The sequence below is a fragment of the Spermophilus citellus genome (assembly GCF_964194105.1).
Source record: "Spermophilus citellus genome assembly, chromosome: 14".
NCBI classification, from domain to species: domain Eukaryota; kingdom Metazoa; phylum Chordata; class Mammalia; order Rodentia; family Sciuridae; genus Spermophilus; species Spermophilus citellus.
The window spans coordinates 34,859,930-34,976,585 of NC_138194.1; the positions used below are offsets into that span (position 1 = coordinate 34,859,930).

General features: G+C 39.4%; 2 protein-coding genes and 1 pseudogene across 12 annotated transcripts; 1 reads left to right on the forward strand and 2 right to left on the reverse strand.

The window, feature by feature from the left end:
• Positions 1-22,311: 22,311 nt before the first annotated feature.
• CRH (corticotropin releasing hormone) lies at positions 22,312-25,622 on the forward strand. Its single transcript, XM_081265672.1, has 2 exons — positions 22,312-22,580; positions 23,361-25,622. The coding sequence occupies exon 2, from the start codon at positions 23,375-23,377 to the stop codon at positions 23,963-23,965; it is 591 nt and encodes a 196-aa protein (XP_081121798.1). The 5' UTR covers positions 22,312-22,580; positions 23,361-23,374; the 3' UTR covers positions 23,966-25,622.
• A 477-nt stretch (positions 25,623-26,099) lies between these two features.
• Positions 26,100-90,909, reverse strand: TRIM55 (tripartite motif containing 55). 10 transcript variants are annotated; one of them, XR_014018714.1, is made up of 12 exons: positions 90,570-90,907; positions 89,907-90,079; positions 82,980-83,145; positions 81,166-81,261; positions 55,237-55,470; positions 54,917-54,939; positions 54,690-54,814; positions 49,741-49,982; positions 48,075-48,362; positions 46,704-46,791; positions 43,405-43,553; positions 42,557-42,694 (listed from the first exon to the last, which is right to left on the reverse strand). XR_014018714.1 is itself a non-coding variant. In XM_081265667.1 (11 exons), the coding sequence occupies exons 1-11, from the start codon at positions 90,735-90,737 to the stop codon at positions 26,284-26,286; spliced, it is 1,614 nt and encodes a 537-aa protein (XP_081121793.1). In that variant the 5' UTR covers positions 90,738-90,907; the 3' UTR covers positions 26,100-26,283. The 10 variants fall into 10 exon arrangements, 9 of the variants coding, with proteins under 9 accessions (XP_081121793.1, XP_081121796.1, XP_081121792.1 ...); XM_081265667.1 differs by lacking the exons at positions 42,557-42,694; positions 43,405-43,553 and adding an exon at positions 26,100-26,294; XM_081265663.1 differs by lacking the exon at positions 46,704-46,791 and having other exon boundaries at positions 34,585-42,694; positions 90,570-90,909.
• Positions 51,784-54,679, reverse strand: LOC308633127 (Na(+)/H(+) exchange regulatory cofactor NHE-RF3-like; annotated as a pseudogene). The gene has a single exon. The product of its transcript is annotated as a Na(+)/H(+) exchange regulatory cofactor NHE-RF3-like (transcript).
• Positions 90,910-116,656: the final 25,747 nt, after the last annotated feature.

A 116,656-nucleotide genomic window follows, 5' to 3' on the forward strand; every position in this document is an offset into this window, starting at 1 on the left:
TGGGAAGCATCTACAGTTGGAACACTCCTTCTATTCAGGGCTTCTGCAAGGCAAGTAAGTAGGTGTTTCTAGATATGCATTACTGAAAAAGACTCACCAAAACCAACAGTCAAGAATAAATGTTGGAGGACCTACCCACAAGGATATATTCTAAATTCTACCCAAAGAGCAGATGCTTCTAACAACTCCCTAAAATAGTTTTCCTTTTCAACTTCAGATATATAAAGAATGATACACAATCTCTGAGCAACAGAAATTTTGGAGCTCTATCTCTGAAATATCATTTGGTTTCCCTTTTACACTTCCTTTCTAATTTCCCTAGACAGTATTTGTTGCTCCCTTTTTGGTGTTCCTATTCTTGTATGTTTAAACAAACAGCAATAAGATTATAGCCCTTATCACAGTGTTCTATTGTTGCTCCTTAATGGTATTGTCTATCCGGATGGGCTGTGTGCTATCTGAGGGCAAATAGTATTGTATTCATCTTTATATTCCTGGCACATAGTAGGCACGCAGTAATGCTGCTGTTGAATTGAATCAGCTGTGGCAAAAGAACAAAATGCATCTCCTCAGCCAGCATTTGTTTTTCAGGATCTAATCCAACACACTTCCAATTCAAAAATATGATTTAAAAGATAAGCAGAAAGTGAATATTCACCACAACACCTTGTCTCTAAAGGTGGAAGTAAAATCAACCACCTTCCCAAGATGGATACTTTGTTCTGTATCTTCTTGAAGCAATGAAATGTGTGCTATGGTTAGAAGAGACCCTAAGAAAATAAATAAAAAATCAACTCTACTAATTCAGCCACAAGCAAGGAAGGGAATGACGAAAGATATCATTATCATCTGATATTTTTAGAAGTTCTTTGGTGACAGGTCAGGTTTTTGAGAATCGGAAAATGATAAAAATAATCTTGTTATTCCACAAAGGAGGCTCTATATATATCAGGGCGATTTTGAGCACTGGCTGAGAATGTTGAGAAAATATTTTTAAGTGTTAGTGAAAATGATAGGCTTTGGGGCAGCCTTACTTTATAAAAGATTTATCTTTGTGGCTGTGGAGAGATTTTAGTGAGGTGGGTGTCATAGAGAAGCAGCAATAAGTGGATGTAGGTTTTTGTTTCCCATTTTTCAAAATAAAGGTCCACATGGAAGAATTGTTGTGAGATAGGTAAAAAACTGAAAGTTACTTTTGAAGCCTTCAGAGGTGCCTAGAGAATCCTCCTTGTCCCTATCAAATGACCATGCCATCCAGATCATACAGGATCATGGGCTTTTCTTACCCCTAGAATGAAGAATTCTGTAGAACTCTTTTGCATCTTCCATTAGTAGGCATGGTTAAGTGGTCCCTACAGCTATGTGGGGGGCTTTAGATTTCAGTCAAAAGTGACCCTCTGTTTATTTGACATGTTTGCTTCTTTATATACTCGGCTGACTGACTCTCTTAATTGTTTAGGATTAGTCATAAGTTAAATAGGACAGGGAAAATGTTATAAATAGTTTCTTACATATCCATTCAAGAAATTTAGGCTAAATTTATATATCCAATCCACTAAAAGGAGGAAGCCCATGTATTTAATTAAAATATTGCAGTTCCTTTCTCACTTAAAATAGGAGTCTAATCTGAAAATTGATTATATGAAAGTTGCTATTTTTTATCCTTATTTTGTTATTCTTTTATTTCTTGCTGTAGGTCTGAATTTGAGCCTTTAAAAGTATTCCCTTTATGTCTATGTTGAGTATTTTTTAAAAAAACATGAGTTAAAAATACGAGTCTACACATCGAAGAAACTATGCACCTCTGGGTCTTTGGAGTAAGGAGGTGATTTCTGTCAATATTGAGTTTATTTTACTGGATAGTATAATTTTGAACAGGTAGACTTCACTGCAACCAGGGAGACTTGATTATAAAACTGAAGTGATATTAAAATGTAAAATTGAGAAATATGTAGGTACCTAGAAAGAATATTTCCACACTTCAACAGAAGAGCATCATTAATTGTAGGACTTTAGGTAGCCTACATTTCTTGCAGCATGCCATACAGGTCTGGTACTGAATATGAATAGCCTTGGGTGTTTACTTGACTGCCTCCTTGAGGAGATTTGAGGATTTCTGGGTCATTTGCTCCAAAGTGGCCACCATATCAGTCTACCTGCCACAGGGCCCACATGTTCTTCCATCTGCCAAGTGCTTAGATTTTAGCATTGAAGATTTCCTGTAAAATGGAAATGTGTTATTGGGTGAGATAGTACATCAATACATACCAGCTGGTGTTATTCATCATCAAGTTATCTCCTAAGTGTGACGTGGAGAGGAGGAGAAAAGAGGAAGAAACCTAAAGAGGCAATGTCATTCTGACCCAGCTGGGGGAAAGGCCATGGAGTCTACCATGTCTGAACAGCTAGCACTGAGGAGGGAAAGAATGACACTTAGAAAAAGAAGGAGAGAGAACCAGATGGAACCAGAAGGACCAACCAAGGTTTCCATGAGCCTGTAATTTCTAACCTGACCGAGCCACTTTTAATAACTAATATTTTCAAACAGAATTTACATAACTTTGTCCAGTTTCTCAAGAAGTTTCTGCAAGTTAAGAACTCATTTTATTAATAGGAAACACCTTTAGAAATTCTGCAGCCCCCATAGTACCAAACATGAGTTTGATGTAGGTAAACTTGCATAAGCCAGCAATCCCAGGGAGGACTTGGGAAATTTTCTATGACAGGCATGAATGGCATCCCATCTAGAATGTTTCCTGAATTTCCTGCTCCTGATAACTGCTTATGCTAGAAACATCTTCCTCACTGCAGTATTAGTGATAAATGCAGGAGTAAACCATGACTTGGAACTTGCAAAAGATATCAAGAGTGAGGATGGATTCAACATGAGGAAAAGTGTCGCAGCTGGGGGACCAAATGGTTACACTCTTTGGATGCTGTACACTACATTGATACCAGTCACTGTGAGTCTTTTTAGGTCTTTTGATGAGCTCTCAAAACCTTGGTGAGTGCACTGTCTGACTATTGATATTTGGGAGCCCACATGGAGGAGGCAACAATTTGCCAGCCTGCATCAGATTAAAAGGAGCTAGGCTGTAACCTCAGGGCAATGCATTTACATAGACATCTCACTTGAGGCCTAACTCTTGGGAATGTCATTTTTCTTACTTTTCCCTTTCTTCCCTAAAAGTGGTATAATATGGCAGCAGAGAAAGGACTGATGCGCCCGTATGTTCAATCACATTGTAGCAATTTAAAGCTCGTGCCATTCAGGACATTAATTTAGTCTCATTGAATCTCATCTTGGAAATGCAGATGATTACATTAATTGCTTCATAGAGCTGTTGAGAAGATAAAATAAGGTCAGGAGTGAAATTTGACATTTATTAAAATAATGTTTGTGAGGTTCCTAGTGACATGGACAGGCTTCTAATCAGATAGCTTGGATATGTACCAGACTTTCTGGAGGGAAAAACTACAGGGTTCCTCCAGAGTGGACTAAGTTCAGGAGCACTTTCTATGGATTTTAGACATGAAGGAAGTCTTCAAAATCATCTTCTCCAGTCACCATATTTTTTAATGTTTTTTTTTTGTGTTTGCCTATGTGTATTTAGAATTTAATTTTTATCAAAGAAATGCCACTATTGTTTGTAGTTTTAAAGTCAAATGTTTATAATGAAAAGCAACTGCCTCTTACCCCATAGCACCTCAAATTTCACTCTCTAGAAGACAGCATCTTGATGAATTCAATTTTATGTATTATGTAGTAATTTCTACTCTGAGTACTTCCATTTTTCCTACCCATCTTTCCAGTATAGTCACCACTACTTTTAGTTTCTTCATGGGATAACTTTGAAACTTAAAAAAACTATGATCTTATTTTAAAATTTATCATTAGGTCATAATCCTGATTCCATGCTTTGAAAGATAGACCATTACCACCTACCTTTCCTTCCACTCTTCTTCAGCTTCTATCATTTGGATTTTTCTCTCTATGTTGTTAAAGTTGATGACATTTACATTCTATTTTATGATCATAATTGTCTCATGACATATTTGTAGGTTATATGTGAAAGCTAAAAATCAATAATCAGTGTTTACCTAAGAGTTGTTAAGTAAATGCAGTTTACTGAGAGCCGAATGAAGGATGATGACTAACTACATTGCCTCTCTTGTACAGCATTTTTTTTCTTCCATGAGTTTCTAATTGCTTTTTCTTATTCATCATAACTTTGCTCTTATCATTTTCTCATTTCAAAACTTTAAAGTTATATTAGGAATTCATCTGTGTCTCTTTTTTTTTCCAAGAACTATCCATTATTCTCTTCTGATCTATATTAATTGACTGATATATTTGTGTTTATTTATTTGTTCTCCTGGTGCTTATTTCTTTTGCTTTTCTGTATCAAATATCATGTTTCCTGGATCCTAAGGCTTCTGTTTTTTTAATATTTTTAGAGAGAGAGAGAGAGAGAGAGAGAGAGAGAGAGAGAGAGAGAGAGAGAATATATGAATCTTTTTTGTAGACGGACACAACACAATGCCTTTATTTTTATGTGGTGCTGAGACTCGACCCCGGGTCCCACCCATGCTAGGCGATCGCTCTGCTGCTGAGCCACAATCCCAGCCCTCTATTTTTTTTTTAATTTTTTTTTCTCTTTTTTTGATGAGCTGGAGCACATCCTCCAATAATTTCCTAAAAACAGGGTTGCCCCTAGGTATGTGGGGCCTCAGGTAAATAATTTTATAAGGCCTCTTTCTACATAAATAATTTGATTAAAAAAGTATACAAGGGGCTGAGGATGTAGCTCAGTGGTAGAGTGCCTGCCTAGCATGCATGAGGCCTTGGGTTTGATCCCCAATACTGAAAAAAAAATTACAAAACTCATAGGTCCATGTTGGGGTATGGTGCTCAGAGTACTGAAAAGAGATGAGGTAATAATATGTATTATTCAGGGAGTGTATGTGTAGATTCTTCATAATGTCCAAGCACCATCTCTTTGTTCTTTTATTATTCAGGGTACCTTTCTTGACTAATTTCATATATCCTATCATGAGAAAAAAGTAATGTATTTTTCCTGTGTGTGATGTGTTTGAGAGTGCTATGGCTTAGGTATGGTTTGAATGTCCCCAAAGGTCCACTGTGATTAAAAGTTTGGTCCCCAGTGTGTGCTGTTGGGACGTGGTGGTAAGTTTGGGAGGTGGGCCTAGTGAGAGGTCCTTAGGCCACTAGAGATGTGAAGTATTTCTTGTATGACCCCTTTGGAAGTTCTAGTGATAGGTTTGTTATAAAAGGAGAAATCCTGGCTTTGCTTATTCTCTTTTGGAGATGTGACTGCTTGTTCCTACACACACTCCTGCTATGATGTTCCCAATCTCAAACTTTAAATCTCCCAAACTGTGAGCCAAATAAACCTTTTCTCTTTATAAGTTAGTTTCATTACTACAATGAAAGACTGACTAATATAGAGAGCCACATAAGATCTCCATGTCAATGCCAATGTGACAGCTCAGTCTCACATGATCCTGTGAAAGACATTCAGAATTGGGTAGCAGGAGGAATCTGCTTGTTAGAAACCCTCCTGGAACCAGGACCTGGTCAAAGACCTGAAGACAACCATGTGGCATGAACTCCTGGGGACATTTGGTCAACCTCATGTGCAGGGTTGGTCTTCTCCAGCCTAATGGGGCTAATGATGAGGGATCTAATGCTGATTGAAGTTCTTAGCTTTTACAAGTATCTTTCTGATTTCTCTCTTTCTTGCTAAAGCTTCCGAGTAGTTTCTCTTTATTTCTGATGTACTAAAATTTTACAATGAAGGTCTAGAGGTGTATGCCTACACACGTTGATACACATTTGTAAATTTGTTAACTCATTGCCTTGGTCGCTTAGTTGTCTTCTTAATTTGGAGAGTTATGTCCTTTGACATGTACTTTGTTGATAATAATAACATTTTACTACTTTTTCTGAAATATTTGTGAGTTTTTAAAAGTTAAATTGTGTCCCTAAGTTATTTCTGTTCCTTCCAGAGTTACATATTTACCTTGGGTTCTCTCTTTCGTGTTGTAGATTCTCCTCAAAATCTGGGTTCTTTGATTGTTCCAATATACATAAGGACCAGACAATTAGCTGATCTAAAGGTATGTGTATGGGTATGTGTTTGTGCATGGGGTTGGGGATGAGGGATTGGGATGGTGGTACTTGTAGCCTGGCATTTCCTTTTAATGTGACATAGGAGAGTGGGCAACAATTCTGGGGAACCATATTTGCCAGACTTGAAGTTTTCTCGTGCAGTCACTCTATTTCTTTGGAAAAATATCCTCTTATTACTTGTATCATAGGCGTATATATTAGTTTACTTGACTGTCAAAATAAAATATTACAGACTTGGTGGCTTAAATAACAGAAAATTATTTTCTCACATTTCTGGAGGCTGAAAGTCAAAGATCAAGTTAACAGCAGGGTTTGTTTCTTCTGGGTCTCTCTCCTTGGCTTAGAGATGGCCATCCCATACCCTTGCTATGTCCTCACATGGTCTTTTCTTAGTGTACGTGTATCTCTTGTGTCTTTGTATGTCCTACTCTCTCCTTATGGTGAAGATACGTGGAATATTGGATTAAGGCCAATTATAATGGCTTCATTTTAACTTAATAACCTCTTTAAAGGCCTTTTATCTCTGAGTAGAGTCTCATTCTGAGGTGCTGGGCTTAAGCCTTCAGCATATGAATTTTAAGAAGACAATTTCAGCCCATAACAGATATATGGATATCTGTCAGTCTGCAAATAGGAGAGGGTCTGAAAGTGGGAGATCACTGATAAAGCTAGAATGAGATCTTTACTTTCATATTATTGACATTTTGAGCTTCATAATGCTTGAAGGGCAGTCCTGTGCATTGTAGGAAGTTTGCAGCAGCCCTGGCTTCTAACCTTCATGTTTTAGACACATCTTCCCAGCTGTGATAGCCAAAGATATATCCCCTGAGGGTGTAGCAAAATTGCTCCCAGTGGAGAGTCAGTCCATGGCTTTCTTTAATCCTTTATTATAACTGGTGTTCCAGAATCTCAAGTCTTTCCAGGGTTTAATATGCCTGTGTTTCTTTCCTTGTTACTAAGGCCTATGGTTTCTTAAAACCTGTTTGATTAGTTACCACCACATCCTGTGTCTTCCATTGCCTAGAAATTTATTGATGTCTTGCATCCACAATGGGTTTTCATGGTTACTTTAACCTTTTTTTCTTTTGTCTGTGCATTTCTGTGTGGTTGGTATACACAAGCATGTGTACTGGATGCACTAAAATTTAGTTTTCTCAAAAAGGAATAAAGAGAAATATACTGGATTAATCTACGAAGTGTTTCCTCTAAGTACAGCACACATACATCCACTTTTTCTGATTTCCATCCTTTGTGCCCACAGAGCACTGTGAGGTTTCTTCTAACACCTTGACAATGGGGATTTGACCCCAAGCACTCTCATCCCATTTGGGCTGACAGCACTGGCAGCCTGCTGCCTGGAGGGCTCCTGCTGCCCATCAAAGATAGCTCTGAGGAGGTTTCAAAATATATATGCATGTCAAGTTAGTAAGAGAGAGTTGCATTTTTTGAAAATGTTCTCCTGTTCACTGGTCCCTGTTCACTGTCTCCATTTCTATTCTCAACCCAATGCTAGATGGCGTTCCTCAAATCCATTAAAACTAGACTGGCAAGGGTCACTGTGCTGATTATAAAGCTAGTTGGTCAAACTCAAACCACCTTTCTAGCCTGTGCTGTGGGATCCTGGGACCAGGAGTTTACATGCTGTTTCTCCATTATCACCTGGTTTCCACTGGGTTTTGCTATTAGAAGAACTTCAGAGAAACTGGAAAGAAAGGGGAGGTGAAAAGGGGTTTCTGTGTCTTGTTGGCTTCCTGTTCATGTTAGCATGACTAACATCAATTCTGTACTTCACCACCAATGTTATGCTTCTACCAGTACCCCAGAACTACCCTCATGCCCCCCTTCTCAGAGCTCCTGCTCAGCTGGGCACACCTTCCAAGCTTGAGAGGCATCAGCTCCAGTGGAGAAAGTTTCCATCCCCTGAACCCAACTTCTTGAGGCCTCTTCTCTGAGTTCCACAGGTATCAGAATCCTCTTGGAAGCATCCTACCCTAGAGACTGGAGCCCAACTCCATGGGGGCCTTTCCTCTGAGGGTCTGGGTTCAGGTAACTCCAGTGTTTTCCCTTTGTTCCCCTGGCACTAGAGGAGGTGGTTGCTTCCTTGGTGCTTTCTTAATGTTCCCTTTTCCTTTTTCAGTCCTCTAATTCTCTGTTAAAATAACGAATGCAGTTTTTGTTGTTGTTGTTAACTGGACCCGGACAGAGCCACCAAGAGTTACCATGTTGTTAAATTCATTAGCTGTCATCTGTTAATCCTTATATCATAACATTTTTTGTGTAGCATTTTGCTTTTCTTATCACTCTCCCATGGCTTCATTCGTTCTCAGTTTTCCTTCTAGTTCCTGAACTACCCCTGCTCATTATCCCCAATGATGACCTTTTTCTCCAGCCACCCCTTAAATCCAGGCTTTCCCCAGCCTCCCTCCCTCCCTTGTCCTCCTCTCCTCTAATCTGATACTGCCCAGATCCTTCAGAGCCATGGCTTCAATTGCTTGCTAAGAATTCCAGCTTTCTATCCTTTCCAGACTGATCTCTGGAACCCACATTCCCCCGCCCCCCATACAGCTACAGCTTTGATAATACCACACTTCACTCCAAGTATTTTCCAGGTAAATCTTATCATCCTCCCACTTCAAACTGTTCTCCTCCTGCATTCACTATCTGCCTCATCACCAAAGACAAAGTAATGAATTAGACAGTCTTCTCTGCCTCATTTCCTATCTTTTCTAGTTCTTAATATTTCTTGGAGTGCTGGCTTCTGTCTCCACCCTTTGCTATTTTTCAGATAATGAGAACTAACACAAAGCACTTAACTGTGCTCTAGAAGCCATGCTAAAGGCTTTACAAACATTTATGACAATAACTATGAGGTAGGTCCTATTCTTTCATTTCATAGTTGAAGAAATGGAAACTCAGGGAAGTTACATGACCTGCTCAGTTTCATACCTAATGACTCACAGATCTGAGATTTGGATCTGGGAAGGCAGGCTGTTAATCCTGCTGTTTAGTAGCTCCTCAAGCACCTTGGGCTGACCCTAGCTTGCCTGAATTGTTTTGAAGATTTCTGACAGGTGTATCTGTTTTATCATCTCCAGCATTGTGCCTGGCACACAGTAGGTACCCAAAAGGGTTTACTGTCAGCATCACTTTTTTTTTTGAGAAAAAGGAAAAGGAAGGTTTATTACTTTGCTAGGAAAAGTAGAAACACAGAGACTCCTGTCCCCAAAGCTATAGTTCTGCCCATCTGCAGGAACAAGGGGCTTTTAAAGAGGTGACTCAAAGGCTACATCCCATGTGTTCTCTGTCTGGAGTTGTAATTCGCTTGTTAATTTGGGAGATAGTCCTCTCTGAGATCTTCTGGTACCATCCCCAAAGTCTGGATTACTTCGTTCCTATGGTGGGTGTGTAGTCAGGGACAGATAACTCTGCCTAGGATGAGGAAGAAAAGTAATCCTGTTTCCCCTGAGATTAGGGACGGGGAGAGATTAGGGAGGAGCAGAAAGAGGAAGAGAAAGAAACATGTCCATTTTAAAAATCAGTTGCAGTCTCTATTTGCGTATAATTGAAATGCATTCTGTTGTTATGTAGAACAAAAAAAAATCAGTTGCAGTGGCAGAGTAGCAAGGGTTATATTCAAAGCATAAAGTGGACCAGTTACATTTCCCCACTGTCCATTTTTACATTCCATTTCTATTAAAAAATGGGTGATGACATCTCCAAACTGCTTCCTGCTTGAAAGGGGGCAAAATTGGGGGAAATAACCCAAAGTCCTTGTTCTCTATCAGGTGGGCCATGGACAGTTAAGGGCATTCATCATCAGAGCTGTCCAGAGGTCCAATTATAGGCATCATTTTACTTGCTGATAGGTAGACAGATGTGAGCAGTGGGAATGTTTGGTTAAGGGGTAATTCTATAAACTGGGCCCACCATGCTAACCCCGACAGGCTTTCTTTTAAAAAGCCCTGCCTGGCTTAAGTCAATAGGATACCCTACATTCCTCAGCAAATAACATGTTATCTGTAGCATAAATGCAGGCCAGAAGAAAGGCAATAAGAACACGAGTCATCCTGAAGCTGGACCTTTGGGACCTTTACACAGACAAAATTCCAGAATTCAGGGAGAAATGATAGTTAGAATGGTCAGTGTGAGACAAAGTGACCTCGAGTTTCTCTGGATCTTTACCATACATGATGGGGACTTGAAAGTCTGATGCAATCCTGCAGCTAGTCAAAAGTCAAGAGGTGAGGGGCTGGGGCTGTAGCTCAGCGGTAGAGTCCTCCGCCTGGAACATGTGAGGTGCTGGGTTCGATCCTCAGCACTACATAAAAATAAATAAATGAAATAAAGATATTATGTCCAACTAAAAAATATGTATTAAAAAAAAAGTCAAGAGGTGAATCTGGGCAGGACTCTCCCAAAACTCCAAAAATCTGGAGGGCAGGAGGGGGATGCTGTCCTTCTCCTCTTTAAAGATACACATTCTCATTCTTGAGTATCCCCCTTACCCCTTTTCTTATGCCTTCTAATAAACTCATGTCCACCACTCTGAGCAACATGTCTAAAATCTTACCAATGTGATCATAAGAACCAGTAACCAGGACCACAAGGGCTACCTTGACTCTGTAGCAGGCCCTTACTCTGTGACATTATCTATCTAATAGTCCAATCAGTTTGAATGTGTTTCTAAAATACAAATCTTGCCTTGTTATTTCCCTGCTTAAAGCCTCCCACTGAAACAGAACCTTGTTCTGCATTTCTATTCGATCAGAGCTACACTGCACCAACCTCTCTAGCTTTACCTCTGAGGATTTTCCTCTTTGCAGATCTTCATATGCTACAGGAAACCAGTTAGAGTTCCTGAAATACCAAGCATATTCTCACAGCTTTTCATCTTTCCATCTGAGGCGCCCTCTCTGGAATGACCATCCATCTCCTGCTCTTGTCAACTCCCGTTCTTCCAGTCTTATCTTGGGCATTATCTCCACTGTGGTGCTCTGCTCAAATCCTTGCTCCTTTTCTCTGTCAAAGGTATTCTTCCTTCTCTGTGCCCACATGCAGAATGATTACCCACATACAGAATGATTACCCACATACTGAAAGTTTTCCTTTCTGAGCAGTGAATACCTAAGGATCTGCAAGGATTTTTACCTGTTCATTTTTATCTCTTGCTTCTAGTACAGGTCTGGGAAATGATAAATGTTTAGTAAATATTTTGGAAATGAGTAATAATTGTTTTCAGTACTCTCTGGCCTGCTATAGTTCAGCGTTCAGCCTGCATTTGGGGTCTTTCTCTGGGCAGAGGCATGTCAGCTGAAGGACACATCCCAGAGAACAGGAACCCAATAGAATTCACCAGAGAGAATTGCCTGAATGTGGCAAGTTAATATCAGCTATCTGGCAGACCCTAGAGTAACATAAGAAAACTTGGGCAAATAGTATGACCTGAACTTGGCTTTTAGGATTCTATCAAATAGTGGAGAAACAAGAATCAAATCTTCCAGCAAAGACAGAATACTAATTAGCTCCCTATGTCTTATCTCATGTTGTAAGAAAAAGGAATCATGCAAATGTTGTATAATTGTTTGTCTTCATTATGTGAGCTTGTTCCTCACTTTATTATGCACAGAATTTGCAAGCTGCTTTCTCTTTTCCTCCCATTTCAAACAGCTGATTTGAAATTTCAGCAAAGGTACATGTTAATTAGTGGGTTTCTATATTGCAAATATTAATTTAGAAACTGGTGCAAGGTATAAACATCAATCTACAACACCCATTATGGAATGAGAAACTGCAAATCTTTTCAAGGCCCAGAGATTTGGGGAGGTTGGATTCTATTCTGAGATTCTGTAAAAGCACATTTGTTAGTAGAGGGTAACTACTGCTCTTGGGAATGGCTGCTGAGAATGAACAAAATTGGAAACTCAGTATGGTTTATACAGAAGAGGTGTGAGAATTAAAATGAAAGAGGAAACACCAGTAGTGAACAGCAGAATGATATAGGCAGTGCTTGGATGAGTTTCCAGAGTTTTTCCTACAAAGCCCAACTGTTTGAGTCTTCTCTTGAACAACAATGAGCACAAACAGGGGGCATTCTTCATTGCCACACCTTGTGGTTAATGCTGAGGAAAAAAGATATCCTGGAAGCAGGGTGTACATACAGGGCCTGCTCCTTCAACACTATGGAACTGCCTCATCCCTCCCCTGCCCCTCTGGGAATCCTGAGTGAGGAGGAGAGAGACAGAGAAGAAGAGTCCCAGCACCCTCCATATATTAGCTGGGAGACGCCAGACAACTCACCTACCTGTTCTAAGTATCTGCTTCTTCACCTGTGTAATGAGGACAATAATTCCTACTTTCTAGCAGCCATCCAGGGTAGGGGACTAGAGACAAGGAAGTTAAGTTTTTAGAAGAAACATAAGCAAGGGACACTATTATTGTACTTTCCTTGACCCAAAGTGAGGGAGCTACAGTATTCAAAATTCTCAGCAGAAAAGTCAGTCTCTAGTTCCTGAGAACTGCTCAACCCTTTAAATTCCCCACAGAAGATTTCTGATAAAACTCCAGCAGAGAAAAATATGGTTGGTATTTTGTATTTCATCAAAACCCCAAACACCAATTTGTTTATTCTTGGTCTTATTCTTGGTTCTCAGTCCAGTTCTTTGCCCAAAGAACGTTCTCAATGTTGGAGAGAGTTAATGTGGTTTTAGGGGGCTCTGACACTGTTCTGGGGATGCTATTGAGATTAGGGTAACACAAGGATCATGCTTTGAGCCATCCCCTTCTTGGTACCCTCAACCCTGTGTTGACTCATCTCTCCACTCTTGCTCTGCACAGGGGTCAGCTTGTGTGTGCAGAAAGGCACCAGGTTCCATCATCAGAAATTGCCCCAGTAATTAGACACAGAAATAGGAGCAGGAGAGAGATGACAGCCCTTAGAGAAACCCAAATCATCCACCTTCAGATGGTTTGGTGAAAAGTCTTCCCTTTCTCTTCTTCTCCACAGAAAAGCCCTATGAAAACTTTGTGGACTCAGGGAGATGACTTTTAATAAAGTACTCAGTTCTAAAATAAATACATTTGTGCCTTTTCTAAATCAAGACCAGTGGAGTGATGTACTGTTTATAAGTGCTTGAGAAATGTAAATATTAATAAACTAAGGGGGTGGCTGAAGAGCTATAGAAGAAACGATCTCGGAGTATCTGGTGGAACAGGATGAACATGAAATTATCAATAAAATTAAGTCTAGAAGAAGCCCACTAGTCTGGGAGCTGCCGTCTTGGGAAGACAAAGACCACTGTTCCACTTCTTCCCTCCAGTTGGAGAAAGGGAGGATCCTCCACATATTGATTCAGGGAGACAGACAAGGTGAGTAAAAGAGGAATTTTAAAATATATGATGAATGATTATTTTTCATTACTTTGACATTAGAGCTGAAACTAAAAATGGCTTGGTCATAAGGTTGCTCAGCATCAATTAAGCTGTGAATTAAAAAAATATATATTACCCAGATTGATGTGAATGGTCATCCATGTCAAATTTGGAGAATCTGACAAGTTCATTACAGATTTGTGGGACAACAGAAGCTCCTACCAGGAAGACTTTGGATTTCTGGAAAAGACTTTGGATTTCTTGCATTTTATTTCCACCTAGCAATGCATTACCAAATGGTATTAGATCACCAAGCATTTTAATCATTGTTTTTAGTCCCTCAAGATGAAAATTCCCCTTTGAATGTATGTACTTTCAGTTAGGTCAATATATGATTAGGCTGAGAATAGATATTTCAACATGGAAATAGCCCTTAGGGGAGCAGGCATTTATTAAATAGAGAAATTTAGTCAAAAATAGTCAAGTGGATAAGTCCCAAGTGAAAATGACATAATTTATAAGTTTAAAATATATCTTTATTTGAACAGGTATGGAGGAATGGAGGAAACTGAAATACTTGCTGTGTATGTGAAAGCAGTTGATCAGAAACAGCTTTGTAGAATATTATCTCAACTATGTGTTATTCAGGGGGAAAAAGAACTACAGAAACAGAAAAGGGATTAGAGATTGTCAGGAGCTAGGGCAGGGAGGATTGAATAGGTGGAACATGGGGAAATTTTAGGGCAGTGGAAACTATTCTGTATGATACTGTAATGGTGGGTACACGATATTATGCATTTGTCAAAACTCATAGAATGTACATCACCATGAGTGAACCCTAATGTAAACTATGGACTTCAATGAATAATAATACATCAGTATTGGCTCACCAGTTGTAACAAATATACCACACCAATGCAAGATGCTAATAATAGGGGAAAACTCAAGGCAGGTGTGGTAGTAAGGAGGCCAAGAAAGAGTATATGGGAACTCTGTCCTTTCTGCTCAATTTTTCTGAAAACTTAATACTCCTCCTAAAAAATAAAGTTTATTAATTAAAATATTTAACCAGCTGGGTGGTTGAAATGACTCTGATATTAAAAGGAAAAAACCTTAGCAATTATATTTTTTAAAATTTTATTATTAAACATTTATTAAGCCTAACAAGTACAGCACAGAGTGCTAGGATTTGAAGCCCTAATATTAAATAGATTGCCACCTTCAACAGTAACAACAACTACATTATTGCCCAGACAACCACTGGGACCTGAATATACTGGGACCTGAACTCACTATCCCATTGAATCACATAGCCTTAAAAGGAACAAATAAGAAGATTTACATTTTATATTGATTTGACAAATAAAGAAATAAGTTTATAAAATTTAAATAACTTATTAAAGACCACCCAGCTAGGACATAATAGAGTGTGACTTGTATTGTGGTAGTCAATAACTGCCATACTCAGAAATTGATGCATCCCCCAGGAAATGGTTACAAAGCTATTATTGAAGAGTTTTTGACCTTTCTTCAAGTAAAGATATTAGAATGAATTATATTACAAATAAGAATCAGATATGCTGTTTGTTTTAGTTGGTTCAGCTGCTAACAGAACACCACAGACTGGGAGGCTTAAAGAATAAACATTTATTTCTTACCGTTTTGGAGGCTAGGAAGCCCAAGATCAAGGTGATGGTGGATCCAATGTCTGGAGAGGGCCTTCCTCCTGGCTTGCAAATGGCTGTGTACTCAACTGTTTCCTCATATGGGAAGGGGAGATTTCATGGCATATGTTTCTTCTTATGAGGACAGTAATTCAACTAATGGGGTCTCTACCTTCATAACCTAATTATCTTTCAGAGGCCCCATTTCCAAACCTTATTACATGGGATTTAGGCTTCAACATAGGAATCTGGGGGTGAGGGGGACACAAATATTCAGTATGTAGCACTATTCTTCTTCAAAGACTGAATAACACTTTTTTACAAAAGAAATCTATCAGGTTATATAATTATATTTCTCTATTCAAATTAAAAAAAAATCCCATTATTGCAATTATTGTTGTTTCCGGGAAGATGAAAGTACATTAGCACATGGCAGAACCTTACAGCTATTAAGAATTAAAGTACAAAGAAAACAAGTTGGAAAATGAGGTGCGGCTCCAATAGGTATCTATATTTAACTTTATATGAATAGGAACATTTATATGCTGCTTCAGGCCATTAAGTCTTTTCTATTATCCTGGGAACATTATTGCTGAGATCACTCCTAAAATTTATGCAAAAGAGAAGAGTGAATGTGGCAAATTAGATCTTTCTAGACATAGGTTTCTTATAAGTACCCTTCAAAGTTTTCATTGGCTACCACAGTTATGAGACCACCTAGAATTGAGGTGGCCTTTCTGCTAAATTAGGACACACAACATCAGTCTCATAGCAACCAATATTTACCATGAGTGATATGTACATTAACAGCCAAGAATACAATAAGTGAGAGAAGAAGTACAATCAAGCTAGGAGGTAGGCCAACAAGCACACACACGTGAAAATAATTAGCTTCCGTGATGGAGGCTAACGTCATATGTCCTACTGGTAGATAACAGAAGCCTTGGAGAAGAAAAGATGTTACAAAGTTCATAAGAGGTCTGAACCCACAACTGGTAACAGCATCTTAGAACCCCACAGATCCTGGATGTTGGCTGCCCATAGTTTCTGTCCACCCCTGAAGCCCTCATCACCTATTCCCTCTAGAATAACCAAATTTCCTTTCCAAATTTCTGAAAAGCCCAACTTCACCCATTGTTATGAGTTTTGTCTGGGACGTTTCTGCCTTTTCACACTCGAAGTAGATCCTACTTTGCAAGGCAGGTTCATAGATTTCCACTAGGCTAAATTACTATAGAGACTAACTCCATCCCCTGACCAGGAAGTGTGCAGTCTTGACCATTTCATGGGTGATGAACAGCTCCTCAGCAGCTCTTTGCTGTAGGGCAACCCATCCCAGGGCAGGTAATACTCAAAAGTCTGAAAATAGATAGATCTCCATACCCTGAGACCCTCTTTTCAAGGGCAAAAACTGCCATCTTTTATTTTCTTGCAGAAGTTGTAAAATATTTCTTGTAACTCTAATCATGGACATAAATATTGGATGTCAAAGAAGGAAAATCCAGCTGGACTCTTCATAAAAAGCCCTTGCCTTATTACGTTCCTAAGTAGTCCCACTATAAATAGGCTCTGTGGTCATATAAACCTGGGAATTCTGAATACTTTTCTTCATACTACAGAATTCTTTACACTACAGAATAAAAATGTAAAAACACTAAAAACTTCTGCAGTTAAAAACTGTGTTTAATTTTTCTTAAACTCTCCCACTTTCCCCTTTGTAACACTAGTAGCATTCCTAGGAGCCTTCTTTGGAATCTTTCTTCGGAGTCAAATATTGTTCATGAATAAAATGTCTATTCAGGATGCTTGGTTGATGGATTTCTTTCTTATGACTATTGTAAGATGATTAGTTTCTGCAAATTGCCCTTCATAACAGAAAGTTCACACACATCTTCTCACTGCCTCCCATCTATTATCTAGAGCCCAAAACAGAAAATTCGATGTATTATGATGTAAATAGAAAGGTCAGTCATGTCTATCAAGACCAGAGCTCGTTAGGGAAGCAGAAACGTGCCCCCTTTCCAATGCTCTGAGTCATCTCCCCAAAGTTGATTATTTCTTAACTTTTGGAAAAAATAGAGGGATGGGTAAAAAAGTCCTTGCAATCTTGTGACAACTTCTAGGTGTTGAGAGAATAATTGATTGATGGGGACTGAAAGGAAGCCCTGTCCTAACCCAAAGCTGGACAGTGTTTTGCTTCTCCACAGGTAGACTGTCCTAGACTCTTTGGACCCCTTCTTGCCTTCTGTAGTTCACATCAACCCTGGACATGTGATATCCATTCTATAGGAGTCAAATCCTAATAACTCCAAGACTATAACTCATTTTTTCCGCCTCCATGATCCTCCAATCTGCTCTTGACACTGTATTCAGAGGGGTCTTCCAAAATACTTCCCTCTGAGATCCCATTAAAAAGATGGCATAAATTCCCAATAATGAACTGGATAAGAACCATAAGCAGGTGAGCGTGTTTTTTTTTTTTAAAGAACTTCTGAAGATCAGAAAAGATGACGTAGTGTCTGAAGAAGCAAAACAGAGGCAGCAGCTATAAAATATCTACAAAAGTGTGGCCAAGAGGAGAGCAGAGGATGACATGGTTACCGAGAATAAAGGTAGAGGAAGCTGATGTAGAAGGAATGCAAAATGAGCTGGTAGAAGAGGAAGAGGCCCACCCAGAACACAGGAGGGCTCAGGACTTAGAAACTCCAAGTATCACTAAAGGCAGAAATGAGAAAAGAGATCAAAAACAGGGGAGATACTTGAGAGTCTGTATGGGAGATTCAGTCTCTTCACCAAATTTTCCCATCCCATGTGAAGACTACCAGGCATTTGAATGTCTACCTGTTAAGCAAACAGCAAATAAATAAACGTTTGCAAAATATATCTTTATAGACTGACTTTTGTCTCTCCCAAATTCACACGTTGCAGTTCCAACTCCTAGTATCTTAGAACGAATTGTATTTGGAGATAGAACTTTTAAAGACGCAATTAAGATAAAATGAGGGTGGGGGGTGGGATTGTGGATCTAAAGAAGTACTAAAGAATGTACTTCTGACATAAAAGAACAGAGAAAGAAATGTGTCTACTGGGAAAGATGTGGGTTGTTAATAGGGGATCATGATTAGGAAAACATTGGATAATGACCAGCAATAAGGAGTGAATAGAAGTTTTGGTATACCTCCTTGTTGGAATATCATGGATATTTCAAGTATAGATGCCATTCAGATACAAGAAAATATTTTAGGTATAATTTTAAATGGGAAAAGAAAAGATTATAAAATTTTAGTTTCAAAATATTATTTCATTGTTATGAGTGATTTTTCTATATCTCATTCATTCAACATATTTCCCATATTTCATTCATCAAACAGGTTTATTGAGTATCCACCATGTTTTGAGCAGGAGAAATGGATATGAAAATTTATGAAGAAAATCACAACCCTGCCACACAGTTACGGTCCATCAAGAAAGAGACATTTGTAATTATAATAAAATGGGAGATTTATAATTGAGGACATTCACAGCATTAGGAAAACATAAAGCACAGGTAATAAAACTAATCTAATCTGAGAAACAATCCCTCAATAAATTACTTTTTAATTAATCAATAAATGTATGTTGACAGATAAAAATTGTATATGTGTTTGGTATGCAAAGTGTTGATACACACACACATACACACACACATATTTTGAATGGCTAAATCAAGATAATTAACATTCCAATACCTCATATACATTTTTCTGTGATGAGAACATTTAAAATCTACTCCCTTTCATTTTTAAGTTTTTAAATCAGAGGGTTTGTTGTTGTTGTTAAACAGTGACTCACAATTAAGAACTCGGCATTACCTTAATTACATAAAATATATGAGCTCAAGAAAAATACTCAAGGGAAACAACAAAATATTAAATGTGATTTTACTTAGATTGTGGTTTTTCTGAGAAACTTTGCATTCTTTATACCTTTAGAACTATTTTAAGTTTTCTGTAAGGAGGAGAAGAGACTAATAAAAGTGACAGTATTGTTACTGGGAAAGCAGTAAGATATTGCTGCTATTTGAAAGCCTTTTCCCAGCTCTCTTGTGGAAGCAGAATTTAGTTGCTGATCTATCTAAAACATAGTTACAGACAATTACTGGACCACCTGTTCATGCAAAGCATTTTGAATTCTGTCACTGGAGATAGAAGACTAATGTCCATGAATGTTTCAGTTAGCAAACTTGGAGACTGTGCTTGTTTGCCTTGAGTTTTGCTAATAGTGCAAGGAGATTTCAGGTGAATATGCCAAATAGTTATCTATTATTTCTGCCATTTTCTTTAATTGAACTATATATCCTGTGTTATCCAACTGTCTTAAATTATGCTGTTATTTTAAAAATATTATTTTAAACAGCAAGTAATTCTTGATTTTGTGCCCATGTTTCTTATATTGTGTTTCTAGATTCCAAAAACTTAAATCGGTTCTCCAGTAACTCCTTTCAGGAAAGTATTCCTATATATAAGATGGGATCTGCCAGTGGTAATTTTTATGGACTTGGATATGTAGTTTACAGTACATATAAGTTCTCTGTTATGCTATTTCTCCAATCACATATCCATTATCATAATTTTGAGAATTCACCATCTTATATTTTATTAAAATATCACTTTTTTTCCAAAGCTCATCTAAGGTAGAAAAATAAAATGAATGCTTTTTAAAATTGGCAATGTACTTAAAAACCTCATGTCATAATTACAAGATTCAGCTGAAGACTGAATTTTAATGTATGCATACAGAGGTTTAAAATCAACTGTCAGGGACATCAGCATGCTGGAGGGATCTCTGCATTCTCATGCAGAGATTTACCAATATAAAGGAAAGTCTAAGAAAAGGTCTCCCAAGGACTGGTGTGTGAATATACTGCTTTATCTAAATTATTCTTCTCATCTCAACTTGTTCATGTGCCTTTGTTGAAAAAGGAAGTCCAAAGGGTATTGTTTTATTATGTAAGTAATATGGACTGGTAGTCAGTAGAACTGGATTTTAATTCTGACTTTACTAGTAAGTGGCTGGGGGACTGTAGGTAAGCCACTTAACCTTTTTAAGTTCTCATTTAAGCCAGGGGATCTCTTCAAGTCATGTGAGAAAATTTAACTTTTGAATAAATTGTGGTGCTTCCCAATTTATCTTCACAGAAAACCATACAGCAAGGACTCAACAGTGACAAGGGAGCTACACTAAAATAGTATTACTCAATTGGAGAGAGATCTAAAGGGGTATAGAAAGAGCCAGAGCTCAGAAATTGTTATGTCTTCTTTGGAGGAATGTGCCAGACCTCCCAAACAAAACTCTTGTTCTGATCCCTTACTTAGTTCCTCTTCTATATCTGTTTACCTCTGACTTCCCCCTTCCAAGTCTACTTTTCACCCCCCCCCCCATGGACATCCAAGTTGCAGTCTGCCAATGGGGACAGAGAAGAAATCACAAAGGAACACAGCAAAAATATTGAGGTCCACTTCTACTTTTAAAAAGCACACAACTACAAAAACTAAGGTTCTGTATGAAACACTGTCTTCCTCCATAAGCTCAACTGTTTTCCTAATCATGATCCCCTATTAGCAACCCACATATTTCCTAGTAGACACATTTCTTTCTCTGATCTTTTATGTCAGAAGTACATTCTTGAGTACAATAATCCAGCTATGAGCTAGTTATCAGGAAACTGTAGGTATTTCTCTCCCTACTTTCCTTTTGTTTCTCAGAGCATTTGTGGATTAGTATAGGCCCAAAATAGGAGCTGAAAATGTGTTGCATCATTTGTCACATTAGCTATTAAGGAAGCAGCAGAGGTAACCAGAAATGAGGAACAGGAAATTTTTGATAAACAACTCTGGTGGTTTTCTGAAAGCTGAATTGAATCACAGCCACTAGTGTTTGCAATTGCATTTTGAATTGCAGAATTAGAGGTAACTGCCTCCCACTTATATGATAGCATATAACTCAAAATTTGAGTGTGGTTTTATAGGCACAGCATTTCATTCTGTAGTAGTGTCAGAAAGCATTTATCTGTGAGGTTCACAGGAGCACAGTTGAATTTGAAAAAAAAAAGGAATGATAAAAAATAACAACCTAGGTATCCCTGATATGTATACTATCATGAATACTGGTAGTATTTAGAGGTGAAATGAATAAGATTATTTCTGTACATAGTCAGTATTCATCAATAAAAAAATGCAACTGATTTTTAGCTCTGTTGTTTAGCAATTTAAGCTTTTTCCAACACAGGGTAGGAAGTTAGTGGATGCCTTTCTCATTAGGTTTGCATTGAGTAGACTAAAAAAAGATTGTTTAACTCATGCACCTCTCACTGGTCCTCTTTTGCTTTAATTTGAGAAAAGTCCATAGTTAATTTTAGACTGTGAAAGGGAAAACAAAGAAGGAGCAGTGAGATTCTGTGAGAACCCAAAATCTTTGCTGTAACTCAGCAGTCCCTTCATCATTGGAGTAGCTCTTGTCATCATTTAAAAAAAAAATCTTAAAACTGTATTTCAAGAGACTTACTGGTCTTGTCTCTGCAGACTCATAGTTCCTTTATCTGCTCTTGGGAGGAAAAAGCAGATAGAAACTTAAAATCTGAATGTTCCTTCAGTCTTCTCCTGGTTCTTCATTCTTCTCCAGGTAGAAAGAAGGTGGGACTCTTTGTCTCTAGCAAAGAGACATTTTCAGATACCAAGATGTTGCCTGAGACAATTGGTCATAGAAGTTAGGAAGGAGAAGGACCAGAAAGATAGAGAGCCACCCCTTGTAACTGGTAGTTACTTTCCTGGCAGGACTGCATTGGTAGACCTCCCTTCCTTCCCACTTCCTCTTTTCCCCCCTTCCCAATCTTCGTCGCTTTTCTGACCTACAATTTGGCCTTCCATAGTAAGAGGTCAGTTTGTTTTCCACACTTGGGAAATCTCATTCAAGAATTTTTGTCAATGGACAAGTCATAAGAATCCCTTCCATTTTAGGGCTCATTGACGTCACCAAGGAGGCGATAAATATCTGTTGATATAATTGGATGTGAGATTCAGTGTTGAAATAGCAAAACTCTGTCCCTCGCTCCTTGGCAGGGCCCTATGATTTATGCAGGAGCAGAGGCAGCACGCAATCGAGCTGTCAAGAGAGCGTCAGCTTATTAGGCAAATGCTGCGTGCTTTCTGAAGAGGGTCGACGCTATAAAATCCCACTCCAAGCTCTTGTGTGGAGAAAACTCGGAGCCCAAGTACATTGAAGAGAAAGAGAAGAGACAAAGAAAAAAAGAGAGTAGCAATAGAAAGGAGAAGAGAAGAAAACCGCCAGAAAAAGCCCTGAGACGTCCCTCTGCAGAGAGGCAGCAGCGCCGGGCTCACCTGCGAACTCCAGGAAAGGTAGGGAGCGCCTAGACGGAAACGCGCCACCAACTTTGTGCTGCCTGAGCCTCCGAGGTGTGCACTGCAGAGCTAGCTGTCCCTGTGCGGGCGAATGTGTGTGTGAGTGTGTGTGTGTGTGTGTGTTGCTGTTGTTGTTGTTGTTGTTGCTGCTGACTGTGTCTTAAGATTCCGATAGTAGCTGTGTATAGCAAAAACAAACTTAGACGGCTGCTCATCTTTACCCTAACTGCTGGTTACTGCTCATCGCTGTCTGTATAAAGGACCCCACTGGCCCCACATTGATCCCGACCCCCAAGAAAAGGAAGCAAGGGCAAGTGTGGAGAGATAGGAAGAGGGAGTAGCTCTTAATTTGGAAGAAAATGCTGAAATATCCGGAAGGGGGTGATCAGAGCGAGCGAAAATTTAAATTATGGCTCTTTACCTAGGCTCAGGGGAATCAGGTTTTGGGGATCGTTAGGAAGAAGACTCGGGGATTGTTTCTTCAGGGTCTCAAGAGCAAGGTCACTCCTTCCTGGAGAGGGGATGAGTTTGGGCGCGGAGCCTCTCAAACGTCCCATTTCGTGCTCCCGCTATCAGCCCTACTGCAGAAGTCAGAGTCTTAAGCACCACGGACAGCGCACGACGACCCCCTACCCCCACCCCAAGGGCATAGCCTCTCACTTCTCCGCGTTTCGGGTAGGAAGACATCCCCCCAAGTGCACCCCTCAGTTGAGCTAAATTCTGACCAACACTTTATCTCTCTTTCTTTCTCTCCTTCCGCCCACTTCTCTTCTGCAGCGAGCGTCCCTAACATGCGGCTGCCGCTGCTCTTGTCTGCGGGCGTCCTGCTGGTGGCTCTCCTGCCCTGCCCACCATGCAGGGCCCTCCTAAATCGTGGGCAGGTCCCAGGAGCCCGGCAAGCAGCGCAATCCCCCCAGTCCCTGGATTTCTTCCAGCCCCCGCCGCAGCCCGAGCAGCCCCAGCAGCCGCAGCCTCGGCCAGTTCTGCTCCGCATGGGAGAGGAATACTTCCTTCGCCTGGGAAACCTCAACAAGAGCCCGGCTGCTCGGCTCTTGCCCGACTCCTTGTCCCTTGCCGGTGACAGTGGCAGCCGCCCCTTGCGGGACCAGGCAGCCACCAACTTTTTCCGCGTGTTGCTGCAGCAGCTGCAGCTACCTAGGCGCTCTCTTGACAGCCCGGCGGGTCCGGCGGAGCGCAGCTGGGAGAACGCCCTCACCCGCCACCAGGAGGCACTGGAGAGGGAGCGGCGGTCTGAGGAGCCTCCTATCTCCCTGGATCTCACCTTTCACCTTCTCCGGGAAGTCTTGGAAATGGCCAGGGCAGAGCAGTTAGCGCAGCAAGCTCACAGCAACAGGAAACTGATGGAGATTATTGGGAAATGAAATGATACGTCTGACCAAAAATATTCTGCATTTAGCACAAAAAAAGTTAAAAAAATTAAGAATACAGTATTCTGTACCACAGTGCTGCTCTGATATCATTTGTTTATTTTTATATAGCTTGCAACATAGATGTACAGGGACAGAGCCTATATCCCTTAATTAGCATGCACAAAGTGTATTCACGTGCAGTAACAACGCAATGTTATTTGTATTGTCCACTTTTAGTTTCCGTGTCCAGTGTCTTTATAGTGGTGTTTCAAAGAAAATGTAGACCCAGGAGGAAGCACTTTGAAAAAGCAGATGGAAGCCACCCAGTTGCTTTTGTAGTGGTCAGAGCCAAAGAGAATTTTGTTCTCTTGAGTGGGTGGGTAAGGTGAAATGTGAATCAATATTTTCTTGTAAACATCTCAGTAATAAAACATCCTTCCAATCCTCGGTCAATTTGATTGTGTAAGAGAATGTTTAATATTTATATTTTTAATAAAAGCTGCAATGGTTATTGTGCTTTTATTTTTCCTCTTCTAGCTTCCTCCAAACTGTCTTCTGCACAATAAACAAACAAACAGTCAAAAATCCCCCAAACTTCCTGCATTTTTTTTTCTACCAAAGATACAACCATCTGTCAGTGGCTGCACAGGTCCTACATCACCTTATCTCTGTACCTCAGACTACTCATCTGAGATTGAACTAGATAATTTGGAAAACTGCTTTTAGCTCTAAAACTTGGCTATTTTACAAAGGGAGGATCACTCACAGTGGAAAAAGCATTCCTTGATGAATAATGAGATATGAAGTAATTGGGGAGAGTAGGAAAGGATAAAGAGAAGAGCTGAGGTGAACCATACAGTCAAAATGCTGCATTGTTTTTCCATGACAAAGGCTTACTTTATCAATTGGTACCATAAAGTGTTTTTTTTTTTTCTGAGCTATTTTCCAATGACTACTTCTAATAGGAGAAACCTGATAGCATCTCCATTTAAAACAACTATGTTCAGTTGCTGTAAGATGACACTTGGGGAAATATTTTCTTACAAAGAACATTTGGCTTTAATTATGCACAAATACCCTCCAAGCTAATCACTTTGATTCTTAGGAATATGAACTATCTTTACTCACTTCTAAAACTCAACAGCATAGCTAACTAGTTTTAAAATGCATTTGCCTTCAGTAGTTTAGTTATAACTTAACATTTTCAATCAAATTATTAAATACTTCAAAATATGTATGAAAATGCTTTTTCCCCCTAAGGCCCTTGAAATGCACTTGACTAATAGATTAATAAGATGATATGAAATTCTGAATAAATTATTATAAGACTAAATTTTTAAAAACAGTATTTATTTAATAGTTCATACAGAGTAAAGTTACACTTATGTTCTGAAAGAAGTATTATGGTGGGACAAATAAAGCATCATATATATGTATATACACAGACACACACATATATATTTATACATGCAGTTGTTCTACAATTTACCAGATTGGTGCCACAGAGATGTATGAGAAACTGGTTTCTGCTAGAAAGTCTTTTTCAATTAAAGTACCTAGTATATAAGTGTCTAAAACTAAGATTAGAAAAATGTCACAAGAGATGTCCTTGGCCTTCAGCCTTCTGGACTATAAAAGTGCCATCAAATTCAAAGAACATTTCTGGATACACATCCAGTGACATTTATTATGGAAAAGAGGAACACTTTGCACAACATTTTCATAGCTTTGGTCAATGATTTACCATTTGTCTGTATATTGATAAATCAGGCATTTCTGAATTGACACTGAATTTCACTGACCACCTGCATTGTTAAAGAGAAAAGGAAATAAGAGCCACTATGATCTAATAACAAAAAGCTGGTGCCTATTAGAGACGAGAGTGTAGTGCCCACATTTTTCAACACTTGCTACTTGTAACTGACGCACCCACATGTACCACACCTACACACCCCTCATGTTTCCCACACAATAAAAGACTTGCATAAGATCAAGTTTCTCTTCTCCAGTGCTTTCTGCATCTATTTTCTGAAAGTATTTTTTTCTTCAATGTGTTAGATAAGTCATCTGGAATTAAAGTGGTTTTTTTTTTCTTTCTTTTAAAAATCCTGTCGAGAGGTCCCATTCATCATCTGTATCGTGTTAATTTCATCTAGGTTCCCTGCTGCCTGTGTGCATCTCATTCAGGCAGACAGAAGTGCAGCAGTTGGAATGAACATCATTCATTCAGGGAGTTCAACCAGGAGAAGGAGAAGACATGGCGAGCTGGCTCAGAATCAGCTCCACTCCCACTCTCTGAAGCTGCAGCCTGTCCCTGGAGGGGAGAGGCCTCAAATCCAATCTGCAACAGAAGAATATGTGAATCAGAGGAAGAAGAGGCTAGTCTTTGGGGGATTGGTCCAGTCATTTTTCTACTAAGGAGAAACAATAATAATAATTATATTCCATATTTCATACATGCAGTTGTTCTACAATTTACCAGATTGGTGCCACATGGAATAATATGGAATAATTATATTCCATATAATTATTATTAAGAACAGAAAGCAAGCTCAGGTTATCTTGGATATGATCAAGAGCCATGAAAGAATTCACACTCATGATCCAAAAAGGGACAACAGTAATGCATGCAGTGAAAGGGAGTTCTTGGGGAAAAGAGTCCAGACTGTTCTTTTTTGGAAAAAAAAAAAAGTTCACTTGTACATAATTTACTGAAATGAAAGTATCATTGAAACTTATAGGTGTCTGGGTTTAGAAAAATCTGTAGAATTAAAAAAATTAATACCTGCTGGGGTTGCAGCTCAGTGATAGAGTGCTTCGAAGCATGTGTGAAGCCCTGGGTTGGTCTGAAAAAACTTGACTGGCCCAGCAACACACACACAAATCCTTATTTAAATGACATTGCTATACCCAATGTGATGGCAGGACACACTATAATCTTTCCACTGCTAAAGTAGAAAGTTTCTATCAGATGTACACTAATGTGCTGCTTAATGAAATGGGTACGTTTGGAGGAATGTATGGTTAGACATTTTCATCGTTGTATGCACATCGTAGCAAGTACTAACACCAACTAAGATGGCTACAACATCACCAGGCAATATAATCTCATGGAACCACCATCATACATGTGGTTCATTATTGGTCAAAATGTTGTATAGATTTTGCAAAACTGCAGGCTTAATTTTAAGCAAATCATAAAGGGACTTTTTTCCTCTGGGCAATAAAATCTAAAAACATCATTTCTATAAAATCAAATCCAATATCAATACTTCTAAATACATAATTACATTTTATAAGTGCCTAACAGCTTATGATTTTGAATTAGCTGATCAACTTAAGTGAACTTCATTTATGTTGTTTGGAGTTTTAAAAGTAATAATGGAATGAGGGACAATTACAAAAAAAAAAGTCTTGCTGAAATGCAATTTGATTTTATTAACTCAAATGTTTTACATTTAAAGGTACATGACAAACATGATTATTCCTAGGAGAACGATGGAAAATAAACAAATATATTCTGATGCTTCACTGGTAAAACTACCCCACAGACTAGAATGCTACTAATTTCAAAGCAATGAAGTAGCACATGCACTTAGCTTAGAAGCTCTTGGTGACTTTGTGAAGCTGTTATATGAATGGAAAGTGCCTGGCACTGGCAAAGCAGAACTTTCTGGGTAAGCATTTTGCTTTATTGCCACTCGAGGTAGTTCTGAGGGAAAAGTGAATGCTTGGCCTACACCTTATCAGATTTTACCCTGAATATATGTTTTGGGAATGATGTTTCAAAAATCAATGAAATTGTCCCAAGTCCTGTGGCTTTGGGATTATCCTTTGTGCTGTCAGATTGCTTCCTGATAGGAAGTTAAGAAGGTCCATGAAGTCACATCAACCACTGTAGAATATAACTGAACCAGACAGTTTTCTACATGGAAACAGCTAGCTGAAACCTCAAGTGAGACCGGGCCTTTGAAAAAAGAATGGCAGCAGATTCTGTTGAGAGTGGGTTAAGAGATCTCAATGCCCGTGAAACAGAGGCAGATCAAATCTGTCCTCAATTTGTACATACATGTCAAACAAACTCTTTCCCACCATGATCACTTCACCATTGCTAATCCTATAAAAAACAAAACAATACAAATAATCAAAACAGGAGGATCCAAGATGGCGGGCTAGAGAGAAAAAGCTGCATTCTGTGTCGCTCTGTGACCAGGGATTTAAGTAGTAGGATACTGTTTCTCTGTGAGTTATTAGAGGCCCCCCAACAGCTGCTCCCTCACAGGAAATCAAGGCTGCTGTCCCATGCAGATTCCCAAGCCTCAGCATCAGCACACGCCTGGTCACTCACCCACACAGGACCTCCAGGTGCCCGAGCAGGACCACTGGCATCAGCACCCACACAGGATGCTGCCCATGAGCAGAACCTCCGGCAGCCACTCCCATGTGGACTCCCATCTACCTACATGGGGCTCTCCTGGTCACCTCCAGCACTGCCACCACTGCCATAGTCCCCTTCACGCAGTAGCCTGCACCTGGGGACACTGCACAGGGTCTGGAGACAGCCACCAGCTGCAAAACTGCAAGCCACAGGGCTGTATCTCTGAATACGCTCCAATGCCACCACCCAGCCCTACCTGACCCAACACTCCATCACTGAAAGCAGCTTCCTCCATCTTGGGACACCTTTGTTGCCATCTTTATTTAGGGAAACTCCCAGCTTGGGACACTGGCTGGTGCTTAGAAGCAATATCAAGGGACCTAGAGTCCCCAACTCTTCGCCTCCCTGGCAGGTACTAACCCAAAACTTGGCCCTGAACTGCCCAATACAAAACAGCTCTCAATGTGCAGCTCTCAGAGTACAGCCCACAAGACCTCCGGAGAGAGAGGTTTCTGACTGGGAAATAGGGAGGAAGGGGATGAGTGAGATACAGCTTACAGACTAAATTAGAGACCAGTAAGACCAGGCACCCACATCACACAAGCAGGCCCCAAAGGAGATCCTTGGGGTGCAGTCTCCATTGGGGACCAGCAAGTGCTATACCCCACCTCCAGGAGTCCTGCCTCCAAGACCAGAACCCTTGCACCCTAATAACCTTCATCATCCTGAGGGTGGAGATACCAGCAAACAACTGACAACCCCACCTATTGGATGAGAAGGGAAGCAGGAAAGATACTGATCTCCAATAAAAACAATCCTTGTATCTTCCTTTAAGATTTTTTTTTGTCTTTTCTCTCCCTCTCTTCTCCTGCCTTCACATACACAACATTTGTGAAACCAAGTACTTTTCATGAATTAGGCTATTGAGGACTAGCATGTCTGAATAGTATATCACAATTGTGTTATATATTCTTTTACCTCCTATTTTTATATTTTTATTTTTCTTAATATTTATATTTAGTTTTTGATATTTTTTAAACTTTTTTTTAGTTGTAGGTGGACACAATATCTTTATTTTATTTTTATGTGGTACTGAGGATTGAACCCAGTGCCTCACACATACAAGGCAAGTGCTCTACATTTGAGCCACAACCCCAGCCCCTGTTTGTTTGTTTTTTGTACTCTTTCTATTGTCTTCCCACTTACTTGTCTCTCTGAAATCACTTTCTTTCTCTTCTCCTGCTATTAATCAACTTTAGATTCTTTCATACTTCCTAAGATCTAATAACTCTATATAGTCACTTCCTATCCCCTCAACATCCCATCCTACACCTTACTCCCTGTTCTTTGTCCACCATAAGATATTGTAGACCCCTTTGAAAACCTACTGTTTATATTGTAGATAATAATTGAATTCACCATTTCTATACATTGTGACAAAACTGTAAATGTCTTCTTAATAGCAGCTATTTGGTTTAAGGCTGTATATTGTTTGTATTGGGATCTGTTGATATTGTTCTACCCCTTAAAGGAGAGGTATTGGAACCCTGCAGGGACCCTATAGCCTGTAGAGTAAAAACTGTAACACCTCAGATCTGTAGTGCTAGAAGGGAAGATACACTAACAACATAAAAAAAAAAAAACAAGGAAAGAAAGTGCCCCAAACAAATCAAGATACTACATTATTAGAAACCATGGCCAACATAACAGAAGAAATTACAGAGAAGGAGTTCAGGGTGTACATAATTAAAATGTTCTGTGAATTAAAGATGGTATAAGAGAACAAACACAGTCAGCAAAAGATCATTCGATGAAGAGCTACATAAGTAAATACAGGAAGCAAAAGATTACTTCAGTAAGGAGATAGAGGTTCTGAAAAAACAAACAAATAAACAAACAGAAATCCTTGAGATGAAAGAAATAATAAACCAAATTAAAAACTCAATAGAAAGCACCACCAACAAATTAGATTGCTTGGAAGACAGGACCTTGGACAATGAAGACAAAATATATAATATTGAAAAGAATGTTCACCACACAGTGAAGATGGTAAGAAACCATGAGCAGAACATTCAAGAATTATGAGATAACATAAAAAGACCAAATTTAGGAATTATTGGTATAGAGGAAGGCATAGAGTTACAAACCAAAGGATGAACAATCTATTCAATGAAATAATATCAGAAAATTTTCCAAACATGAAGAATGAATTGAAAAATCAAATATAAGAGGCTTATAGGACATTAAATATACATAATCACAACAGATCCACACCAAAGCACATTATAATGAATATGCCTAATATACAGAATAAGGATAGAATTTTAAAAGTCATAAGAAAAAGGAATCAGATTACATGTAGGGGGAAACCAATTAGGATATCTGCAGATTTTTTTCAACCCAGACCCTGAAAGCTAGAAGATCCTGGAACAACATATACCAAGCTCTGGAAGAAAATGGATGCCAACCAAGAATCTTATATCCAGCAAATTAAGCTTCAGATTTGATGATGAAATAAAAACTTTCCATGATAAACAAAAGTTAAAAGAATTTACAACTAGAAAGCCTATACTACAGAACATCCTTGGCAAAATATTCCACAAGGAGAAAATGAAAAAAATTGTTGATGAGAATCAGTGAAGGGAGGTATTACCCTAAAGGAAAAAACAATCAAAGAAGAAACCAAGTCAAGTTAAATACCAAAAATAAACAAAAATGTCTGGGAATACAAATCATGTCTCAATAATAATCCTAAATGTGAATGGCCTAAACTCACCAATCAAAAGACATAGACTGGCAAACTGGATTTAAAAAAAAGACCCAACAATATGCTGCCTCCAAGAGAATCATCTCATAGGAAAAGACATCCACAGACTGAAGGTGAAAGGTTGAGAAAAAACATACCATTCCCAGAGACTGTGAAAGCAAGCAGGAGTTTCCATCCTCATATCAAATAAAGTAGAATTCAAGCCAAAGTTAATCAATCAAAAGGGATAAAGAAGGATATTTCATACTGCTTAGGGACCCATACATCAACAAGATATAATAATTATAAATATATATGCCCCAAACAAACTCTTCTGAAGTTCAAGAGTCAAATAGACCACAACATAATAATTCTGGGTAACTTTCACACACCTTTTTTACCACTGGATAGATCTTCCAAACAAAAGCTAAACAAAGAAACTATGGAACTCAATATACCAATTAATAACTTAGACTTAAAAGACTTATATAGAATATTTCATCCATCAATGGAAGAATACACTTTCTTCTCAGTAGCAGACAAATCCTTCTCTAAAATAGACTATATATTATGCCACAAAGCAACCCTTAGTAAATACAGAAAAAAGTAGAGCTACTACCCTGCATTTTATCAGATCATAATGGAATGAAATTAAAAATCAATAATAAAATAAAAAATAGAAGCTACTCTAACACCTGGAGACTCAATAATATGCTATTGAATAAATAATGGGTTGCAAAAGACATCAAAGAGGAGATTAAAAAATTCTTAGAGATAAATGAGAACATTGCTGCAACATATCAAAATCTCTGGGACACTATGAAGGCAAGTATTAAGAGGAAAGTTCCTTGCATTGAGCTCATTCCTTAAAAGAAGAAAAAGTTAACAAATAAATGACCTAACATTACATCTCAAAGCCCTAGAAAAAGGAGAACAAATCAACACCAAAAGTAGTAGAAGATAGGAAATAATTAAATCAATGAAATTGAAACAAAAGAAACAATTGAAAAAAATGGCAAAACAAAAAGTTGGTTCTTTGAAAAAAAATAAATAAAATTGATAAACCCTTAGCCGTGCTAACAAAGAGAAGCAGAGAGAAGACTCAAATTACTAACATCTGTGTTGAAAAAGGAAATATCATGATGGACACTACAGAAATAAAGAGGATAATCAGAAATTATTTTGAAAATTTGTATTCCAATAAAATAGAAAATACTGAAGGCATTGACAAATTTCTAGAGTCATATGATTTGCTCAGACTGAATCAGGATGATATACAGAAGATAAACAGATCAATTTCAAGCAATGAAATAGAAGATGTCATCAGAAGTCCAGGAAAAGCCCAGGACAGCTGAGTTCTACAAGGCCTTCAAAGAAGAACTAATACTAATACTCATCAAATTATTTTATGAAACAGATAAAGAGGGAACACTGCCAAACTCATTCTATGAGGCCAATATCACTCTGATTCCAAAATCAGACAAGACACATCAAAGAAAGAAAACTTCAGACCAATATCTCTAATGAACATAGATATAAAAATTCTCAATAAAATCCCGGCAAGTTGAATACAAAATCATATCAAAAAGAAAGTGTACCATGATCAATTAAGTGGGGTTCATCCCAGGGATGCAAGTTGGTTCAACATACAGAAATCAATAAACGTAATTCATCACATCAATAGACTTAAAGGTAAGAATCATATGATCATCTCAATAGATTCAGAAAAAGCATTCAACAAAATACAGCACCCCTTCATGTTCAAAACACTAGAAAAACTAGGAATTACAGGAACATTTCTCAACATTGTAAAAGCTATCTATGCTAAGCCCCAGGCCAACATCATTCTACATGGCAAAAAATTGAAAGCATCTCCTTTAAAAACTGGAACAAGACAGGTATGCCCTCTTTTACCATTTCTATTTAACATAGTTATTGAAACTTTAGTCGGAACAATCAGACAAAAGAAAATAAAGGGATATGGATAGGAAAAGAAGAACTCAAATTATCACTATTTGCCGATAACATGATTCTATATCTAAAGGATCCAAAAAATTCCACCAGAAAACTTCTAGAACTAATAAATGAATTCATCAAAGTAGCAGGATATGAAATACATCAAAGGCATTTCTGTACATCAGTGACAAATCCTCTGAAAAAGAAACCAGAAAACTACCCCATTTATAATAGCCTCAAAAAAAAGAAAGAAAGAAAGAAAGAAAGAAAGAAAGAAAGAAAGAAAGAAAGAAAGAAAGAAAGAAAGAAAGAAAAGAAAAAAACTTAGGACTCAACAAGAGTTGAAAGACCTCTACAATGAAAACTACAGAATGCTAACAAAGAAATTAAGGAAGACCTTAGAAGATGGAAAGATCTACCTTGTTCTTGGAAAGGCAGAATTAATATTGTCAAAATGACCATAGAGATTTAATGCAATTCCAATTAAAACCCCAATGACATTCCTCATAGAAAAAGAAAAAGCAGTCATGAAATTCATCTGGAAAAGTAAGAGACCCAGAATAGCCAAAGCAATCCTTAGCAAGAAGAGTAAAACAGGTGGCATCACTATACCAGACCTTAAACCATACTACAGAGCAATAGTAACAAAAATGGCATGGTACTGGCACCAAAATATACTTATAGACCAAGGTACAGAGTAGAGGACACAGAGACAAATCTACATAAATACAGTTATCTCATATTAGACAAAGGTGCCAAAAGCATACATTGGAGAAAAGACAAATGGTGCTGGGAAAACTGGAAATCTATATGCAGCAAGATGAAATTAAGCCCCTCTCTCTCACCATGCACAAAATTCAACTCAAAGTGGATCAAGGACCTAGGAATAAACCAGAGACCCGGTGCCTAATAGAAGAAAAAGTAGGCTGATGTCAGATTAGGCCCTGATTTCCTTATAAGAATCCTGTAGCGCAAGAAATAAAATCAAGAATCAATAAATGGGGTGGATTTCAACTAAAAAGCTTCTTCTCAGCAAAAAGAACAATCAGTGAGGTGAATAGAGAGCCTACAAAATGGGAGCAAATTTTTACCACACGCACGTCAGATAGTTCACTAATCTCTAGGATATATAAAGCACTCAAAATCTTAACACCACAAAACAAATAACCCAATCAATAAATGGGCCATGGAACTGAACAGACACTTCTCAGAAGAAGATATACAATTAATTAACAGATATATGAAAAAATGTTCAACATCACTAGCAATTAGAGAAATGCAACTCAAAACTAAGATTTCATCTCACTCCAGTCAGAATGGCAGCTATTAAGAAAGAATACAAACAACAATAAATGTTGGCGAGGATGTGGGGGGAAAGGCACATTCATACATTGCTGGGGGGACTGCAAATTGGTGTAACCAATCTGGAAAGCAGTATGGAGATTCCTTGGAAAACTTGTAATGGAACCACCATTTGACCCAGCTGTCCCACTCTTTAGTTTATACCCAAAGGACTTAAAAACAGCACACTACAGTGACACAGCCACAGCACACTACAGTGACACAGCCACATCGATATTTATAGCAGCACAATTCACAATAGCTAAATTGTGGAACCAACCTAGATGCCCTTCAATAGATGAATGGATAAAGAAAATGTGGCATTTATACACAATGGAATATTACTCAACATTAAAAGAGAATAAAATTATGGCATTTTCAGGTAATTTAATGGAATTGCCAAATGTTTTCTTTGACATGTGGATGTTGATCCATAATGTGGATGGAGGGTGGAGCATGAGAGGAATGGAGGAACTTTAGATAGGAAAGGGGGAGGGAGGGAGTATGGGGGTAAGAAAGATGGTAGAGTGAGATGGACATCATTACCCTAAGTACATGTATGAAGACTCGAATGGTGTGATTCTACTTTGTGTATAAGCAGAGACATGAAAATTTGTGCTCTATATGTGTACTATGAATTAAAATGCATTCTGTTATCATCTATAACAAATTTGAATAAATAAATACGTTAAAAAAATCAAGCCAGTCTAACGAATCTGAGGCTATTACTAATGTGTAAAAGTATGTTTGTAACTGTTCCTTGTGAGTGAATAGTGAATTCTGCCTGGACAAACAGACCATCAGACTCCATTTTGTTGCCTCTTTTCTTTAAAAGCAGTTTCTACTCTAGAGTAAACTTCCCACGTGATGTGTTGAAACATCTAAAAGGAGAAACTAGTAGGACAAGGCAATTTTTTCAGAGAGATATAATTTTGGGGAAATGATCATTGACTAATAAGCCATTTGGAACTGATTTTGGGATTTGTCCGTTTGCACTTTCTTTTCTGTACTAGAGATTAAAATATTCTGCTTAAAATGTGTTAGCCATTGTTGCCCTATAGTTTTCAAAACCTGAGATTAAATCATTTGATTTTGCTGCTCTGACACCCCTACTTTTCCATGAAGTTATTAAAATTTTCTTCCAAAAAATAGGGATTGGTGCTACCTCTCAGAGAAGTAAGATTGGTGCCAGCGTGAGGTCCAAGAGCAAAAATTATCTGGAGTACCTGTAGGCACTTATACCATATCCTTGGGCTTGTTTATATAATCTGAGGACACAGTTCACTTGGGTGCATACTGGTGATGTACCCTTGTTTCATCTTGAGAGTTAATGCCAGCATCCCCTTTACCCTAAATGCATCCTGCCCGGCATGATCCACTGACAGAACAAACTAGACAGATACTTTCCTAACATTCACTCTAGTACAAGTCTCTACAGTTATACTTAAATGGGGCCTTTTATTTTTAAACTTGGTTCAAAGTAGAAGATTGAGCCATTTTCATCAGTAACCAGTGTCCTGCAGCAGCCTCTAAGTTTCTCAGGGCCTCCATTGCCTGCCAGCATCTGTCTTCTCCATATGGCCATTCTCTACACCACCATGACCCTGACCTATTAAAATGTGCCTTCGCTGTGTTCTATTCCCTCAGGCTTATCTAACTGATAGCAATCAATCTGATAAAATGAATTGAAACTAAGACATTAATGGATGATGATGGCTTAATGTACATCCCTGCCAGATATGTCCAGGCCTTACCCTGACAGATGAATGACGGCAGGACGTTGAGGGGAACTAAGAGTCTTGAGGAAGTTTGTGTCCAGCCTCCCTCAATTTCTTGAGTGCCTCAGAGGATGCCAATGAGAAATTCAGCCTGGCAGAGTCTGGTTACCACTGCATGTTAAATGCCAGTCTCTCTAGGCCAATTCAAAAGAACCCTTGCCCATCTAAAACAAAACCCATTTTCCTTAAAGGAACGTGGATAGGAATGATAAGGCTAGATTTGAGGCTGCTGAGTAGGCCACCATCTAAGGTCCAACAACACCTGATAGGCCGGATCAGAGAATCAAAGCCAGATTGGTGTGAGTAGGAATCGTGAGATCACATTTAGAGTATTTATTCAGAAAGAACCAACCCAAGCTTTGGCTTGCTCCCCTCAATTTGCATTCTTGAACCTTAGGCTCTTGAATAACTTAAGCATTAAGGATTCCTGGATGGAAAGGAGGATACCATCAAGAACCTGGGCCAGTCACCAGCAGTGAGAAGCAACTAAGGCATGGTTGGTGGCTGCCAACCAAAGACCTAAGCCTTGGAAACTCTGTTAGGCAGTTCTGCCATCATGAGCCATCATGAGCATCTCTTTCAGAGGAAAGCAGACATTTCTGTTTGGTGTAAGGCCAGCAACATATGTTAGGGACGAAACACAGAGTTGAGAAAATGTAGTATGACTGTTTGTAAGACTAGAGGAAAAAGAAAATGGGGATCCCCCAAGAATTTCTGGAAGGAAAACACTCACTAAAAAAACGTTTTCCTTGGAAGAATTTGTGGCCATACCCTCCTACATACGGGGATGGATGAAGAGAATTGATCTGGGCGCTTTATTGCCATTAGTTTCTTCCTTCCTGCTAAAAGAAGATCAGAAGCCAGAATAATTTCCTTAGGCCCATCAAATAACAAGAAATTAAACTACCTCACTTATGCTTTCTTAACCTGGAGGAGGATGGTGGGATGTATTCTGTTTAGTTTTTTTCAAACATGGTATCTATGAAATATGGGGTCAGAGTGGGCAGCAGGTTATGGGTGCTGATATCACCTGGCACAGCCGGGCCTTCTTAGATATGGATCTGACAGCTGTGTGTCCTTCACAGATTACATGTGTGTTCTCACTCTTTCTGAAATGAGAACTGAATTACAAAGAATTAGATCCCTAATCCTTCACAGACAGGAACTTCTTTACTTTGTCTTAGGCAAAGAGGCAAAACAGGTTCCAAGGAACCACACTATCAAGTTTTCATCATGACTCATTTATAGAAGAGGAAACTGAGACCTGGGAAGTTGAGGAACTTGCTCAAAGCATCTCTACGGATGAAGTGGTGAGAGGTATTAATGGTGACCGGATATCCAAAGGGAAAGGGGGCAGCTGGTGTTGGGGAACATACGACTCGGTAGGTGGGACTGACCCACCACTGGAAGTCAGACAGGCTTAGTTTGGGATGCAGCTAAAAGATTGGATCCGTCTCATTTGCAATGGACAGCCACATCCTAGGAAGCAGTGGAGGTCTAGAAATGCCTCACCTGTCCTCTGTGAGGCAGTGCCAATCTTATTCGTGGTAAGTCAAAGCAGAGGAGTCCTAGGTTGCACTGAGTTTTGTCTCAGTCCCATCAACCATGGTGAAGTGGGGATCCACTTACATTTTTTTTAGATGCCAGCTCGGCCTCCATAATGCGGCATACCACATTCTGGTGGTCACCAAGGATCTGAAGGCAGTAAGCTCTCTGCAACTCTGTGATCTTGAGCAAGTCATGCTCTCACTAGAATCCTCATTTTCCTCCACTATAAAATGGGAGGTTAACAGTTCCTACCATACAGAGTTGATGTGAGGTTTAAACGAGAGAATTTCTAAGACTTTGTAAGTGATAAAGCAACGTGCACACTTTAGTCACAGCCACTGTGGTGCCATCAGTGTTTTATATGCATTAACACAATGGCAGATTAACTCTTCACTTCGTGGATTGTAGTATATGAAAAAAGGCATTCCATTGAAGTCACTGAGATACACAAATGGAGACTGAAGAACCCAACAAGATGCATAATACTAACAAGGGTCTGAGGTTAAATGAAAATAATAAACAATTTAAAACACAGGAAGCAAAACTCAACTAGCTATGTCATAACAACTCCCCGAGAGAGCTCTCCCCAGCGCCTGTTTTCATGGAATTGTACAGCTGTGGGCACAGGTTGCCAAGGGGAAATGAATTCATTATACTGCCACACACAATTAACAGGATACCTCCCTCTTTGAAATGGATATATCAATTTTAACTTCCTGTTAAAATGACATTTACTCAGAATGCTATTTGATCCTGAGAAATGTAGTCTAAAGTTTACTTTTATTTTTTTCTGTAAAACCACAAAACGACAATTATTAGGATGTCACTTTCTCAGCGGGGTGGGGTGGGGGAGGAGCCCAGAAAAATAAAATTGTAGTTGCAAGACACAAAAACAAAAGCATTAATACTGTTAATGTAATGATTTCATGAAAACTTACTTGTTAAGAAAAACTTACTCCCACCTACAAATATTTTTTTTCTGTGTAAAAATGCCTGCATTGCTACTATAACTTCTTATAATTTCCAGGATTAAGTCCTGACAATGTTATGTATTAGATATAGGCTAGTCCTGCTCACTGGTCTGTTTTCTCTCTACTTTTATCAAGTTGAAATTCCAGCACAGCCAGGGTGCCTGGCAGAGCACAGTGATTTGTGAGCTCGAATTTCCTAATTTGTAAAACACCAAGCAACAGCTCTCTGTAGGAGATTTCTCTTTGGAAATAATTTGACACCCCAAGTCCCTCAATTAAATTCAGAGAACATAGTTAAATTTTCATTCATTTCAGTTTGCTTTGGAAAATTAAATACATCGTTTCAAAGGACTGAGGACCTATAGTCGCACCCCTGGGAAATCATGTTCTTGGTCTCCTGTTTTATTTTTATTTTTTTAAAAATGCTCTGTAATACCTTGTGAAATTAATCTCACACGGAAAAGAAGCTTCCCAGCCCTCTAGCCTCTGGCATCCCTCACCTCTCAATCTCTGGTGGCAGCTGGAGTGAATGTTTGTGCTGAATGTATGTGGTTTGGTCTCATAGGTCACTTGCATGAAAATGATTTTATCTTTTTCATGTTGCACCTGGTGGAGATGCACTGGCTGCCTCTCCTTGGACCTTTGGCCCATTGTACATTCCAGCTTAAGATAGAAGGAATATTTTCAAGAGGACTGTATCTTGGGTGATAAAGAAAATTGATGAAGGTTCAGATCTGGGTACACATAGAAATCAAACCTGGGCTTTGAGAAGGAAAAAGAAACTTTGCTACATACCCCCTTTCTGCTTGTCTTTTTGACCATTTAAACCAGAGGTCTGTTCTTCCTTCCCCTTTCCTTTCTTTTCCTCTCCTCTACTATTTTTTCCATCCATCTTCAAAAAATAAAACGCTTTTAAATTTTCCTTTAGGAGCATATTTATAACCTCACAGGACAACATTTACAGAGCCTGAATGAGAATTAAGATGGCCATGGGCTGGCTTTCCTTGGTGGCACTTTCCCTACAGCTTCTGTCTATAATTAGCCAGTGACCTTGACATCCACACATTCCTTCTACTATATCAGGGTTAAGGATGCTAAGATATGGGGGACCCACATTGTTCCACAGGCTCTGTCCTTGAGGTAATGATATGCCAGATAGAAGGGAACTGGGGATACTGGGGGTAGGGAAAAGCTATTTGCAACTTTATGTGGGCATTTGGGTCAGGTCTTTTTAGCCAAGAGGACAAGCCATCAGATCTTCTCAGTCAACAGGAAAAACCTGGTACTGGAAGTCACTGAACCACCAATGGGTGTCCTCTGTAGTTGTATGAAAACATTAAATAGGACAAGGAATGAACTGGGGCATAGGTTATGTCATGGAAATGTATAGAGATATTAGCTCATGAAGCAGTTGACATCAAAACTAAAAATAGGGTCCCTCAGAACCATGATGACTAATCACCAGGTTGTAAAATTCAGAACAATCACTTAAGAGTATCTCAATCATCCTGCCCATGGCTGTGCTTGGCCCTGTGTGTGGGTAAAGAAAGAAGGTAAGACATGCTTGATGGATTTGGGCCATGAAAGCTTCCTTGAGGCCTGCCATTTGAAATAATGCCTTAAAGATGGTCAGCACCATTCTCCTCCAGGACCTCCCCAACAAATACCTTAAAAGCCAGTACCCACACACGTGAACGAGGACCCTCTTATTCCCCTTTAAGCATGCAGACCCAGGGAAATAAGAGGAAGACAATACATTTTGTTTTCAAAAAACACACATTTGGGGATCAATTCTTCAAACAATATAGCAACGCTAAATATAAATGTACTTAAACACAGTTTTCAAAATATATGGAGCAAAAACTGATAGATCTGCAAGAAATATTTTTTTAAAAAATTACAACTATAGCCAGAGATCTCAAAATTCCTCTCTCAGCAACTGATGAAAGAGAAAATCAGTATGAATATGGGTAGAATCAGGACAGCACCATAAACCAAGCAACTTCATTGACATGTGTAGAACTCGCTACCCCAAACAGAAAGGACTTGTATTTTCAAGTGCATGTGAAATATCTACCAAGGTAGATCATGTTCTGGGCCATAAAAATATCTTAATAAATATAAAAATATTGGAAACATAAAACACGTTCTCTGGCCACGACAGAATTAAACCAGAAGTCACAAAAATATCTAGAAAATCTCTAAATATCTAGAATTTAAATATCATTAATCAAACAACAACGACAATAACAAAATCAGTCCAAGGAGAAACTACAAGGTCAGTTAGAAAATATTTTGAATTAAATGAAAATGAAAACATATCAAAACTTATGGGAGGCAGGAGAAGCTGTGATGGGAAGAAAATTTATAAGATTACTTATTTTAGAAAAAATAAATCTAAAATCAATAATCCAAGACTTCACCCAAACAAACTAGAAAAAGAAGAGAAAATTAGATGCAAACTAAACATAAGGAAGAAAATAATAAAGAGAAGAAATGAGTAAAATAGAAAAACTGACCAAAAAAGGGTAGGAGGTGAGGGGGACCTAATAAATCCAAAAGCTGGTTCTTTTAAAAGTTCAGTAAGACTAATAAAGAGTCAAAACAATTTTGAAGCCAGATCAAAGTTGGATAACTATTGTTACCTTATTCTTCTTGTTTGGTGACTTCCTTAAAGCTATAACAATCAGGACAATATGATATTGGTGGACAGACAGAGGTCAATGGCACAAAACAGTTCAGATATAGACCTATATATATATATATATATATGGTCAATTAAATTTCCAAAGGAAAAAGACAGTTTTTCCAACAAAGAAAACAAAATTTTGTTAGTGGAATACATGAATATCTATATGAAAAACAAACAAACAAAACTAATAATAAACCTTGATTCACACCTCACATATACAAAAATTAACAAAATGATCTTAGATCAAATTTAAGAGCTGAAACTAAAAAGTTCTAGAAGAAGACACATAAGGAAACTTTATGATTTTGAGTGAAGGAAAGATTTCTTAAATAGAACATCAAAAAAGCCTAACTATAAGAGAAAAACTGATAAATTGAACTGTTAAACTAAAAGAAAAATTGCTCTTCAATCTACATGGTTAAGAAATGAAAAGGAAAGCCACAGGCTAGAAGAAAATATTTGCAAAACATCTATCTGATAAGGGAGTTTTATCTATTATACATAAAGAACTTCTAAGACAACCCTAATAAAAGGTGGTTAAAAGATATGAACAGATATTTCACCAATGACAATATAAGAATGACTAATCAATACATTATAAGATGATAAACATTATTAATAGGCAGGAAAATGCAAATTAAAGCCATAAGGAGCTATCATAAATATCCATTAGAATGGCAAAAATGTAAAAGACTGACACAATACCATGCTGGCCAGGATAGAAGAGTTAGGAGTTAGGAAACATAACATTGAATAGACACTATGTAAAACATTTTGACAGCTTCTAATGAAGTTATACATTTACCATACAAACCAGCAATTCCATTCCTAAGTATTTACTCAAGAGAAATGAAAACATATATTCCACATATGAATGCTTATAGCAGCTTTATTTATAATAGACAAAGCTGCTAAGAACAAAAACATCCATTAAATAATGAATAGATAAATAAATTGTGGTATATGCATGCAGAGGAATACTACTCAGGAATAAAAAACATCCAGATAATGATATATGCAATAAAATGAATGAATCTCAAAAGCATTATTCTAAGTGAAAAAAAGCAGTCATAACAGTCCATATACTGTAAAGCTTTATTTATATGGCCTTCTAGAACCGGCCAAAAAAAATGTAAAAAAAAAAAAAAAAAAAAACTAAAAAAGCTGATTTTAAAATCACGTATCTTTCATTTCTTCATCCATCCAATATTCTGTGACTGCATCTAACAGGTCCATTGCATCTTTGCTCTACCGGACAATGAGGTCTGCAAGGACCTTTAGGTGATGACTTGAGGATGGTGTCATCATGGGTTTTATAAAGTTTATGGCATCTAAAGGAGATAAGAGCAGCAACGTGAACATCAAGCTAAATGGAAATCAGTATGATAAGAAGGATTTATGTATGACCATCTTGACAGGAAATAAAATTCGAGAGATATAATGCATTCTCTATTTCACTAAAAATCTATTATTATTATTATTGCTACTCAGAATGATGGTGTTTGGCTGGAGTCTATAATCCTTCCCTGAAAACATCCTGAAGCATAGTATAAAGTTGTTAGGACTAGATTCTTTATTGTTCAAGGTTGTATCAATAGATGAATCTACTCACTGAGTAGTCCCTTTATTTTTATGGTGAGAAATTTTGAGATTCAAAGAAATTAAATGCCCAGAGTCAAATATAGGCAAGAAACTGATAGGCGAGTCCTTTCTCTTAATTTCATTCATCTTTCCACTGCCCCAAACCTTGGAAGAATTTCTACCAGATTCCTGTATCTATATTCAGGCTTAAAGAATAGAATATGAATAGTGATCGTTCCATTCTTGGAACAGCAAATAGCTGTGACACATAGGTTTCAGTTTCTTACCACCATGACTTCATGCTCAGATGAAATACACAAAACACGATTCTTTAAAGAAGTAGAGATTGGAGAGATGTCAATGCCAAAGTCTCCATCTCCAATGCACTTGGTTCTCACTGGGGTGTGTGTGTGTGTGTGTGTGTGTGTGTGCGCTCCACCAAGTGGGGGCTTCCTCTGACCTTGAGGCATCTACTGTATCCAGCTCATGTATCAATCTCAGCAGCTGCTGAATTGATCCATCAAAGATGGAGACATTTCTTTGGAAACCCCTATTGTCTGCACAGCTCCCATTAAATTTGGACAGCTTCTTCCAAACGAGGCCAGTAAGCTGCATTGGGAAGGGGGGAAAGAGAATGGGGCAGGGGGAGGGGAGAAGGGGGGATACTCATTGCTGCTATGCCCACCCCTGTAAAAATGTAATTGCTACACATATTACCAATAAAATGCTCAACTGTCCACAGGGACAGGGTGGGGATGGAGGGAAATTCCTGTATTCACATGTAGGTATAATGGTCAGGTAAGTGTTGTGCAAAGAGGAAGGGCAACAGATGGAAGCAGATTGGCTCAGGCAATCGATCGTCACAACAAAGCGTCATCAAGAAATTCGGCCTCACATAACAAGGGTAGTTGTTATGATTTGAATGTGCCCCTCAAAAGTTTGTGTGTTGAAAATTTAATCCCCCAATTTATATATTACTACTATCTGGAGGTGGAAACTTTGTGAGACAATTGGGATTAGATGAGGTTGTGAAGATGGAGCCTCCACAATGGCATTAGTGACTTTGTAAGAAAAGGAAGAGAAATCCAAGCTAGCATACTTGCTTTGGCCAGGTGATGCCCTACACCATGTTACGATGCAGCATGAGGCCTTCACTAGATCCTGGTGCCATGCTCTTGGACTCCCTGGCTTCTGAAACTGTAAGCTAAGTAAACTTCTGTTCTTTTAAAATCACCTAGTCTCTGCCACTGAGTTATAGCAACAAAAAAACAGTCTAACACAGCACAACCTGTCACAATTTCCTTCTCCCACCTTGTTATTCCCTTCTTTCTGAGGCTGACTAGGTTGTGGTGTAACTTTTTCAAAACAAATTTAAAAATTGGCCCTTGAAAAAAATCTACAAGGGGGGCTGGGGATGTGGCTCAAGCGGTAGCGCGCTCGCCTGGCATGCGTGCGGCCCGGGTTCGATCCTCAGAGCCACATACCAACAAAGATGTTGTGTCCACCGAGAACTAAAAAATAAATATTAAAAATTCTCTCTCTCTCTCTCTCTCTCTCTCTCTCTCTCTCTCTCTCTCTCCTCTCTCACTCTCTCTAAAGAAAAAAAGAAAGAAAAAAAGAAAAAAATCTACAAAATTCCCTTTTACCAATTGAGCGTACAGCACATGTGGTCCAGGATGAAAACATGGAGAGCAATTTTGCAGCTAAAGGCCAGTTTATATATGGGGTCTTTGCATAGTTTTCTGGCAGGAATGGGGCTCAAAGTTCACCCTGTAAAAGGCTGGATGAAAATCAGCACCTTTCATGAGATTCAGATTTACCATAAGGCTCAATCCAAACCTTGTTAAGATTTTTTTTTTCCTTAGAGGATTGAGAAGGCAACAATGCTCATCTGATCTAACACAAAGGAGAAGCCCTGTTCACCACTGATGGAGGAAGGGACAACTGGTTTTTGCATGACCAGTTTCTAAGACATAATCTGCAGGTGTGCTTGGGTGATGGATAGGTGTCACTGTGTCAGTAGATATACGGAAAATACTTGAAAATAGAAAATATATCAGCAAGGGAGTCCGAGATGCCTAAAGCAGCCTCACTCCCAGACATGGGACCATTTAGTGAAGACAAGTAAGACCAGCAGTGGTCAAGGAGAACTCTTACACAACATCCTAAATTTTCATGGTAAGACTAGTGATACAGTGTGAAATTCCAACAAACTAACCTTGCACTAGATAAATATTCATCTGGTAAATTGGATTCTGGAGTGGTGAAGGTGAATTAGGCCTGCAAAAAATTCAAAGTCCTGCAATTTTGCTACTATTGACCTGTCCATATGCCATTTCAGGGATCAAAGAGCGGTATTCCATCCTGAATAGGTTTGCTTCTCTTTGTGCAAGCCCCTTTCTCAAATGCTGAGAACTGTATAAGTAAGGTGCTTTGCAATACTAAAGGTCAATCCACTGTGCCCAGCCCCACCCTACTGGTCTCACCCTCTCCTGACCACACAGGCATATGAATGAATATCAATGCACACAACATGGGCTCAGTGGATGGCAGCCATGAAGCATGACACTCCCCCTGCAGCCTCAGAGAATATTATAAGAATATATATATATATATAGTGACAAAACCCCAAACCTCTATTCTCAGAATATTAAGAGAACTCTTCAGACAATTATTCAGATCCACAATTAGGTCGTACTTCTAATAAAACATTAGTTTTATTAGAAACTAATTTAAAACAGACTTATTAAAAACAAACATGTTGTTTCCTTTCTGCCCATTTGCACCCCCAAAGTCCATGTGCATACTTCTACTGTTCTTTACCACAAACAATGTGGGCCGCTGAGCAGACTCTAAGGATGCCCAGAACATTTGAGGGTGCAGTTTTCAAGCTAACTATTAGATGGCGGAATGGATCCTGCTCACACTCAGTTACAGACGAGCAGGGACCCATGGAGGTCCCATGGCTGCTGCTGAGCAGAGAGCTCATAAGGCAGAAAAGAAGCCTGTGATGGGGGCTTCCAGGAGATAGGCAGGGACTGTTGAATGGTGTTAGGACTTTTCTCTGGTTCTGATTCCTCAGGTCTGGGAAGTGCACATTGATCTCCAGCTCTTTATTCCTTCAGATCTCATCTGGCTGCACTCCCCTGCTGCCCCCCATCGTTGCTACACCCATGGTACCTTGTTCTCAGGATTCTCTTCCCCCACAGGCTGAGGGTTCAAAGAGAACCCATAGTCACCCAGTCCATCTGCTTCCCATGTGGGGACTGCCTAGGACAGTTCCTCTGACAGCATCCCTATCCCCCTCCTGGGCATCTCTAAGTGGGCAGAGGAAATACTGCTCCTTAATCTATGGCACCCTGCACATTCCTGAATGGGACCTTGGTTGCTCCTCCCTCCGCTGAAGAGCTGTGAGTCCTCATAGCACCATGGACACCTTGTGCAACTGGCCTCCCTAATGGCCCTCCTGAAGGGGTCTCTCCTACTGGATTACTGAATAATTGCCCACAGAGTCACTGTTCTGAGTTAAGGTTTCCCACCATCCAGGAATAGATCACGTAGCAATTCTCCTCAGGAAAGTGCCTCGAGGTGATTGCATTGTAGGGACTTGAGGCCGTGAGTGTTATCTGTGAACGGGGTTCATTTTAGAAGACTGAGCCTCAAGGTTGGAAATCAATTCATCTCTGGGCCTACAGAAGAGGAATATTATGGAAGAATCTACATGAGATGTTAGTCAAGGGAAAAGAAAATATTTCCTACCCATTAAAGCAAAAATCAAGCACTGAATCTGACTCCAGATGTAGTGAAGGATAAGAAAAGCCAAAAGTGCTAGGCAGATTGCTAACTCCTGTGAGAAAACAAGAAGAAAGCTTCACTGATTTTATCACAGTTGTTTTTTTTTCCATTATTGTTTAGATGGGCTTTTCATTTTGGAACATATACCTGCTCCTCATGGGGGTGATTGTACTATTATTTGCAGAAAACAGCTCTTTCTCCTCAACTTACACAAAATATAATAATTTCCACAAACTTTCTAGACATAATCAGTCTACTCCAATTTTATTTCTACCTAAAACTACCTCAAAAGATCTCCTCACACCATTTACTTTTATCATTTTGCATCTGTGAAAATAAATGTCACCAAAGCATGTTGCTTTTAATTTTCCAATAATCATTTCTTTTTATTATCTCATGAAATTGAAGTCCCTTGAGCAGATGCAATCAAGAAAACAAGTCATTTTCTGATGTTTTTAAGACATGTTGTTCATAATCCCCTGATGAGGGAGGAGCACAGAGCTGGAGAATGCTACCCTACAGCCTCTTGTTGAGGTAACACTCACACCCCACAGTCATTTAAGAATGCTCATGAGAATGAGTTACCATGAACCTTCTTCTTCATGAAGAAACTAGAAAACATTTCTTCTATGAACTCTTCAGGACATGCAAACATCTAACTAGGCGTTAGGGAGAAGACATGGATTTCAAGCTTTCATTAAAAAAGAAGAAGAAGAAGAAAGTAATCAAGAGTCTCTTTTCAAAAAGTAGGTAAACCTGTGTTGTCCTGCCCCCAGGAGAACAAACTTAGGAAGCACAGGTTTAATCAAGCCAAGACTATCTCTGTTCAGCCCTTGCTAGCACACCCCCAGAACCTCAGAATCTTAGGTTATCTTCCAGAGCAGACTTAAAACCGATACAAACGTGCTCCTTGGAGGTTGCTGGGAATGATACAGAGGCAGGTGATTAGTCTTTGGAAGTCCAGAGGGGACACAGAAAATGTTGAGCAAAAGCAAGTGGATGCTGCAGAGAAGAACCAGGGACACCAGCCAGTCACTGCAGACACAGCAGATCTCAATAGCATGCCTAAAGGGCCAGGCTTGCTTGCGCCCTGTCTCCTGTGAGGACAGGTGTGAGGTCACCACGCACAGGCAGAGTGAGATCAAATTGATTTTGTTCTTTAATAGAACGCGTTAAAAAACAAGCCAATATCAGAGGGTGAGGTGTTCCTATATTTTTCTGAGGGCCATGCTTTCTCTCTGCCCTTTGAAAGCCCTTCTTTCTTGCTGCGGCCTATTCTAGCAGGGACGCAGGGGACACAGGAAAGCATTCAGGCACAAGAGCTTGGACACTAACCTGAGAAGTAGCTGCAGGTGAACTAGTTTCCTTACCACAAACTGCTGCCCTCTCATTGGCTACGGCTTCTGTCATTTCTGCCTTCTGTACATTTGACTCCTCAGAACTTGGAGGCCCTATGTGCCCCAGACTTTCGCTCCCTGGGGTGCAAGGTGGGTTGGTGGTGGCTTTCCGGGTTTGGCCTTTATACCAACTAGGATAAAACAAGGGATCCGCAGTTTCCGCTGCTGCAGGACCTGGAGTTTCAGACTCTGTGGTCTGCTGAGAGCCAGTGGGCACAATCTCCCCCTTCATAAGGATAGATAAATTCAAAAATAAAAAAAAAGAAAGAAAAAGAAAATGCAGTTGATTTTAGTTCTCTTCCCTTCAGGTTTGAGCACTGTGAGTTCTCTGTGCACAATGCCTAGTTTAGCGTCTGTTGTACTTCATCCCCTTCTGGAAGAACAAGGGGCAGAATGCTGACCTCAGGGCTCCTCTGACAGGCCTCTGGATATTTTCTGTGCTTTTATTTCACTAGGTGGTAGCCCAGGCAAATAGGAAACAGAAGCCTCAAGTCAAAATTGCTTATAAAGTATCAGGTATGGGAGAAGGGTCAAAGTATTGATCAGAATTAACTTTTTGGCAATATATGTGGGCCCCCAAACTGCTTTTCAAAAGCCAACAACCTCATTGATCAAATCTAACCCTCATTTAAGTTACTACCCTTCTTTCAATTTTGGTGCAACAGGTATATCCAGAATTTCAAGATTCTAGGAAGTATAAATACTATAAAAATTTTAAGCCTCATTTGCTATGGAGACAGAGCATAGAATATAATTCCATCGCTGAGTTTCCCCTCTGGGGTTTTATTTCTACAGATGATTTCAATCCATTCTGAAAGCAGGTGCAAAAGCAGGGCTCCTCTTTGATGAGTCTGCATTGCCCACAAACTCAACAGGTTGGATCCTGTCTGCTGAAGTGTCATGAAGTCAGCACAAAAGCTTGAAAACTGGACAGTGACCTCCTAGAAACATAAGGTTAGCTGATCAGGTGCAGCCTCTGGGATGAGCTAACATCCTAAAATGTCTTAAACAGTCCTGTCAACAGAGTCTCATCAAATGACAAACATATAGAAAACCAGGCTTCATTTGGTTGCCCACTGAAGGAAAGATACAGTTGCACATTGAGGTGAGCAACATGAACATATAGTAGTGTAGTTTCTCTGTTATGTATAGAAAATTCAAATTTCTGCAAGTATGATCACTTTCACATCTCACCTCATTATTTGTCACACTATACCCTATTTGTTAAGCAACAAAAAGTGACCACATCCACATCAAGCAATTCTCTGTGAGTTTACATTTCTCTCTCTCTCTCTCTCTCTCTCTCTCTCTCTCTCTCTCTCTCTCTCTCTCACACACACACACACACACACACACACACATTTTCAAAGACCACCTCACATCTGGAAGTGTTACTGGTGGAAAGTGGTATTAGGTCTTGCCACCCAGCTATAACAACAGGGAACCTGTTGAATCACTTAAGAGAATTCTCTCCCTAACACTGTGACTGTCCTGAAAAAATTTGCTGTATACAAATATAGTTATCTTTTTCTTAAGACAGAATAAATTGTTTGGGGTGTTCAGAAAGGAGGAACACTTGTAGAAAGGAACTCATGAATGGTTACCTGTGTCACTGGGGCATCCACAGCAGGTGGCAGGGTTGGAGGTGGCTCTGAAGAGGAAACTGGAAGTGCCCCGGGGACAGCCTGGAGCTCTGAGACCAGCTGAGAGGTCTCCGAGGCTTTTGCAGGACTTTCATCTTCTCCTGATGACTCTATTTGAATATTTTCCACCTCTTCCACTTCTACTGCTTCCTCTCCTTCTTCTTCTTCTCCTTCTCCTCCTCCTTCTTCCTCGTCTTCATCTTCTAGTAAGGTATTTTTAAGCTTGTTATGACTACCACTGCAGCCATGGAAATAGCTAATGGTCAGTACTTATGGCTCAAGTTAAGGTCAGAGCTAGGGATTCCTCTCCAATTGACACTTGACAGTGGCCCTAGTGTGCCATGCTGGGGCCTGTGCTTCTATTTAAATTTGGACAAGATAAATATAAAGAAACCATTGCCTTCCTCCTTGCTGTTCTCCCCAAAGCAAAGTCCCATACTCAATGCACCCCCCACTTCACCCCCACCCCAGCAGCCTGCTTATGTTTTTATCATATTGTGCCACCTCTGTAAGCTCCTGGAGGGCTGGGATTGTCGCTTATTTATCTCTGTCAAACTAAGTGCAACCCTCTTCCCTATCTCTGAAAACACACTTGTTTTTATTTCTTACCTCCTTTGTTCAGTTTTTGCAACAATTAACACCATGACTCTTTTCCTAACTCACTTCATATTCTCTCAGGCAACAATAAAGACAGACAATATTAAGTACATTTTTAAAAAAGACCTGTTAAGAAGATTTGCCTCTACTATTGCATCCATAATGCTGGTGCATTATTAGAGGTCTAGCCATGGAGTGTTTGTGGAGAGTGGTGATAGAGAAAGGGAGAGCAGTGACTGAGGTTGGGGGTCTCTGATGGCTTCATGGCTGTGGTATACATGTTGCCTGGGAATGATTCTGTAAAGGGTACAGGATTCCCAATTGCTATGGTGACGTCCCGTCCAAAAAGGCTCTGTGCAAGAGTCTTATCGGCTTCGACCTTGATCTTAGGCACATAGCTCCCAGGGATAGAGGAATTCTGAGCATGTAAGACAATCATAATATTTCTACCAGCTGCTACTCCTGACCCTGCCCACTTCACAGTAACTTTAGACAATGGGCTTCTTGAGTGCTGCACAAAGCTCCTAACATTGCACATTGCAATTGTGGAAAAGCTACATAGATGTTTCCAGTCCTGTCACTTTCTTGGGCACAAAGAGTAATGCTTTTATAGTCTTTAACTTGATTATGAGACATATATACATAAAACTTGCTGGAACAGCTCTTTAGACACCGCTTCTCCATCAGAGACCAGTGCTCCACCCGATCCCAGCCATTTCCGTATGTGTGTGTGTGTGTGTATTTCTTAATTCCCCATCACCCCTCGATGGTACTGTGAGTTTGGCCATGTTGGTCATGGTAGTGTTATCATCTAGTTGGGCGAGGATGAGTCAAAGTGATCACATTTGGGGTCAACTTCACAGTTATTTTCCTCTTTTTAATTATTTCATCAGGATAAATTTCTAAGAGTTGGATTTCTGAGCCAAAGGTGAGGAGATGTTCATAGCTTCTGAAATCTGTTTGGTCACATAGACCTGACCTTGTTTCCAAGTTGTGACTTAGTCTATGACTTGTTCCTATTCTTGTCCTCTAATGAATGGTCAATCTGATGCACTAACATATCTAGCCCAGTGTCTCCTATGTTTTTTTATTTTTGTCTCATTCTTAATCTTGCTATTTTCCCCCCATTTTAGTGGTATTTATTCCAGCAACCACAACATTGCTATAAAGGCATAATTTTAAACGGATATGCTCAGATATTTTAATTAGCAACTTTCACATATATAGATTTATGAGTTGATTTTGGTGTTCAAGGAGCTCACAGAAGTAAGAGAATCATCATTAGAGAAATGGAGTTAAGTTGAAGCTTGGAGGAGATCACATAAAAACGATCAGACTCCTGCTTAGATCTTCCTAAGCTGACCATAAATAAGCCATCTGCAATAGCAGCCCCTAAGACAAATGACAAAAGAAGACAATCACACATGGTGAATGGTTTTCAGAGGAGTTCTTCTCCAACATAGATACTAAATGGATGGAAGCTCATTTTTTGAGAAAGCAGTATCTGAATACTTAGTAGTAATCCTATCAGCCAAAGTGATTATTTCTTTTTCTTTTGGAGCAGGGTGGGGTGGATACCAGGGATTGAACTCAAGGGGCACTCAACCACTGAGCCACATCCCCAGCCCTATTTTGTATTTTATTTAGAGACAGGGTCTCACTGAGTTGCTTGGCACCTTGCTTTTGCTGAGGCTGGCTTTGAACTCAAGATCTTCCTGTCTGATCCTCCAGGGCCATTGGGATTATAGGCGTGTGCCACCATGTCCGGTCAAAAGGATTATTTCTTGGATCACATCTCTATATCTTAAGAATTGGAAGAAGAACATGAGGCTATAATGTGGGCTCATTCTTCTACCATGTGTGAATCATGTTCTGACTCTGCCAGTATTTCTTCTTTGGAATCAGGGCAGGCAGCCAGTGGATCAGCCACGGAGGAAACAATGGGAATTTTCTTAGCTTGGAAGTAATCAGAGGCCTCTCTCCACAGAACAAGAGTGTCTGTTGTGGATTCTCTCCACCACCTTCTCATAGGGTTCATCCAACACATTCACCCCCTTCACTTGGATGATGATAGCCTCACCCTCCAGCCCAGCCACATCAGCAGGGCTACCCTTCTGTACCTCTTTGATGAATGAGACTGGCAGACCTTGAATTGCATTTAAATGAAAACCATAGCCATTTTTATCTTTAATCAGCCTGCAGAGTTTAGGCCTACAATCTGCTACTTCCTCGGTAGTATCTGGACTTGAGACCTCCAGAGGAACAGGGATAGAAGCTGGAGCCTCTTTAATAGAACCATTAGGCATTTCTTGACTTTGATAGTAGAAAAATGGAGAAAACCGAGCCAGTCTATATATATATTATCCATCCTTTGTCTACCACCAACAGTGAAGTCTGATCTCCACCCTTTTTAATCCTTTTTAACCACACTGTCATGATCAAGGGTTTCCACAGTCTCACCACTGACAGCAACTAACAGGTCATTGTTCTTCAAGCCAGCTGCCTCTGCTGGGCTTCCAGAATCTACGTCCTTGATGATCTGACCTTTCTGTTCTGAGCATGCCTTCAGACAGAACCCATAGCCATTGCTTCCCTTCATTATCTCCACAACTCAGGGCTGATGAGGCAGGAGTTTCAAACTGGTTGTTTCCCCCCTGGATTGTATCTTCTGTTCTCTATGATGCTTGTCAGTTTCTTTGTTCATAAGCAGGAGCATGACAGGGCTTCCTGACGACTTCACTTTCCCCACTACTTCCTCATGGCTGGCATTCTCCACGTTCCCTCCATTTACTTCAATCAGGTGATCAGCAGCCAGGACACCAGCTTTCATACCCACACCCTGAGGAGTGATATCAGTCATGTACATTCCCTTTTTATCTTGAATGAGAGATGCCATAGCTGTTCTCCTCCTTCACCAGGTAGCAGAGCCGGGGCTGGATCCAAGTCTCCACGGCTCCATTCATCACAGGGGCCAGTTTCTTATCATTTAAACCCAGATCCTTATGGCTCTGACCAACTCTTTCAAGTCTACCTGTTTTTTTTTTTTTATGACTTTCTTATAGGAATCTCCACCCAGAACTAGTAAAGTCAATGAATTCCCACTCTTCCTAACCAGATCCACCACCTGCATATGCTCTACCTTGTTGACAAAAATACTGTTGATCCTAAGAACTCTGTCTCCATCCAGAAGAACAGACTTCTCTGCTGAGCTACCTTCTCAAGTCACCCTGACCAGGTGGTCATCAGTTTCCTTCTCAAGTCTCAGGAAGAAGCCATAGCTTTGCCCTTCTTTTTTGGACAGTTGACATTCCCAAGGGGTTGAAGGTGGAGGCCATTTCTTTACCTGGAAGGAAGAGGAGCTGCTCTGTCCCTCAGGAATTCTCTCTTCTGTGAGCACTAGTCTTGGAACCCACTGGACTTTGAACAAAGATCAGTTTAAAAGCTGATGTATTTAACAGGGTGTGTGGTCTGAGTTCAAGTGACCTCTGCACTCCCTCTGCCAGCCGGCTGGGCCCTGAACTGGAAAACCTGAGAAACCCTCAGTAAGCCCAGCTCTCTGGCCCACCTGCCTGGAGGTGCAGGGAGGGGCTTCTTGTCTTCACTCCCAGACAATGAGGAAGGGGGTGGGGGGAGAACAGTCAGGAAGTAGGTGGTTCTGCATTCCTTCTTCTCTTCCTTGGGCAGATGCCTTGGACACCCAAACAACCCTCAATTCTGTTACTACTGTCTCTACTGTCTCCCATTCTGGGGCCAGGGCCAGGGCCAGGGATTATTACCAGAACACCCTCCCACTCTAGGGGCATCCTGGGGAGTAGTAACCTGTACACTGTGGGGGTTCCCACCTAGAAGAAGGCAGAGTGCATCAATCAACCCCAGTAAGTGGGGCAAATCCCCTCCGTTTACCCATCCTTCCTGCTACTGCCCTAGGAATTCTCACTTACATCCTTCCTGAGCCCAGCAGCAAAGCCTCCTTAATCTTACTGCTGATGACACTTTACATCTCAGTGACTAACACTTTTTGTATGGTCAAGATATCATCATAATCATCAGCTGTTAAGTATTTGACTACCCAAAGTCAAATGCCTGATAATGGGATTAAACAGGCATTATGATGTGCAAAGCTGAATAAACACTGTCAACACACTATGTGATCCCATTACAAAACAGAGCTTTGTCACGTTGGATTATGGTCTTTCTGAAGTTGTCAACATCCATTCTGGAGGTGATTCTGAATCCTCCCTTCCTCCCACCCAACTCTTCTGCAGCTTTCCCACACCTGAAATTTTGGCCAGATGGTCAAAAGAATAACAAACCTCTGTAGAAGTCAATCTCACGCATTATTTTTTCTTCTCTATGGAGGTTGACTGTGAAGTGGCTCATGTTCTCATAACCATGTTCTATTTTCTCCATCTGAAATGCCTTTGATGCTTCTGAGATTCTGCAACAAAGGCAGGGTTGTCATTTCTGTCACTGTTTAAAGTTTGATAGCCTTGGGTAAAAAAGAAAATATGTATTTTTCCATAAAATAAAAATGACTTACTTTTGTAACAGGGTTTTGGCATTCTGTGAAAGCAAACAAGAGACAGGCTTACTTAGATTCTTTTCATCCAAAATGATGGTGAGACTTAATCCTTTTCTTTGCTGACCCTGAGAATCTTATAGCTTAGTTTCTAAATGCTGTAAATAACTGCTGTATTGTCAGGGGTCCTTTTCTATGTAAGCAGGGCCAAATAGATGATGATTTTAGTTGGTAAAATAGGTTAAAGCATGAAATGTACACAAAATAATAAAAAATGTGATAACTAATTTCCAGCATTTACCTTTTGGATTTATTTCCTTGGTGCCAAGAAGAAGACTTACCTGCAGAAACACCGCCATTTCTGGCTCATCCATGAACTGGATTCCTGACTCGACCAACTTTGATACGTTCTCCAAATGATCGGAATATTTTTTGATCAGAGCTCGGACATGTTCCAGTTTCTCCTCTTGGGTTCGGGTGATGGCCTGGGTCATTTCATTCTTCCTCTCCTCCAGGATGCCATACAGGTAATCAAATTTCTCACAAAGGTCCTGCTTCTGTTTTCTGCAGCATTCCTGTTAGTTGGGTTAGCTAATGTTAGGAAGTGTTTGTGAGAAAGGCTATTTGGAAAAAAACACCTGGACATTTTGGGAGACAAAAACATTTAGTTACATAGGCTATTTTATTTCTTTTCCCCTTTGAGCTGTCCCTTGAGGTACAGATATCCACTGTGCTTTGAAAATTCCAGTTTTCACAAATTCAATATTTAGACAATCTAAAAATCAATCACATTGGCTAAGTGGATTGATGATTTTACAATCTTCTGTTCTTCATAAATGGAGAATTTCATAGAAATTAGGACAGGGCATTTTTTTTTTAATATTCTATTTGGGTTACCTGAGCTACAGCTTATATTTTTCTTTGGTGTGTATATGTAAGAAGAAAAAGATGCTATTTCCTGGTTTGTTCCCTTCAGTTTCTCTCCGCTCTATCTATAACACTATTGTCCTAGTTTCAGACCTTCCACATAGATTCTCTAGCTTCTCCGAGTTTATGCTTCTGGGATTCCCTCCTCCAAGGACTCATGCCACAGACAAATCAATTTGCTATTAGTATAATTCTAATCGAGATGTTTTTCTATTTTGAATCCCCCTTGTATAAAGAATAACATTTAGGCTTCATAACTGGCTTTCAAGAGTATCCATGATCTGGCTCTAACTTTTCTTCATAATAGTCTAGTATTCTCTATCGTAATCCTTGTATTCCAGCAAAACCAAACCACTTACTTTCTTTGCTTCTGCTTTCCCCTTTGTCTACAACGTTCTCCCTCAAGTCTAAGCAACCTTAAGGACATTGTTGGAATACCACTTGTTCCATAAAGCTTTCCTTGACCTCTATGACTGAATACTAACTTTTAACCTTCTAAAGTCCTATGATAGTTACAATTTGTGGCAGACAACTGTGTCCAACAGAATTTCTATTTATTCAGTACTGTCTAAGAGAGGGAAATACTAGAGGGAAAAGCTATATTGGAAGTTTGACTTGCACACGTACATTGCATGACTAAAGCATCTCTAGTGCCATCCAATTTCCCTGACTATGAGTCCATGTTTAAATCATGACTAATTTTCCATTTGACTTAGTCATTAGCCTTTTATTTTTTCAAGCTCCAGCAAGCTTGGTGTGTGTAGTAGTCTCCTCAGACCTGATCTTCTCTGGGTCCAGGACCTTTGTGAGCCATAATAGTCCAACCTAGCTCTGGAATCCAGTTAATTTATCTCTGACATCTCTGACCTGTGCATGACCTTTTTCACATGTTCTTTCATTTTAGTAAACACTGGTATTTTTGATGTCACATATTGCTTTCTTCTTTGACACGAGTCTCTTAAATATGTAAACTATGGTCTTCCTCAAAGATAGAATCTGGGTCTGCCTTCCACATGCCCATCAATTATAAAGACATTCCAAAAATGCAGAAGAAATACATTCCTCACTTCACTGCCTTCCCTAAACATAGTCAATTCTCATCACTGTTTCTAGCCAAACAATAAGGCATGAGGGAAATCCCATGGTTCAAGCCATTTTAATAGTATTTCTGTCATCTACCCACTCATTCAACAAACAAGCTTTAATTAAGCATGTCCTCTGTGTCATGCACTGCGCAAGACTAGAGACCCCCAAATGAATTAAACATAGTTCCTGATCTTAAGGACTTCACAGTTCACTGAATGAGAATGACTATGGACCTATAATGTAATGCAAACTAGGAGGCTGAATAATGATACTATGTTAGAGATTTATGCCAGGTTTTATAGAAACACAATGGTGGGAACTTAATTTAACTCTTCCCGTAGGTGGGGGTGTTTGAAAGGGGAGTCAGAAGCGTTGGCTCAGGAAAACCTTCTTAGGAGAAGTGGTGCCTAAGTTTGGCTTTAAAGGATGAGTAGGAGCAAAGGAGGTGGTAGGAGGGGACAAAAACTGGGGAGCTTTGGTAGTTGTCAAAGTAACAAACAAGGGACCATGTAAGACATGGAAATTGCTTGGCTTGCCAAATTTCCATCCATTTCCAGCCCTTTGGACTGTCACGACTAGACTTAGGAACTGAAGTCGGTTAGTAGCCTTCCAATTTGTTTCTTTTACTGTATTACTTTTTTGCTAAGCTTACAGCACCCAATGTGCTCACTGCATAACTGGAATATGTCTCTCTGATACTTAGACTTTAGATATTCCAGCGCTTACTGGAAACATGATGGTTTCTAGCTTGTTCTTCCAATATGTATGGTGCACTTTAAACATTTATAATGATTACATTAAGATGTAGTACTGAAAGAATGCCCTATTTTTATAAAAGTTTTCTTCTATATACTTTAGTGTGTGTGAGAATATTCAAGTTGATGAAGGCCAGGTCATTTGTGATGAGATTGATGTGAAATCATCTGTATTCTTAGTGCATTGCTCAAATAAGATTAGATCGCTTATTTTGATTATATAAATGGTAGTGGTTTAAATGGAATAACTATACTTTCATTCCTATCTTATTTTCAGTTCTAAATATTATTTTATTTCTATTTTGCTTTTTAATGATTTGAATGATACTGAATTTGGATAAAATTACTGTCATTTTGATTATTTGCTTATCCTCTCTAGTATAGGCAGTGCTACTCCATACATGGTCTATGCTTTAATTATAGTTATTATTATCACTTTGAAAAGTACTTTAAAAAGTACTTATAATATTACTAGGTACAGAGAAGGCATGATATCAGCATTCACTAAATTTAGGTCCAATTCCTTACTTTGAATTTTTTTTATTAATTGTTCAAAACATTACATAGCTCTTGACATATCATATTTCATACATTTGATTCAAGTGGGTTATGAACTCCCATTTTCCCCCCGTATACAGATTGCAGACTAGGTGTGAAATCTTGGAGTTGTATGGAACGCTAAAAGTAGCCTGCTCCAGATCAATCAATTCACTCATGTGGAAACTGAAACTCCAAAGAGCTGTCACCTTCTCGAGGCCTTTCTACTATTTATTGTTGGTGCCTGGCCTAGAGTGAAAGGCTCTGAGCTCCTGAGTCATTCTATTTCTACCACACCCAGCTGTGTCTGTCCTTTTAAGTAACTTGGAAAAAAATTTACATAAAGTGCTTGTGAACTAAATATATGCCATCTAATAGACTACTATGCTGAATCTAGGCTTTTTTGTGTGATTAGATCCTTAAAAGATTTTATTATGTCAATATTTATTGTAAGAACAAAAGGTCTTCAGTATAAAATATTTGAAAAAGATTTAAAATGCGAAAAAGAAATAATAAAGTAACTAAAATTCTGTAGTTATTACCAATGATATTTTAGTATTGTTCCTACCATTCACTTATCAATGTCAATATTAACATATATAAATCTGGTGTGCTATAATTAGTAAATATGTAGGATAGTCATATGGCAATATAATCATAACTCTTTTTTATAAAGGAAAACTTGAAAAAAATCATTCAAGCCACACTTATACAGACTATTAGTGGCAGGGCTAGGCTTGAGTTCCAGAGAAATTTCTGCTGTCTTAAAACTCTGACAGTGAGACCCAATGGCCATGTGCTGACACCAATAGTAACATATACACCTCTCAGATGTGCCCAAAAGCCAGACAAAAGATGGCATCTAAAGTAGAAACTGTAGAAAACCAGTTAAAAATTTGAATAAAAGGCAAATAATTAATAAGACATAGTAGAAATTTGCCTTTGCATAGAGATGTAGAAATTGAGCTTCCAAATAAAAATGTTCTCGCCAAATCATCTAAAACAGAGCTGAGAGGCCATGGGAAATGCTCAGGTCACAAATGTGCATTCCAGGAACTGCCCCATTAGGTCAATGCAGAAAAACAGCCCATCTTTTTTGAAGACAATGTATTTTCATTTTACACACTTTCAACATAAATGCTACAACCTTGAAATAGACTCTTCACAGTGACTGCTCGTGTTCACCAATCAGATCTCTCTAGCTCACTTGCAAACCAGGAAGATCAATCAACTTTCCTTCATAAAAAAGTGCCTCCTCTGTCCTAATACAATACTCACCTTCTCCTCTGTGCTGTAGGCGTACTAGGGACCACCTTGATCAGTGCATGTATGTTCTGGATTGCAATCTATGTTTTCGTTTGATTTTGACAAGGAAAACTTCATGCTACATTAAGGAAGCCAGATTAAATATGTGACCTATTTATACGAAAAAGAAATAAATATGTGACCTATTTATATATATTATATACATAATTCTATGTATATAAGCTTTCCGGAAAAGGCAAAAGCAATGATTTCCAGAGCCTGGGAGTTTGGGGAGGACTGGACTTCAAAGAAACCGAAATTTGAGTCCAAAGAGCAATTTTGTATCTTGACTGTAGCAGAGGTTGCAGACCTTTAAACATTTGTCAAAACTCATGGAATGAGTATTGGAAATCTAGAAATAAAACCTATTCCATATGGAAATACCATACAAGGTAATTGTAGTATTACAAATCAGGGGGGGAAAGACAGACAGTTTTGAATAGATGTTGGGGAGAAATTTGTCATATAGAAATAGATAAAATTACATTCATTTCTTGCACTATATTCTAGAATAAATTTCATTATGGGTTAGAGGTTTCAAAACTATGGTAAACCATAAAATAATAGAAGAAAGCATAGGTGCTAGGCACAGTGGTGCATGCCTCTAATCCCAGCAGCTTGGGAGGCTGAGGCAGGAGAATCACAAGTTCAAAGCCGGCCTCAGCAAAAGCAAGGTTCTAAGCAACTCAGTGAGACCCTGTCTCTAAAAAAAAAATACAAAATAGGACTGGGGGCCAGCCAAGCCCGCACTGACCCCCGGGCTGAGTTCGGGATTTCAGACGGGGAAGGAAGCGGTACAGTCCCATCCCCCACAAGGGACACTCCACTAAGGCAATCAGCGGCCACCATCTTAGAGAGCTGAAGTATCCACCGCCACTCTCCGACAGATTGCAACAACAAAACAGGTGTGTGTCACGCAGCTCAGCCCCCATACATAGGGGGATTTCGCATAAAATCTCTCCTAGATTTTCCTGGGGAGGAAGTTTCAGAGTGAGCCTGAATAAAGACTAAGGGGAAACTAGAGGCACCTGACCTTCAACTCCCCCTCCCATCAGCAGCCAAAACAAAACCTGTCTAGCCAGTGCTGGGGGAGGGGCAAGCAGAAAAAATCAAAACCATAGAGGGCCGGGGATCCCAATAGCCAACTGTGTGACCCCGGAGATCCAGGCTGTCTGATTCGCGCGGCCTGCCCCGCGGCTACAGAAGGCGTGGTGCCGCAGAGAAGGGATTAACTAGCAAGCAGGGAGATAAGTGGCTGCAACACGGTGGAATCCTGCCAGCCAAGCCCGCACTGACCCCCGGGCTGAGTACGGGATTTCAGACGGGGAAGGAAGCGGTACAGTTCTATCCCCCACAAGGGAAACAAAACAATAGAGTGCCGGGGTTCCCAATAGCCACCCTCCACACCCAACAAACGGCAGGCCCAGAGTACAGTTTGAACTGCCGAGAACCATCACTAAGGGGAAATCTGGTCTAGCAGGAGAAACCAAGACTAGCAGGAGAAACCAGGGGACTAGAGGCAAGGCCCTCGCGACTGGGTGGCTGTAAACTGCAGGCCCGCCGGTGACAGTTCACCCACTGCCCGTGTAACTGGGCGGTAGAACGCCCGCCCACTGGCGACTGATCACCTGCCCGCGGCCTGTGATACTGGGTGGATGGAGCCGCCCGCCTGCCGGGAGCTGAAACCAAACAGAGACAGTCCAGTCACACCCCCCCATTAGGACACCCCGGCAAGGAACTGGGGCCCGTCATAGCAGAGTAGTGTCGTCACTGGAGCTCGGACGTCGGAATTCCTTCCCAGCGGAATCCACGTTAGCAGGCATAGTTTAACAACACAAAGGAGAGACATAAGAGTAATACAGAAACAAAACGAATCTATAGAAGAGAGCAGAAACACAACAATCAAAAAGAGCTGGAAAGTAACGTGGACAACATGAGAAAACAAGGGAAAAAAGGATTACAAACAATGCAAGACAACTCAATTCCACAGGAAGACATAGAAACATCAGAAACAGGGATAGGGAAAGAACTCAAGGCATACCTAACTCGAATGGAAAGGAATATTAGAGAAGACATGAGACAGCAAGTCCAAGAAATAAAAGTATATTTTGAAAATGAATTAAACAAACAAATTCAAATGGCAAAGAATGAGCTCTACCAGGAGATAGAGATCTTAAAAAAAAATCAAACAATAATCCTAGAATTGCAGGAAACTATAAACCAAATTAAAAACTCAAACGAGAATATTACAAATAGACTTGATCAAGTAGAAGTCAGAACATCAGATAATGAAGACAAGGTTTATCAACTTGAAAAGAATATAGTCAACACAGAAAAGATGCTTAAATCCCACGAGCAATCTATTCAAGAGATATGGGATGTCATAAAAAAACCAAATCTGAGAGTCATAGGGATAGAAGAAGGCACAGAGATTCAAACCAAAGGAATGGACAGCATATTAAATGAAATATTTCTAGAAAATTTCCCAGAGATGGAAGATGGAATGGATTGCCAAATCCTGGAAGCCTACAGGACCCCAAACATTCAAAACCATAATAGACCAACTCCAAGACATATAATTATGAAGATAGCCAACGTACAGAACAAGGAGAGAATATTAAAAGCTACCAGAGAAAAGAGGCAGATTACATTCAGGGGTAAACCAATCAGGTTAACGACCGATTTCTCATCACAGACTTTGAAAGCGAGAAGATCCTGGAACAATGTATTTCAAACGCTGAAAAATAATGGATTCCAACCAAGAATACTGTATCCAGCAAAATTGAGCTTCAAATTTGACAATGAAATTAAAATCTTTCACGATAAACAAAAGATAAAAGAATTCGCAGCAAGAAAACCAGCTCTGCAAAGCATTTTGAGCAAAACACTACAAGAAGAAGAATTGAAAAATAGTGCCCAAAACTAACAGCAGGAGGTATCTCAGTAAAGGGGGAAGAAAGTAACCAAAAAGTAAAACTAGCCAAACTAAAATAAATAAATAAAGAAGCATGACTGGAAGTACAAATCATATCTCAATTGTAACCTTAAATGTTAATGGCCTAAACTCACCAACCAAGAGACATAGGCTAGTAACCTGGATCAAAAAAACAAATCCAACAATATGCTGCCTTCAGGAGACTCATATGATAGGAAAAGACATACACAGGCTGAAGGTAAAAGGTTGGGAAAAATCATACCACTCACATGGTCCTCGGAAGCAAGCAGGAGTGGCCATACTCATATCGAATAAAATCAACTTCAAACCTAAGTTAATCAAGAAGGATAAAGAAGGACACTATATACTGTTTCTTTTTGTTTGTTTGTTTTAATGATGTTCTTTTTTTTTATTGGTTGTTCACAACATTACAAAGCTCTTGACATATCATATTTCATACATTAGATTGAAGTGGGTTATGAACCCCCAATTTTACCCCAAATGCAGATTGCAGAATCATGTCGGTTACACATCCACAATTTTACGTAATGCCCTATTAGTGACTGTTGTATTCTGTTACCTTTCCTATCCCCTACTATCCCCACTCCCCTCCCCTCCCATCTTCTCTCTCTACCCCATCTACTGTAATTCATTTCTCTCCTTGTTTATTTTCCCATTCCCCTCACAACCTCTTATATGTAATTTTGTATAGCAATGAGGGTCTCCCTTCATTTCCATGCAATTTCCCTTTTCTCTCCCTTTCCCTCCCATCTCATGTCTCTGTTTAATGTTGATCTTTTCTTCCTACTCTTCCTCCCTGCTCTTTTCATAGTTGCTCTCATTATATCAAAGAAGACATTTGGTATTTGTTTTTTAGGGATTGGCTAGCTTCACTAAGCATAATCTGCTCTAGTGCTATCCATTTCCCTGAAAATTCTATGATTTTGTCATTTTTTATTGCTGCATAGTACTCCATTGTGTATAGATGCCACATTTTTTTTTATCCATTCATCTATTGAAGGGCATCTGGGTTGGTTCCACAGTCTAGCTATTGTGAATTGTGCTGCTATGAACATCGATGTGGCAGTATCCCTGTAGCATGCTCTTTTAAGGTCTTCAGGGAATAGTCCGAGAAGGCCAATAGCAGGGTCAAATGGTGGTTCCATTCCCAGCTTTCCCAGGAATCTCCAAACTGCTTTCCAAATTGGCCACACCAATTTGCAGCCCCACCAGCAATGTACAAGTGTACCCTTTTCTCCACATCCTCGCCAGCACTTGTTGTTGTTTGACTTCATAGTGGCTGCCAATCTTACTGGAGTGAGATGGTATCTTAGGGTGGTTTTGATTTGCATTTCTCTGACTGCTAGAGATGGTGAGCATTTTTTCATGTACTTGTTGATTGATTGTATGTCCTCCTCTGAGAAGTGTCTGTTCAGGTCCTTGGCCCATTTGTTGATTGGGTTATTTGTTATCTTATTGTCTAATTTTTTGAGTTCTTTGTATACTCTGGATATTAGGGCTCTATCTGAAGTGTGAGGAGTAAAAATTTGTTCCCAGGATGTAGGCTCCCTATTTACCTCTCTTATTGTTTCTCTTGCTGAGAAAAAACTTTTTAGTTTGAGTAAGTCCCATTTGTTGATTCTTCTTATTAACTCTTGTGCTATGGGTGTCCTATTGAGGAATTTGGAGCCCAACCCCACAATATGTAGATCTGAGCCAACTTTTTCTTCTATCAGATGCAGAGTCTCTGATTTGATATCAAGCTCCTTGATCCATTTTGAGTTAACTTTTGTGGATGGCGAGAGAAAGGGATTCAATTTCATTTTGTTGCATATGGATTTCCAGTTTTCCCAACACCATTTGTTGAAGATGCTATCCTTCCTCCATTGCATGCTTTTAGCCCCTTTATCAAGTATAAGATAGTTGTAACTTTGTGGATTAGTCTCTGTGTCCTCTATTCTATACCATTGGTCCACCCGCCTGTTTTGGTACCAGTACCATGCTGTTTTTGTCACTATTGCTCTGTAATGTAGTTTGAAATCTGGTATCGCTATACCGCCTGATTCACACTTTCTGCTTAGAATTGCTTTTGCTATTCTGGGTCTTTTATTTTTCCATATGAATTTCATGATTGCTTTATCTATTTCTACAAAAAATGCCATTGGGATTTTGATTGGCATTGCATTAAACCTATAGAGAACTTTTGGTAGTATCGCCATTTTGATGATGTTAGTTCTGCCTATCCATGAACAGGGCATATTTTTCCATCTTCTAAGATCTTCTTCTACTTCCCTCTTTAGGGTTCTGTAGTTTTCATTGTATAAATCTTTCACCTCTTTTGTTAGGTTGATTCCCAAGTATTTTATTTTTTTTTTGAGGATATTGTGAATGGAGTGTTTTTCCTCATTTCCGTTTCAGAATTTTGTCGCTGATATACAGAAATGCCTTTGATTTATGCATGTTGATTTTATATCCTGCCACTTTGCTGAATTCATTTATTAGTTCTAGTAGTTTCTTTGTAGACCCTTTTGGGTCTTCTAGGTATAGAATCATGTCATCTGCAAATAGTGATAATTTAAGTTCTTCTTTTCCAATTTTTATGCCTTTGATTTCTTTCGTCTGTCTAATTGCTCTGGCCAGTGTTTCGAGAACTATATTGAATTGAAGTGGTGATACAGGGCATCCCTGTCTTGTTCCGGATTTTAGAGGGAATGCCTTCAACTTTTGTCCATTCAGAATGATGCTAGCCTGATATTGGTCTGTTCAAATTGTGTGTATCCTCCTGACTCAGTCTGGGCAAATCATATGACTTAAGAAGTTTATCGATATCTTCACTATCTTCTATTTTATTGGAATATAGGTTTTCAAAATAATTTCTAATTGTCTTCTGTATTTCTGTAGCATCTGTTGTGATATTGCCTTTTTCATCCCGTATGTTAGTAATTTGAGTTCTCTCTCTTCTTCTCTTCGTTAGCATGGCTAAAGGTCTGTCGATCTTATTTATTTTTTCGAAGAACCAACTTTTAGTTTTGTTAATTTTTTCAATAGTTTCTTTTGTTTCAATTTCATTGATTTCCACTCTGATTTTAATTATTTCTTGCCTTCTGCTACATTTGCTGTTGTTTTGCTCTTCCTTTTCTAGGGCTTTGAGATGAAGTGTGAGCTCATTTATTTGTTGGTTTTTTTCTTTTTTTGAGGAATGACCACCAGTTGATGAATTTTCCTCTTAAAACTGCTTTCATTGTGTCCCATAGATTCCGATATGCTGTGTCTGTATTTTCATTTATCTCTAAGAATTTTTTGACTTCCTCCTTTATGTCTTCTGTAACCCATTGATCATTCAGTAACATATTGTTCATTTTCCATGTGATGTAGGATTTTTCCTTCCTTCTTTCATCATTGATTTCCAGTTTCATTCCATTATGATCAGATAAAATGCAAGGTATTATCTCCACCCCTTTATATTTACTGAGGGTTGCCCTATGGCATAATATATTGTCTATTTTTGAGAAGGATCCATGTGCTGCTGAGAAAAAAGTATATCCATTTGATGATGGTTGATATATTCTATATATGTCAGTTAAGTCTAGGTTATTGATTGTGATATTGAGTTCTATAGTTTATTTATTCAACTTTTGTTTGGAGGATCTGTCCAATGGTTAGAGAGGTGTGTTGAAGTCACCCATAATTATTGTGTTGTGGTATATTTGATTCTTGAACTTGAGGAGAATTTGTTTTATGAATGTCGCAGCACCATTATTTGGTGCATAAATATTGATAATTGTTATGTCTTGTTGGTGAATGGTTCCTTTTAACAGTATATAATGACCATCTTTATCCCTTTTGATTAACTTAGTCTTGAAGTCGATTTTATTCGATATGAGGATGGCCACCCCTCCTTGCTTACGAGGACCGTGTGCGTGGTATATTTTTTCCCATCCTTTCACCTTCAGCCTGTGTATGTCTTTTCCAATCAGATGTGTCTCCTGGAGGCAGCATATTGTTTGATTTGTTTTTTTAATCCATGATATCAGCCTATGTCGCTTTATTGGAAAGTTTAAGCCATTAACATTCAGAGTTACTATTGATATATGGTTTGTACTTCCATCCATGTTTGATTATTTATCCTTTTTTAAAAAAATTTAGTTTGTTTCTCCATGATTATCTTTCCCCTCACCCTCTGTCTTTACTGAGGCACTTCCCACTGATGGTTTTGGTTATTGTTTTTCATTTCTTCCTCGTGTAGTGTTTTGCTCAAAATGCTTTGCAATGCTGGTTTTCTGGCTGCAAATTCTTTTAACTTTTGTTTATCATGAAAGATTTTTATTTCGTTGTCATACCTGAAGCTTAATTTTGCTGGATACAGAATTCTTGGTTGGCATCCATTGTCTTTCAGTGTTTGAAATACATTGTTCCATGACCTTCTTGCTTTCAGTGTCTGTGATGAAAAATCCGTTGTTAACCTTATTGGTTTACCCCTGAATGTAATCTGTCTCCTTTCTCTTGTAGCTTTTAATATTTTCTCTTTGTTCTGTATATTGGATATCTTCATAACAATGTGTCTTGGCGTTGGTCTACTGTGATTTTGTGTGCTCGGTGTCCTGTATGCATCTTCAATTTGTATATCTGTTTCCTTTTTTATTTCTGGAAAGTTTTCTGTAATTATTTTATTCAGCAGGTTACTCATTCCCTTGGTTTGAATCTCTGTACCTTCTTCTATCCCGATGACTCGTAAGTTTGTTTTTCTCGTGATTTTTTACCAGCCTTTCTGAGTTGGCTAGACTCTTTTCAAGATGATATATTTTGTCTTCATTATCTGACTTTCTGGCTTCTACCTGCTCCACTCTGTTAGTGATACTCTCAATTGAGTTTTTAATTTGGTTTATCGTTTCCTTCATTTCTAGAACTATTGTTTGATTATTTTTTATAATCTCTATCTCCTGATAAAGATGCTTAACTTCTTCTTTTTTCTGTTTATGTAATTCATTCTCAATGTGTTCTTTTGCTGCTTGTATTTGCTGTCTTGTATCCTATTTAAGGTTCCATTCCATCTGTCTAAGGTGTTCCTTGAGTTCTTTATATGACCATTTTTCTGATGACTCTAGGTCCTCCTGAATATTTAGGCTGTCCTGCATTGTTTGTACTCCTTTTCTTCCTTACTTTTTGAAGCTGCTCATGTTACTTCGTGTTCTGTTTGACTGCTGAGTTACTGTTTACTCCTATAAATTTATTAGATGCTTGGGAGGAAAGGTATTAGAAGGGAAGGGAAGAAGTCACTAAAGAGAATGAGAGTAAGCAGGTAGAATTCAAGGAAGGGGGGATAAGAAAAATGAAAAGACAAAAGAAGAAAAAAATAGGAAATAAAAAAAAAACAATTTAAAAAATAATAATAAATTAAAATTAAAATTAGAAGAAAAAAAAATTTAAAAAATTGTAAAAAAAAATTAAAAAAACAACAAGAAAGAAAAATGAAAATGAAAGAAAAACCCAAATCAAAAAAAAAAAAGAGAAAAGAAAAAAAGGAAAAAAAAAACCTAATAAATGCAGTCTTAGAGTTTGATTAACTTCTCTTCCAGTAGGTGGCGCTGTGCCCACCAGGTCAAGTTTCTCCTGTCGATACACGGGAACCAATCACTGTGCAGCAGCTCCTCCCGGACTGGGCGAGTCTCCAATCCTGAGTGCCTAGGGCCTCCTCTTGTGTCTAGTCACTTCCCACTTTTCCTCTAGCCAGGCCCCTCTCACGGGTGCCGCTCACCACAATACTGGCTACACGCCAGGTCTGCTGCTCCCGGGAGCCCTGTTTTCATGAACGACTGGGCACACTCTCCCTGTTTGCCATTCCCTCAGACCCTAAGTTTGTAGAGCTTGGGGCTGAGAATCCTCAGCGAGTTTTACTTGCACTCCGGTAGCCACTCCCCCAGTAGCTGGTGCAAGACACCTCAGCAGTCAGCCCTGGTGGGAGCGGTAGTTCTGCGCCGCGAGTCCCGCGCCACCTCTGATTCCCTCGGGCTGGCTGTCGCACTCACGGGAGAGCTGGGAGGGGCCCTTAAGGTTTCCCCGGTGTGTGGAGAGGGAAGGCTAGGGAATTACACACCTGTAGCCGCAGGTTTCAATGAAGTTATCTCCTCCGCCGCAGTCTGATGACGTCAGTTCTCTGCCATAGTGTTGTCCCTTGCAAATGGCGACAGTTCGTTTCCCTTTGCCGGGCGACCAATGCAACGGGTGGGTCCTTACTGTCTCTCCCAAGCCCCGTTTCAAACCTGTGGCCACTACTTATGAAGGCAAGGTAGGCATTTACCTCCGTAGGATGAGAAGGGCTGACCAGTTGTTTCAGCCGGATTGATTAATGCTGAGTCACAGCTGTTTGTCTGCGGGAAGCAGGCGAACGGGAGTTTGAATTCAGCCGATCCGGGCTCAGTGTGTGTTCTGAGAGGCCCAGACTGTTCGCCCCAGATCCACGTCACTCAGCATTGCCTAGTGATCCTGTAGCCGCAGGTTTCAATCACTATATACTGTTAAAAGGGACCATCCACCAACAAGACATAACAATCATCAATTTGTATGCACCAAACAATGGAGCTGCAACGTTCATAAAACAAACTCTCCTCAAGTTCAAGAGTCAAATAGACCACAACACAATAATTATGGGTGACTTCTACACACCGCTCTTGCCATTAGACAGATCCTCTAGAGAAAAACTGAATAAAGAAACTATAGAACTCAACAGCACAATCAATAACCTAGACTTAACCGACACATATAGAATATATCAACCATCATCAAGTGGATACACGTTCTTCTCAGCAGCACATGGATCCTACTCAAAGATAGACCATATATTATGCCATAAGTCAACTCTTAGTAAATATAAAGGCGTGGAGATAATACCATGCACCATATCTGATCATAATGGAATGAAATTGGAAATCAATGATAAAAGAAGGAAGGAAAAATTCTACATCACATGGAAAATGAACAATATGTTATTGAATGATCAATGGGTTACAGAAGACATAAAGGAAGAGATGAAAAAATTCTTAGAGTCAAATGATAATACAGACACAACATACCGGAATCTATGGGACACAATGAAAGCAGTTTTAAGAGGGAAATTCATTTCTTGGAGTTCTTACCTCAAAAAAAGAAAAAAACAACAAATAAATGAACTCACACAACACCTCAAAAACCTAGAAAAGGAAGAGCAAAACAACAGCAAACGTAGTAGAAGATAAGAAATAATTAAAATTAGAGCAGAAATCAATGAAATTGAAACAAAAGAAACCATTGAAAAAATTGATAAAACTAAAAGTTGGTTCTTTGAAAAAATAAATAAGATAGACAAGCCCTTAGCCATGCTAACGAAAAGAAGAAGAGAGAGAACTCAAATTACTAACATATGGGATGAGAAAGGCAATATCACAACAGACACAACAGAAATACAGAAGATAATTAGAAAGTATTTTGAAACCCTATATTCCAATAAAATAGAAGATAGTGAAGATATCGATAAATTTCTTAAGGCATATGATTTGCCCAGATTGAGACAGGAAGACACACACAATTTAAACAGACCAATAACAAAGGAAGAAATAGAAGAAGCCATCAAAAGACTACCAACCAAGAAAAGCCCTGGACCGGATGGGTATACAGCGGAGTTCTACAAAACCTTCAAAGAAGAATTAATACCAATACTTTTCAAGCTATTTCAACAAATAGAAAAAGAAGGAGCTCTTCCAAATTCATTCTATGAGGCCAACATCACTTTGATCCCAAAACCAGACAAAGATACTTCAAAGAAAGAAAACTACAGACCAATATCTCTAATGAACTTGGATGCAAAAATTCTCAATAAAATTCTGGCGAATCGAATACAAAAACATATCAGAAAACTTGTGCACCATGATCAAGTAGGATTCATTCCTGGGATGCAAGGCTGGTTCAATATACGGAAATCAATAAATGCTATTCACCACATCAATAGACTTAAAGACAAGAACCATATGATCATCTCGATGGATGCAGAAAAAGCATTTGACAAAGTACAGCATCCCTTTATGTTCAAAACACTAGGAAAACTAGGGATAACAGGAACTTACCTCAACATTGTAAAAGCTATATATGCTAAACCTCAGGCTAGCATCATCCTAAACGGAGAAAAACTGAAGGCATTCCCTCTAAAATCTGGAACAAGACAGGGATGCCCTCTATCACCACTTCTATTCAATTTAGTTCTCGAAGTACTAGCCAGAGCAATTAGACAGACAAAAGAAATTAAAGGCATAAAAATAGGAAAAGAAGAAATTAAATTATCGCTATTTGCAGATGACATGATAATGTACTTAACAGACCCAAAAGAGTCTACAAAGAAACTGCTAGAGTTAATAAATGAATTCAGCAAAGTGGCAGGTTATAAAATCAACACGCATAAATCAAAGGCATTCCTGTATATCAGCAACAAAACCTCTGAAATGGAAATAAGGAAAACCACTCCATTCACAATATCCTCAAAGAAAATAAGATACTTGGGAATCAACCTAACAAAAGAGGTGAAAGATTTATACAATGAAAACTACAGAACCCTAAAGAGAGAGATAGAAGAAGATCTCAGAAGATGGAAAAATGTACCCTGTTCATGGATAGGCAGAACTAACATCATCAAAATGGCGATATTACCCAAAGTTCTCTACAGGTTTAATGCGATGCCAATCAAAATCCCAAGGGCATTTCTTGTAGAAATAGACAAAGCAATCATGAAATTCATATGGAAAAACAAAAGACCCAGAATAGCAAAAGCAATTCTAAGCAGGAAGTGTGAATCTGGAGGTACAGCGATACCAGAGGTCAAACTGTACTACAAAGCAATAGTAACAAAAACAGCATGGTACTGGTACCAAAACAGGCGGGTGGACCAATGGTACAGAATAGAGGACACAGTAACCAATCCACAAAACTACAACTATCTTATATTTGATAAAGGGGCTAAAAGCATGCAATGGAGGAAGGATAGCATCTTCAACAAATGGTGCTGGGAAAATTGGAAATCCATATGCAACAAAATGAAATTGAATCCCTTTCTCTCGCCATCCACAAAAATTAACTCAAAATGGATCAGGGAGCTTGATATCAAATCAGAGACACTGCGTCTGATAGAAGAAAAAGTTGGCTACGATCTACATATTGTGGGGTCGGGCTCCAAATTCCTTAATAGGACACCCATAGCACAAGAGTTAATAACAAGAATAAACAAATGGGACTTACTTAAACTAAAAAGTTTTTTCTCAGCAAGAGAAAGAATAAAAGAGGTAAATAGAGAGCCTACATCCTGGGAACAAATTTTTACCCCCCACACCTCAGATAGAGCCCTAATATCCAGAATGTACAAAGAACTCAAAAAATTAAACAATAAGATTACAAATAACCCAATCAACAAATGGGCCTAGGACCTGAACAGACACTTCTCAGAGGAGGACATACAATCAATCAACAAGTACATGAAAAAATGCTCACCATCTCTAGCAGTCAGAGAAATGCAAATCAAAACCACCCTAAGATACCATCTCACTCCAGTAAGATTGGCAGCCATTATGAAGTCAAACAACAATACGTGTTGGGGGGGATGTGGGGAAAAGGGTACACTTGTACACTCCTGGTGGGGCTGCAAAATGGTGAGGCCAATTTGGAAAGCAGTATGGAGATTCCTGGGAAAGCTGGGAATGGATCCACCATTTGACCCAGCTATGGCACTTCTCGGACTATTCCCTGAGGACCTTAAAAGAGCGCTCTATAGGGATACAGCTGCATCAATGATTATAGCGGCACAATTCACAATAGCTAGACTGTGGAACCAACCTAGATGCCCCTCAATAGATGAATGGATTAAAAAAAGTGGCATCTATACACAATGGAATATTATGCAGCACTAAGAAATGACAAAATCATAGAATTTTCAGGGAAATGGATGGCATTAGAGCACATTATGCTAAGCGAAGCTAGCCAAGCCCTAAAAAACAAATGCCAAATGTCTTCTTTGATATAAAGAGAGCAACTAAGAACAGAACAGGAAGGAAGAGCATGAGGAAAAGACTATAGTAAACAAAGACGAATGGGGGGAGAGAAACGGAGAGAGAAGGGAAAGCATACGGAAATGGTAGGAGACCTTCAATGATACATAAAGTTATAAGAGGTCATGAGGGGCAAGGGGGAGGGAAAAAAGGGAGAGAATTGAACAACAGCAGGGGAGGTAGAGAGGGAAGATGGGAGGGGAGGGGAGGGGAGGGGGGATAGTAGGGGATAGGAAAGGTAGCAGAATACAACAGTCAGTAATATGGCATTATGTAAAAATGTGAATATGTAACAGATGTGATTCTGCAATCTGTATCTGGGGTGAAAATGGGAGTTCAAAACACAATTTGAGTCAAATGTATGAAAGATGATATATCATGAGCTATGTAATGCTTTAAATAATCAATAAAAAAATACTTCACAATAAAAAAAAAGAAAAGAAAAAAAAACAAAATAGGACTGGGTATGTGGCTCAATGGTAGAGTGTCCTGGGTTCAATCCCCAGTACCAAAATAAACAAAAAAACAAAAATAAGAAAAAGAAAGCAAAGGTGAAATTTTCAGTAACTTGGGATAGAGGAAGACTTTTTAATTTATGATTCAAAATTAAACAGTGAAGAGGGAAAATATTGATTTCAATCAATTATGGTGATACATAAACAGAAATCTTCCATATGACAAAAAAGGAAGCACAATCAATTGACTAATTATTAATTATATAAAATTGAAAAATATGTCATGCGCAAAGGGATAAAATAGAAATGGAAAGTATAAAAAATTCATAAAAAATAGGCAAGAAATATGAAATTACAAGTTACAGAAAAAATGTGAACTACTTCTACCAAATGGGAAAATGCTCTAGCACAGTACTATAGGGCAAATACTACTTAAAACTACTTTGGGAAAAATGAAATGATATTACTATTTCTTGTTTATGATTTGCTTAAATTCTGATTAAAAATTTAGAGGCAAATAGGAAAAATATGGAGGCCAATCAATGATTATATAGCTAGGGTTTTTTTTAAAGGGAAGAAATCTCAATATAATTCAGGATTATATTCATTAGTTAATTCTTTCAACAAAATTCATTGACTTTTTTATGTACAAAGAATTATATGATCCACAATCAGTCACAATTTTGTATTGTCCAGGAGAATGATAAATACAAAATTAAAAATCATCATATTTTCTGATTTCCAACAGATAAACAACCCCCACCCCCATTTTCTCTTGCTTAATTCATCTTTAATGTAAATCTATGCAAAATGTGGTTAAGAGTTAGACAAACCTTTTTTTCTGAAATAAATCCTGTATCTGTGGAATTATGTAATCAGAACTTATAAACTTCTAGAAATTAAGATGTACAGATTAACCTCAGGTCAGATTCACATGTAAAATACAATTTCATTTCTATGAAATTGAAAGTCTAGGGTTATTCTGAGATAGAATCAACATACGAGAGACTAACATGGGTGCCTCAATCTTTTTCAGCTACAGGACCATCAAAGTACTGAGGAATTCAATGAGTAACAAGCACGTCAGGTGTTTGAGTCAGCTTTTTCGCTGCTGTGACTAGAGGATCTGACCAGAACAACTGTAAAGGAGGAAAGGTTTATTGGAGGGCTCGAGGTTTCAGAGGTCTTAGTCCATAGAGGGCCGGCTCCATTCCTCAGTGCTCCAGGTGAGGCAGAACATCATGGTGGAAGAGTGTGGCAGAGGGAAGCAGCTCACATGATGATCAGAAAGCAGAGAAAGAGAGAGAGAGAGAGTCCACTCTCCAGATGCAAAATATATACCAATTAACCACTTCCTGCAGTCACACTCCACCTGCCTCCAGTTACCATTCAGTTAGTCCCATCAAGGATTAATTTACTGATTAGGTTAAGACTCTCACAACCGAATCATTTCTCCTCTGAATATTCTTGCATTGTCTCACACTCGAGCTTTTGGGAGCCTTGTCACATCAGAACCATAACATCAGGTTATCAATTCGCCTCTCAAGCTAATTGGGGAACAGATACATGCTACCCAAAAGAAAATGTTCTCAGAGGTTATGCTGTTGCCAATGGTGATTACTCTGATTGAGTGCTTTCTGTGCCTTTATAAATGCGAACTGGTAACCCTTTCAATATGCCTTTCTAGTAACCTGGCAAATGCAATAGGGAAAAAAAATGCAGATTCTGTGCATTATCCAAATGTCTGCAGATGGCACACCTTAAAGGATGACTGTTACCTGCACAAGCATAATAGCAAGCATGTTCATCTCTTCTCCACAGCTTCCCCTCTTCACAGACTTCTTGCTTTTAGCATATTTCATTAATTTGAAGTATCTTTAAGTCCAATTTCACATTGTAGACCTATCCTTTCCCCCCTACTTCTCTGGATAGTAGTTGAATTAAGATATACACTTTTTGGAATATAAATATAAAATTTATTTATTTTTTCAAATAATCTCCGTTTTCTTTCTTTTGATGTCTGTAGTACCTGTGCTCTCTCTGTGTGTGTGTGAGATTGTGTGTCTGTGTGAGTGTGCTCAGCAAATGAAATAACTCCATCATAAAGACATGTGGTCCTGGCCACCAAGCATCCTTGGATACCAAGGCTCCAGCTGCAGCCTGGCTTTCCTCCCGGGTCTGCTAGACGGTTATATTTATTGAGTTCTTAGAAGAACCAAATTAAAGTTGTCTGTAATACTTTAATAAAAATAAAATCCATCTCATCTCTCGGAGAACCTCTTGTGGATGCAATATACTAAAAAGGGATGATTTTATAAAGGGAAGATTATCCTGTCCATGTTGAAATGGTGAGACGAGGAAAAATGGAATAATTTCCAAGACTTCTGAATGAAAAGAAAAAAAGTCAAGTAGTTACTTGGTTGTTTCCTTAAAAGTATGTTGGCAACCTTTAATATTGATCTAAAATCCATTGTTTGGCTGTGGCTTTCATAGAAGTGTTAAAATTGACGGACTCTAAATTTTAGTCACTTTTTCTATTTTAGTAGCAATAGGATAAGATGTGCAATTGCAAAGAAAAGTTTTTCATGAAAAAATAAAGAAAACAATTTAAAAAGAACAGATAAAAGGATAGTTTCCCAATAAGAACCATCATGTCACCATTTTTAATAACTACATTTTATTTATTTGTTTTTTCCCAGGTACTTATTACTTCCTGAAATTATCTTGTTATTTATTTGTTTTATTGTCTAATGCCTCTTCTAGAATAAAAGCTGCCTGCCAGCAGGTACCCTTTCCTTTTTTAGATCATTTCTATTTTCCAGCATTATATGTACAGAATATTTCACAGAAAGCACACTTGAAAAATATGGGTTTGAATGAATAAAGAATGAATAAAATATGACATTCATCTAGAATATTCAGCCCTCTCTCAACAGTTTCTATTTTAAAGAAATGGGTGTTTAAAAACAAATACCTCAACCCTCTGTTTCAATCGATGCTCAGAAGAAAATAGAAAAATATAGTTACATGACCTTAGAAAAGTCATTTAGCCTCAGCACAGTTTGGAATTTATTTTTAATCAACACAATGCAAGATTAGAATAGATAATTGCTAAGGTCCCTTCTGAATCTATGATTTCAGGTAAATGTGGAGATATTTTTGAGGCTCTTCAGACTAGAACATGCCTCTCTCCATTCCCAGACAGTTGCAGAGTGTCATGTACAGTACAAAGACAGTAATGTTAGTCCCAACATGGGCACGTGCCATGGGCACAACAGGAAAAGCTTACAGCAATTACGACCACTGCCCTTACCATGTAAGGAGCATAGTTCTGTGACTAAAATAGAGCCTGAGATAACTCTTAGCCCCACCACTTGTCACTGAGCAACTGCGGCTCCACCAGGCCCATTGATATCTCCACCACATTCTTCCAGCATTCATGGAGACACACTTGTTCAGAGTTGACAGCTTCACTTGAAATACAGTACTTCACAAGTTCCTTCATGAAGCCAGACAGGGTTTCTTCCCCCACCACATTGTCTCCCCACAAGAAAGAAAAAACAGACAGTAGACTAGTAACACTGAAGGAAGAACTACATTAAAGTGCTGAGGTTGTTGCTCAATGGTTAGCGCTTTCCTAGCAGGTGTGAGGCACTGGGTTTAAGCCTTAGCACCACATAAAAATAGAATAAAGGTATTTTAAAAGCCATACAAGAGAACTTTATATATTTAAAAAAAAACCTACATTAAGATGGGAACTTCTTACCAAGAATTTTAGGCCTTCATCTATAAAGTTCCCATGACAACCATTTGGAGAACTCCCAGGGGCACAGAATAGAATGTACCTAGAAAAGGGCCTCTAGGTACAGGCCGGGGTTCTGCCCTGTCCCTGCCAGCTCATGCCTTTGTGTAGAACTCAGCCGAACAAATACATTTGGGGGTTGTGGTTCTTAGGTCTCCCAAAGTAATACTCTTTCCTACTGTATTGAGCAGTCTCTCTACATTAGGAGGATAATTATGTCATAATTTGAGGCATTTCTTAATGAGGCCCTTGGCCTTGGGGCTTTTCTGGGTTATCTCCTGAATCAACCCTATGAGGGATGTGGCCAGGTGGGCTTGTTCTGACGGGAGCCCACTGTGCAGTGGAAGCCACATGGCAAGTCAAGCAGATGTTGAACTCACTGTGCTCTGTGAATAGGCAGCCTGCTTCCCAGGAGCTGCTCGGTCTACCTTGGTTGCCAATATTTCAGGTTGTCACAAAGCCTTTTGGATAAAGAATAGAGCTAATATCTAGTTCCATTCATTTTTAATTTTCCCCTCTGAAGGGAGCTGCTCAGCCCTGCTATTACAATTAACCAGGACCTTGATAGTCTTCTGGCACCACTTAAAACAAGTCCCAGTGGTAAGGGGATGGTTTGTTTGCATTGTCAGTAAAAATATGTGCTTTCTAAGCTGACTCTGAAGGCGACTGAGGCCTTGCCTACAAGCCCCAGGCACATGCTCTTACCCCAAAACCTGATTGTCACAACACTGTGGAGAGTATTATCATCCCCACCGTAAGGCTGAGGAACTGGAGAGTTGGCAAGCTGAAGTAACTTGCCCCACCTCCCATAATTAAGTGATGGAACAAAAATGAATACTCTTAAATCTGTTCTTTTGAAAAAGCATATTAGCTTGCATTAAAAACATGGTCTCAAAATTCTGGCATACTTATTAAAATTATATATATATATATCCTATTTTGTATTTGTACCTGCATGGACAATGTTTCAGAGATGAGGAAAAACAGTTGGGGGTAAAATCACGGTTTTTACCAGAGATATGGAAAATTGTGCTGTATATGTATAATAAGAATTGTAATGCATTCCACTGTCATTTATTTTTTAAAAAGTCAATAAAAAAATCACTGTTTTGAAAATATAATGGATCAGTTCTTACAAAATTACTGGAGGATTTGCAAAAGTTGTCATTTTCAGATATAGGGAACAATATTAATTGTTTACATGTGGCAATTTCCCCTAGACAGGTATTCATATGAAACAGTATTATTTCCAAGGTTTGCCTGTTTGTCATGGGAGGGCTACTATTAATACCCTGCTCCTTGAGCTATCCAGTGACATAGGATAAGTGCCCTTGGTAAATATGACAAGAGAGAGGTTATGTTTTCTAGGGATGAGGAATGAAAGTGAAGCATGCTTTCCCAGAAGTAGAGAGTTCCTCCCAAGGAGAACTTCACTATTCTGTGCAATCTCCTTCCCAGTTCCAGCCCAATTCAGAATATCTGCAGGCCTGGAAAAGCAAGTAAAGTCCAGAGCATAGGCTCATCCAAAACATCTCAGAAACCCTTGGTCAACCTGCACTCCAAAACTCAGGCAACATCTTAGACTACCCTCATCTGGAATGGCTAAGTCTCAGGGGTCCTTTGCTCTACCATAGCACACAGCAGAGGGAAATGCCATTCCCTATTCAAGACAGCCCATACTGCCCCTTGACAACTATAGCCACCCTCAAATTTGTTCCTATCATCAATGTAAATATATGTCAACAGCATGCGTTTTTTTTTTTTTTTTAAGAATAACAAGGAATCCAGATGTGATTTACCCTAAGTTCAGCAATGCTCCAGTGCAGATCCCTGGCCAGGAGCCTCTCTAGGCAAGACATTACATGATCGGGGACAAAATTAGACATGTGCAAGGAACAGGCACCACTACCAGAGGGCAGGTGTCAGTGTCCCAGTGGAGAGATGAAGTAATTATGGAAGGACAGTGCCCACTCCAGGGGCTACTCCATTTCCTATCCCTAAGGAGTCCTTCACCAATCAGAAAAGAGAATTCTTTAACAACAACTCCCCACCCCCAGGAACCACCAATAGCTTCTCAAAAAATGTTTCCAGGCAGGTGGTGAGCAAAGCCAGGAAGAGAAACAACAGTCCCAGGCAGAACAGGAGACAGGGGAGCTCTGTTTCCACATCCCTGTCGCAGAAGTCGCCTGCTGAGCAAAGTGGAACCATTTCACTCAGAGCCCAAAGACCTGGTTTGCTCCACTTTGTCCTCCTTTGCAGGCTGGTGAGAGGCAGAACCTCTGAGGTTTTGCTCACGGATGCAGGTTTGGCTCTACTGGAAACCATAGGTGCATGAGGTGACTACTTGTGATGGTGTTCCTGTCTTCAGGGGCCCTTCAAACAGGACTGGAACCAGGAAGTCAGAGACCTCCACTGTGCTCTGAGGCAATCCCTACATCTCCAGATGAACCACCTACACTGATCTGAAAGAACCATGCTTATCCACACCATATCCATTCATTTGTTTTTTATTCTACTGATTATACAATATGTCAGACTTATTTTATAAAAATGTGAGATAAAGAAGGCATTGAAAATCACCCTCAGTTCCATTATTTAAAGGTCTTAGCCTTTCTGGTGTTTTTCCTCCCATGGTTGTACAGAAGGTTCGATATAAATATACACATTCTGTGTTGTTATATAGGAATGCATACATCCTATACTATTTATTATATATGTATATATATATATAATACATTTATATAGTATGCATATAGATACATCCTATGATATGTGTGTGTGTGTGTGTATATTATAAACATTTTCTATGCTTTTTCCCTATTTCCTTAAGATAAAATCCCAAAAATAAACAGATAAAAAGGGATGGTCAAAACAGACTTGCAGGGAGCAATTACACACCCTCCTTTAGTAAGCTGTGAAAATAAAAGTGTGACAGGTAATGAATGTCATTACCAGTAAGAATGGGGTAATGATCCCGACCTTTGCTTTTGGAAAGTTCTCCCTGATATCTGCCCTAACGCCCTTCTGCTGAATTAACTTGAAACCCGTTCCTTCTTGTCTTGTTCTCAGCATAATTAGAAACAGCTGCTTTCCACTTCGATTCTGACCAGTCACTGTGAAGAAACCCTGTTGTCAAATCTCTTGCCACCCTTTGATGCTGGCTTAAAGGAGCCGAATTGAGTTGTTTGCATTTGCTCAAGGCTCCAATGTGACCCACAGGGTTTTTCTCCTGTATGTATTCTGCAGTTTCAGACAGAAAGCCAGTTCCACCTCACAGACATCTCTGAAAAAGGCCCAGGGATCTGCAGATTATCTCACTTAGAAGCAACAGCCTCCTACTTAAACACTCCAGACTCAATGTGGTCTGTCCTAATCCATGGCTACTGATTAAACTGTATTTGACCTTTACTGTAAATAAGTGCAAAGGGAAAAGTGGATATTGCCCATTTCTGACTCTTTTTTGAGTTCTTCACCAAGAACAAAACATTTCTTCTATAAATGAACCCTAGATTTATCATGGGTCTTTTTAAGGATGTGAGTGTGGAGAAGAAAGGAGATTTAATGATGTGTAGATCTAAAATGAGACAATTGTAGCTAATATCTTGAAGCCATCATCTAGGAAATGGCCCTTAGCTCTTAATAGAACGGGTCTTTCTAATGATAAAATAATAATGAGTTTTCACAGGTCATTCATTACATACCAGGTACTGTGCTAAGCATTCTGCTTTTTAAATTCCTCTCAGCAACTTTATAAAGTGAGTACCATTCATTTGTTTTTTTATTTTACTGGTTATAAAATATTTCAGACTTACTTTATAAAAATGTGAGATAGAGGAATATGTAAAGAAGACCCCCCAGATCTATTATATATATAATATATATAATGTAAAGGTCTAATATGTATTTAGATATATAATATACATGCTCATAGTAATATGAATGGATCTTAAGAACATAATTCTTAGGTTAAAAAAAAGAAGCAGAAAGAAAAATGCAACATGCCATTCATAAAATTAACAGACATACATGTAAAACAATAGGCATTTTACTAGTATGACTTAAGACTGTCAGGATTTACCCCAAGAAGTTTTGCAGGAGTAGCAGTAACATTCATTTCCCATGAACTGGAAATTGATTTTTCTCCTTGCTTAATCTTTCAAAAGGAGTTGACCAAGGAAGAGCAACACATACAACAACCACCTGAGTAATTGTGGTAAAATCTGCCTCTTTCACTCACTTGGCAATTTCTCTAAAGTGCCAGGAAGTGAGCATTTCAGAGACATATCAGGAAGGAAGCCATTCTGTCAGGAAAGAATTAAGGGCAGGATGGGGATTTCTATGGGGCACTGAGGAAGCTACAAACCCCAGGAGTTGTAGGCCCACCTTCCTGGGAGTCACCTGACTTACCTCAATGGTTTTACAGGTGTCCTCCAGCTGGCTGATCACCCCTTGGACTCGATCATTGCTCCCCACAAGAACAGCGATGCCATCACTGAGCTCTGACTGATGAAGAGAAAAGAGGGACTCAAGATCTTGGGGGCCAGGTTTCCTAGTCACTAGAGAGTGTGGATTAAGTCACAGTATTGTTCTTATGGAATTCCTAATGGCGGGTCCATGCAATTCCAAAGGAATAACAGTGAGATTTGGGAAACCTGTGAACCTCCTGATCTTGCAAGCCCACCTTCAGATAGGGATACATTTGTGTGGGAAGGGATTTCATAGTTTTCCTCACATTCTCACTGGAGACTGTGACTCTGTGGAAAACAGGAAGACCATTGAAATTATAGCTATGGAGAATAACATATTCAAGCTGAGGAACTCTAAACATTTTACCCTCTTCCCATTTCTGACTATGGAGCTGCAGGGAGCAGTGAATGGTGACATAGGAAATCTACATGTGTGGTCCAACTCTGTAAATAAGTTGGGCAAAACATGTACTCAATTTGGACCCTAATTTCCTCTTACTTAAAATGGGAGATCTGGATCAAAACAGTAGTTGTAAAACATCTGAAAGCTGAAGAATCATATCTTCAAATGGAAGCTAATACACAATCCTATCAGGTAAAAGTGAAGCAGCTTTGACCAAACAGCAGCCAAGACAGAGTCCCACCTTCTGTCCCTATCCCCTTCCCACGAGTCACCAGGGCTTTAAGGAAAATAATGTTAGGATGGGGGTATGGGGTAGGGGGAAAGGAGGAGAAGGGGGAATAAGTCAAAAGTAAATTGAAAAAATAAATTTGCAAAATAAATGTGCAAAGTCCTCTTTCTTTAGCAGCTAGTGGTTATTGGTGGTAGTTGGTGTTGCCTGACAGTAGAACTTCAGATTTGATTTCAGCCCTGATCTTCACAGTTAAACACTGACCAACGAGGAGTTGATGATTCTAATTGAAAGATACCGAGAGGTGGAGCTGCTCGAATTCTCAGTTCAAGAGTGTCTGCAAGTCTCAGTGCCCCAATCCCACTTTTATCTGCACCAGAGGGATAAGTTCTCACAAGTTTCTGCATGAAACCAGGCCGGCAGGTTAGTGATGAGCTGATGTGGAGACTTTATTTGGTTAGAACGAGGGGGCTGAGGTGGAGGCCTGGGTGGGTGTGGCAGGGAGATACACCATCCTTGGGATGGCTTTTAGAAGCTGGGCAATCTGAAGCCCAACAGGAGGCAAAGTTTTAAAGCTGTTCAGTAACTTCATATCACCATGACAACTCTCTCCCACAAGGAGTGGGATCTACAGAAGGCAAAAGAACTTTCCTTGGTGAATGAAGAAAAGTATTCTGTGACTGGAGGCGGGGAAAGCCACCCTTTTCTTATCTTATGGAGTTCCTAATGGCGGGTCCATGCAATTCTTATTTTATTCTTATTCTTATCTGTAATCTAAACTTCCAATAATTGTAAGCAGGTTGAGCTTGGGCCTGGCCCCTTAACATGCTTGTCTTCAGCAACCTCCAAAAGGCACACAATCTGGGGTTCTGTCCTTCTGCATCTGTTCCTGAACCTCAGTATCCTTGTTCTCCCTGGTCTTCTCTACCACCTTGCAGGGAATCTGACATGAGGCTCTGTGTGCACCAACTGTCCCATATCTTCCCCTGAGGGGCCCCTCTGCACATGCCCTCCAGGACCCTGTGACCCTGCGTGGCTTGGGTTGACTCCTTCCCCAGAGCGGAGCTGACCACACCAACACTTGAAAAGAACTGAGGAGAAAGAGCTGGAGTGGCTTCTTTACCTTCTGCCTCTGGAACACGTGAGTGAGGGGTGCCACCTGGCAATCCTTGTGTGCACCAAACACCTTGCAGAGGGAGCAGGTGGGCACTTCACAGTTCAGACAGTAGATGTTGATGCGCTCCTCTTCATGTTCTTCGCACATGGGCTGGTCAGACTTCTTTTCTGGCCTGGGAGGAAGTAGGCGGTTGAATGTTCATCAATTTTTATTGGAACAGAGCAGAGACAGGTCCTGAACCCCCAGCAACCAGAAGACTGCTGGGGTTTCTTTCATGTACCCCAAATGCCTGGAGTTCAGTTTCCCTGTAAGTTAGTGGTGGGTGCTGACAAGTCTCTTAACAACCAGTTTGGCGAGGGGATTGGGGCCTAGAGACACTGATTTGTAACATTTATCAATTTTCATAGTGTATTTCCATCATGGCTGATTTCAATTCAAGCTTTAAAACTGTCTAGTGAAATTCCTGAAAGTTGAATGCTGGGCCCTTGCCAGGCATCAGAAATGTGCTCCAGCTCTGTGCCCATGAGCTCACAAGTTTCTCATGAGACACTTTCCTATTATGGGTAAGAAGGGGAAGTTGCTGATAAGCTAAATATCAAGTTTATGTCAGCAGAAGAGCTCACTCCCAGCCCTTCAGCCTCTGGTCTTGGCAAACACCTTTCCCACCTATAAAACTGAAGACGGCTAGGGAGAGCCAAAGTTTTCTTTTATTATCAATCTAGGTGCTGGTTGGAAGTTAGAAGTACATAATAGGGAAGTGTGGATGTGGCTTCCTTCTACAAAATACAGGAGTTCTGATGTATTCTATCTAAAGACTAAGACTGTTAATAGTTTTCATAAGTATTTAGAAAAAAATGAAGATTATTAACTCTAAATCCAAGAGCATACTTAATAGTCCCAACCACATAGATATTTAGAAGCATTTCATATTTGGGACTCATTCTTCTCAGTTGCTATTGAGTCTCATTCCTTAAAAATTATAGGTTTTAAGGGGCATGAAATCAGTTTAGGGGGTTGTGACTAGCATTGCTAAAGTTAAAATAAAATTGAATAGCAAATACTGTGCATTATATGAAGTAAGAATAAGTACTGATATGTAAAATTTTGTTTTAGGCATACACACACACAAACACAAAATATGAGATTATATATACATACGTATCCATATATGTAATTAGTCAATATTAGCAATGAAAAGCATACGTCTAACTGTGAGTCATAAATAAAAATGTTTGAACACAATTAATGCTGATATGTGATATATTTAACTAGTGTTAGAATTCAGAAGAAGATGGAGAACATGCCAATATACCTCTGTAAGTCACTAGGCAAAAGTCCAGTATTTGGATTGGGGCAACTAACTGTTAGGATGTCTCCAGGTCTGGTAGGGAAACTGCATGGACTTCCAGCTTTAAGCTCTTGGAATCTGATGTTTGCAAGAAGAATTTCAATCTGGTCTTAGAGTAGCTTAGCAGCTAGTGGTTATTGGTTGTAACTGGTGTTGCCTGAGTAATCTATGACTTCCTGACTTGGCCATATGCTTGGGAATTAAGCAAGAAAAGTAATCCCATAACTAGGAAGATTACTCTCCCTCCAAGGCTATTTCCTCCACTAGAACGTGAGCTCCTTGAGGGCAGGGGCTATGGTGTGTCTTCTTTATTGCTGGATTCCCCAATACCCAGAACAGTAACTTGCATACAGGAAAGGGCTCCTTAAATATTTATTGAATGAATAAGAAGATAAAAGGTAATTTGCCTGACTGGTGGACAGTGTACTCTGAGCTTTACTTATCACCACACAGCTCTAGAGGGGATGGGAAACATGGGCTCCCATTTGGCAAAGGGAAAGACCAGACAACATCCTGAGGACTCCATTCATAAATGACCAGGCCCTCTGGGTGTTATCTAAAGATAAGGACTGACAAACTGGTCTCTGTCTGATCAAAGGCATCTCTTTCTCCAAAACCTTCCCTCCCATGTATCTCTATCTTGTAATAAATGTGAACTAATCAAGAGTCTGGCGCACGTCTACTAGAAAACAGCACAGGAAGAGCTACTGCATTCACCTCCCCCAAGCATTTCCTGAGGGCAGCCTGTGTCCCAGGTGCTGTTCTGTTGTCACCAGAGACGGTGTTATAGGCACAGGTATATGTAGGATAGGAGGTACTGAACATGTGGAAACAGTCATCAGGATATGTGCTTATTTTTGTTTGTGATTCAATTTCTTCTTTTTCATGATGCAACAATATACTGAGAACTGCTTCCCATATTCCTTATTAGGTTTTTCTTGTTTAGGTGGCAACACAGGACCAAGGGTATCACTGGCTTAAAAATGAGCATACAATGAAAACCTCTGAATAACTTACAAGAAATTACAAATTTGGGACAAATATGGCATGCAGAATAAAGATGTGAATGCATTTTTATGAGGTGAGTGTCCAAGCTCATAGTCATGGTTCAGAGGTCAGTGTCAAATGTTGGCAGAGACTCCCAGCCATGCTGTGTAGGCTAGATGCAATGAACCTGTACCTGCTCTTGCCCATCTCGGAGGCTGTGGGGATCACACCAGCATTTACTGAAAGGTAGGTGTCTGGTCTTGGTGAAGTGATTCAGGCAGTATGATTGTACTGATCTTAAAGCTTAATCCTACCTCGGCTTCTCCATGTGGCCTTAGGTGAGTTACTCAATCTATTCTGGTCTCAGTTTTTACTTATGTCTAGAAATTGAACCAAGAGTCTTCTAATATGGCAAAATGAACACAGGCATGTATTTATGTTTCCTGATGAAATCCCCCTAAAATGAGATAAGGAAATAAAAAGGTATAAATCAATAAAGAACTAAAAGTAAGCAAGATGACAGCAAATGAGAGATGTCACCAAATGTTGGAAATTGGGAACAGTGACTTACTTGAGTTACATCTTAGCTCTAAGTGCCTACAGGGGAGAATTCTACAAGAAGCCAGCTGACTTGAACTGTGGAGTTCTGGAAAGATTCTGAAACTGCAGCCAGAAGCTGCAGTTAAACCTCTACAAGGTATCCTGAAGACAGGCATTTAAGGGAAGCTAAAAAGAAGAGGACTGTGTATATTTTAAGAGATTGCTTAAGGATGTGCTCCACAAAAACAAAAGAGTAAACTAACAAAGAGGAAGACATGGATTCAAGAAGCAAGGGGCTTTGAGTTGAGTTTTGTGCATGGTGAGAGATGGGGATTTATTTTCATTTTGCTACATATGGATTTCCAGTTCCCCCAGCACCATTTATCGAAGAGGCTACCTTTTCTCCAATGTATGTTTTTGGCGCCTTTGTCTATTATGAGATAACTGTATTTATGTGGGTTTGTTTGTGTCCTCCATTCTGTACCATTCATCTACATGTCTATTTTGGTGCCAATACCATGCTGCTTTTGTTACTTTGGCTTTATAGTATCTTTTAAGGTCTGGTATTCTGATGCCTCCGGCCTTACTCTTCTTGCTAAGGATGGCTTTGACTATTCTGGTCTCTGCACCTAATAGAGGAAAAAGTAGGCCCAAATCTTCATCATTTTGGATTAGGCCCCAACTTCCTTAACAAGACTCCTAAAGCACAAGAAATAAAATCAAGAATTAATAAATGGAATGGACTCAAACTAAAAAGCTTCTTCTCAGCAAAAGAAACAATCAATGAGGTGAATAGAGGGCCTATATTTGGGAAGCAAATTTTTGCCACATGCACATCAGATAGAGCCCTAATATCCAGGATATATAAATAACTCAAAAAACTTAACACCAAAAAACCAAACAATCCAATCATAAATGGGTTATGCAGGACATTTCCAGAAGAAGATATACATTTGATCAACAAATATATGAAAAAAATGTTTGACATCTCTAGTAATTAGAGAAATGCAAATCAAAACTACTCTAAGACTTTATCTCACGCCAGTCAGAATGGCAGTTTTCAAGAATATAGGCAACAATAAATGTTGGCAAAGATGTGGAGGAAAAGGCACAATCATTCATTGCTGGGACGGGACTGCAAATTGGTGCAACCACTCTGGAAAGCAGTATGAAGATTCCTTAGAAAACTTGGAATGGAACCACCATTTGGCCCAACTCTCTCACTCCTTGCTCTATACCCAAAGGACTTAAAATCAGCATACTATAGTAATACAACCACATCGATGTTTATAGCAGCTCAATTCACAATAGATAAACTGTGGCAGCAACCTAAATGCCCTTTAAGAGATGAATGGATAAAGAAAATGTGGTATATATACACAATGGAATATTACCCAGCCTTAAGAAGAATGAAATTATGGCATTTGCAGGTAAATGGATGGAGGTGGAGAATATTATGCTAAGCAAAATAAGCCAATTCCAAAGAGCCAAAGGCTGGATGTTTTCTCTGATATGCAGATGCTAATTCACAATAAGTGAGTGGGCCTAGGGAAGAATAGAAGTACTTTGGATTAGACAGAGGGGAGTGAAGGGATGGGGGTGGGGGGAATATGGGGGTGAGAAGACAGTGAACTGAATCAGACATTACTAAGCTATGTGCATATAAGACTGCACAACTGGTATAATTCTATATCATGTACAACCAGGAGAATGAGAAATTATACTCTATTTATGTATGATGTGTCAAAATGCATGCTACTGTCATGTATAACTAATTAGAACAAATAAAAAAACAATTATCAAACTTTAAAATAAGTAAATAAATAATAAAGACTTTTAATAGGGCAATAATAGTAATCATTATCATCAGCAGCAGAAGTATCACCTCAGAGGATTGTGTAAGAATTAAAGAATAGCACAAGCTTGACACATAAAGCACCCTGAACAGTGTCTGACCCATAGCACATAGTAATTTTGCTTATTATACTTTAAAGTTCATTACTGTTTATTCTTAATATTAACCAAATTAATTTCTTCTCCTGCCAAACCCCCAACTGAGACTAGATAAGGCCTGTTCTAGATAAGGCCAGGATTTGTGGAGAATTACAGTCTCTAGGTGTTCTGTAAGAGGCCAGAGTTGCCCAGTACCCATGGTCCATTGTTGATACCTCCTCCCCTTTCCTTTGACGTCTCCAGTGGCCACAGCCGGGCTCATTTCATTCTTCTTATCCAAGGTTATTCCAGAGTTGTCTAATGTACCCTGAGGTTCAAAGTTCTGATCTGTCAAGACTTCCAGCCTCCAGAGAACAACTGACTCCATGCTCAGACCTGTGGCCAAGCCTTCTGGGCCATTTGTGGTTTGGCCACCAAGTTAAAATGCCCTAAAGGCAAGTCTCATGTTTAAGAAACAACATAGGAAAAATTTGATAATCAAAAAAAGCAAACTTATTCTTGATTATGAGCTTATTTTTTTTTTTTTAGAAATTTGGTTCATTCCTTTCATGCAATTTGCTTCCCAGTTCCTTGGCACTATTTTTGGTAGCGGCAACAACCCGAGTTCATGGCTCAAGTAAGCAAGTGTTTCTGTGGTTTTTCTAATGCCATAAGTTTTAACATCTCCTCTCCTTTGGATTTCATAACAAGTATTGTTTTTTTCATGTTTCAAGTTCCCACTGTGGCAACCCGTGAGAAAAATTAATATAGTTAATGTAATAATATTAATGTCATTATTAATGTAAGCTTAGAGAGCAACTATCTGATGTAAGGTGAGAATTTCATGCTAAGCAAAATAAGCCAATTCCTGTACTAGGCACTAAAATAGCTATCATAGAAATTCATTTTAATAATTGGTTGATTATTAATTGGTTCATTTTTTAAAAGACAATTTGTGCATTTGCACTTTAAGTAACAAAATTCAGTGAGATCAGATCTCTGATGTGATAACAACAATAGTACTTTCTTGTCAGGAGATATTGGAAGCAAGGGAAACAGGTGGCTGCAATCTCTGCAATAAGTCATCAACCATTCTTCTTCCCCAATCCCATCTATATCTTGGTACTCTCTAATTAAGTTTTGAATCTCAAGCAGAAACTAATAGCCATAATAATTACAACAATTATAGGTTAGATTTGTAGAACAGCTTTCCTTCTAAAGCACAAGGCTCTTAAAACCTAACAGATGTTCTATAAATACATGACCCTGAATAAGAATCTCAATGAGGTCATTTCTAGAGGGTCTCCATATTGCTACCGAGCTTTGTGGACTGGACTGAGCTGTGCACAATAGTGAAAAGGCTCTTCACTCTGTGCCTTCTAGGAATATATTTTTGCAGTGTTGTCTCTAGGAAAAGAAACTGCATGGCCAATGTGGTTCCATAAATAAGAAACCTTTAATATTTTTTTAAAGGGATGGATGTATATAACAATCAATCAAGTAAATGCTAAAAGTATACAGCAAATATAATATACAGCCTGGATTTAATTTTTTCCCCCTCCCATGTCTCTAAACTGTAAGTCTGTAAAGGCCAGGATTGATATCTGCCTTTGAATTTCTCATAGATTCAAACTGGTGACAATGTCAGAGGATTTTGTTTTTCTTATTATTAGCTAGATAATTTTAAGGGCAAGAATGTCTGAACTAGAAACTGGGCTATTTTGGAAGATGCCATTTCTGTTAACTTTATATTTGCACTGGAATTTTTCTGCTATGTAGGGTCTGGAAATACAAAGGATCTGTAATGTACAAAAAATGTCTAAAATGTATGTACTACAAGGCTTTCAGGGGAGGGACACTGCATGCCTCTTTCAGCATCACCATCTGGGATGGATTAGTGCTAATGAGTCACTTCATTCTTACATGATACCAAAGCTGAACACCAGTTCCCTTCTCTCTTCCCATGAGCGACTCTCAGTCCCATTGGGAAGGATTGACTTGGAAAATCCCTTTACTATAAAACAGTCAGTCTCTGGTAGACAATCATTCAGTGTGGCAACCCTTTGAAAAAACACAAACAAATACAAACAAGCATCAAAAGGATTTGGCACATGGAAGAGTGTTACCTGGTGGACTCCTGCTTGTAGATGTCGATGATGTTTTCTACCAGCAGGTTCCTCTGAAGTCCATAGACCCCGTGTCTGTCCAGAACCACTTCGTGTCTACAGGAGGGGCATCGGAATCGGCCCCCTGATGCCACCGTGGTACCTCCTCTTGTCGGCAAATACGGGTTAGAGGCCTATTCTTGCCAAGCAAGGAAAGAGGAATTGAGTCACATCACAGGGAGCTTTCCCGAGACTTATTTTCACTCTCTGTGATTACAAACAACATGGATTTCTACTTTAAGCTTGGCATAAGATAATCCCTCAGGGCTTTAGTGCCAGTGGTCCTGGAGCAGAGAGCCAGTCCTTATCCACAGGCACCTGCAATGTATCAGTCAGCATGAGGCATTTTTCCACCCAATGTTTTCATAACCAAAAGTTTCAGCCAGAAACACCAACATTCGTGTCTTGGGTAGTAATTCATTTTTGACTTTGAAAAAAATTCAATGATTTGGTTTTGTTAAAAACAAATATGATTCTTAGAATTGAAATACAACTAGATTTGTATTTTAAATTGAAAATAAATGCTGTTTATATAAAGTTTTCTAAAAGAGTCGACTTCGATATGAAGCACTTGATTTGGAGAGGAGGGGATCTTTTGCACCCCCAAATCCCAAACAAGCCTACCTGGAAAATGTCGCTGGCACACTTCCGGCACAGGTTGTGCTGACAGGGGAGAATGACCACGGGCTTCGTGAACATCTCCAGGCAGATGGGACAGATAAGTTGCTTCTCCAAATTATCCATGGTCTGTTGCTCTTTGGAAAAAGACTTGTAATTCAGAGATGCACTCATCTCCTGGCCGTCCCTGAGTGCACTGCCAGGGAAAGGGTGCTCCGAATGGCCTCGGCAAGTGTTTCCTGGAAATAATTCCAAGGACTGTATGATCAAGTGTCCTTTATGTTTCTCTTGGTGGAGGACATTGTTTCAGGCCCTCGTTCAGAGTGGAGCCGGAGCTGTTTTTAGCAGCCCAACGTCACGTGACAGTGGACCAACTTGTCCATATAAGCCAGTGACAGGAGGATGGATTCTGACAGGTGACAGAGAGCAGGAGTCAACATTCTTGCCCCTGGGAGTGAAGAGAGTGGGTGGGAAGGAGGATTACAAACCCCATTTAGACAAGGGTGGTGGGGGGAAGGAGGTAGAAGCTGACAGTTGTCAACAACAAATGCAAATATGCGTGCCTGGCCCCTGAGACATGCCTCAGCCAGCACTGGGGAGGAACTTGGTGACAGGCTTCTTCAGGAAGGGCAGAATTCGGCCCAAGAGTCTAACTGTACAGTGAACACCATTTCTGTCTTGAGAAATCAGAAACTGAGTCAAGGAAAGTAGCCTGACAGTACCTTCTTAGGAACAAATAATAATAATAATAATAATAATAATAATAATACTCGTCTTGAACATCATTATCATGGCTTCACATAGGTAGCCATCTAAAATGACTTATTTAATATTAAATCTTTCACATTTGCCAGGGTTGTAGTCAGGGGGAAATTCCAATTGAAAAGCTGAATTCAAGTCCTTTCACAATAAAGATGTCTACAAAATTGAAACAGAACAAAACAAAACAAAAACACCCAGTTGATAATCCGATTAAAACAAAAAGAAAAACTAATAATTCTTTTACACGTTGCTTTCCTTCCTCCCTAACCCTCTTTCATCCTATTCCCTTACCCCTATACACATCCAAAAACACAAGGAAATTTTATTTTCTTTAAAAATTTAAATTTAGTTCATGACAATAATTTGTAGTGGTATAGTAGCTGGCCTGTGGCTAGCAGAAACATGATTTCCTTTGGCCACATGTCAGGGGACAGATATCAGTGCCATCTACAACTGAAATGAAAACATAGTTCTTCCATATCTCTGTCTGATCTACTTCTGAAATAGTTGTGCATCTGCTCTTTCCTCCAAGGTGATATTTAAAATTTAGAGCTTTCCTGGACATTTCTGATATTCTTGGTCTACTCTTAAGTTATAAACATAGATTCTGATATTTGCCAGGATTTTGTGAAACAACTGTTTAACTGTATTGTATTTAAAAATTTTTGAATGAGATTAAAAACTGAAAGAAAAAATCATGACTGTTTTTTACACGATGAATTTGTATCCTGTTTCTCCTTGATTTTAAAAACCTTGAATAAAGAATACATTTTGTTCACAATCCCCAATGTACTTAATTATCAGTAAAGGGTAGATCAGGGTGACTGGTTATGTGTGGACTTAGTGCTGTGTGCACTGAGAGCTTATTGATGATCTAATAATAAGCTCCGTTACCTAATAATAAGTTATATGTATTCATAAACACTTCAGGGATCTTGGGATGATTCTGCTAATATTTTTCAATATTTATTTAGCAACTTATTTAGTGAAAAGAAACTGATGAAATTTTTTTACTGATTTACATCTGGTCACCTAGACTAGGCAGTTAATTCTGTTTATCATTACTTTGACTATGGAAGTCTGAGGATAATATGTGAGATAATTTTTAGGGAAGAAGTTTCTACTGTAAAAGTGTAAGATCTTGCAAACTAAGGAATAACACTTGTATTAACCAGGGCTCTCCAGAGGAATAGAACCAATAAAATGTATATATAATTAAAAGAGCGTTCTATTAGATTGGATTATAGGGTCAGGGGCTGAAGGGCTTCACAATGCCCTTCTGCAGGATGGAGAGCTCAATGCAAGAAGTTGGGAGCCTCAGAACATGAGAAACAAATGATGCAATCTGAGGCTGACGGCCTGGAAGCTCCCTGGAGACTTGCTGGTACAAATCCATGTTCAAAGGCTGAAGAGTCTGATGTCCTGGGATGATGGCAATGGAGAAAACCACACCTGCTCAAGGAGAGTCAGGAGCTGGCACACATGTAGTTTTTGTTCCATCCAGGCCCCCAGCCTATTGGACTGAGCTTCCCATATTCAGGGTAGGTCTTCCCCACTCAGTTCACTTATCCCCCTCAATTACCTCTGACAGTTCCCTCACAGACACATCCAGCAGTCTGCTTCATTTGATTTCCAGAACTCTCTCGATCTAGTAGACAATCAAATTTAACCATCTCAACAACTTAAACTAGTGGTATAGTCATAGGTTGATTAATAACAGGGATGGATTCTGAGAAATTCGTTGCTAGGCAATTTTGTCATTGTGAGAACATCCGAGAGTATTTAGAGAAAATTAGATGGTCTAGCCTGCTGCATACTGAGGCTATATGGTGCAGCTTATCACTCCTACCAACAACCTGAACAGCACGGTGTTGTACTAAACACTCTAAGCAATTGCAGCACAATAATAATTATACATACATGTATATGCATATCTGAATATAGAAAAGGTACAGTGAAAATATGATATAAAATATAAGAGATGGTATACCTGGATGGCACTTACCATGAATGGAGCTTACAGGACTGAAAGTTGCTCTGGATGAGTGGTGAGTGCATGTGAAGGCTGAGGACATGACTGGATGCCCCTGTAGACTTTATAAATATCACACACTTAGGCTGCATTAAATGTATTAAAATTTTTCCTTTCTTCAATAATAAATTGAACTGAACTTACTATAACTTTTTATTTTATGCACTTTTTAATTTTTTAACTTTTTGACTCTTTTGCCCAAACACATTGTACAGATACACAAGAATACTTTTGTAAGCTTTCTAAAGAAGAAATGAAAATTATTTAATATTTTTCTATTTGTAGTTTTCATTTTTAAATGCTTTTGTTAAAAATTAAGACAAAAACACACACAATAGCCTAGACTTCCTTACGTAGCATCACTTTTAACATGTGCGTAATGTGTTGTGCAGAACATTATGACAGCTAAGACATCATTAGGCAAAACAATCTCATGGGACCATTACTGGGCATGCAGTTGGTCCATCATTGACTGAAAAGTTGTAATGCTGCACACGACTGTACATTGTAGCAGAGCTTATTCATATAGAAAGAAGTCATTGCCTCAAAAAACATTCATCAAGTATGGGTAAAGAAACTGTGGTATATATTATACACATGGAATATTACTCAGCATTAAAAGAGAATAAAATTATGGCATTTGCAGGTAAATGGATGGAGTTGGAGAATATTGTGCTAAGCAAAGCAAGCCAATCCCAAAAAACCAAAGGCTGAATGTTTTCTCTGATTAGTGGATGCTGATCTATGATGGGCGGGGGTGGGGGAGTATGGAAGAATGGAGGAACAGCATGGATTGGGAAAAGGGGAGGGTGAGGAGGGGTTATGAGGGTAGGAAAGATGGTGGAATTATATGGATATCCTTACCCTAGGTACATGTATGATTGCACGAATGGTGCATCTCTACACCATGTACAACCAGAGAATTGAAATGTTGCGCTCCATTTGTGTATGATGAATCGAAATGCATTCTGCTGTCATGTACAAGTAGAACAAATAAAAAATAATAATTTTTTTAAAAAATTCATCAAATGTTTATCTGGTATCTCCATTGTGCAAGGCTCTGGGGAACAAAAGATAAACAAGACACAAGCCATGTCCTCAAGGAGCTGAGCCTAATAGAGATAAGATATGCACATAGAGAACCATAGTTCATAAGAAAGTGTGATAAGGAGCTATAAGCTTTTAGGGTGGGAGGACTGAGGGAAGCTTCATGGATGGGGGTAGCTTTTGAATAGAGCCACTGAGGAACTTAAACAGAAAAATATGTTGCTAGGTGAGTCACAGGTAGGGCTTTTCAGGTGAGATAGAAAAAGCAAGGCAGGGAGGTGCAAGTGAGCAGGAGTCTCGGAGGATATAGTGGTTTAGGCTGGAGTGCAGAGCATGCTACTGATGCATTGGCAGGCTGTGGACACTGGACTGAAGAGTTTCTGACACTTAATAAATTAGACATCAGGAAGTCATTAAGAGCTTCTCTCAGGGACACTTCTATGAGAGTGTGTGTTGGGTAGGTTAATCCTGCAGTGGTGAAAGGGACAGATGAAGACTGCCCATAACCTGGCTAAAGACCAGATTGGAAGGTGATAGTCCAGGTGAGAGGTCATAAAGGCTTGGCATGGGGTGATGGCACCAGGGAGGGAAAGGAGGAAGTGGACTCTGAAATCCACAGAGATGACTCAGATGCCTTGAGTGTGAGCAGTAAGTGACACTGCAGAGAGGGCTACAGAGTGAGTCAGGAGACAGGCTCCTCTCTGGCCTCTGTGTCCACCTCACTTTGTAGTCTTGGAAAAGTGACCTCGTCTTGCTGGATTTCAGTTCTCTCATCTATAAGTGAGTGGGGTGCATAGCTAGCTTAGCAGCATCTTTAGGAGAAAAATCTGAAACAGTATTTCTTTTGATGCTGAAAATCCCTAATTGTGTAATTTGATGATCCTTCTTTCCCTCTGCCTTCCACTTTTTCCTAGAACTGTCTCTGGAGGCCATACCCAAAGCAAGCAAAACCCCCATAGGATTGTGAGTCAAGTCAGTGGATAATACCCACTTTCCCCTCCTCATTCTCTTTTTCCCATCTCTTGCTCCTCTCCTCTCAGAAACCAGTCATCTATGGGGTGGGTGTAAGGGTTGGGAGTGGGACACAGAGAAAGTGCTCTGTAGGAAGCTGCCACTTAGGAGCTGAGCACCCTTAGCCTTGAGCTATGGAGGTGTGAGACTGGTTTCAACTTCGTGGGGAAACAGGTGGATCTCACCTCCACCTGCAATGAACCTCTGGGAGTGGGTGTCACCCAATGAGACCGGGCTACACACTCCTGAAGCCCAATCCTTTGCCTCATTTGTCTTCCCCTCAATAAATAGGGCTTCAGGCATGCTCCCTCTCTCTCTTTTGTCTGTCTCTCTTGCTTCCCTTGTGGGAGCTGGGGCCGAGGAGATGTGGCTGGACCCCAAGAAAAAGATATTTTCTCTGTCTCTATGTGATCATTCACTGCCAATCCAATTCACCTGGAGTGACCCTGACTGATTTAGTCACATGTGGTGGCAGTGCTCCAAACTAGGGTGGAGCCAGAATATTTTAGTCGACTCCGAAATCCTTCAAAGTCCAGGAGATAGGGACCATTCTGTAACTGAATTGGATTGAAGACATCTTCAGGGTTCTGGGATTTAGAGTGGACTTGAGCCTCCTCAGAGTCATGAAAACCAGCAAAGTTTCTTGGAGGTATCCTGGACTGTGAAGAAGGGGTGCACTACTCCCTCCCCTTCTCTCACCTTGGCACTCACCATGTACATTAGGACAGGGCTTGAAGCCATTGGGAGCAATTCCAGAGTCCACCGACCTGGGGCAGGAGCATGTTTAGACACACTGAGAAACTGAAGCAAAACCATCACTGCCCTACTCCAACAGCTTCCCATTCCTCCAGAGAAGTGTATGTGTGTGTGTGTGGGGGGGGGAAATAACATGGTTCCCCAAGAAACTGAGCAGGCACTCAAGAGTGGATTTGGTATTAAGAGATGACAACAAGGATTTTGACATTTTTCAACCTCTAGCCTCCAGACCAAATAGAAGCAGGTTTCAGGAGTCAGGGACAGGAATGATGTGGACGTCTGTGATCCTTCTGACCCTACTTATCTGGAGGTAGGCACCACAGGACTACCCTCACTTCAAACTCCACCTGAAAACAGGGGTTCCCAGGTCCCTGGCACTTTTGACCCAAGAGTGACACAGAACTCAGGAAAGCATTAAAGTTATGATTACAATTTTATGGGGAGGAGACAGATACAAATTAAGACAGGGTCAAAGAAGAAAAACATAGGCTACGGGTCTGAATGGGGGTTCCCAAATACGAACTTCTGTGTCCCCTGCCCTCACACCCCATTGGAGTTAGCATGCATCACCCTCTGGCACAAGACGGGTAACAAAACAACAGGTCCTGTTAACCAGGGAAGCTCCCCCAGGCTCCTGTGTCCAGAACTTTTATCTGGGTTTTATTATGTGGGAATTACTGATTGAACCATTGGCCATGTGACTGAACTCAGTCTTCAATCCTCCTTCCCTTCCTGGAGGCTGGGCTGAGACTACATAGCTCAAAACCCCAGCAGTCTAATCACAAGGTTGCTCTTTCTGTCCTGATTGGCCCTCTCTTGAGTCATCTTATCAGTCTCAATTATTGGGGCCCACAATGAATAACACAGAGACATGCCTACCACTTAGGAAATTCTAAAAATCCAGAGGCTCCCTCCCAGGAACTCAGGATAAAGGCCAGCCAAAGTCTTTATTATGTAATAAAATGTTAGTGCATTTTTTTTTAACCTCAGGAAGGGAGAGAGGGGGATTCTAAAATTACTTTTACTTTTATGTCAGCACAACAAATAAACATGTACTGAGTATCAATTGCTTTGTATAATAGCTCCACCTAACAGGTATTATTACTGTCATGGAGCTATGGCTGAACAAAGTAGTTGTCCAGAGTCATATGATTGCTAAGTTTGTGACTCATACTTGAAGACTCATCTTTTGATTACAGGGCTCATGGTCTCACCCTGCAAGCTGTGCTACTCCCACGAACTACAGTAGTGCTGTCCATTAGAATGGTTTGCAATGATTCGGGCATGGTGGTGCATAGCTGTAATCCCAAGGACCATGGAGGCTGAGAAAGGAGGATCCCAGGTTCAAGGCCAGCCCCAGCAACTTAGCAAGACCCTGTCTCAAAATAAAAAATAAAAAAAGAACTGGGAATGTAGCTCAGTGGTAAAGTGACCCTAGGCTTAGTCCCAAGTACCTCAAAAAAGAAAAAAAAAACAAAAAAGTCTGCAATGATGGAAATGTTCTGTATCTGTGGTGTTCAACCTCTAGCCACATGTAGCAACTTAGCAAGACCCTGTCTCAAAATAAAAAAATAAAAAAAGAACTGGGAATGTAGCTCAGTGGTAAAGTGACCCTAGGCTTAGTCCCAAGTACCTCAAAAAAGAAAAAAAAAAAACAAAAAAGTCTGCAATGATGGAAATGTTCTGTATCTGTGGTGTTCAACCTCTAGCCACATGTGACTACTGAGTACTTAGAATGTGTACAGTGCAACTCTGGAACTGAATTTAAAGCTTTATTTAATTTAAATTTATATTTGAATGGCCTCATATGGTTAGTGGTACCACATTGAACAATCAGCTCTGGAACATGAAATATAAAAAAAATTTTGGGAGAAAATTAAAATGCATTTGAAAGATTCACCAACAGGAACTGGATCACCCACTTTTGGTGGATTCTGTACTATAGCTAGGGTGATATGAACCCCCACTTGCCACAGAATGCTAGAAGACCAAAGTAGACTTTTCATCCCAACTTTCAAAATAGTTCTGAGTATTTTGAAGATATAAGGCATTAGAAAAGGAATTAAGGTCAGGGGTGCTATTTTCTTGAAGATTCTAGAACAACCTTGGCATTTAATTTACTCATGTTCTCTTTTGTCTCTTTAGCACAGGTAATTGAAAGTCCAGATACTAGAAAATAGTAGAGCTTAGCTCAATAAATATGTTGATCAAACAAAACAGGATTTATGGGCAGATGGAGGAAAGAACTAAAGGAAATTAAAAAGATACTGTTTATAGGAAGTGGTAAGGCAGATAGAGGACAAACCTAGTGGGAGAGAAGACAATGGGAATTAGAAAGTTGACCTTGCTTCTGGCTCAACCTCTAACGTAGAGAAGAAGGAGAATTCTTGATTTCTTGTAGCTCATATAAGAGATTTGGTGGCTGACTAAGTCAGTAAAACATGGAAAGGACACCAGATGAGGTGGCTGTGCGGGCATAGAGTTAAGGACTGCAGAAGAAGGAGGGTTGGAAAGGTTGAAACACTAAGGCATTAGCAGCCTAAAACTTTCAGCTCAACTCCAGCATCAGTTAAATCTCTTGAAAAATATTTTAATCCCATGCAAAACAAAGGACCAACTCTTAATCTTGTGCAAGCCAAGTCCTCTTAAAGATGCAAGATTATTAATTCTTCTTTGCAGCAGCCATCCATCCATACAACTACTCAACCGTCTGTCCATCCATCCATCCATCCATCCATCTATCCATCCATCCATCCATCCATCCATCCATCCATCCATCCATCCATAATTTAATTAGGGAGAGCACCATATAAGGTCAGTGGTGAAATTTAGGTGAACTAGTTGGTGTTCTAGGCAGCAGGTTCTGTTTATTGGTCCTACCAGATAGAGTGTATCTGGCAAGAGACAGGTAGGTATATAATGTTATTTATTTTGGTATGCTAGAGTTCAAGGTATGCTTCAGGAAAGCACTATTTAATCATTAGTTGTCTTAAGAGTTTGCCTCCTTAACTTTTAAAGTTATTGGGGGGAAAACAAAACAAAACAAAACACAACACTTCTCCAGTAAAAAGGATTCATGTCATCTCCTTAGGCCGTTTCATCTATACAATACTTAATACTTTCCTTCTGTCTACCTTGTAATCTTTTCAATTTAATTGTTTCTGGAAATAGGCAACATGCATATATGATTCTAACATTTTTAATGAAAAACAAATAATTTATAAAATTGAAAACCACAGAGAAATGAACTAACTTGATAAGCACTTAGCAGAAGCTAACACTATGTGACACTTCTTTCATTAGATTGCAAACTTCTGGTTCAAAGCTTTTTTTGTTTCATCTTGATAATTGCTTCTGTTTCAAATCTGTTGTTTATAAATTTTACTTCATCATAAAGATCTCTAAGGAAATGTTAGAAAACTAACATATTGTACTTTCCTCTGAACATTTATTGGCATAATTCAAGTGCCAGAAAGAAACAGTAACAGTTGTTCCAAAAAGTAGCAAATACTTTATAGCCCAGGATCCTTCCATTGTCGCCTGTCTGAAGTCCTCCCCTGGGTTTCAGGGCCTCCTGAGCTGCACCCCTACCATCACCCACCTTCCGCTTCCCTTACACCCCAGTTTCCTAACTGATTTCTCTGAATTCACTCTTGCCTTCTGCAATTCATTTCTTACACATCACTCCAGGAACTATCGCATCACCCCATGAAAAAGACATCAATCACTGTAAGTCCTAAGGCCTGACATGAACTGCCCCATCTCCAACCTGCACTATCCATAGAAATAAGATGTGACAAATATGAGTCATGTATATGATTTTTAAATTTTCTAGCAGCTACATTGAAAAAGCTATGAAGAAACAAATGAAACTAATTCTATTAATATATAGCCAAAATATTACCATCCCAACATGTAATCAATGTTTTTAAAAATGATAGTCCTCCTCCTCCTCCTCCTCCTCCTCTCCCCTCCCCTTCCTCCTCCTCCTCCTCCTTCCCCCTCCTCCTCCCCCTTCCCCCTCCTCCTCCTCCTCCACCCCCCCTTCCTCCTCCTCTTCTCTTCTTCTTTTTTTAACCTTATTGTGCTGGCTATTGTCAAAAACCCAGAAAGTACATCCTGATCTTACTCCTGATCTTTGAAGGAAAGCATTTAGTCTTTAACTACTTTTTATTTTCAGTTTTGAAAGAAGGGATAAAACCCAGAGTGGCTTTAGCACTGAGCCACGTGCCTCGCCCATTTTATTTTTTATTTTGAGACAGGGTCTTAAGCTAAATTGCTGAGGGCCTTGCCAAATTGCTGAGGATAGCCTTGAACTTGCAATCCTCCTGCCTCAGTATCCCGAGTTGCAGGGATTACAGGTGTGTACCACCATACCCATCTTAGTCTTTTCTATTAAATATAATGTTACTGTATGTTTTTCATGGATGCCTACATTAGATTGATGAAATTCCCCTCCCTTCCAAGTTTGCTGTCAGTTTTTAAAATGAGGAATGGAAATCGAATTTGGTCAAATGTTTCTTTAGTCTGTTTAATATGATGAATTACATTAATTTTTGAAAGTTGAACCAGTCTTGTATTCCTGAAATAAATTCCCTTGGTCATAATATATTTTTCTTTTTATGTATTGTTGGATTTAAGCAGCTAAATTTTTGTTGAGAATATTTACATCTCTGTTCATTAAGGACAACTGTATTGTCCTACAGTTTTATTTTCTTGTAATGTCTTTGCCTGGTTTTGTTAAAGTTGACCTCATAGAAATGAGTTGGAAAACACTCCTTCTTCAATTTTACGGAAGAGTTTATATATAATTGGTATTATTTCTTCCTTAAATGCTCAGTAGAATTCACTACTGAAGCCATCTGGGCCTGATGTTTTCTTTATGAGAAAAATAAATGCATCAATACATGTAAAGTTCCTAGAACTGAGTTTGGTTTGTAGGAAGTGCTGAATAAATATTAGCTGTTAATTACCTAATTATTATCATCTGCATTTTACAAATGAGGAAACTGAAGCAACCAGGATTTCAAATATGAGCTATTACTATATTCATTTATATTTCCAGTTAAAATAGTAAATGGGTATTTTGGAAAAATTAGAAAATATTTTAAAATTTTTAGTGAAGATAAAAGATTACCACTATTAACATTTTTATACATTTTCCAATCTTTTCTATAGATAATTTATGCTTCTTTATATTGTTATTATTATTTGTATTACTCTGTAATACTTTCTTTAGCAATTCAATTATTAACATTTTCCATGTCCATACAAATTCTTAATAAATCTAACTTAAATGATTATACATTTTTATTATATGATCATATTACAATGTATTTAACCATCATTTTGTATTTTTATGATTTTTTTCCCTATTTTCTTTGCACACAGGAGCCAAGCACCTCTTGCACTTCCACACGTACTTACATAAACGTCAATACAAACCCTCAAAATAATTCCTCTAGGCCTTCACTGTAAGTATGGTTTGCTTCCACACCGCATGAATATGACACTCCATGATTATGCTTCTCCCTTCCTCCTTCCCCTCCAGTCCCTTCCCTCCCTTCTTCCCCTTCCCCTTCCCCTCCCTTTTTTCTTTCTTCCACACTGATAACAGCTAATGCTTATTGTGTACTTACTATGTGCCAGGCACTGTACTAACAGCTTTATAAATGATATCTTAATAAAAATAAATATCCTTATCATCATCCCTATTTTACAAATGAGGAAACTGAAGCAACCAGTATGCCAAGCAGCTTGCCCAAGGTCATGCAGTAAGGAACTGCAAAGCCAAGACAGGTCATCAGGTTTCACAGCCCATAGGACTAACCACTATGCTTATTGTCTCCTGACTTGTATCTTTGAACTTTTTACTGATTTCCATTCCCCACCTGGGCTACTGACCCTGAGAGGTTTCAGTTCTGTCCCATATCACCTGTTGTACGTGTGTGTCCTCCACAGAGAGATCCTGTTACTATTCCTTCCTATTCCTTTGACTTATTACCCATTTATTGTTCTTTTTGGCAATTACAATTAAAATAATTCTCTTTCTTACTTTGTAAATGTGTTTTCATGAACATGTTATAGTTTAAGTGATCCATACATTCAATTAAAAAATTATCGAAAGATGAGATAAAAATGGAAAATGAAAAATAAAGATAAAGCAACAAAGCACTGCAGGTTATATACACTGGTAGCAAAAGCATACTAGTTGTCCAGGACTCTAAAATGTACAAGAGTGAAGAATTACCATTTCTTTATTACCACTATTAGCCTCAAAAAGAAAAATAATTCTTTTTTGTTAGGAAAATTTATGTTTTGTGTTGTGACTTCAACAGCTCTTTAGTGACTCTATTCTAGAAAATAATATGCAAGGAGAATTATTACCAGAAAGATCTTCTTAAGAATACTTAAGAATTCAGTCTCTGAATCTTGCAGCAAGTTGTGTGTCTGCTTTAGTTATTTTTTTAATAAAATTGTACTCAAGGGGAGCCCTAAACAGAACTTTTATTCCAGTTACTTCTTTCTCAGTGCTGATAACTAACTTTCCACAATTACTTCTCAGGAGGACACGGACACTAGAACCCCCTTCCAAAAGCAAACCGCCACTCCCTGACTTCTCCACGTTCCACCCTTGCCTTAGCCTGCCCTGTCCCCTCTGCCTAACAGAGGAGTCGAGCAGTCAGTGTCCCTTTCCAAGTTCTCGGTTTCCTGCTTGTTTCCCGGTCTGGTTTCCCCAAACTCCCGGCAGTACATACATCAAACACAAATCACATAGGATCCGGAGCAGCAATAGATATATAAAGGCAGTTTGTTACCATCTGTGAAAGAATGACAACCAACTTCCTTAATTTCCCAAAGAAAATGGATCTGATTTTTAAAGAAACTTCCTAGAGAAACTGTCAACACCCATTGACCATCCTCTGGGGTGTTTTACCGAGCAGTAACCTCAAGCTTTACTTTACCTTTCTCTTGCCTAACGTCTGACTTTCTGCTTAGGTTTCAGATTGAGAGCGAACTGAATGAAAAACTACCAAGTGAGACCAGGAAGAAAACTGGAGGATGCGGGCATCGATCCCGCTACCTCTCGCATGCTAAGCGAGCGCTCTACCATTTGAGCTAATCCCCCACCGCTGGGTACGGCTGGTTATCTGTTCCCCTAGAGGAGGGACAGAGCAGGGAGAAGTGAAGATAATTTTTTTTTTTTTTAAACCACTTTTGATCTTGTCTAGTAACTGAAACCAAAGTGACAAAAACAAACCGCCCTTCCTTCGAGCCGGAGTCGAACCAGCGACCTAAGGATGGCCACGGAAATGCAACCTACAGTCCTCCGCTCTACCAGCTGAGCTATCGAAGGGAGCGGGCGGCTCTCCTCCCGTCTTGTTCCCATAACATCGCCTCACTTTCTAGACTCCGTGTGGTGTGCCCTGCTTTCCTGGTTCCCAGGGCCCGGGAGTACGAGATGGCTCTTCCCACCTCCTCAGCGCAGCCTGAGCAGAAGCTGCCCCGGGTTTACTAAGAGGCTCTTCTGCCTGCGACCGGCTTGGCCGCGTTTTCTCCCGTTTTTGTTTTGTTTTGTTTTGAATAACTCGGGAAACGCCAGAGAAGCTTAAGGAACAAACACAAACTGCCGCACTTTGTAACTAACTGGCCCGAGCATGTCCTCGCTCTGGGATCGCAAAAGGTTTCACACGTGGGATGTCACCGACCCACGATGGTGCCAAAGTGCCGAGCTGCCAAACTGTTCTTTGGGGTGCTATGATCGACTGAGGGAGCACATCCTGAAAAGAAAGGGCTTGTAAGTCATAGGAAGCCGGGGAGGAAAAAAAAAAAAAAAAAACACCAGTCTCCTTCGAGCCGGAATCGAACCAGCGACCTAAGGATCTCTCTTGCTAGGGAAGCAGCTACAGTCCTCCGCTCTACCAGCTGAGCTATCGAAGGGACAAGAGGACGGGGCGCGCCCCCTGAGATTCAACACTTAGGAGTCAGAATGCTCTCGTGGTTGGCTGAGAGCATGAGCATGCGCACTTCGAAGAGCCCTAACAGTACATGCCGGTGTGAAGTTATACGCATGCGTAAGAAGACAGACCCGCCCCGTTCCTCTCCGCCCCCCTCTCTACTTCGCAAGCCCGAGACCCTGGGAAGGACCCTAACCCGAGTCCCTGTCCGTTGTGCCTAGACTCTGCGACTCCGCTGCCTGTCTGTCGCAGCCTTCCTTTGCTAGCCTATGTTTCCCCTCTGGGTGACTGTCAGGTCCCGCCTTACTACGGTGTCATTCTGAAGGCCCCCCTGGCGCTTAGCGTGGAGGGCCAGTGGCGCAATGGATAACGCGTCTGACTACGGATCAGAAGATTGTAGGTTCGACTCCTGCCTGGCTCGTGCCTTTTGATAACTTCCGTATTTTAAAACCAAAAGTCGTTAATTTCCCCTGAGTTTCCCAAACCAAGTAGTTAGATCACTGCAGTAATGTAAGCCACACTTGGAGGCCAGAGATCCTTGGCTCACTTTGACCGCCGCTGCTCTGGGCGGGGCTGGCTGGATGCGCTCGGGCGTCTGGAAACCGGCTGCCCCACGCAGAGCTGGCTGAAGTCCCAGCGCTGCACGGGACGCAGCTCAGATACTCGGCTTTTGTAAATTATTTTAAGACATCACAATCACAGAGTCACCAAAGAAGGCCTCGCTCCCCTGACTCTGCAGGAAGAGGAAGGGCGGGAAAGTTAAGGGTACTTAAAATGTCTTTTTGATCCTGTTCTTACATTTAATTTTCACAAAGATAGTCCCTCCCAGATAGGCCTGTGATCCTGTTACATTGGCCTGGTTTTGTAGTCATAGTCAAAGAGGGTTAGTAAATTGTTAGTGGCTCATGGCTATTCTGTGATATTCTGAGGTCTCTGTTAGCCCTACATAAAAACCTTCCAATGATGGTTCTTTTAACTAAGGAAGCATGATGTTGGTTTGAGCAAATTGAGTTTCTGTATTGAAGTTCTTATTTTAATCTTATTTGTAGAAGAGGATTTGCAGCTGTTTGGTTAAGTCTCCTGATAAGATAGCAATTCCCCAACATAAAAGCTTTAAGAAAATGTGAAGTATGGGAAAAATGATGTGAAGTTAGGAAAAAAAAAGCAATTAATTTTACAAAGTGGGAATGCAATTTCCCTAAGGTTGCTTAAACTTGGTCCAAAGAAGCTAAAATTGAAGGGAGAAGGGCAAGCATAGACAATTTGGGTAAAATGATGATGGTTTTAATTTTTGTTTCCTACTGAACATAATTTCTATTTTTGCATGTAACAAGCTGATGTATCTTTAAAGTTACATAGTGTTTCTAGAGTTAAAAAAAAATTACTTCTGTGGGATTTGGGGGACATACATTGTACTCCTCCCTTAACGTTTATGGACAGAAGCAAATAAATTAGGTAAAGAGGAAAAAGCCTCTGTCTTATTCCTACCTTTTCCCATTTTATTATGGTGTCAAACAAAGCATTTATTATCTGCAGAGATCATAGTCATGGCCATCATTGCAGGATGGCAGAAACCATCACCCTTGGTATGTCCCCTTTTACTACAGCCAGCCTAAGTAACAGATTTCAAGACATGCATGATTTCTGGCTCTTTTACTTGTAGCAAAAATTCACACAGAGCTAGTGTAAGCAAGAGAAACATTTATTATAATGATGCAAGGATATTTCTCCAGGAAACCTAGAATGAAATGTACCTTCGCCTTCTTAAAGGCTTCTCTCGGTGTCCCTCAGCTCTTGTCTATGTTGCTCTAATATCATATTGAAAAAAGTTCCCCTAAAAGTTCCTGAGCTTTTCTTAGTCTATAACCCTGAGACTCCCTTCTTTTTCTCAGGCCTCACTGCAAAAATTTCCATTGTTCTGGCCTCATTTAGATCTTCATTCCCTGTATTCAAGGGGCAGAATAGCATGTCTTGTTTGGCATATTTGATTGCATTCCTTCCTTCCCAGGAGGAGGGCATTGAAAACAGGATAATAAAGATATACAAAAAGGGAAAAAGATTTGTTGCGACATGGCAAACTATAGTAGGTACAATCAGTAAACTAGAGATTTTTTAAAATTTCTGGGAGCTGGAAAGCAAATGAGACTATATGGATATAGCTTGGAATAGAGATAGAGAAAACTATAGTTCAAAATGCACATTCTGCAAGCTAACAGAAACAAAAGCATTCTTTCAGTAGAGTTCCCAAGAGACTTCAGGCACAGAACAGTGAAGAGGTCAGTTGTCCACAACATTGTGCAGCTGTTGCTGAATTTATCCTTTGGTGGAGCAGCCTGAAGAGCTGCTTAAGCAGAGTAGATTTTCTTGGAGAGATCATGGATGGGTATAGGTTGGGAAGAGAGGCAGAGCAAATCCTAATAATATACATGGAAAGAAAAGAATGCCACCCCATCCCACTTTTAGAATGAGTCTCTTCTTGAGTTGGTAGTTTGGGGTATCTTGGTTCAGATGACTGTTCTCCCACAACGCACCATAAATGAAAAAGCCTGCATGTCCCCCAAGACCCAGCCATTCTGATATGAATCATTTTAGTTGTTCATTCATAAATATGAAAATATGTTTACCAGACAATTGAGAGGAAACAACAGCTTAAAAAAAAGAAAGTTCAAGATGAACAAATTAAGTAAATGACCCAGGAGGAAACAGATAATGTGAGGAATAGAACAGAACTATGGTTTTTAATGCTAATGGATATCCTCAGAGACAGCCAAAGCGTATTGCAACAATGAAAACCAGAACACGGTGATATTAAAAGGAGCCACTAGAGAATAATAGAGTTCTTGAAAACTTAAAGTGCAATGGCTAAGGTGAAAAATAACATATCAGAAATGGCTAAAGACCAAATATGAAGATAGGGAAGATAAAATGGAAAATATCTCATAAGACACCAGACCATGGAAAGCAAAAAAAATATAAAAATAGGAACCTAAGAGACCCAAAAGACATTATAGCTATCTATTAAGTTCCAGGGAGAGAAGGAAACAATGCAGGGGAAAGGATTGGAAGAAAGACATTGTTCATCTATTCAAAAGGGCCACCCGAACAGGATGGATAAAAAACAAATGTGCCTTGACACAGCCTTGTAAAATTTAAAACCTTGAAGAATGAAGGTGAAACCCTAAGTTTTCATAGGTGGAGGCACAATTAAACAAGGTAAAAACCAGACTAGCTACAAAGAATAAGAACTGGATTATGATCAGACTTCTTGGATTTAGAGGACAGTAGAGTGAGGCCTTCAAAGTTCTGTGGGGAAATAATTTAGAACCTTGAATTGCCTACCCAGTAGGTAGCAATCACATGTTAGAACAGATACTTAATACTTGCAAGGTCTCTAAAATTGAAATTATATGATTCTTTTTGAAATAAATAATAATTTAAACAACACATTATTTGAGGATGTCATGCTGAATGGGTTCTTCAAGATGATGAAGCTGAGGCAGAATTAGAGAGCAGATTTTTTCCTGGGGAGTAACATGTGTGAGTGGAAAAGGAAAGGACACAAGTTGAGTAGGAGAACCCATAGGACACTGATGCTGTCCTGACAGTTTCTACTAGCCCCGTTGATAGCTCCAAAGCAAAGATTTCTCTTTAAAGGAGTTCTGAGTTGGGCAGAAATGATTGGGCCCTTGTATCACTGCCTTGCTCAGGCATTGACCAGAGACTGATTACCACTGAAGGATCCTATAGACTGTCAGCTGTGCTCCTTGTAGCTGGGCAGTGAGTCCTTTCCTAAAAGGTGGTCTAGCAGTATACTTCTGTATCTTCCACAGATTTACTTTGGCAAGACAAAGTGAAAATCCAAGAAAGAATAGTACACATGATTTAAGACAAAAGAAAACCAACTCAGGGACTCGGGTTGACAGTGCTACAGTTTGAATGTTTTTGTCCCCCTAAAGATTCGTGCATTTGAGGTTTGGTGACCAGGCAGAGTGGTAGGTGGTACTGGGAGATAGGAGTGAGACCTGTAAGTGGTGGTGCCAAGTGGGAGGCCCTTAGGTCCTGAGGCATGCCCTTGGAAGGAATCAGAGGACACCTTTCTTTCTCTGACTTCCTGTTGAGGGATGTGATCCTTCCTCCAAAAATCACAATTATTGTATCATTTGCCATGGTTGCCATTGCCAGAGACTATATCATGCTGTTTGGACTGTCAGCCTCCAAAACTGTGCTTAATCTTTATCAACTTTTCTGCCTGAGGAGTTTCATTATAGTAGCAAATTCTCATGAGTATAACAAGGATGTTGAGGAGACAAGACGTGTGTGTGTGTGTGTGTGTGTGTGTGTGTGTGTGTGTGTGTGTACATGTGCATGCATACATAGATCAGAGAGCTCCAGGAAGATATCTTTTAAGAAGAAATGGATTCTTTTATAATAGCAAATGTAATTTTAAAAGATCATATGTTACTTTTCTCGGAAAGATTCTTGGGAACTTCTAATACAAAAAAATAAAAAATAAATAATGCCTAAATGTAAAATAAATTGCAATGTGGTACACTTCTGAGAAATTATGGGCACATGTTATGAAATATGTCAGTTCCTTTTACACACACACACACACACACACACACACACACACATTCATTTACCATAGATTTAACCTCAGATTGTGACTGTGTTTGGAGACAGAGCATTTAAAGAGGTACTTAAGTTAAAATGGGGTCATTAGGTGGCTTTAACAAGTACCCATTTGGACACTTAGGTTAGGAAAACTGGACCAATGACTTTGGGAGGAATGATGTTGAGAGGCAGCTTCTGATGCGAGGTCAGATAATAACCAAGACATTCTGGAATTAGCAAAGTGTTCCCTTTTATTTACAGGTATGCTATTTATCACCTCTAAAACCCAAAAGTCAAATCCATACAATTTTTTTTTAGCAACAGTTCTCCATGATATCTGAAGATACAAAATGTTGTTCAACTTGAAAAAGTATCCTCCACATGTGCACACTAAAGAGCTTGATAGTTCTTCCTATCAGTGGAGGAAACCATTCTACAGATCAGGAAACTCTACCCAGAAAGGTTAAATAATTTGTTCAGAATTATCACTCATGTTGGGGATGTAGGACTGAGTTCAGGTTTAGATATTGCACATCCATGGCTTTATCTATATATGTACTATCTTCAAAAAGGAGACATTCAGAGAATGTTTCCAAGATCAGAAAGGGAACCATTCTGTGGAATTCTAGGGTAAATCAACTGCTTCCAGTTACTCACAGAGTTAGGTTCTATACAGTCACTGCAAACAGTGATTTAGTGGGTGCTAACTCATTGCTTCCAGGAGAAATACAGGGTTAGTTTTCTTTAAGCCTCTGGATACATTTTCATCAATCGGTCAATGTATAACTTTGTTTTCTGTGTGTTTCTGTTTAAAGACGCCTAATTTAATGTATACATTGCTAATTTGTTAATCTTGAGCTCCTTGCCAACAGCACTGCCTGAAGGAAGCAAATCTGACTGATGTACATGTTTCTTCATAAGGCCTCTTGCATCACAACCTCCAGTGCATAGGAGCATTTGACCGACATTACTTCAGCACAATGCTTGGTGCCATTTTTAAAAAACAAAATCAACAAAACACACAAAAATGCAAAACACAAGGCACTATACATAGACCATGTAAAGAATTTACAATAAGAGATCTGAAGCAAGAAGGCAAAGGATTGCCTTGTTCAAACTCAGTGGGGACATGTACACTGGGTGACTCACAGATCATGTCATGAAGAAGAAAGTGCCATATTGGTTTCAGATCTACAAATAAATTTTAGTGGGTAGGTAAAGGAGTTCAGAATACACCACACCAAAGAATGCGACTTTGACATATTGTCTACTTTGAGCTGAAGCACCTGAGAAACAACAGAAACACTTTCTACCTAAAGTCAGGTCATAAAATTTCACATAAGAAAGATGCCCTCACTGTACCAGGAAGGAAAGAACATTCTCATCATTGGAGACTGCGAGTTGTACCAAAGTGAATCTGAATCTACTAAATTAATCCTCATTTTCCAATAGTTTCCCCCATATATTTTCTAGTCACCCTCCACAATTACTGACCCTAGCCCACACCTTTTTGTCTTGTCACCTCTCCACAATTTATCATTATTTACAAATGCATGTAAGCTTTTGACACTAATATCTTCTTTTTAAATTTTTTTGTAGTTATAGATGGATAAAAATGCCTTTATTTTATATGTTTATGCTTATGTGGTGCTAAGGATTGAACCCAGTGAAGACACATGCTAGGCAAGTGCTCTGCCACTGAGCTACAGCCCCAGCCCTTGGGCCTAATGTCTTTTTTAAGTCTTCATTTTTCTTATGAATATGCCCATGTACATGAAAATATTAAATAAAACTTGTATGCGATTCTCTTGTTACTACTTTATGTTAATTTAATTCTCAGGCCCAGCCATAGAACCTGAGAATAGAAGGAAGTTATTCTTCCCCCAGAGAGAAGGAAGTTTGTTCTCTCTTACATAGGCACATCCACAAACATGAAATCTGAATGATGAGCATTGACTGTATTATTAGCCAAACTAAATCCTGAATTCTATACCAGATTACCATATCAAAATATTTTAATGAAACCAATCCCTATCCCCCTCCCTCTTTAAGAAGATTAACAGGAGACATTTGTATTACAGGGAGATGGTGAGACCCATCCATCCAATTCCTAGGGCCCCCAAAGACCCTGTAGTCTCACTTACAGTCTTTCACTAGGTAAAGTGAGACTAACATTTTTGCTTATTACATTTTCCCCAAATGTCTGATTAGGGATGGGAGGAGAATTTTGAAGGGAGATTTTCTTCAGAAGCATTTATTCCTTTAATAAATATTAATTTAACACTTGATGTGTGCTAGGCATCAGTGTTTCTTCTAGAGCTTGGGATATAGCAATAATCAAGATAGACATAAAAGCCTGTCCTGATGGAGCATACATTCTAGAGAGGCAGACAGACAATAAATAACAATAATTAATGTATATGTTAGGTTCCAAAGAGGTAAGGGCCAAAGAAAAAAGAAAGCATAATAGATTCAGTATGTGGAGGGGATCATGCTTCTCACAATGGCAAACTGATACCAGAAGCAAAATAAATTGCTATGGAATATATACATATGTGTACACACACACACACACACACACAGAGGAAACACATGCACACAAATACAAACACATACATACATGCACACATTCTTTAAAGGGCAGCAAATAGTATTCCGTTCCTTAGGAAAATGTTGAAATTTGCCAAGCTCTATTTCCTTTGTACAATGAAGAAATAATAAAAGAATGCTAATTTAGTAATCTGAGAGATGAATGCTATATTTTTACTAATGGAAGCTTCACAATTTGTACCTTATTTTGTACAATGGAGAAATTAGATATAATTTCACTTTTATTATGAACAGATAACATTTAAATCATGAAAAGATTTTATATCTTATTGTTGAGAGGTACTGAAATACCTTATTTTTATATATAATAGCAATGTTGTCATCCCAAGTTTGTGGACTCTGAATAATAGATTATATTAACTTGGATTTATAGACCTATGGTATTTACTTCAAGTGGGGGGAGGTACTAGTTATAATATATTGAATGTGAATATTATTTTTACTTTAAATAAGCAGTTGTGTCTGACTTCACAGAATTCAAGTGTGACTTAGGGCACCAGGGTGGCATAGTAATTAAGCAGATAGACTTTGGAGCCTAACTACAGAAGTTCAAATGCTGGCTTTCCTAATATTAACATATGCGTTAATTAATGGCTCTGTGCTCCCCAATTTTTCTCATCTATAAAATGGGAAATAGTGATAGTATTGATCTCAGAGGGTTGCTATGAAGATCACATGAGACGGCTAAAGTAGGGCCTGGCTCATAGTAAGTACCATGTGTTGCCTCTTTTAAAATATGTTTAACCATATAAAAAAAATAAAAAAATAAAAAATAAATAAAATATGTTTAAAGGCTTTCTTAGCACCATCTAAACATCCTAGAAAATTATAGTCAGAACTCTGTATAATAGAATTTTAAAAATCATAATTATGTATTTTATTTTATGTTACCTATCTATTTACTTTTGTTCTGGGCATGGAACCCAGGACCTTGGACATCTGGAGCCATGTGCTCTAGAGCTGAGCCACACCTCTATCCCATAATTATTTATGAATATCAACCACTCTAAAATCACTTGCAAAATTAAACAATCCAAATTTTCACCCACTTGATTGTTGTTGCAGCTATAGGTTGGTCAGACAAGAGAAAGTGGCAAAGACCTTTCTATAAAGACAGCAAAGAGGTACTTTTCCAAGTAAGGAGGTGCTTCAGAGAGTGAGGAAGGAGGACGAGGTAAAGAAAAGGAAGAGGAAGACATCTGCTGATTTGCTCTTGAGGAAGTCATTGGAAATAAAGTAACGGATATTCCCCTGTCTTCACTCTCCTTGAACTATAAAGGGCAGTCAATGAAATGGGCCAAGTAACTTAAATTCTGTTTCAGTTTCTTAGTCTAAAATATAGAACTGAAGATGGTGACAGTACTTGTCTTTTATAGATTTTTAGGAGCATTACGTTAGTCAATACAAAGCTGTTAGGCTCAGGTATTAAACACTATGCTTATTGGCTATTGTTCATTCAGAATATTTGTTTTAAATTTATGAATGAGTGAGTCATCTTTTTTAAATACAAATAAATGCATCTATGATCCTAAGCCAAAACTCTCATATCCTTTATTTTGAAGGATAGAATGCAGTAGAAAGAGATAAGAGAGCGAGCAAGCTAAGAAATGCAGGAGATAAACAGTAAAAAGAATAATTTTATTTACCATTAAAACTTTATCCTCTAACTCAAAATAACATGTATGTGTTTTGGATTTTGAAAGCTAAAAATTTTATTGCCTATCACGCTACACATTAATTAAAAAGAATAATTTCCATGTTGTTTTAGTCAGATTTTTTATTGTTGTGACAAAAAAAAAGTGAGAAAACAACTTAGAGGAGGAAGGATTTATTTTGGTTCACAGTTTTAGAGGTTTTAGTCCCTGGTTGATTTGTTCCATTACTTTGGGTCTGAGGCCAAACAAAGCATTATGACAGAAGGGCATGGTGGGAGAAAACTGCTCACTTCACAGCAGCCAGAAAGTGGGGGGGGGGGGGGGTGAAGGGGCTGGGGGCAACATATACCCACTCAGGGCATGCCTATAGTGATCTACTTCTTTCAAGTAGGTCCCATCTCCTACGGTTTCCACCACCTCCCAGTAGTCCTTTTAATAATGACCTCATCAATAAATTAGTCCATTGATGTGATCAGTACCCTCATGAAAAGTACCCAAAAGCTCCTAGGTTATCTTCCCCAAAGCTCCTAGTTATCTCTAAAATATTTTTTCTAAAATTATAATATTCCTGAAAATGCCAGTTTGAAAACTAGCTAATATTATGCATGACCAAATAGACCATTTGTAGATGAGTATGTTCTCAAGAAATCCAAAGTGAAGATATTTAGGTATCAGAACATATCAAAAGTAAAAGAAAAATTCACCATGAGTAGGACCTCTTTTCCTGACCCTGGAAATGAGGGTGTGCCTGGTAACACATCATTGCAGAAGCCCATGATCTGATTTTCAGCAATCAGAAAGCTCAGTTGGCAGCCCAGCAGTGAGCAGGATGTGTTAACAGATGTCCTAAAACTGCTGATTTGATTCTAGGAATTTAATTTGGCTTCTTGGGGACAGCCCTGGAACAGCATGACAATTCTAGAAAGTGGTGTCACACTTACCCATCCATTTGGCACTAAGAAGGTTTAGATCTCCTTTTGGAGAAAGGCATTTCTCAGAAATAGCATATGTTGAGAATTAATCAATTAACCAACAGGTAGGTGGTTTATTAGTTTTCTAGTTTGTTTTTAGTGCTGTGGGAAAGATAAACTCTGACTCTAAAATGTAGTTCTGGAAAATACTACTAATTTGTCATCTATAATGTGACAATAACTGTTCTTCAGAGTGTGGTTACATAAGACTAGATCTCAATTTCTGGGCATTTGCAGTTGACAACCTCTCAGGAAGTGAATATAAATGAATATAGTTATTCAGGTGCTCAGGAGGCGAAGAATAACAACTGCAGGCAGGAAAAATAAAAGTAGTTTTGGAGAAGAGGACTTGGGTTTCTCAAACAAAAGTTTTTCTCTGTGTGGAGAAAGGTGGTGTTCTGGAAATGGACATTTGCCTTAATATAGATGAGGGTTGAGGATGCTGAAATATCTGAAAAAGTTAACTTTAATCAAGTGAATGAAGTGACAATGAGACTCCCCTCCATCTTCCTATTCTTCATTTCAGAGTATTTCATATAAAATATTAATATGCAAAAAAATATCAATATGCTAACCCTCTGTAAAAATAACAGATGCTAGCAACTTTTGCATTTCTAGCAGGTAGGAGTTTCTCTTTTCTATATTATAGGTTAAATGCTTATTTATTCAACAAATATTCTCTGACCATCTACCATGTGACCGGCACAAAAATCAGGCAAAAATCCTCGCCCTCCTGGTGTGGGAATCAGACAATGATCAAAATAGAGAAGTATTTTAGTAAAAGGTGCTAAGGAGAAAAAGTAGAGAGGAAGAACAGGAAACGAGGGCAGTCACAATTCTAGACATGGGAAGATCTTAAGAGAAATTTGAGAAAAGAGATATTTCACTTATTTCACTTTGAAATCTAAAAACATTGAATTCATAGAAATAGAATGGTCTCTTTATGCTCTAAATAATTATATGTTCTAAATTAATCTCTGACTCAGAGCGGCAGTTTAACAGGGGAGCAAGAAATTTTCTCAGTTAGGCTCTAAGCACCCCCTATTTCTAGGGCTGTGAGAATCTACAGGGGTGCATATATTGATTCTCCAGTGAGTTTCTAGGGCTCATTTTGCTCCAGCCTGGTGGCTGCTGAGGACTGTCTAATCTCATGTGATTTTTGAGGAGCCAGCTCTTTATTAGGGCTATGAAACCACAGCTTAATTTTGTCACATGGGCAACCAAGTGCCTCCCCATGGTAGAAGTTCTCCCCTGTGGGGACAAAATCTAGGCTACTCCAGGAACTCCTCCAGAATTCTCAAACCCATCTCAGTATGGAGGACCTTCACAATGGGGTCACTTCTCAAATTTCATCACGCACTTTCTAACAGCCTTTCTAATGGCCTGGCCTCCCAGACAGAAGCTTGAGTGGGAGAGGTCTTGTGCTAAGTAAAATAAACTAGGCACAGAAGGTCAAATACCACATGATCTACTTGTACGTGGAATCTTGAAATGTTAAACTCATAGAAGCAGAGAGTTGAATGGTGGTTATCAGAGCTGGGGAGTTGGGGAGATGTTGGTTAAAAGGTTAAAAAAAATAAGTCTGGTGGTTGTTTTCAGGTCTCTGGCTACCTTTGGTTTGAAACCAAAAGGGTGCCTGTAGCAAAGAACAACCTTTTAACATGATACTCAAAATAAGAGGCTTCATTCCTTTTGGTCTCCAAAGAACTAAGGACAAAACAAAATGATTGTCTCAATCCATTCAAATAACCTTGTCAATACATTCAAATAACAAATGTGGACCCTTTAAATTATTTGTCCGTCAATATACTCAGATAATTGTGAGAATAATATATTTGCGCCCCCCCCCTTTGCTTATTAGCATTGTGACTCTGTATGAGGAGTTGGGTAGGGAGGTATTCGTCTGAGGGTGTTCTGTTCTGTTTCACATCTCTCCCTTCATCATCAGACCAGTTCATCTAAGAGACAGTAAGCAAGGTATAGAGGTGACCAAGGGGAGCAAGAGACCAGGAGACAGAAATAGAAATGAGGGTCCGATGGAGGAAAGGTAGACGTGGGAAAGGGGAGGACAGGGAAGAAAATGTACTGAGAATAAGGGAGAAAGGAACAAAGGAGAAGATGAAGTTAAATAGACTTAGAACGAGGGTTGGAAAATGAAATATTGAGGATGGACAATGAAGAAACAAGTTAGTTGCAGAAATTATGTTAAAATTATACAGAAGGTCAGTTGAAGGTCAGAAGCCTAACACAGGATTTGGCAGGACTTTCTTCCTGGAGGCTCCATGGGGGAACCTGCTTCCTTGAGCATGCTAGCTTCTAGAGCTGCCTGCATTTCTTGGTTCATGCTCCCTTCCTCCTCCATCTTCAAAGCGCCTCTCAGATCATTCTCTGAGGTTCAAATTTCATCTCTCTATTCTTCTGCACCACCTCCCTGCCATCACCTCCTTCCTCCATAAATCAAGAGAAGTTCTCTACTTTTAAGGATTCATGGGATTACATTGGACCTGCCTGGATAATGCAGGATAATCTCCCCATCTCATGGTCCATAAAATCATAGCTGCCCAGCCTCTTTTGCTATAAACGATGATATATTCACAGAGGCTGGGAATCAGAACACTGTATTACATCCTCGGGGCCATTGCTGTGTCTCTCATAGAGATTATGCAGGCTTCATTGG

Coding starts and splice junctions, on each gene's coding strand:
- CRH (XM_081265672.1), top strand. CDS start 23,375: ATGCGGCTGCCGCTGCTCTTGTCTGCGGGCGTCCTGCTGGTGGCTCTC.
- TRIM55 (XM_081265663.1), bottom strand. CDS start 90,737: ATGAGTGCATCTCTGAATTACAAGTCTTTTTCCAAAGAGCAACAGACC. Junction 49,983..54,689: donor TGAGATTGACTTCTACAGAG/GTTTGTTATTCT, acceptor ATACCTTACTAG/AAGATGAAGACGAGGAAGAA. Junction 43,554..48,074: donor CACCTGCAGCTACTTCTCAG/GTTAGTGTCCAA, acceptor TTCCCAATGCAG/CTTACTGGCCTCGTTTGGAA.